Source organism: Dendrobates tinctorius, unplaced genomic scaffold, assembly GCF_039654945.1.
Source record: "Dendrobates tinctorius isolate UK_male_01 unplaced genomic scaffold, ASM3965494v1 ptg000011l, whole genome shotgun sequence".
Lineage (NCBI taxonomy): Eukaryota > Metazoa > Chordata > Amphibia > Anura > Dendrobatidae > Dendrobates > Dendrobates tinctorius.
The window spans coordinates 70,642,565-70,770,087 of record NW_027361679.1 but is presented as its reverse complement, the minus strand read 5'-3'; the positions used below and the strand labels follow the sequence as shown (position 1 = coordinate 70,770,087).

The following is a 127,523-nucleotide window of genomic DNA, read 5'->3' as shown; positions in this document are numbered from 1 at the left end:
CTCTCCCACGCATCAGTTTTACAGTCATTATAGGCTAGACCTGGGTGCTTCTTCAGACCGCTCCTTTGGTGTAAGGGTGCTGCAGGCTGTAGTCCCTCCCTAAGTAATTATTACTCTCTGTAATTCTCTCGGTGGTGCTGTCATGGACGCTCAAAGTCTAGTTAGTTACCGGTTAAAGGTATTTTTCGGAGTCCATGACAGCACCCTTAGATTCCCTCCCCTTCTTTATTTGGGTGTGCACTTCTTCCTCTTATATGACCCACATGTGGTAAATAGTAGTAATAGTATTTTACATAAATCATGCCATTAACCTTGGAGGTCCTCTTGTGCTCTGTAATCCAACTGATGCGTTGGAGAGGTGCCGCCCTTTTGTATCTGTAGGTTTCCTGTTCCCGAAAGGCAGATCCCCTTTCTCGGTGGTGCTGTCATGGACTCCGAAAAACACCAAGGTTACTTACCGGTAGCCGTTTTTTCCGGAGCCCATGATGGCACACGAGAGGGGATCCGCCCAGTCAGGACAGGAGCCCTACTGAAGATAAAAGGGGCGGTACCTCTCCCTCGCTTCAGTTGGTTTACAGAGCATGAGACGCCTCTCCGGGTTAGTACACATGGTAAAACTATCAACACATTATTTCTAACTAAAAAAGCACCCAAACTATAGTGCACACCAAAGGAGTGAAAAGGGGGGGGAATATACAGGTGCCGTCATGAGCTCCAGAAAACTGGTAAGTAACCTTGGTGTTTTCCCGTCTCCCATGACGGCACAAATGAGAGACTTTTGTAGAATAAGACACCTTATGGACGGACCACCGCTTGCAGCACCCTTCTACCAAAGGTTAGGTCAGTAGAGGAAAATAGATCAAGTCGGTAGTGCTTAAAAAAGGTTGAAGGTGAGGACCAAGTAGCGGCTTTACAAATTTGTTCAATCGATACCTCAGCCTTCTCTGCCCAGGAGGTAGCCACGGCTCTGGTAGAGTGAGTCTTGATGCCTTCTGGAACCGGAGCACCACTTGCAGAGTAGGATAACAATGGCCTCCCTGATCCATCTGGCAATGGTACTCTTAGCTACCCCTTACCCTTTTCTATTACCCTGAAAGGCTACAAAACGGGACTGATCTTTCCTCCACTGACTAGTTATTGACATATACTGTAATATGGCTCTTCTTACATCTAATGTATGGAACTTTTTCTCCCCAGGGTTTCTAAGATTGTTAAAGAAAGATGGCAAGGAGATCTCCTGAGTCCTATGAAACTTTTGGACTCCCTTGGGTTTGGGTTCCTGCAGAACTGGGCCGACTTCTCAGTTGGCTACAGGTTCTACGCTAGGGACGGGCTGCACCTCAATGGGGAGGGTGCAGCTGTGCTGGGGGAGAAAATGGCTAGAAGGTTGGAGGAGTGTTTAAACTAGGGACGGGGGGAGGGTATTCCTTTTATAGGAGGGGAAGACTGCAGATAGAGACCTGGGCACAAATAATGACATTGGGGGTGGCATGGGGGGTGGGGTTAGAACAGTTAATTAAGAAAGAATAGAGGTACAGAGAGATACATAAAGTGCATGTATACTAATGCCAGAAGCCTCGCCAACAAAATGGAGGAATTGGAGTTAATGTTGTTGGAACATAATTATGACATGGTGGGGATATCTGAGACATGGCTGGACGAGAGCCATGACTGGGCGGTTAATTTACAGGGCTATAGTCTGTTCAGAAATGACCGAACAAATAAGCGAGGGGGAGGTGTGTGTTTATATGTAAAATTATCCTAAAAACCCATCCTGCGTGATAATATATATGAATCTAATGAAAATGTAGAGTCCCTGTGGGTAGAGATAAGGGAAGGGGGGAAAAATAATAAATTACTGATAGGGGTTTGTTATAAGTCTCCAAAAATAATGGAAGCAACAGAGAATATCCTCATAAAGCAAATAGATGAAGCTGCGACTCAAGGAGAAGTCATTATTATGGGGGACATCAACTACCCTGAAATACATTGGGGAACCGAAACCTGCAGTTCCAGCAAGGGTAATAGGTTTTTGACTACTATGAGAGACAATTACCTTTCACAACTGGTTCAGGACCCAACAAGAGGGGGGGCAATGCTAGACCTAATATTAACCAACAGGCCAGACCGCATATCAAATGTAAGGGTTGAGGGTCACTTGGGTAATAGGCAAATTTCCAACGGATGAGAGATGATCTTGGTGCAATTAACTGGGACGATATCCTGAGACATAAAAATACACAAAGAAAATGGGAGACGTTTATTAGCATCCTGAATAGGACCTGTGCACAATATATACCATGTGGGAATAAACATGCTAGAAATAGGAGGAAACCACTATGGCTAAATAGAGCTGTAAGGGGCGCAATAAGTGACAAAAAGAAAGCATTTAGAGAATTAAAGTAAGTAGATAGTGATGAGGCATTAAATAACTACAGAAGATTAAATAAATTCTGTAAAAAGCAAATCAAGACAGCAAAGATTGAGACAGAGAGACTCATTGCAATAGAAAGCAAAAATAATCCCAAAATATTCTTTAACTACATAAATAGTAAGAAGCTAAAAAATGATAGTGTTGGCCCCCTTAAAAATAGTGTGGGTGAAATGGTGGATGAGGAAAAAGCCAATATGCTAAATGACTTTTTTTCAACAGTATTTACACAAGAAAATCCCATGACGGATAACATGATCAGGGATAAAAAATTCTCCGTTAAATGTCACCTGCTTAACCCAGCAGGAAGTACGGCGGCGTCTAAAAATCACTAAAATAGACAAATCCCCGGGCCCGGATGGGATACACCCCCGAGTACTGCAGGAATTAAGCACACTCATAGATAGACCATTATTTTTAATCTTTAAAGATTCCATAACAGGGTCTGTACCACAGGACTGGCGTATAGCAAATGTGGTGCCAATATTCAAAAAGGGGACAAAAACTGAACTTGGAAATTATAGGCCAGTAAGTTTAACCTCAACTGTGGGTAAAATCCTGGAGGGTTTTCTAAGAGATACTATACTGGAGTATCTGGAGAAGAATAACCTTATGACTCAATATCAACATGGGTTTACAAGGGACCGTTCCTGTCAGACTAATCTGATAAGCTTTTATGAAGAGGTAAGTTCCGGACTGGACCAAGGGAATGCAGTGGACGTGGTGTACATGGACTTTTCAAAAGCTTTTGATACGGTGCCACACAAAAGGTTGATACATAAAATGAGAACAATGGGGATAGGGGAAAATATGTGTAGCTGGGTTAAGAGCTGGCTCAGGGATAGGAAACAAAGGGTGGTTATTAATGGGAGCACACTCGGACTGGGTCACGGTTAGTAGTGGGGTACCACAGGGGTCAGTTTTGGGCCCGCTTTTTAACATATTTATTAATGACCTTGTAGGGGGCATAGAGAGTAGAATTTCAATATTTGCAGATGACACTAAACTCTGCAGGGTAATCAATACAGAGGAGGACAATTTTATATTACAGGAGGATTTATGTAAACTAGAAGCTTGGGCTGATAAATGGCAAATGAGCTTTAATGGGGATAAATGTAAGGTCATGCACTTGGGTAGAACGAACAAGATGTATAATTATGTGCTTAATTGTAAAACACCGGGCAAAACGGTCACTGAAAAAGACCTGGGTGTATGGGTGGACGATAAAGTCACATTTAGCGACCAGTGTCAGGCAGCTGCTGCAAAGGCAAATAAAATAATGGGATGCATTAAAAGAGGCATAGATGCTCATGAGGAGAACATAATTTTACCTCTATATAAGTCACTAGTGCGACCACACTTAGAATACTGTGTACAGTTCTGGTCTCCGGTGTATAAGAAAGACAGCTGAACTGGAGCGGGTGCAGAGAAGAATGACCAAGGTTATTAGGGAACTAGGGGGTCTGCAATACCAAGACAGGTTATTACACTTGGGGTTATTTAGTTTGGAGAATCGAAGGCTTAGGGGTGATCTTATTACAATGTATAGATATATGCAGGGACAATACCAAGACCTTTCTAATGATCTTTTTACTCTTAGACCTGTGACGGGGACAAGGGGGCATCCTCTACGTCTGGAGGAAAGAAGGTTTAAGCATACTCACAGACGCTGATTCTTTACTGTAAGAGCAGTGAGACTATGGAACTCTCTGCCATCTGATGCTGTAATGAGTGATTCCCTACTAAAATTTAAGAAGGGACTGGATGCCTTTCTTGAAAAGTATAATATTACAGGGTATATACACTAGTTTCCTTAATAATGTGTTGATCCAGGGAGCTAGTCTGATTGCCGTATGTGGAGTCGGGAAGGAATTTTTTTTCCCCAATGTGAAGCTTACTGTTTGCCACATGGGTTTTTTTTGCCTTACTCTGGATCAACATGTTAGGGCAAGTTAGGATAGGATATGGGTTGAACTAGATGGACTTAAAGTCTCCCTTCAACCTTAATAACTATGTTACTATGTTGGGGAGGTAGGCCGAGTCTGGTCTTAGAACCACTCGTTCATCCAAGATCTGCGTATATGGAGGGCATATAGATAGAGCTTGTAGGTCGCTCACTCTCCGGGCTGATGTTAAGGCTACCAGTAACACAGTTTTAAGTGTAAGTAGCTTTGGTGACAGCTCTAGTAGTGGTTCAAAGGGATCTTTGGTTAAGGCCTCTAAGACTAGGTTGAGGTCCCAGGGTGGTATCTTTGGGATAATGACCAGCCTTGACCTGCCACAGGACTTTATGAACCGGAACACCCACCTATTGGCTGCTAAGTTGCAGTTATATAGGGCCCCCAAAGCTGAGACTTTGAGTGTGTTAGTGGCTAACCCAAGTTGCAGCCCCGACTGTAGGAATTCTAGGATAGGTCCCACTGGAGCTGCATCCCCCAAGGGTTCCCCCAGGAAGTCTAGGAACTTTATCCATGTTCTACTGTAGATTTGAGATGTTATAGGTTTCCTGCTTTTCAACAGGGTGGAGATTAACCCTGGAGAGAATCCCTGGTGACTCAGTAGCACCCTCTCAAATTCCAGGCTGCTATATGGAAGCCCTTCACTTGAGAGTGGACCACTGGTCCCTGGGAAAGCAGGTCTGGAATCTCTGGTAAGATCCATGGATCTGTCACTGACATGAGTATCAGAAGGGAGAACCAAGGTCTCCTCGGCCAAAACGGAGCTATAAGAATTATTCTCGCTTGATCCGCCCTGATTTTCCTGACCACTACTGGGATCATTGTTATCGGGGGAAATGCATAGGCCAGGAGGAACTTCCAGGGTATTTGTAGGGCATCTACTGCAAAGGGATTTTCCCTTGAATTCAGTGAGCAGAACTTCCTGACCTTCCTGTTGTGTGCGGTAGCGAACAAGTCTATTTCTGGTTTGCCCCAGGCCTGAACTATTTGTTGGAAGACTTGGGGGTTTAGGGACCATTCCCCTTGTCTTAGGTGCCTGCGACTCAGGAAGTCTGCCTGTGTATTTTTCTACCCCCTTTATATGCAGTGCTGTGATGGATAACAGATGTTCTGCCAGCTGGAAAAGTAGATCCGATATTTGCATGAGGCCCCGAGATCTCGTCCCCCCCGGTGATTGATGTAGGCTACTACTGTCTGATTGTCCGTCATGACTCGGGTGTGGCGGCCCCGAAGTAAGGGAAGGAAATGTTTCACGGCTTTTTCTACTGCCCATAGTTCTTTTACATTTGAACCCTGATCCTTTTCTAGTGAGGACCAGGTCCCCTGTATTGAGTGGGATCTCAGGTGTGCTCCCCATCCTGTGGCACTCGTGTCGGTTGTAATGATGCCCTCGACTGTTTTTTGCCACGGAACACCGGCTGTTAGATTCTTTTCTACAGTCCACCAGAGCAGGGAATCTCTTACAGCCACGGAGAGACATAGTTTGCCCTCTAAATGCCCTTTTAATTGTTTCTGTGCTGACAGAACTTCCCACTGTAGTTGTCTTAAGTGGTACTGCGCCCACGCTACCGCGGGTATGCATGATGTCAACGAGCCTAAAAGGGACATTGCGTTCTTCAGTGTCATAGCTGGTCTTTGTATTGCTGTGCGAGCTAGGCCCCTTATCTTGGTCACTTTGTTCTCTGGCAGGAGGCAGCGTTGTCGCTTGTAGTCCAATATCAACCCTAGGAAGGATTGCTCTTTTACTGGGGTTAACCTTGACTTGGGGAAGTTTACTATCCATCCTAGTCCTACTAGAGTTGCTATCACTTCCTTCACTTGGTGTGCGCAGTGGGTCTCCGACCTCCCTATTACAAGAAAGTCGTCTAGGTATGGGACGATCACTATGTCCCGGGAACGAAAAAAAGACATTACTTCGGCCATCACTTTGGTGAACACTCTTGGGGCTGTAGAGAAGCCAAACGGAAGGGCAGTGTATTGGTAGTGTTTCACCTGTCCTTGGACATAGAGCGCTACTCTCAAGTATTTTCGATACTCCCGATGAATTGGGATGTGATAGTAGGCATCTTTTAAGTCTATCACTGCCATGAGGCAATGTTGGAACAGGATCTTTGTGGCCGTGTTGATTGACTCCATTTTGAAGGCGCAATTGTCTACCCACCGATTGAGTCTCCTCAGGTTGACTATGGTTCTCCAAGAACCGTCTGGTTTTTGTATTAAGAAGAGGGGGGAGTAGAACCCCCTTCCTTCTTCTTGCACTGGGACTTCCTGTAGGACTTGTTTTTGCACTAGTCCCAAGACTTCCGTCTCCAGGGCCAGCTGTTGCTCTTGGGCTTTCCTTCGGGGTGTCATTATAAAGGTATGCCTGGGCGGACGGATGAATTTTATTTTTAAACTGTCCTTTATTATGTTTAGGACCCATGTACTGGGGGAGATATTTGCCCAGGCGGAAAGGAAGAGAGAAACCCTTCCCCCTACCTCCGGCCCGATGTCATTGGGGAGATTTTTTGGAGGAAGTGGAGGGCCCTTTAAACATATAGCCCGATCCTCTCCTTTCTTTAAAGTCCCAGTTTTTCCTATCTCCCGGGGGACGACCCCTGTTAAATCTCCTCCTCCGAAAGGGCTGCTTTTTAGGTTCTCCTGGAAATCGGGGAAAGCTTTTCTTCCTATCCCCCGCATGTTCCAAAATTTCTTCTAGTTTTTTTCCGAAGAGGAATTGGCCATCACATGGAATGGAACATAACCTATGTTTTGATGGTAAATCTCCGGGACATCCTTTAAGCCACAGGGCTCGTCTTGCCGCATTTGACAGGCTTGCTGCTATAGCTTTCAATCTTGCGGAATCTGCAGAGGAATCCACTAGGAAAGCCGCTGCTCCGTGTACCAGTGTCAGATTAGACAGAATTTCGTCTCTAGGAACTCTATCCTTGATCTGGTCTTCTATTTGTTGTAGCCAGACCATGAGGGCAAGAGCGGTACAGGTACCTGCTATCGCTGGTTTTAATCCACCTGCCGAAGCTTCCCAGTTATGCTTTAGGAAACCGTCTGCTTTTTTATCAAGCGGGTCTTTCAACATGCCAGAGTCCTCTAATGGTAGATACCTTTTTTGAAGATTTGGCTACGGCCTCATCAATTTTTGTAACTTTTTCCCAGGTCTCAGAATCATTTAGCTCAAATAGGTACCTTCTTTTTGATGTAGAAGTTAAGCCCCCTGACCTCTCAGGTTTTTTCCATTCCCTGTCAAATAGGGCCTTTATCTTATCATTTACAGGGTAGGTACGTTTTTTCCTTTCCTCCAGTCCTCCAAACATCACATCCTCCAATGATTTAGGAGTCTTTTCCTCTTTAAGGCCCATTGTAGCCCTGATAGCTTTGACCAGCTTTTCCACGTCCTCTGTTGGGAAACATGGACGGCCGCCTATATGGCTGTCCGAGGAGGATTCTGAGGACTGAGTAGAGGAAGAGGAGGGGGACAAGGATCTTTCCCGCCCCTTCTGCCCTGGCGAGGCCTCTGAATCAGAATCCCTTCTACGGCTTTTATCCTTTTTAAGGGCTGCCTTTAGGGAACCTTTCACCTCCTGTTGTATTAACGCCTTAAGGCTAGTCACCAAATCAGAGGTTTCCTCCTGTATAGTTTTATATATACAGTCAGTGCAGAGGTCTTTCTGCCACTGATCTGCCAGCGGGTGTTTGCATAGGCCACATTCCCTATTCTTGGTTTTGCTGCTATCCTTCCTCAACCTCTAGTGATCAAAACAGAGAAAATGGAACCCCATTACCATAAGGGTGACATTCACGTAGATCATTCACCACCGCTGTCAATCAGGGGTACCGATCTCGGAGGCTCCTCAGATGCACTCGTGACGTTTCTTCTAGACGTCTTAGAGGCATGCCGGTCGCGTTTACGACTGCCGCTCCCACCACTCGAGCGGCTGGTATGCTGGCGGCTCGGCCTGGCATCTGGCGAGAGCTCTTGCTGCTGCTGCTCATCTTGCCCCACTTCCATTGTGAAGCCTTGGGCATGAGCGCATCTTCTGTGGTCATCCCACTGCACTCTCCGCCTCCTCCGGTTACCCCCACAGCCCCTCCCCCCACCATGCCGACGGGATCTTTTGCCGGCCAGCGGTTTTTCCTATGGGCGCCGCCATCTTGGATACAGACGCCGCCTCCCGACGTCACGCGGACACGCCCCTTCCCAGCGTGCGACGTCAGAGGGGTGCGACCCGGAAGCGGCGCTCCCTGACGCTGCTGCGCTGCTCCTGGATGCGGCAGAGAGCAGCCACGGCAGAGCCCCAGGCCGTGCTGCTTCTGCGCCCGCTCGGACGCTGAGCCCCCGGGGGACCCGCGGATGGCGCTTCCCCCTCTCGACGCACAGCGCCCAGGACCCTGCCTGTTCTTCCACACCGGCACGAGAGAGGGGCAGGTACGTGTTCTTCCATACACGGGTCCCTGTCAGGACAGGAAACCCAACTGAAGCGAGGGAGAGGTACCGCCCCTTTTATCTTTAGTAGGGTTCCTGTCCTGACTGGGCGGATCCCCTCTCTCGTGTGCCGTCATGGGAGACGGGAAAATACCGTTAACCAGTAAGTAACTAGACTTTTTGCTACATGCACGCAAGACAAATTCGCAATTTTTTTTGTATCAAGATCTTTATTACAAAAAAAAATAATTTTAATAGTCTTTCAATTTCCACACTAACCATTGTGATGTTGCTAGAGGCTCCTTATCCAAGGCAGGATCACAGTTACAGGTAGCACATCTATACACAGCTGATTGAGATTGGTTGATTTTATGCCATGTCACAGCTGACCCTACTCCCTATACAACTGCTCATTAGATGCTTCAATGCAAAAGTAGTCAGGTGTTTGTTGTTTGGTATGTACATGTCATTTCCTTAAAACTACAGGAAGTTAAGAGTCTAAAAAGCCCCAGTGGCCAGTGTAAACAAGTGACGATTTCTATTTTTTTTATTCAATATAATTTATTACATGTAAAAACAAAATCTAAGTATTTTAGTACATTAAGCACAAAAGCCTCATTTATACAGGTCATTTTCTGATGATAGCTTCCCTTTTATGTGTTTATTCTAAAGAAAATGTCACTAAGCCATGATCATACAATTTTCAACCATTATTCTATACAAGATTCAATCACACAAATCCATTTTTTGTATCTAATCTAACTTTGTCTCAAGTTTTAATGTGCCGTCAAGTATGAAAATGAATATAAAGCGCACTTACACAATGCACATTTCTCTAAATTTATTAAGAAAAAAAAAAATACAGGCTAGAAACAAGAAATATGATCTGCCACCATATTTTATATTACAACCAGCATATCAGCTTCACTTAAATTTAAGATAATGTGGGAAAAAAATGTTATAAAAGGATACCGTCATTGTGATATTTTGAAAATACTTAAGTACATAAGCTATAGATTTAATACAGTGTGCACTGTAAACTCTGGTGAGAGATAAGTATTTTTTTGCAGATGAAAGTCCTGGTGAAAAGTAAACCTCTAAAAAAGAAGAGCATGTGAAAGGGTGTGAGATTCTTCTAGTTTTTGGGATAATGCATCACTTGTGATTATCTAGTCTTTATGCTTATGTGCTCACAACGGTCAGTGTTGTCATAAGTAACTGGATGATAAACAAGGCACCTCAACAAGTCAAGTTTTAGAGTAGCCGCAGCCATACAGGGTTGGCCCATCCTTGCATATAACATTCACTGTATAGATTATAATAAATGAATCGTTTCACTGTAAGGGTGCTTTCACACTAAGCAACTGTTCACTGGCTCCCATCAGGGATCACGTCCGAACCCCCTGCAAAATGAGAGTTTGACGTATGGGCCGACGAAGTCACAGACTAGAATGGTGCCGAAAGAGCGAATGTGCCCCTCTGTCGTGCATTATTTTTGGGTGTATATGCCTACTGGAGGCAGGCACCCAGACATATTCAACTACATCTGTGTGTCCTCCTCCAGTAGGCGTATACGCCTGAGAACGACGTACAACAGAGTGCACATTCGCTCCATCGGCACCACTATAGTCTATGGCCCAGCCGGCACATACAGCTCTAGCAAAAATTAAAAGACCTGAACCCCACTGAAAACCTCTGGAATATAAATCAACAGGATGATGGATAGTCACAAGCCATCAAACAAAGAACTACTTAAATTTTTGTACCAGGAGTGGCATAAGGTCAACCAAAAGCAGTGTGAACGACTGGTGGAAAGCATGCCGAGATGCATGAAAGCTGTGATTATGGTTATTCCACAAAATATTGATTTCTGAACTCTAACCGAGTTAAAACATTAGTATTGTTTCTAAATGATTATGAACGTGTTTTCTTTGCATTATTTGAGGTCTGAAAGCACTGGTTCTTTTAATTTTGAACATTTCTCATTTTTAGAAAAAACTTCACTGGATAATTTTTTAATGTAGTATGCTGCCACCTTGTGTTCATAGTATATAAAAACTTGAGCGTGCAGATAATGAGTTGAGTGCTGATAGAGTGTCTGGTCACAAAAAACAGCCAATAGAAACAGCTTACAAGGTAGAAAGTTATTTCTGTTGGCTAGCCAGCAGTGACCATAGACTCACTATGCAGTATTCAGCACATAAAATGGACCTTCACTTTGCTATATGCTTTAATCACTCGTTGGCACCACAGTAGGTGGGATGATCTAACTTTACTAGTTTTTACACCATGGAATTTAAAACCCTTTTAATGCCGCTAGGTATATGATTGTCTTTGCAAGAATGCTCATAGATGTGTTGTCATTGTGTGGATCAAGATCCATGTATGTCTTGATATATAGAAGGTACCGTAAGTTATGGAGTGAGCCACAATGTCCCCATATAACTAACCATATCACTTATTACTGCTGATGGAGGGAGGTCCAGGTCCTGAGAATCCGGACACCTTTCCAGCAATCGGTGAGCACTTCAGGAGTGAGCAGCACACATTTTTCTGGCATCTTATGGGTGATCGTGGAGGGCTCAAGACCTGGACAAAACAGGCCTGCTCAGAATTATAGGGCCAAAACAAAAAATACAAATATAGTTTAAGAGTAAATTTTTTTAATACTTCTATTTTATGCATCAAGCACACTGCAAGGACCTTCATATTTCCATCCTTGGAAGTTCTCTTTTAACATTGCATATCTGTTATTTGCATGCACTAGTTAACCATTAATGCTACTAGATACCAGTACAGGCTTTAAAAAGTGGCAGATTTTTTGAAGAAAGAATCACTTCAATAGAAGCTTGAAGCCACCGTGCATCACAAAGCAAAATTGTTAAACTTCAAAATGCAATTATTCTCATAAGGAGCAACATGTGCTGCCGAAGCAGTTACACAGATCTTGGTCAGCCTTTAGACTATTACAGGGGTCTTGTAAGAGCATTAGTAAGATTAATCAGTGACATTCGTTATATGGACTTGTAAAAATATGTTAAATAGTCAAATTCCTTTCATAACACTTCATTTTCCACAGAATTAAACTCTTCTTTCTGTGACGGGTTTGTGTCATATTTGGCCTGTAGAGATCGCCCGATGTATCGCCAGTATTCTTTCCTAATGGTGTCCTTCTCTATGGCTAGGATATCACAGAGCTAAGAAAAAAAGAGCATCTTGTATTAAAAGAAATTCATGGACTTTACATTGCACAATCCAATTTACAGCAAAATATAACATTGCTTTATAAAATGTTTACCAGCTGAATGAGATACAATGGTCAAGTGAAATAAATGCAGAGTTTAGGAATGTCTCATGTAATCGCTTAAAGCACTACTCCGGCGGTTTTGTATTTCACCACCAGAGTGGTGTCACTAATGCATGTTCCCTGCCCTTGGTAAAATGCTTACCAGCCGTCGTCTTCTGCTGTTCTTGGCACAGCTCCGGTCATCTCCTGCAGCTTGTGACCTGCCAGATCGCTCCAGTGTTTGATGTGCAAACTGGAAGTCACTTCTTAATACAAGTCTATGAGAGCCAGAACAAGGCTGTCATACCCTTATGTTAAGAGCTTGTGACCATTTCCACTGACCGCCGCACAGTTTTCATTTAACAAACAAAAAAAGGAAAACAGTGATTGGCTATATTGAAAACGCACTTCGTTCCTCCTGGTCGTAAGACCACTTCCAGAATGCACGGAATAGAGTCACGGATTATATTTGCCCTGCTGCTCTAATCAAGTCTATGATAGAGATGAAGATGGCCATGCTTGGTGTAGTGCTAGGCAACCGTCCGTTATCTACGTTCTCATAGGCTTGTATGAAGCAGCAGGGACACATACTGTACATGATCGGCTTCTCCACACCATTTACACCTCCTAATTGTTTTCACCTATGTAATGAATGTAAAAACTGCTATAACGCTCTATATGTACAGTCAACATGAGGCACTCGTGAATACTGGGGACTCTAACCCCATTCAACACGTAATGGGTGCCAGTTCTGTAATACAGCTCAAACCCGCCTGTAACTGCAACAAAAAGGTAGTAGCGGCATTTCAACCCCTTTAATACCAGTCAATCTAAGATGGTATTGCTTGTTTAAAAATATAATTTATCCTGCCCAATGAATTAAAAAAAGTAATTCTACAATTGCTGTAAATTTTTTGCCTGTGTAAAGACTACAAAGAAAACCCAAAACATAAATATAATATACTCTTCCAATATCTTTAATCTGGCTTTAAGGGGTGCCCAGCCTGCCACCCATGATACCCTTTTCTGTGCAGGCCACAATCATCTGCAGTGTGTCTGGTCACAGGTCATAGAGAAGACCAATGGCATGTAGTTACGTATGGACTCGTAACTGTGATTTCTGAGATAGCCATAGTTTGTCAGAAGGGATGAGTCTTAGCACAGAAAGGACAAGATGAGGTGAAGACGCCACCATGAATGAGTGCCGTTATATTAATTGTAGTCTATTGGAGAAGGGAAGATGAATGCATTGCATTTTCCACTCTGGTCTGCAAGCCAAAGCCCATGAGAAGGGTACCTCTACCTTCCCGATAAGTGGGAGCCCTATAAATGGATCCAGCACATGTTAGCTATTTATGGCACATACTTTCAATGTAAGTTTATCAGTTAATACTTTGGGAATATTGCAGCCCAAGGGGTTGGTGCAATCTAATAATGTAGCCCTCAGACTCACAAAGGTTGTAATCCCCTGGTCTATCGCAATCAGACAGCACATTGGACTGTTTATCGCGGTCTTTCAACTAAGAATAACTTGCAAACAGAACTCTAAGGCTACTTTTACAATAAGAATCTATTGTGCCGCAAAATCGGCCTGCAAAAACACGATAAGTGTAAAAGCAGCCTTAACGTCAACTTCTTGGTCTACTAATTTCCATGTTTCACCTACCTACTTGGATACTAGTACATAGTAAATCAGAACTAAGCCCAACTAGGGATTACACTTCTGCAAGAATTAAGCAAAATAGTACAAACCTCTAGTGCTTTTTTCAAGATTTCTTCTGTGTTGTCACATTTTTTCTCTAACATGTCATCATATAAATCTATTAGAAAGGCCACGAGAAGTGGAGAGCTGTGCATTTGCTGCAAAGTCTGAATTTGCTCCAACAGGTTTGGATAATCCGACATGCCTCGATCTTGTAATATTCTAAAACAAATACATTGGTTGCAAGTTGTGACTTGTGTAATGAAAATTACTTCTATACACCCCATCCACATCAAGCAGACCTCTTGGTGTACCCCTAACTCTCAGAAACACCTTTCATGAGAAATTACCTTTTACATTTCAGATAAACTCCTGTTATTTTCAGGGACTTACTGTGTACAGAATATGTGCATTATTACTGGTCCATGCTTTGACTTAAGGATGATAATACCCTTTTATATTAGGAATATTGTTTGTATACTCCTACCCTTTGCCCAAGTGTACCTGAGCCCCATGACTCCATGTCTTCCCCATGCAAGGGGAGATGGTCTATCCTGTGCACTATGTTTTACATACTACTGTACCTGAAAAAAAAAAAAAAAAAACCTTGAAGCTGTTGACCATGAATTAGAAATGCAAATAAAACCAAAATAGGGGGAAAGATATGAAAAAGTGATAATAAAATGGGAGTAATATTCAATTTGGTACTTACTTTTAGAAAGCTAAGATTGAAGATTACAACATTTCACATTTTATAAACTGAAATAGCAATATTATAGACATTGCAAACTTTTTCTAGAGAAAAAGAAACCAATTTAAAATATACTACATATACATATATATATATATATATATATATATATATATATATACACACACACACACACACACACACACACACTGGAATTACTGAAGCCCTTGGGGGGGGGGGGGGGGGAAGGGGATGGGCAAGTTACTTTCAATATAAGAAGGGCAAAAGCTACAATTAAACTACACCACAATTCCATGGACTTACCCTCGCAAATAGTTCCAAGCACTCTCATTATGAGGAGCAACCTTGATCATCGCTAGAGCATACCTGGAGGATAAAAGGAGTCCATATGATATTTCACAAACAGTTGAAACGAAATAAAAACATTTCAGATATACAAAAAAAAAAAAAATGTATATTAAAAAAAACAAAAAACAAAAAAAAAAAAATATATTATTATATATATATATATATATATATATATATATATATATATATATATATATATATATATATATATATATATATATATATACACACATACACACACACATACATATACATACACCGGGTGAGTCAAAGGACGGATGTATTTGAAGTGGCTATAACTCACCACCAGGTGGAGGTAGAGATGTGCGGGAGGCGGGGTTATGTTTGTGAGGTGAAAGCATTGTTTTTATTTTAGTTTCAGTTTAAGCTATGGTGCCGTGGACGATAGAACATCGCGTTTTTGCGTACGACAGTTTTGTCAAGAATAATGAGTGTATCACAGCCGTTCAGCGTGAGTTTCGGCGTCATTTCAATATTCACAGAAATCAAGCTGTTCCCGCTCGTAACACTATCCTACGTTGGGTTGAAGCACTCCGTACACGAGGTACACTAATGAACAAACGACCACCGGGGGCTCCACGAACGGCACGTACCCCTGAAAATGTGGAACGCGTCAGGCAAGCCATGCTGCGTAGTCCGAGTCGATCTGCTCGGAAACATTCTTTAGAACTTGCCCTCAGTAATCGTACAGTAAGGCGTATTTTGCATTTAGACCTGCATTTCCACCCCTATAAATTGGCCATTGTGCAACAGTTGGAGCGCGGGGATTACGCAGCGCGACTGAAGTTCGCACATGAGATGGAAGCAATTATTGAGCAAAACGACAACCTTATTTTATTCATGAGTGATGAAGCTCATTTCCATGTCAATGGCATGGTTAATCAGCAGAACTGCCGTTATTGGGCCTATGAAAATCCGAAAGAATTACATGAACGACCGCTGCACAGCCCTAAGGTAACGGTGTGGTGCGCTATGGGCAAATATGGCGTGATCGGTCCGTACTTTTTCGAAGGCGATAATGGCAATACTGTTACCGTGAACTCACAACGTTATATCGCCATGATAATTAACTTCTTTGTTCCTGAGTTACGACGGCAACATATCCCCATCTCTAGTGTGTGGTTTCAACACAGTATACGTAACCAAATCTGTGAATACATTTATATTTAATAAATATTTAACGATTTTATGATTAGTTTAAAAACGTCCGTCCTTTATGACTCACCCGGTATATATATATATATATATATATATATATATATATATATATATATATATATATATATATACACACACACACATATAGTACAGACTGGAAGTTTGGACACCTCATTTTCTCAAAGAGTTTTCTTTATTTTCATAACTATGAAAATTGTAGATTCACTCTGAAGGCATCAAAACTATGAATTAGCACATGTGGAATTATATAATTAACAAAAGAGTGTGAAACAACTGAAAATATGTCTTATATTCTAGGTTCTTCAAAGTAGCCACCTTTTGCTTTGAGTACTGCTTTGCACACTCTTGGCATTCTCTTGATGAGCTTCAAGAGGTAGTCACCGGAAATGGTTTTCACTTCACAGGTGTGCTCTGTCAGGTTTCATAAGTGCCTTATAAATGCGGTTGTTAGTCAGGACCATCAGCTGTGTTGTGCGGAAGTCTGGTGGATACACAGCTGATAGTCCTACTGAAGAGACTGTTAGAATTTGTATTATGGCAAAAAAAATTCAGAACACATGACACATGCACAGAAAATGAACAGGTCAGTAAGGCCCTGTTCACACCACCCAAGAACCAAGACAGAAAAAACACAGTATGACAAACGTGCATAAATACTCTGTTGTAAAATATATCTAACAGTAAGCGGCAAGTGCTAGTAAAAGATGTTAACAAAACCAGGGTATTTTGTTGATACTTTTTTTTTTTGCAAAAAAATGTACGCTAAACCACTCCACCACGTCACGGTATACCCTTCTCAGAGCAGTACTATCTAATATATTTAAAACCTGAACATGTGAACAATACCTTCATGAGCAGGGTTCAGAAAGGTGCTGCCCGGTATGGGCTCGCTGGGCAAAATGGCTTTCTATGTGCATGTCCCAAAGGAGAGAGGCAGGGGATCTCCCAAAGCTTGCATAAGCAAGAAATCAATAGATTCAGAACACATGCACAGAAAATGAACAGGTCAGTAAGGCCCTGTTCACACCACCCAAGAACTAAGACTTATGGCAAGAAAAAAGTAGCTAAGTAAAGAAAAACGAGTGGCCATCATTACTTTAAGAAATAAAGGTTAGTCAGTCCGAAAAATTGGGAAAACTTTGAAAGTGTCCCCAAGGGCAGTGGCAAAAACCATCAAGCGCTACAAAGAAACTGGCTCACATGAGGACCGCCCCAGGAAAGGAAGACCAGGAGTCACCTCTGATGCAGAGGATAAGTTCATCCGAGTCACCAGCCTCAAAAATCACAGGTTAAAGGCAGCTCAGATCAGAGACCAGGTCATTGCCACACAGTTCTAGCAGCAGACACATCTCTACAACAACTGTTAAGAGGAGACTTTGTGCAGCAGGCCTTCATGGTAAAATAGCTGCTAGGAAACCACTGCTAAGGACAGGCAACAAGCAGAAGAGACTTGATGGGGCTAAAGAACACAAGGAATGGATATTAGACCAGTGGAAATCTGTGCTTTGGTCTGATGAGTCCAAATTTGAGATCTTTGGTTCCAACCACCGTGTCTTTGTGCAACGCAGAAAAGGTGAACGGATGGACTCTACATGCCTGGTTCCCACGGTGAAGCATGGTGGAGGACGTGTGATGGTGTGGGGGTGATTTTCTGGTGACACTGTTGGGCATTTATTCAAAATTGAAGGCATACTGAACCAGCATGGCTACCACAGCATCTTGCAGCGGCATGCTGTTCCATCCGGTTTGCGTTTAGTTGGACCATCATTTAATTTTCAACAGGACAGTGACCCCAAACACACCTCCAGGCTGTGTAAGGGCTATTTGACCAAGCAGGAGTGTGATGGGATGCTACGCCAGATGACCTGGCCTCCACAGTCACCAGACCTGAACCCAATCGAGATGCTTTGGGGTGAGCTGGACCGCAGAGTGAAAGCAAAAGGGCCAACAAGTGCTAAGCATCTCTGGGAATGCCTTCAAGACTGTTGGAAGACCATTTCCAGTGACTACCTCTTGAAGCTCATCAAGAGAATGCCAAGCGTGTGCAAAGCAGTAATCAAAGCAAAAGGTGGCTACTTTGAACAACCTAGAATATAAGACATATTTTCAGTTGTTTCACACTTTTTTGTTAATTATATAATTCCACATGTGTTAATTCATAGTTTTAATGCCTTCAGAGTGAATCTACAATTTTCATAGTCATGAAAATAAAGAAAACTCTTTGAATGAGAAGGTGTGTCCAAACTTTTGGTCTGACACTGTATATATTATAATCAGTAGAAACTCATCTATCTCAGCAATGTAAATATCTGTCTTCTCTGAATACACATACATTTTACCTCAGAATTGCGAAATTTGAAAGTGAAAGATCAATCCAGGAGGAGAAAAGTAAAATATATTACAAAGTCTCTTATGGCCATGTGTATTACTTATTTATAAAATAACTAGCTGAAGAGCCCAGCATTGCCTGGGCATAGTAACCAACTGTGGTTAGTTACAACAAATTATAATGATTATATTGCACATAAAAACAGTGCATCTAATCCTATCCTGTGTGATATTGTCTGCTGAGCCGTGTATCTAATACTATCCTGTGTGATACTGTGTGCTGAGCTGTGTATCTAATCCTATCCTGTGTGATACAGATTGCTGAGCTGTGTATCTAATCCTATCATGTGTGATACTGCCTGCTGAGCCGTGTATCTAATCCTCTCCTGTGTGATACTGCCTGCTGAGCCATGTGTCTAATCCGATACTGTGTGCTGCGCTGCGTATCTATTCCTATCCTGTGTGATACTGACTGTTGAGCTGTGTATCTAATCCTCTCCTGTGTGATACTGACTGCTGAGCTGTGTATCTAATCCTATCCTGTGTGATACTGACTGCTGAGCTGTGTATCTAATCCTATCCTGTGTGATACTGGGCTCCCCTGCAGTCTGTGTCAGAGTGGGGTCTGTGTTGGCACGGTAATAAATTGCGTTATTTCCAGCTTTACAGAAGGACGATAACACCATAGAAATGATAAGAATAATAGACCTCAGTTACCACAACTGATAGCAACCAATCACAGCTCATTTTTCATCTTTTAAAACAGCTCTGGCACAGCGTGGCGAGTTTTGAGTGGCGAGTTTTGTGTTTCGACTTTTATGTGGTGAGGTTGGTGTATGTGTAGAGAAATGTGTGCTGAGGGTGGTATATGTGTTGAAGCACGTGGTAGTGTGTGGCGCACTTTGTGTGTGTGTTCATATCTCCGTGTGTGGCGAGTATCCCATGTCAGGGCCCCACCTTAGCAACTGTACGGTATATACTCTTTGGTGCCATCGCTCTCATTCTTTAAGTCCCCCTTGTTCACATCTGGCAGCTGTCAATTTGCCTCCAACACTTTTCCTTTCACTTTTTCCCCCCCACTATGTAGATAGGGGCAAAATTGTTTGGTGAATTGGAACGCACGGGGTTAAAATTTTGCCTCACAACATAGCCTATGACGCTCTCGGGGTCCAGACATATGACTACCAAATTTTGTGGCTGTAGCTGCGACGGTGCAGATGCCAATCCTGGACATACACACATACTTCCCTCCCGATGCGATAGCATCGGGCACACCTCTAGTGTGCGAGCGAGAGTACGTACGTGCGTGAGAGTGCGTGCGAGTGAGCACGTGCGTACGCCAGCGCGCGCGCCTACGCGACCACGCGTGCGAGTATGCGTGTGCGTACGTGTACATGTGAGTACGTGTACATGTGAGTACGTGTACATGTGAGTGAGTAAGGGCGGCGGGGGTCCTGGCAGCAGCCAACCAGCAGGAAAGACCGCGGCTTGTGCACAGGCCGCAAGCCACGGTCTTTCCTGCCGGCTGTGACGGAGGGGGCCCATCAGCAGCGGGGGGGTCCCAGCAGTGTCCCGCTGGTGGTCCTGGTACCACCAGCGGGTGCCTTATTGGAATACCCATAGGTTGATAGACAGGTATGATCATGTGCTACTCCATCAGCCAGTTTAACCCCTTTCCGACATGAGACGCACTATCCCGTCCACGGTATCCGGGCCTGGGGGGGGGGGGGGGGGGGGGAGTGCCGCTGATCGTGGCCGGGTGTCAGCTATGTGTCAGGAGCAGTCACGGACTGCCTCCGGCACATTAACCCCTGGCACACTGCGATCAAACATGATCACAGTGTACCGGGGAATTAGAGAAGCATCAGCAGGGAGGGGGCTGCGCTGCTCTGAGGGTCTCCTTCCCTGCAGGCTCCAGGACCCAAGATGGCTGTGGAGGCCTTCAGTGAGGCGGCTTCCTCAGTGCCTGCAGAGAGCAGGCACCAAGGAAGCCTGCTGCAGTGCCTGTGTCAGATCGCTAATCTGACACTACACTGCAAAGTGTCAGATCAGCGATCTGACACATTACAGTGATGTCCCACACTAGGACAAAATAAGTAAAATTTTATATATATATATATATATATATATATATATATATATATATATATATATATATATATATATATATATACACACACACACACACTCACTGGCCACTTTATTAGGTACACCATGCTAGTAAGGGGTTGGACCCCCTTTTGCCTTCAGAACTGCCTCAATTCTTCGTGGCAGAGATTCAACAAGGTGCTGGAAGCATTCCTCAGAGATTTTGGACCATATTGACATGATGGCATCACACAGTTGGCGCAGATTTGTCGGCTGCACATCCCTGATGCGAATCTCCCGTTCCACCACATCCCAAAGATGCTCTATTGGATTGAGATCTGGTGACTGAGGAGGCCATTTGAGTACAGTAAACTCATTGTCATGTTCAAGAAACCAATCTGAGATGATTCGAGCTTTATGACATGGCGCATTATCCTGCTGAAAGTAGCCATCAGATGTTGGGTACATTGTGGTCATAAAGGGATGGACATGGTCAGCAACAATACTCAGGTAGGCTGTGGCGTTGCAACGATGCTCAATTGGTACCAAGGGGCCCAAAGAGTGCCCAGAAAAAATTCCCCACACCATGACACCACCACCACCAGCCTGAACCATTGATACAAGGCAGGATGGATCCATGCTTTCATGTTGTTTACGCCAAATTCTGACCCTACCATCCCAATGTCACAGCAGAAATCGAGACTCATCAGACCAGGCAACGTTTTTCCAATCTTCTACTGTCCAATTTCGATGAGCTTGTGCAAATTGTAGCCTCAGTTTCCTGTTCTTAGCTGAGAGGAGTGGTACCCAGTGTGGTCTTCTGCTGCTGTAGCCCATCTGCCTCAAAGTTCGACGCACTGTGCGTTCAGAGATGCTCTTCTGCCTACCTTGGTTGTAACGGGTGGCAATTTGAGTCACTGTTGCCTTTCTATCAGCTCGAACCAGTCTGCCCATTCTCCTCTGACCTCTGGCATCAACATGGCATTTCCGGCCACAGAACTGCCGCTCACTGGATTTTTTTTCTTTTTCGGACCATTCTCTGTAAACCCTAGAGATGGTTGTGCGTGAAAATCCCAGTAGATCAGCAGTTTCTGAAATTCTCAGACCAGCCCTTCTGGCACCAACAATCATGCCACGTTCAAAGGCACTCAAATCACCTTTCTTCCCCATACTGATGCTCGGTTTGAACTGCAGGAGATTGTCTTGACCATGTCTACATGCCTAAATGCACTGAGTTGCCGCCATGTGATTGGCTGATTAGAAATTAAGTCTTAACACACAGTTGGACAGGTGTACCTAATAAAGTGGCCAGTGAGTGTATATATATATATATATATATATATATATATATATATATATTTATTAGGGATGTGACTCGCTCAGGTGCAGCGGGAGACAATCATGAGGCAGGTTCTTCCCAAAGTTCATGAGGTTTATTTGCTCCATAAACCATAACTCAGCATATCACCAAAATAGCCTCTAGCTTAGGCACAAAAGAACATAAACGTCCGTGGCTTCAGACTCGGACCGAGAGTCTCAGCTCATGCTGGGAGGTGTAGTCCTCCCCATATACAACTAATATACATAGGCCAGGGCGATGTCCAGAGCAGCCGCAGACCCAGGAAGGCTTCTCCTTCCTTAGCACACAGGCCACTCTCTGTAGTGTCCCACCTGGACACAGGGAAGTCTGTCCACACTCAGACAGACTCCCTCCACACTATCACATGTGCCAAACACCTCAATTACATAGCCCTGTAACCACACCCACAGGTGATCACATGGCCATGACATCACTAAAGGTTGTATAGACACACAGGTTCCCTGACACAGTGTAACAGAAAGATCAGCATTACCTCTGCTGATCAATACACCCTGGAGCCTGCATCCCAAGGCCACCCACCTTGAGACCCATAATGGTCATTTAGGACCCTGCTCCTGTTACCACACTGAATGTGCCTGTACACCCGTCCTGGGACACCCACAGCGCCCCCTAGCTGACATAGTGGTAACTACACCACAATAATATATATTATATATTATATACACACACACACACACACACACACTTTAAAATAATTTATAAAAAAAACCCACTAAATTTAAAAAATAATTCACTAAAATTCTTTTTTTTTTTCTTCAAAAAAATAACACAATTAGTATCGCTGCGTCCGTAACGACCATCCCTATAAAACTGTCCCACTAGTTAACCCCTTTAGGGAACCCCTTAAAAAATAAAAATGAAAAACAAAGCAAAAAAACAATGCTTTACCATCATGCCCCTGAACAAAGTGCAATAACGCGCGATCAAAAAAAATGTATACAAACATGGCACCGCTGAAAACGTCATCTTGTCCTGCAAAAAATGAGCCGCCACCATACAGCGTCATCGGCGAAAACAAAGTTATAGCTCGCAGAATAATGGGATGCAAAAATTATTATTTATATAAAATTGTTTTCATTGCATAAAAGCGCCACAACATAAAGAAAACATTAACCCCTTCACGACCAATGACGCCACATAGGCGTCATGAAACCTGGTTCAAATCTGACCAGTGACGCCTATGTGGCGTCATGACTTCAAAGCCCCCTTGGGGGTCGGGTGACCGGGGTCACTGAAAGGTCACCCGACCCGCAGATACAGGGGGCTTTGTAATTCACCACAGGGGGCGTGGCTTCGCCCCCACGTGGCTACGATCGCTCTGATTGGCTGTTAAAAGTGAAACAGCCAATCAGAGCGATAGTAATATTTCATCAATGAAAATTGATGAAATATTACAATCCAGCCATGTCCGACGCTGCTGTAGCATCGGACATGGCTGGAGACACCAATTCCACCCCCCCCCCCCACCGGCGATTGCCCCCCCGCAACTGAATGACAGCGGCGATCTGCCGCCGCTGTCATAATCTGCCCCCCTCCCATTCCCTCTGCTCCCCGCCAGCCTCCGATCCCCCCCTCACCCCCCCCGGTACCTCCTGAGTCCCCCCGTCCCTCCCGGTGTCCCTCGGTTCCGGATGATGGGCGCCGCCATCTTTGAAAATGGCGGGCGCATGCGCAGTGCGCCCGCCCGAATCTGCCGGCTGCAGATTCCATTCTTTCATTTTGATCACTCTCACAGTGATCAAAATGAAAGAAAAAGTAAATAAACCCCCCGATTATCACCCCCATAGGTAGGCAGTACTAATAAAATAAAGAAAATATTTTTATTTTTCAAAGAGGGTTAGGGTTGGAAAGAGGGTTAGGGTTGGAAAGAGGGTTAGGGTTGGAAAGAGGGTTAGGGTTGGAAAGAGGGTTAGGGTTGGAAAGAGGGTTAGGGTTGGAAAGAGGGTTAGGGTTGGAAAGAGGGTTAGGGTTGGAAAGAGGGTTAGGGTTGGAAAGAGGGTTAGGGTTGGAAAGAGGGTTAGGGTTGGAAAGAGGGTTAGGGTTGGAAAGAGGGTTAGGGTTGGAAAGAGGGTTAGGGTTGGAAAGAGGGTTAGGGTTGGAAAGAGGGTTAGGGTTGGAAAGAGGGTTAGGGTTGGAAAGAGGGTTAGGGTTGGAAAGAGGGTTAGGGTTGGAAAGAGGGTTAGGGTTGGAAAGAGGGTTAGGGTTGGAAAGAGGGTTAGGGTTGGAAAGAGGGTTAGGGTTGGAAAGAGGGTTAGGGTTGGAAAGAGGGTTAGGGTTGGAAAGAGGGTTAGGGTTGGAAAGAGGGTTAGGGTTGGAAAGAGGGTTAGGGTTGGAAAGAGGGTTAGGGTTGGAAAGAGGGTTAGGGTTGGAAAGAGGGTTAGGGTTGGAAAGAGGGTTAGGGTTGGAAAGAGGGTTAGGGTTGGAAAGAGGGTTAGGGTTGGAAAGAGGGTTAGGGTTGGAAAGAGGGTTAGGGTTGGAAAGAGGGTTAGGGTTGGAAAGAGGGTTAGGGTTGGAAAGAGGGTTAGGGTTGGAAAGAGGGTTAGGGTTGGAAAGAGGGTTAGGGTTGGAAAGAGGGTTAGGGTTGGAAAGAGGGTTAGGGTTGGAAAGAGGGTTAGGGTTGGAAAGAGGGTTAGGGTTGGAAAGAGGGTTAGGGTTGGAAAGAGGGTTAGGGTTGGAAAGAGGGTTAGGGTTGGAAAGAGGGTTAGGGTTGGAAAGAGGGTTAGGGTTGGAAAGAGGGTTAGGGTTGGAAAGAGGGTTAGGGTTGGAAAGAGGGTTAGGGTTGGAAAGAGGGTTAGGGTTGGAAAGAGGGTTAGGGTTGGAAAGAGGGTTAGGGTTGGAAAGAGGGTTAGGGTTGGAAAGAGGGTTAGGGTTGGAAAGAGGGTTAGGGTTGGAAAGAGGGTTAGGGTTGGAAAGAGGGTTAGGGTTGGAAAGAGGGTTAGGGTTGGAAAGAGGGTTAGGGTTGGAAAGAGGGTTAGGGTTGGAAAGAGGGTTAGGGTTGGAAAGAGGGTTAGGGTTGGAAAGAGGGTTAGGGTTGGAAAGAGGGTTAGGGTTGGAAAGAGGGTTAGGGTTGGAAAGAGGGTTAGGGTTGGAAAGAGGGTTAGGGTTGGAAAGAGGGTTAGGGTTGGAAAGAGGGTTAGGGTTGGAAAGAGGGTTAGGGTTGGAAAGAGGGTTAGGGTTGGAAAGAGGGTTAGGGTTGGAAAGAGGGTTAGGGTTGGAAAGAGGGTTAGGGTTGGAAAGAGGGTTAGGGTTGGAAAGAGGGTTAGGGTTGGAAAGAGGGTTAGGGTTGGAAAGAGGGTTAGGGTTGGAAAGAGGGTTAGGGTTGGAAAGAGGGTTAGGGTTGGAAAGAGGGTTAGGGTTGGAAAGAGGGTTAGGGTTGGAAAGAGGGTTAGGGTTGGAAAGAGGGTTAGGGTTGGAAAGAGGGTTAGGGTTGGAAAGAGGGTTAGGGTTGGAAAGAGGGTTAGGGTTGGAAAGAGGGTTAGGGTTGGAAAGAGGGTTAGGGTTGGAAAGAGGGTTAGGGTTGGAAAGAGGGTTAGGGTTGGAAAGAGGGTTAGGGTTGGAAAGAGGGTTAGGGTTGGAAAGAGGGTTAGGGTTGGAAAGAGGGTTAGGGTTGGAAAGAGGGTTAGGGTTGGAAAGAGGGTTAGGGTTGGAAAGAGGGTTAGGGTTGGAAAGAGGGTTAGGGTTGGAAAGAGGGTTAGGGTTGGAAAGAGGGTTAGGGTTGGAAAGAGGGTTAGGGTTGGAAAGAGGGTTAGGGTTGGAAAGAGGGTTAGGGTTGGAAAGAGGGTTAGGGTTGGAAAGAGGGTTAGGGTTGGAAAGAGGGTTAGGGTTGGAAAGAGGGTTAGGGTTGGAAAGAGGGTTAGGGTTGGAAAGAGGGTTAGGGTTGGAAAGAGGGTTAGGGTTGGAAAGAGGGTTAGGGTTGGAAAGAGGGTTAGGGTTGGAAAGAGGGTTAGGGTTGGAAAGAGGGTTAGGGTTGGAAAGAGGGTTAGGGTTGGAAAGAGGGTTAGGGTTGGAAAGAGGGTTAGGGTTGGAAAGAGGGTTAGGGTTGGAAAGAGGGTTAGGGTTGGAAAGAGGGTTAGGGTTGGAAAGAGGGTTAGGGTTGGAAAGAGGGTTAGGGTTGGAAAGAGGGTTAGGGTTGGAAAGAGGGTTAGGGTTGGAAAGAGGGTTAGGGTTGGAAAGAGGGTTAGGGTTGGAAAGAGGGTTAGGGTTGGAAAGAGGGTTAGGGTTGGAAAGAGGGTTAGGGTTGGAAAGAGGGTTAGGGTTGGAAAGAGGGTTAGGGTTGGAAAGAGGGTTAGGGTTGGAAAGAGGGTTAGGGTTGGAAAGAGGGTTAGGGTTGGAAAGAGGGTTAGGGTTGGAAAGAGGGTTAGGGTTGGAAAGAGGGTTAGGGTTGGAAAGAGGGTTAGGGTTGGAAAGAGGGTTAGGGTTGGAAAGAGGGTTAGGGTTGGAAAGAGGGTTAGGGTTGGAAAGAGGGTTAGGGTTGGAAAGAGGGTTAGGGTTGGAAAGAGGGTTAGGGTTGGAATTAGGGTTCGGGGTCTGTTGGGGTTAGGGTTATGGTTAGGGATGTGTTGGGGTTAGGGCTGTGGTTAGGGGTTTGTTGGGGTTAGGGCTGGAGTTAGAATTGAGGGGTTTCCACTGTTTAGGCACATCAGGGGGTCACCAAACGCGACATGGTGCAACCACTGATTCCAGCCAATTTTGCGTTCAAAAAGTTAAACGGTGCTTCCTCCCTTCCAAGCCCCGACGTGTGCCCAAACAGTGGTTTACCCCAACATATGGGGTATCAGCGTACTCAGGAAAAATTGCACAACAACTTTGGGGGTCTAATTTCTCCTGATACCCTTGGAAAAATAAAAAATTGGGGGCTAAAAAAATATTTTTGTGGAAAAATTTTTTTTTTTTTAATTTTCACGTCTCTGCGTTATAAACTTTTGTGAAGCACTTGGGGGTCCAAAGTGCTCACCAGGCATCTAGATAAGTTACTTGGGAGGTCTAGTTTCCAAAATGGGGTCACTTGTGGGGGGTTTCTATTGTTTAGGCACATCAGGGGCTCTGCAAACGTAATGACGACCGCAGACCATTCCATCAAAGTCTGCATTTCAAAACGCCACTACTTCCATTCCGAGCCCTTACGTGTGCCCAAACAATAGTTCCCCCCCATATATGGGGCACCAGCGTACTCAGGACAAACTGTACAACAACTTTTGGGGTCCAATTTATCCTGCTACCCTTGTGAAAAAAAAAATTGCTGGCTAAAAATCATTTTTTTTGAGGAAAAGAAAATATTTTTTATTTTCACGTCTCTGCATTATAAACTTCTGTGAAGCACTTGGGGGTTCAAGGTGCTCACCACACATCTAGATAAGTTCCTTGGGGGGTCTAGTCTCCAAAATGGGGTCACTTGTGGGGGGGTTCCACAGTTTAGGTACATCAGGGGCTCTGCAAATGTAACATGACACCCGCAGACCATTCCATCAAAGTCAGCATTTCAAAATATCACTACTTCCCTTCCGAGCCCCGACGTGTGCCCAAACAGTGGTTCCCCCCCACATGTGGGGTACCAGCGTACTCAGGACAAACTGGACAACAAATTTTGGGGTCCAATTTATCCTGGTACCCTTGTGAAAATAAAAAATTGCGCACTAAAAAATAATTTTTTGAGGGAAAAAATTTTTTTTTTTATTTTCACGGTTCTGCGTCAAACTTTTGTGAAGCACTTGAGGGTTCAAGGTGCTCACTACACATCTAGATAAGTTCCTTAGGGGGTCTAGTTTCCAAAATGGGGTCATTTCTGGGGGAGCTCCAATGTTTAGGCACACAGGGGCTCTCCAAACACAACATGGTGTCCGCTAACGATTGGAAGTAATTTGCATTTCAAAAAGTCAAATGGCGCTCCTTCCCTTCTGAGCCCTGCCGTGTGCCCAAACAGTGGTTCCCCCCCACATATGGGGTACCAGCGTACTCAGGACAAACTGGACAACAAGATTTGTGGTCCAATTTCTCCTGTTAGCCTTGTGAAAATTAAAAATAGTGTGCTAAAAATCATTTTTGAGGAAAAAAAAATTATTTTTTATTTTCACTGCTCTGTGTTATAAACTTTTGTGAAGCACTTGGGGGTTCAAAGTGCTCCCTACACATCTAGATAAGTTCCTTAGGGGGTCTAGTTTCCAAAATGGGGTCACTTGTGGGGGAGCTCCAATGTTTAGGTGCACAGGGGCTCTCCAAATGCGACATGGTGTCCGATAACGATTGGAGCTAATTTTCCATTCAAAAAGTCAAATGGTGCTCCTTGCCTTCCGGGCCCTGCCGTGCACCCAAACAGTGGTTTATGACCACATATGAGGTATCTGTGCACTCAGGAGAAATTGCTCAACAAATTTTAGGATCCATTTTATCCTGTTGCCCATGTGAAAATGAAAAAACTGAGGCTAAAAGAAAATTTTTGTGAAAAAAAAATATTTTTTTTTTTACAGATCAATTTGTGAAGCACCTGGGGGTTCAAAGTGATCACTATGCATCTAGATAAGTTCCTTGGGGGGTCTAGTTTCCAAAATGGGGTCACTTGTGGAGGAGCTCCAATGTTTATGCACACAGGGGCTCTCCAAACACGACATGGCAACCGCTAAATATTCCAGCATATTTTCCATTCAAAAAGTCAAATGGCGCTCCTTCCCTTCTGAGCCGTGCGCCCAAAAAGTGGTTTATGACCACATATGAGGTATCAGTGTACTCAGGGGAAATTGCCCAACAAATTTTAGGATCCATTTTATCCTGTTTCCCATGTGAAAATGAAAAAATTGATGCTAAAAGAAAATTTCTGTTGGAAAAATTAAAATGTCCATTTTTTCTTTCCACATTGCTTTAGTTCCTGTGAAACGGTTCCATGACAATTGTGTACAAGATAATTGTGTACGGACAATTGTGTACAGAAAATTGTGTACAGGCCAATTGTGTCCAAGGACAATTGTGTCCAAGGACAATTGTGTACAAGGACAATTGTGTACAAGGACAATTGTGTACAAGGACAATCGCCTTGTACACAATTGCCTTGTACACAATTGGCCTGTACACAATAGTCCGTACACAATTATCTTGTACACAATTGTCCTGTCACCCTGTGAAACACCTGAAGGGTTAATAATCTTCTTGAATGCAGTTTTGAGTAGCTTGAGGGGTGCAGTTTTTAGAATGGTGTAACTTTTGGGTATTTTCTGCCATATAGACCCCTCAAAGTGACTTCAAATGTGAGGTGGTCCCTAAAAAAAAATGGTTTTGTAAATTTTATTGTAAAAACGAGAAATCGCTGGTCAACTTTTAACCCTTATAACTTCCTAACAAAAAAATATTTTGTTTCCAAAACTGTGCTGATGTAAAGTAGACATATGGGAAATGTTATTTATTAACTATTTTGTGTGTCACATAACTCTGGTTTAACAGAATAAAAATTCAAAATTTGAAAATTGCAAAATTTTCTAAATTTTCACCAAATTTCTGATTTTTTGACAAATAAACGATAAAATTAACAACCTAAATTTAACATTAACATGAAGCCCAATATGTCACGAAAAAAACAATCTCAGAATCGCTAGGATTCGTTGAAGCGTTCCTGAGTTATTACCTCATAAAGGGACACTGGTCAGAATTGCAAAAAATGGCCTGGTCATTAAGGTCAAAATAGGCTTGGTCATGAAGGGGTTAATGAGGTATCGCTGTAATCGTACTGACCCGAAGAATAAAACTGTTTTATCAATTTTACCGCACACGGAAAGGTGGAAATGCACCCTCCAAAAGAAATGAAATGCTGTTTTTTTGTTCATTCTGCGTCCCAAAAATCGGAATAAAAAGCGATCAAAAAAGGTCACGTGCCCGAAAATGGTACCAATAAAAACGTCAACTCGTCCCGCAAAAAACAAGACCTCACAAGACTCGGTGGGTCAAAATATGGAAAAATTATAGCTCTCAAAATGTGGTGATGCAAAAACTATTTTTTACAATAAAAAGCGTCTTTTAGCGTATGACAGCTGCCAAACATAAAAACCAGCCATAAATAGTAAATCAAACCCCCCTTTATCACCCTCTTAGTTAGGGAAAAATAATAATAAAAAATATATATTTCCATTTTCCCGTTAGGGGTTTGTTGGGGTTAGGGTTGGAGTTATAATTTGGGGGGATGGGCGCGGTTCCACTGTTTAGGCCCATCAGGGGCTCTCCAAAACACAACATGGCGTCTGATCTCAATTCCAGCCAATTCTGCGTTGAAAAAGTCAAACGTGCTCCTTCCCTTCCAAGTTCTGCCATGCGCCCAAACAATGGTTTACCCCCACATATGGGGCATCAGCCTACTCAGGATAAATTGCAGAATAACTTTTGGGGTCCAATTTATCCTGTTACCCTTGGGAAAATAAAAAATTGGAGGCAAAAAAGGAGATTGTGTACTCACCGTAAAATTTCTCTTAGCCTTTAATTGGGGGACACAGAACCTTGGGTGTTATGCTGCTGTCCACTAGGAGGCGACACTATGCATAATCTGAAAAAGATTAACTTTGGCTCCTCCTCTGCAGTATACACCCCTGGACGGCGTCAGCCTTCTCCAGTTTTGTGCCAAAGCATAAGGAGGAACGTAACCAAATAACAACCATGCCTGTAAGAAGGCTACTATGTACGAGCTCAAAGAACAATATGAGAACTCAACAGGAAACAACGGCCCGTAAGGGCAACAGGGTGGGAGCTGTGTCCCCCAATTAAAGGCTAAGAGAAAGATTTTACGGTGAGTACACAAAAATCTCCTTTACTCTGTCGCCTAATTGGGGGACACAGAACCTTGGGACGTCCCAAAGCAGTCCCTGGGTGGGAAGCAGTGGACGAATATTGTACTGACAGTCCCCTAGACTTGGGGTACTGCCGCCTGCAGAACCAGTCTACCCAGGCTCGCATCCGCTGAGGACTGGGTATGAACACTGTAGTGTTTCGTAAACGTGTGTAGGCTAGTCCAAGTGGCCGCCTTGCACACTTGTTGTGCCAAAGCCTGATGCCGAATGGCTCAGGAAGCCCCTACTGCCCGTGTAGAGTGTGCCGTGATACCGGCCGGAAGAGGGGAACTGTTAAGTCGGTAGGCCTCATGTATGGTGGACCTGATCCACCTGGCAAGGGTAGCCTTGGAAGCCGGCAACCCCTTGCGACTATCTTCCGGAAGAACGAAGAGGGAATCAGATTTCCGGAAAGGTGCAGTCCTGGACACGTAAATTCGCAATGCTCTGACGAGGTCAAGCGTATGCAGAGCCTTCTCCACTCTAAGAACCGGAACCGGGCAAAGGGAAGGCAGTGAAATCTCTTCATTAAAGGTGAAAGTTGGACACAACCTTCGGAAGGAAGGATGGTACCGTGCGGAGAACCACCTTGTCCTGGTGAAAGGCTAGGAAAGGCCGTCTGAAGGAAAGTGCTGACAATTCCGACACTCTGCGTAACGAGGTGATCGCCACTAGAAAAACCACTTTCTGAGACAGAATGGAGAGTGGAACTCCTCTAAGAGGTTCGAAGGGTGGAGCTTGCAATGCTGTCAGGACCAGATTGAGGTCCCACGTATCCAGCGGACGTTTGTAGGTAGGAACCAATCGGGAAACTCCCTGGATGAAAGTCCTTACTTGCGGTTTAATAGCAATGCGCTTTTGAAAAAGGACTGAAAGCGCTGACACCTGACTCTTAAGCGAACTTAAGGATAGCTTAGCATCTAGGCCCGATTGAAGAAAACCTAGTACCTTCGGGAGGGAATAAGGGAGTGGGACTTGTCCATGAGATTCGCACCAAGAAAAGAAAGCTCTCCAGGTACGATAATAGAGCTTGGCGGAGGCAGGCTTCCTTGCCCTGATCATAGTTGTAATGACTGCCGGTGAAAAACCTGCCAGGGTTAGAATCCAGGTTTCAAGGGCCATGCCGTCAAATTGAGAGCCCCTGAATTCTGGTGGAAGAACGGACCTTGAGACAGAAGGTCGTGACGGTCGGGTAGACGCCAGGGGGCGTCTGCCGTAAGTTGGACGATGTCGGCGTACCAAGTACGTCTGGGCCAGTCTGGCGCGATGAGGATGGTCGGAACTCCCTCTTGCTTGATCTTCCTCACGACCCTGGCGATTAGGGGGAGGGGTGGAAAAATGTACAGGAGTCGGAACTGGGACCAGTCCTGGACCAGGGCATCCGCTCTGAGCGACCGCGGGTCGTTTGTCCTGGCCATGAAATTGGGAACCTTGGTATAGAGATGGGATGCCATTAGGTCCACATTCGGGGTTCCCCAGCGTTGACAGATCTGGTAAAAAATCTCGGGATGGAGAGACCACTCCCCCGAGTCCATTCCTTGCCTGCTTAGGAAGTCGGCTTCCCAGTTTTCTACACCCGGAATGTGTACCGCAGAAAGTACCGACCTTGTGTCTTCCGCCCAGCGGAGGATATGAGCCACTTCTCTCATCGCCTGGGCGCTGCGGGTCCCGCCTTGGTGGTTCACGTATGCCACAGCTGTGGCATTGTCCGTCTGTATCCGTATGTGCGAGGCTGCAAGCAAGTGATGAAAGGCTCTCAGTGCCAAGGGAATGGCCCTGATTTCCAGAACATTGATGGGCAATGTCACTTCCCTCGGTGACCACTTGCCCTGTGATGTAGGTGCACCGCCCCCCAGCCTGTCAGGCTTGCATCTGTAGTCAGGATCTTCCATTGTCCTGAGAGGAATGGCTTCCCTCGTGTAAGCGAGGTTGGTTTGAGCCACCAATGCAGGGACCTCCTGGTTGATGACGTCAACCTGAACACCCTGTCGAGGGAGAAGGGGTTCCTGTCCCAAGATCTGAGTATGGCTAGTTGAAGGACCCCGAGGTGAAACTGGGCAAATGGCACTGCCTCTATTGCTGCTGCCATCCGGCCGAGGACTCTCATGGCAAACCGGAGAGATCGAGGAGGACTGCGAAGGAGTGTGCGAACTCCCAGACGGATGGCCAGTGTCTTGTCCTTGGGAAGGAGCACCAGGCCCCTGGCGGTGCCGAATACCATACCCAGGAATGTTAGAGTCCGAGTTGGGATGGTCGACGATTTCTGTAGGTTGACTAGCCATCCCAGGCGACTCAGAGTGTCTAGAGTGATTGAGACACTGACCTCGCAGTCTTTGAAAGTGGGAGACTTGACGAGGATGTCGTCCAGGTACGGGACGACTAGGATGCCTCTTGAGCGCAGGACGTCCATGGTGGCCGCCATGACTTTGGTGAACGTTCTTGGAGCCGTGGCGAGTCCGAACGGAAGGGCGACAAACTGGTAGTGGTTTTGGTTGACCGCGAACCTGAGAAACCTTTGGTGGGCGGGAGCAATTGGTATGTGGAGATACGCATCCTGTATGTCTATGGAGGCGAGGTATTCTCCCTGCTCCATGGATGCAGTGATGGACCGGAGGGACTCCATGCGGAAATGACGGACCCGTACGTAATTGTTGAGCTGTTTTAGGTCCAGTATGGGTCGGACGCCGCCTCCTTTCTTGGGGACTACGAACAAATTTGAGTAGAATCCTCAGAATCTCTCGTTCGCGGGAACCGGCACCACAACTCCTGATTGAAGGAGAGAGGAAACCGCTTGGTGGAAAACACGAGCCTTTTCTGGTGGTGTTGGAGGAACAGAAAGGAAGAACGGGTTCGGTGGAACAGAAGTGAACTCTATCTTGTATCCGGAAGACACTATTTCCCTGACCCACCTGTCTTCTGTAATAGGCAGCCAGACTTGCTGAAAGAGTAAAAGTCGGCCGCCTACTGGTGGGGTGTCTTCCGGAGGTCTCGAGTCATGATGAAGTGAAGTTCTGAGGTTTTCCTCCCTTGGGTTTCGCTTGGCCTGCTTTCGACTGCCAAGCCCTGTCCGGTCGCTGTTGCGTCCGTGGGTTGTCTCTGCGTGGAGAACGGTTGCGGTTTTGCACTGGGCGCGAAACGGACCAGCCTGAGGAATTCCAATAGGATCGGAATCGCGTCAGGTTTCTTCGTTTAAACGTGCGTTTCGGTTTTAGTTGAGGGAGAGAGGTACTCTTACCCCCAGTGGCATTGGCTATCATGGTGTCCAACTTTTCGCCGAAAAGTCTTCCAGTAAAATACGGAAGTCGCGTGAGGGACTTCTTTGAGGCCGCATCCGCTTTCCATTCTCGCAGCCAGAGGATGCGTCGGATCGTGATGGCGTTACATGCTATTCCCGCTACACCTCTGGCGGAATCCAGGGCTGCATGAATCATGTAGTCTGCTACCACTGCCATCTGGACCGCTTGGTCCGAGTGTTCAGGATTTGAAGCCTGAAGACCCTCCTGTAGTTTTTTGGCCCAAGCCAGGATGGCCTTGGATGCCCAAACTGAAGCAAATGCAGGGCCCAGAGAGGCGCCTGCCGCTTCAACAATAGAACGAGCCATGCGTTCTACTTGCCGGTCTGCTGCGTCCCTGAGGGTTGAACTATCCGGCAGAGAGAGTAAAGTCTGCGCTGCTAGCCTAGAAACCGGAGGGTCCACTTCAGGTGGATCTGTCCATTGTTTGGTGTCTTTCTGTGGGAAGGGGTACTTCGCTTCCAAATATTTGCGATTAGCAAATTTTTTGTCAGGCTGCGCAAACTGTTTGGTAAGTATTTTCTCAAACTCATCGTGATTAGGGAAGACCTTAGGTGGTTTTTGAACACTTTCGAAGCAAATCCTATGTTCTGGGACTTCCGGGGGCGACTCTGGAATTTTTAGCACCCGATGGATGGCAGAAATTATGTCCTCAACTAGCGCTGTATTGCTAGGGGGAGAAGGTACCACGGACCTGACCGTTTCATTATCTGAGTCGGAGTCACAGATGCCCTCCGAATCCTGTGCCTCGCTAAGGTGATCCCTGGAGGGGGACCTGGGGCGGGGGTCTTCTGTGGTGGGGGACCCCTGTGGTAAATTGCACTGTCTGTCTGTGGCAGGGGACTGCCCAGGAGACCTGGAATGACGCTGTCTCTCCCTAGAGGGGGACGACCTTGTGCTATAGTGCGACTTAGGTGATCGAGACCTGTGGGTCCGCTTACGTCTGTGAGAGTCGGAAGCAGCATGTTCCTGAGACAAGCTGTTCGTTTGCTGTGTACCGTTCATAGCCGGGGCCCGACTCTGCAGAGCTTGCAGTAATGTAGCAGTTAGGTTGTCTATGGACTGTGACATAGACTGAGACATCTGAGTTGCCCATTCCGGCGTGGCCTGTGACACTGAAGCGTCAGTAGGGACTCCCTGGGGTTCTGACCCAGAGTTCTGGATGCAGTCCCGGCAGTGCGGATACGTGCTGCCACTAGGGAGCGTGGCTTTGCAGGCTGTGCAGAATGCATAGAAACATTCCTGCCTGGTTCTCTTCCTTGAGCCCGGCATAGTGCACAGAGGCTGGCTATAAGGGATCGTACAGGGGTGGCTACGCAGAGGGAACCCACAGAAAGCCTTATAGGAAGTATAGATTCACAGCTGAGTAATGAGAACCCAGCTGTGAGCTTACCCCACCGGTGTGCCCCTAGGTCCAGCGCAGACAGATCCAAGTTCTGTGCCCCCCGGAGACCGCTGTGATGCTCCTCTCCTGGATCTCATCCAGAAAAAATGGCCACCGGGGCTCTGAGGAGAGGGAGGAGGGGGCGGAGAGCTGAAAAGGGCGCGCTGGGCTGTGTAAAAACGCGCCCTTTCTGCCTCAATCCGCCCCTTCTATGACACTCCAGTGTGTCATTTTGGTCATCCGGGGGGCGGGCTGGGGAAAAGGCGGCGGCTTCTGCTAGGCCGAAGCCGCGGCCTAAATTAGAAGCCTGATGCCCAGGAGGGCTCCAGAGCGGCGTGGTAGTCCGTGGGGGGGGGGGGCGGATTTGTACCAGACCCCCCCAGAATGGTCGACTGGACAGCGGTGGGGGTAGCGGTTTTTTGTATGGGGTGCCCCTGAAGCGCTATGGAGCCGCTGCTGTTGCAGAGACAGGGACGCAGAAAAACCCTGTCTCTGCTGTGCCATCCAGTCCGCACCCTCCCCCGGCCCCAACAGGATCCCTCAGCCGGCCTGGGGTCCCTGGAAGCTGCGGAGTGCTGCCTGATCTTCGACCCTACCTGAGGCGTCTCAACCTAATACCCCCTGCGGGGGATTAGGGAGGGTGCGTCTGTCACCGTCAGGGGGTCTTCATCCTCGCCTCAACCTCAACCCCTTAAAGGGGTTGGGGAAGGAGGGGGGGGTCTCGACCTCGAACCAGGACCCGAGGGACTGGGGAGGGAGCGACATGGGGAAAAAAACCACCTCGACCTCAACCGGGTACCCCTAATAGGGGACCGAGGAGGGAGCCATGCCGGGAGTCTCGCTGGAGACCCACTTTTCTTCATCTGTATTTCCGTGAAAAAAAGGAAAAAAAAACGGAAGAAAAAAAGGTGTGCCTCCTTGCGACACTAAGCAAAAACTGGAGAAGGCTGACGCCGTCCAGGGGTGTATACTGCAGAGGAGGAGCCAAAGTTCATCTTTTTCAGATTATGCATAGTGTCGCCTCCTAGTGGACAGCAGCATAACACCCAAGGTTCTGTGTCCCCCAATTAGGCAACAGAGTAATATCATTTTTGTGGAAAAAAAAAATATGATTTTTTTATTTTTATGGCTCTACATTACAAACTTTTGTGAAGCACTTGGGGGTTCAAAGTGCTCATCACACATCTATACAAGTTCCTTTGGGGGGGGGGGGGTCTAGTTTCCAAAATGGTGTCATTTGCAGGGGATTTCCACCGTTTAGGCACATCAGGTGCTTTCCAAACGCGGCATGGCGTCCGATCTCAATTCCAGCCAAAAAAGTCAAATGGCGCTGCTTCCCTTCCGAGCTCTGCCATGCGCCCAAATAGTGGTTTACCCCCACATATGGGGTATCAGCATACTCAGGACAAATTGCACAATAACTTTTGGGGTCCAGTTTCCCGTGGGAAAATAAAATTGGGGGTGAAAAGATAATGTTTATGGAAAAAATATGATTTTTTAATTGTACGTTATAAACTTCTGTGACACCCTTGGGGGTTCAAAGTTCTCACCACATATCTAGTTAAGTTCCTTTGGGGGGGGGGGGGGGGGGGGAGGTGTTGGTGTCTAGTTTCCAAAATGGGGTCATTTGTGCAGGGCTTCCACCGTTTAGGCACATAAAGAGCACTCCAAACCTGACATGGCGTTCGATCTGAGTTCCAGCCAATTTTGCATTGAAAAAGTCAAACGGCGCTCCTTCCCTTCTGAGCTCTGCCATGTGCCGAAACAGTGGTTGCCCCCCACATATCAGGTATCAGCGTACTCAGGATAAATTGCACAATAACTTCTGCAGTCCAATTTCCGGTTACCCTTTGTAAAATAAAAAAAAAAAAAAAATTGGACCTGAAGTAATTTTTGTGAAAAAAAAGTTATTTTTTTTTTTTTTTTTAAAACATTCAAAAAAAAAAAATTCCTGTGAAGCACCTGAAGGGTTAATAAACTTCTTGAATGTGGTTTTGAGCACCTTGAGGGGTGCAGTTTTTAGAATGGTGTCACTTTTGGGTATTTTCTACCATAATGACCCCTCAAAGTGACTTCAAATGTGATGTGGTCCCTAAAAGAAAATGGTGTTGTAAAAATGAGAAATCGCTGGTCAACTTTTAACCCTTATAACTTCCAAAAAAAAAAAAAAAAAAAAAAAAATAAATTTGGGTTCCAAAATTGTGCTGATGTAAAGTAAACATATGTGAAATGTTACTTATTAAGTTTTTTTGTGTGCCATCTCTCTGTGATTTAAGGGCATGAAAATTGTGGAATTTTCACCAAATTTCCATTTTTTCACAGATAAACGCAAGTTATATGAATTAAATTTTACCACTAACATGAAGTACAATATGTCACGAGAAAACAATGTCAGAATCACTGGGATCCATGGAAGCGTTCCAGAGTTATTACCTCATAAAGGGACATTGGTCAGAATTGTAAAAATTGGCCCGGGCATTGGGTAAAGGGGTTAAAAAAACAGAGGCTGAACTACCAAGTCGGCGACAGAGGAGGAGAACCTGTAATGACCCCAATACTTTTCTTTAAATTTCAGTGTAATATCACAATAGACCTCTCAAGTCTTATGAAAGAAATATTCACTAATACTGCCTTTTGTATCATACAGAGATCAATGACTGTACCAAAGAATATTTTACAATATTGCCCACAGCCTCCCGAAGAAGCCCAATAAGCGAAAAATGCGTTGGGGTGACGTCACAAGCGTACACCTGGCACCTTCCCACATGGGCAGGCACTATTTTGCACTTTACCATGCTCAGTTACTATGAAGTGAGCCCTTTCTGCTCTCCCTCTCTCAGTCCTTTACACTGCCTGTACTGAATGATTGTATTCCCGGACTTATGTGTGAGAACACTTTCTTTATTTTGAATACCATTACATGGCTGTTACACATTGTTGTCCATTTCTACATTACATCTCTCCATTTTATTAGGAGCTGCATATGGTCCTGCATCAGCCAATGTATGTAACACAAAAAAAAAAAAAAACACCTCTTTTGGGCTTTGTAGTAAGTGTGCATGCCTTATATACGATTTTTGATGGTGAAGTTCTAATAATTGGTGTCATCATATACCTATAAGCTACTATCTAATCATGAATAAATACAATGTACATTTTTATCATTATGAGTATCATTCTAGCACTACACTATTTTCCTCTGGGGCTCAGTGTGCCAAACTTTTGCAGGCTGTATTCATTCAGGGGGTTAACCCAAATTCTTAGGGATTATATTTAGATATATCCACTGTCAGTTTTGTAAAAATCTTGCCCACAGAACAGTGAACATGTAATAGTATTATACAGTACACAAATATTAATGCTATACAGCAGGGGCAATGATGGAGCGGTCAGGGTATAGTCTGCCTCTAATCTGTACTTTTCCCTGACGGTGCTCTTTGAGGATGTAGCTAATGATGGACAGTCCTACTATAAGCCTTCATATTGCCATCTCTTGCAGAATACCACTATTTTGTTAAGTAATTACAGCATCAACAACCAGAAAAATCCAGTTGTACTTGACTTTAGCAGAAATGCTCAGAATTATAAATATTTTATGTATTTATAGCAGCCAAAACAGGATAAAGTCTCACTTACTGGACCTCTCTTTCTAGGATCTGGGGATTGCTATACCCAGACGTATTAGAAATAATAAAGTATCTTTGGTTCCATGCAGAGTTGTTTCGGAGATCTCTTGCCAATAAAAGGTCAACGTACTGTAATTCACCATCCCATAAGTTGAACTCCTAGGAAATGAAATGTATGAAGAATAAAACAAAGTCTTAATGAAGGTCAAAACAACATTTGTTACTAATCATGCCTTTTAGAGAAATATTATGCAAAATTGTAGGGCCATGAGATGTGATTGCTGACCTAAAGGCTAATTGTTCCATTGCTCACTAATAAAGTACCTGAATGACCCACTGCCTGTGCTGCCAAGCATGATAGTTTTTGGAGTCCTGGTTTAAGATATTTGCAACAAAATCAAGTTCTTCAGACGGATCTTTCAGCAATTCAACCAGGACTCTTCTGTGGTGCCTAAAAGGTAAAAGAATAATATATAAAAATCTTACAAGATCTAAAATCCTCAAAATGCTTTATCAAGTCGATAAACCGAGTAATATATATGCTTCCTCTGCCACTCAAGAGTCGTGGTATGTACAGACTATGTTCCTGGAAATTGAGGAGTAGGTTTGGCTCACTGACTCCACAGCCCTGAAAAGAAGAAATTATGTGTGAGTGTGTGTGTAATAAATAGATATATCTATATATCTATCTCTTATAAGAGAAATTCACGGGTAAAATTTGTATTCAGTGAAAACAACTATTACTTTACCGAGATGGGAGATGTCAGTTGTTGCTCATATAAGTCTGTCTAGACCAGTGTTTCTCAACTATAGTCCTCAAAACTCACCAACAGGTCATACTTTCAGGATTTCCTTAGTATTGTGCTTAAACAGGTGATGAAATTATCACCTTTGCAATACTAAGGAGTCCTGGTGTCATGGAAATTGAGGAGTCGGAGGTTTGGCTTACTGACTCCACAGCCCTGGTTATTACTAACTCATCCAGTCTAGAGGATATCATTGAAAAGTACGGTAACGTTTAATTAAATCATAGCCTAAAGATTTAACAGAGCAGCAAGATCCCAAATCCAACATACCACAAAAAAAAGGGAATTAGACCTACCGGTAATTCTGTTTCCTGTAGTCCCTCAGGACAGCACCATGGAGGACGTCCTTCCTTGCCCTATAGTGGAACAGGATCAGAGAGAGGTTAAAAGGCCCCTTCCACCTCCACCCTCCAGTGTTTTTTTTCAAAGTACCACCGAGGATGGATGGAAATGGTCTAAACACGCCCTTACAAACGTGTATATAAGACCCTTTAGCGGCTCCATCCTAATCTCGAGCCACGATGACCTGATGGATGAACAATCTGCCGATCGATCCCATGCAAGCCTAAAGACAAACATAAGGGAGGGAACTAAGGGTGCTGTCCTGAGGGACTACAGGAAACAGAATTACCGGTAGGTCTAATTCCCTTTTTCCCTTACATCCCTCCGGACAGCACCATGGAGAATACCAAAGCAAAGGTCTCAGGGTTGGTACAGAAGCCCCCGGATCAAAGTTCTAGGTAAGAACCAGACTAGATCTAGAAATTATCTATAAGATGAGAAGAAATATAGATATCGAAAGGGATCTACAAAGGTAATCACCGTAGTGAGTGTCTGATATATGTCTATAATGGCCAATTTCAGTATGAATGTGGCAAACAAGATTTGCAGTGGAACAACCTGTTGCACCCCAATACCATTAATGAACCACAGTGAATTATAGATATTGTGATAGATACTTATGAACACCGCAGTCACAGAATAGGTCTAAAACCTTATTGCCCAGCAAAAGGTATGGTGATAACCACAGCCACAATACAAAGGACTGTACAGACCATTAATTCGCTGCATGTGCTTATAACACAGGATAGTTCCTTCGTCGGTCCTCCTGGGCTTGGCTTAAACCTTGGCTAGAGACCAGCTTACCATACTACAAGGAAACCTGCAGGCCAGAGACCCTGCTCCGCTGGAAGATCAGAGCAATAACAGTACATGGAAAATAGCGAAGCATTGAGACGTATGTACCTTACTCATCCAGGAAATCATGTGTATTCTGAACCCTTTACATGTCTAAACCTCAAGAAAGGGTTGCATATTATTTAAGGCTAAGGAAATACTCCATCTGGCAGGTAACTTCTCCTGCCACTAACAAAATTGGCTTTTCATTAGAAGCATTGAAAGGGAAATGTGGATCCTCACCCCTGTTTTACTGATGTTAGACACAGGGAGTCTGGACTTTGGAGCTGAGGAGAGTAAGTGTGTGTGCGCTTCTATACAAGTTATTAGCCCAGACATTGTAAATTTGTCAACTTATTTATATGTTATATCCTAAAAGGCAATCTTCTTAGAGATATTTATACCCCTGGGAAGAGTCTTGAGGAGATCATTTGCATATTCCCAGTGCCTTCTGGGATAAGTGAAGAGTCTCCGCGAGCTCAACGATCACTGGGTTTTGGCCGTTGCAGCTGAAAAGAGGAAATCGGAAAACCAGGGGAAGAGTCTTGAGGAGATCATTTGCATATTCCCAGTGCCTTCTGGGATAAGTGAAGAGTCTCCGCGAGCTCAACGATCACTGGGTTTTGGCCGTTGCAGCTGAAAAGAGGAAATCGGAAAACCAGGGGAAGAGTCTTGAGGAGATCATTTGCATATTCCCAGTGCCTTCTGGGATAAGTGAAGAGTCTCCGCGAGCTCAACGATCACTGGGTTTTGGCCGTTGCAGCTGAAAAGAGGAAATCGGAAAACCTGGGGAAGAGTCTTGAGGAGATCATTTGCATATTCCCAGTGCCTTCTGGGATAAGTGAAGAGTCTCCGCGAGCTCAACGATCACTGGGTTTTGGCCGTTGCAGCTGAAAAGAGGAAATCGGAAAACCAGGGGAAGAGTCTTGAGGAGATCATTTGCATATTCCCAGTGCCTTCTGGGATAAGTGAAGAGTCTCCGCGAGCTCAACGATCACTGGGTTTTGGCCGTTGCAGCTGAAAAGAGGAAATCGGAAAACCAGGGGAAGAGTCTTGAGGAGATCATTTGCATATTCCCAGTGCCTTCTGGGATAAGTGAAGAGTCTCCGCGAGCTCAACGATCACTGGGTTTTGGCCGTTGCAGCTGAAAAGAGGAAATCGGAAAACCAGGGGAAGAGTCTTGAGGAGATCATTTGCATATTCCCAGTGCCTTCTGGGATAAGTGAAGAGTCTCCGCGAGCTCAACGATCACTGGGTTTTGGCCGTTGCAGCTGAAAAGAGGAAATCGGAAAACCCGCGCGCCTATCGGCGCGCGAATTTGGGCTCATCTTTCATCGTTTTTAAGAAATCTCAAGATGGAAGAGGCCAGGAGCCATTTGGTGAGCTGCATTTCTTGCTACATGTTCACAGACTTACCAGTGGAAAAGCCAAACTTCACATGCCACAAATGCAAGCTTGTGTCCCTGTTGGAGGAAAAGTTGCAAAATCTCGAAGAGAGGTTAGCTACGTTGAAGATCATTAAGGAAGGTGAAGAGTTCTTGGACAGAGCAGAATTATCTCTTCATGTTACAGAAAGAGAAGAAATTCGAAGTGCACCTGAAGAAACAGAGGAATGGAGACATGTGACCCAGAGAAGCAGGAGGATCAGGAGGCAGTCAGCACCCATACTGCTCAGAAACCAGTACCAGGCTCTCACACAGGAAAACAATGAAGAAATACATCAGGATAAGACTTTGCCAACAAGCAGCAACCTTGTACGCCTTCAGAGTCCTCCTGGATGGAGAAAGAAAAATGTTGTGAAGAAGAAACGGAGAGTGGTGGTCATGGGGGATTCCCTGTTGAGAGGAACTGAGGCAGCTATCTGCAGACCGGATATAACTTCAAGAGAAATGTGTTGTCTTCCAGGTGCAAAAATTAAAGATGTGTCTGACAGGATATCAGGACTCTTCAGACCTACAGATGACTACCCATTCCTGCTACTACATGTGGGGACAAATGACACTGCAAGAAACGACCTGGAAACCATCTGCAGAGACTTTGAAGACTTAGGCAAGAAAGTGAAAGAACTGGGAGCGCAGGTGGTCTTCTCTTCCATCCTCCCAGTGGATGGCCATGGAACAAGGAGGTGGAATAAGATTCTGCAGGTGAACAACTGGCTACGTCGATGGTGCCGTCAGCAACGATTTGGATTTCTGGATCACGGAGTGAACTACTTATACGATGGACTACTTGCTAGAGATGGGGTGCACCTTACGAAGACTGGTAAGCATGTATTTGGAAGTCGCCTTGCTACACTTGTAAGGAGAGCTTTAAACTAGAACAACATGGGAAGGGAAGCAAAAGACCAGAAAAAGCCATACACCTGACAAATGCTATTGAGAACTCTGCTATTAGAAGTGGAAAGGAAGAACAAAGACGAAAGAATCTAATTAATAAAAATATTGGAGAAAGAGAAACCAATCACAAACTAAAATGTTTCTATACTAATGCACAAAGCATGGGCAACAAACAAGGAGAATTGGAACTACTAACACAGGAAAAGAAATATGATGTCATTGGAATCACTGAAACTTGGTGGGACAATACACATGATTGGAATACAAGACTAGAAGGATACAACTTATTTGCAAGAAACAGACTTGATAAACGAGGAGGGGGTGTCGCATTGTATGTTAGAAACGCGTATATCTGCACAGAGATTGAAGCTTCAGAGACTGGGAGTTCTGTGGAAACTGTTTGGGTAAGAATACAAGGACAGAACAATGGAAAGGACACCATTGTAGGCATTTACTACAGGCCGCCTGTGCAAGCTGAAGCTATGGATGAAATCTTTATGCATCAAATGGCCAAGTTCTCCAAAAAATATGACATAGTTGTCATGGGAGATTTCAACTATCCAGACATTTGTTGGGAATCTCTCTCAGGCAAAACTAACAGGTCAAGGAAATTCTTATCCTCTCTTGCTGACAACTTTATCTTCCAAAAGGTAAGGGAGAAAACAAGGGGAACTGCTACCTTGGATCTAATCCTTATAAACAGGGAGGAAATGGTTGAGGAGGTAAAAGTGGCTGGGACCCTAGGAGGTAGCGACCATGCTATTTTAGAATTTTGGATAACTAGAGGCGGAAGACCTGTGAAGACTCAGACGTCAAGGTTAGATTTCAGAAAGGCAGATTTTAAGGGATTCAGAAAGAGAATTGGAGGGATCCAATGGCTGGATATCCTTAAAGACAAAAATGTCCAGGAAGGATGGGAAATCTTGAAAAATGAAATTCTCAAAGCACAGTTGTTAATTCCGAAAAGAGGGAAGAATAGGAAGCAGTTAAGGAAACCAGGATGGATGAACACAGAACTTAAGCACATGCTAAAAAGGAAGAAAAAAAATGTTTATAAAATGGAAAGAGGGAGGCATATCTAAAGAAGAATATAATGCTGTCTGCAGAACCTGCAGGGCACAAATCAGATTAGCTAAAGCTGAAAATGAATTGAGGCTTGCAAGAGATGTCAAAAGCAATAATAAAGGATTTTGGGGATATGTCAAAAGTAAAAGAAAAGTCAAAGATGCTATAGGATTTTTACAGGATGAAAATGATGAAATGGTAAGACAGGATGTTGAGAAGGCTGAACTTTTAAATTCCTATTTTGCATCTGTTTTCTCTCAGAAAGGAAATGTAACATCAACTGTTATTCACTGTCCTATTAAGGGAATAGAAGAATCCAGGATATCTATAAACAGAAAGATAGTGAGGAAACACTTAGCTAGCCTAAATGAATTCAAGTCTCCAGGTCCAGATGAATTACACCCCAGAGTACTGAAGGAGATAGCAGAAGAAATTTTTGAACCCCTCTCTATAATCTTTGAAAATTCTTGGAGAACAGGAGAAGTGCCAGAAGACTGGAGAAGAGCAAATGTTGTTCCTATCTTCAAAAAGGGGAAGAAGGTGGACCCAGGTAACTATAGGCCGGTGAGTCTGACTTCTATACCAGGAAAGATCTTTGAACAAATTATTAAACATGTATGTCAATACCTGGATAAGAATGAAGTGATTAAACAGTCAGCATGGGTTTGTAACTAATAAGTCATGTCAGACTAACTTAATTTCCTTCTATGACGGTATCACTGATTGGGTGGATCAAGGAAATGCTGTAGATATAGTATATCTTGACTTCAGCAAAGCATTTGACAAAGTCTCTCATACAATCCTTATTGAAAAAATGACTAAGTATGGAATGGACAAGGCAACTGTTAGGTGGATTCATAACTGGCTTAGTGATCGGACCCAAAGAGTGGTCGTAAATGGCTGCACATCCAGTTGGAAGAATGTCTCAAGTGGGGTACCACAGGGCTCTGTCCTGGGCCCTGTATTGTTCAACATCTTTATCAACGATTTAGATGAAGGAATTGAGGGTAAACTGATTAAATTTGCTGATGACACAAAGCTAGGAGGGATAGCTAATACTAGAGAAGAGAGAGAGAGGATTCAAAAAGATTTAAATAAACTGGAGAAGTGGGCAGCAACTAACAGAATGGTTTTTAACAGGGAGAAATGCAAAGTACTACATCTGGGCAATAAAAATGGAAAAAGCATATATAGAATGGGAGGAATAGGGCTAAGTGACAGCACATGTGAAAAAGACTTGGGTATACTAATAGATCACAGACTGAATATGAGTCAACAGTGTGATGCAGCAGCAAAAAAGGCAAATGCAATTCTAGGATGTATTAACAGAAGCATACAGTCTAGATCACGTGAAGTCATTATTTCCCTCTACTCCTCTTTGGTCAGACCTCATCTGGAATATTGTGTCCAGTTTTGGGCACCACATTTTAAAAAAGACATCAACAAACTGGAGCAAGTTCAGAAAAGAGCGACCAGAATGGTGACCGGTCTGCAAACCCTGTCTTATGAGGAAAGGTTGCAGGATTTGGGAATGTTTAGTTTGCAAAAGAGAAGACTGAGAGGAGACTTAATAGCTGTCTACAAATATCTAAAGGGCTGTCACATTGTAGAAGGATCAACTTTATTCTCATTTGCACAAGGAAAGACTAGAAGCAATGGGATGAAACTGAATGGGAGGAGACACAGATTAGATATTAGAAAAAACTTTTTGACAGTTAGAGTGATCAATGAGTGGAACAGGCTGCCACGAGAAGTGGTGAGTTCTCCTTCAATGGAAGTCTTCAAACAGAGGCTGGACAGACATCTGACTGGGATGATTTAGCGAATCCTGCTTTGAGCAGGGGGTTGGACCAGATGGCCCAGGAGGTCCCTTCCAACTCTACGATTCTATGATTATGATATGACTGCTATGGTGGGAGGAACCACACTCTATAACTAGAGGGAAGAGGGTTTCCTCCCATCGCAGAGGGGATTGGCTACTGCGAGGCCGATGGGCTATGGGTTCTCGACTGCAAGAGTCATGGATACAGCTTCTTTACCTTAGGAGCCCTGACTCCCGTAAGAGCAGCGAGTATGGGATCCTCTGCCACCTGACGCAGAGCTGCGGAATCGCCATGAGGTACAAAAAGTAGTGATGCCACCCCTGGTAAACATAATACAACGGATTTATGGGACAAGAATCTGTCTACCGGATGTCTATCAAGGAAACTAGTCCGACTGCTCTATGTGGAGTCGGGAAGAATTGTTTTCGCCCACCTTATGGGATTTTCTGCACCCAGAATATGTCCACTTAAAGGATGAACCCCAAAGACGTATGTCTCCCTTTAAAAGCTAACTATGAGAGGGACCTGCCTTTAGCCCTCAAGACAGTAACTCACTTGAGAGTTTTGTTCCAAATAGAAGAAATGCTAAGTTACTAGGCTAATTCAAGCATAACTGTTTGTCTGGCTAAGTCCAGTTGCCAAGAAAGAAGCAACAGAATCTGGGTCTGGGCCTGAAACACAAAGACCAGAGTTGGGGCCTGAGACAAAATGTGAAGTGGTAGGCCGACCATACAAGGTGCGGCCCACAAAAATGCCCAAGTCAGAAGGTCTAAGCCAGAGGCACAAAGCCACAGCACCCGAGGTACTATGAAGCACAGAGGTATTAGGACCCATAAATGACCCCCTGAGGCGCAGGGGTACCAAAGCCTTATGAAGCCATATGATGCACAGAAGCGCCATGACGCAATATGATGGGCCAAGACACTATCGGGCGCTATGAAGCAATATGATGCATAGAGCCACTAAGGCTTATGATGCAATATGATGCACCAAGGGACTATGAAGCTATATGATGCAGTATGACGCACAGACACTATAGAGCGCTATGATGCAGCACAAAGGCACTATGAAGCCACATAGTGGAATACGCTGCATAGAGGCTCCATGATGCCGCATGGTGAACAGAGGCACTATGCAGCCCCATGATGCAGTCTGATGCACAAGGGAACTATGAAGCCCCATGATGTACAAAGGCACTATGACGCCATATGATGACGTATGATGTACCCAAGTACTATGACGCCATATGATGCAGAGGTACTATGAAGCGCAATGACGCGATATGAGGCGCAATGACGCGATATGAGGCGCCATATGAAGCAGTATGGCGCACAGCGGCAACGTATGGCGCACAGCAATATGATGATCAGCAGCGATATGATGCACAGAGACAAAACAATGCCCCTATGATGTAATATGATGCACAGACTATGGCCCTGCTTGAAGGTGCCAAACAAGAGGCCAGGCCCCCAGCTACCTCCAAGAGAGCAATCAGAGACCCGGATAAACCTCCGCTCTGAATAGTATATCTCAATTGTCAGACCAGCTCCACCTGAAGGAGCTAATTAATGAGCCTCAGGTGGAGAGCAGTCTCCCTGGAGACCATGTGCTGCATTCCACCATGTGTCCAGCCATAAGGCTCTGTGCAGACCTGGTCTGCAACTAACTGAGGTCCCATTATGAGATGTAGCTTGGACAAATGGCCTTACTATAGCCTAGAGGTCCAAGGCCTAGCTGCTTATATGTGAAGCACATCTCAGCACATGAGGCTCTAGGCCCAGCTTTGGCACCAAGGCATGAGGCTAGTATCAACCCAGAGGCCAGGCCCTGAACACAACATTCCAGCGTGCACTCACCTGTGCTGGCTCCACACCTGCTAGAAAGACAGGGGGAGCTGGTAATGCCGAGCCTACCATGGAAGGAAGTGGCGTTCGGTCAGGAATGTTGTATTACTGCCAGTGATTTCCTTTCCTGTGCCCCACGAGATCCAAGAAACTAGGCTGTTGCCTGTCTCGTTCTGCACTTCCGCGTTCTGCCGTGGAACGCACGCCGACCTTATGCTGACGTTGCCAGAGGCGCGACGGCCTTCTCCACCGCATGTTTTCCGGAAGTAGCGATGTTTTGCCGGCTGGCGTCCGAGCCCAGAGCCTCCCACCGGGAGGAGCGGCTCAACCCAGGAGCACGTCCGCTCGACTGGTCTTTGGGGCAGAGGGACTCCCCATCGGCCCTGGGCCCCTTGACAGGGGGAAGGATTGGATGCGCCGCACGATCCCCCTGAGCCCATCATGCAGGCTAGCTGAGGAACTTCTACAAGAGGTGTCAGCCACGGTCCACTTGACAGGGTGGAAGAGAGGGCTGAGACCCCTAATTCCGTCTGGTACAGCGAATGACGGCTGAGGGACCTCTCCCAGAGAGGAATCAGCCACGGTCCACTTGACAGGGTGGAAGAGAGGGCTGAGACCCCCAATTCCGTCTGGTACAGCGAATGACGGCTGAGGGACCTCTCCCAGAGAGGAATCAGCCACGGACCGCCATAAACATCCACAGGCTATCTTCGCTCTAAAAGCAACCTCTCGTACAACAGTCCCCTGCCGGGACAGGAAAAACACTGGAGGGTGGAGGTGCTTTTTAACCTCTCTCTGATCCTGTCCCACTATAGGGCAAGGAAGGACGTAAGGGAAAAAAGCATTCCCATCCTTAGGAAAGAATGCTAGCTAATGTATCTGACTAGTGATGCTAGGACTAACTGAGTAACATGTCAGTGCAATAAATTGAATGAAAAATAAAGTTAACGTTGTGGATCTCGCCCTTGTTGGGGCAGGAGCAACTGCAGAGGGCACGACAGGGCAGAGTGAGGGAGGCTTCTACCCGTAAGGACGTGACCCAGAGAACAGTCTGCACTTCAGTTGGGTGTGAGCCACAATGTTTTTTCCTTTTTCATTCACTTTATTTCACTCTGACACGTTACTCATTTAGTACAAACATCACTAGTCAGATACATTAGCTAGCATTCTTACTAAAGGATGCCAATTGTCTCTTCAGAGAGGAAGAGGATTAGAACTCTACTGTAGTGCAACCTATTGGAAGTAGCAATCCTAAAAGTCAATGTCGACCCTTTAACGAGCCTTATCACATAACTTAGGATAATAGCTAAACCAGAATCTCAACTTGTAGTCACTGTGTTTAAGTCTCCTCATCTTGGCATGCTTAGCATGTCAATCTCCACAAGGAGAAACGATACTTCTTGATTACTAAAGGATGGGAATGCTTTTTTTGTGGTTTGTAGTATCTTTGATAATAGGCGTTAGGTTTGTATTTGGACTCTTGCTGCTCTACTGAATTTGTGAGCTATGATTTAATTTAAAGTTAATTTTCATAGTATTCTCTAGGCTTGATGTATTGGCCATATACAGTAAACACAGTAATATCCTATCTACTCTTACCAGACTTGGTAATTTTTTGGCTGGTCCTCAATTATCGCGGTTATATAGTTCATTTCTTCTTGTAGGTCTTTCTTCAGAGACTGCAAGAGAACTCTTCTGTAGTGCCTAAGAAACAAATAGATTCAACTGTTACTACACAATAAGGTCAAAAAGTAACATGCTCCTCATTTGCTCAGAAAAAGTAGTACAAAAAAAAAAAAAACAAACCATAGTGCCACAAAATTATTTCCATTTATTTTGCCATAAATTCCCTTAAGACTGCTTAAATACTTTTGCTTGTGAGAAAACCCCTTTAATGTGACCGTCTTTCTCTGCCTGTAGACACGTTGACCATCCGAATGATTCAATGCGCAGTGTGGCGGTGATCAGCTGGTGAGGGCGAGTGTGTGTTTGTATGGCGTATAGAGTGTGTGTGTTTGAGAGGGAGAGAGGACGGTGTATAGAGTGTGTGTGTGTGTGGCGGTGTACGGCTGGCGGTACCAGCAGCAGTTTCCATATTGAGACACCCATCACTTGGGTGTCCCAATATGGCAGTCGGTGAACTTCCTCCGCTTGGAATTCTGGGATACGGTACCATCTGGACAGAACAGGAAATGAAAACATTACAAGGCAATTATATAAATAGATGACAAGTAGAAGTTAGAGAAGAGCGACTTCACGATTAGTTAGCTCAATATAGAAAGCCACTTTCTCAACTGAAAACAAAAATTAATACCTCTTCAGAAAGTATTACTGAAATATTAGTCACCGCAATTAATAAATATGCCCATCACCCTTAGGTTATGTGCCCACAATCAGTAAACTCTGCGGGTTGGACGCTGCGTACCTGTGCAAATGTTACATAATAATGGATGGAATCCATGCAAAGAGAAGAGGTCGCACTCATCGAGATGAAAGTTTCACTGATTTATTGACATATCATGAACATGTCAAGTCGGGGGAGTGACATAAGGAGTGCAAGAAAGGCTGACAACGGCCGTTTCGTGCTACTCGAGCGCTTCAACGGGTCAAAACTTGACATGTTCATGATATGTCAATAAATCAGTGAAACTTCCATCTCGATGAGTGCGACCTCTTCTCTTTGCATGGATTCCCAGGATTGACTGTTTCCAGGTCTGGCACCCGAGATTCCCAGCTGCTGGGCTTCTGTATGCCGCACATCATTTGAAGTCACACGGTAACAGCGGTGCCGTCCGCTTTTTATCTTGAGTTTTGTGATAATAATGGATGGTAGTTCAAGAATTCCCATGCCCACTATGCGTCCACAGATGCCTGAGGAGACGGACATGCGGCGCGTCTATCCAGATCGCAGCATGTCTATCATGTTGTGGAGACTCACGTCTCCACAAGAGAAGTCTCACCTATACAATGTATTGGACACGGTGAATCCACACGATTCAGTGAACACATGCGGATTCACCTGCTTTCAATAGCCGGCAGCACTTTGGATGCAGCGAACATGTGCTGTGTCCAAAGTGCTGCCAATTCCGGATCGTGGGCATATACCCTAAAGGTAGTTTCAAACGACCATATTTGTCCCAGTGCTTTCCTTAAAAAAAACAAAAAAAAACACGCACTTGCACCTTTGGTATTCAAAGAGAAGACAGAAACTGGGCACGGCAGTAGATATATAACCAAGGGTACAGATCAACGTATATAATTGTTTGCAAGACAAGGGGTATAGATCTGCTGAGTGGATGAACGGTAGACCATTCGGAGAAGAAGTGAAAACCAAGCAAGAAAAGCCGAACACGTGATCAAAGCAATAAGGGACAAGAAAAAATGAAGTTAAAATACCGGAAAATAGGGAAAAAAATAATGTGTCAAATGGGGGTCCGTCTTACAGTCCGAATTCAGCTTACCTGGGAAGGGATCCGGCACAGGTGGCGGAGTAGTCACAGGGGTCATTCAGTGGTCCAGGCTCGTGCGGTTGCGGCTCTGTGCTGGGGCAGCTGTGTGGGGCTGGGGCAGCTGTCCTGAGGCAGGTGGGCCTCTGCGGGGCGGTGGTGGCGGCGGGCCGTGCTCCGATGCAGGGGCGGCGGCTCAGCCGGCATTTCCTCCAAGCCGAGATTTCGGGACAAGATCTGAACCCGCGCATGCGCCGTCCCCGGACCGGCGGCCATCTTCCCGGCGTCCATGCAGCGGCCAGCAGGGGATGCGCGGGGGGCCTCCGGGCTTGGAGGAAATGCTGGCTGAGCCGCCGCCCCTGCACCGGAGCACAGCCCACCGCCACGCAGAGCCCCGGCGGTGAGTATATTGCGACCATAAGACGCACCCCCCCACTTTCCCCCAAAATTTTTTGGGAAAAAAGTGCATCTTATGGTCCGAAAAATACGGTACCTTTATTTAACAAAGTGGTAAAGGGTAGCACCGCATACAAGAGGTGTCCGCACCATAAAAGTAAAGAAGAATATACCGCATTTTTCGAATTATAAGACGCACTTTTTTCCCCCCCAAATTTGTGGGGAAAATGTGGGTGCGTCTTAGGCCTCTTTCACACTTCCGTTTTTGACAGTCAAGATCAGCCGATTTTGAAAAAGTACGGATCCGCCATTTTTCTTTGCGGATCCGTTTTTTCCCCATTGACCTTCATTATTGGCGGATTGCCGTCCGTTGCATCCGTTTTTGTGCGGATACGCCAAAATGTTGCTGTCCGTCAACATCCTCAAGGATTTCCAAACGGAGCTTGCAACGTTTTTTTGGCCGGCGGATCCTCCAGACACTGATTTAACCCAAAATTCTGTCTGGGTGCCTGTGTCTCTCTCTCTCTCCTTTTCCAGGCTGCGATTCCTTTAACATTCTTCATTTGCCGGATCCGTCAAAAAAACGTACGGGTGGCATCCGTTATCAGTACTAAAACGGATCCGCTATCCGTCCTTTTGGCGGATTTTAACTGACACAAAAAACTGAAGTGTGAACGAGGCCTTATAATGCATATATACCTTACTGGTACCGTTGCTGCAGGCTGGAATGAGGAGGGTGTCCGGCGGTGTTACAGAGGTGTCCAGCGATGCTGCTGCGGGTGTCTCCGATTTTGTCGGGGCTCTGCCGACATTTTGTGAAAGGCTAGAGCCCCAGCAGTTCAATGGTTTCCTCTGCGGTGGACTCCAGTATAAAAAAAAAAAAAATAAAAAAAAAGGCACCGGGGGTGGCGGATGCACAGATGGAGATCTCGGCACCAAGATCTCAGGAGATGAGATTTCAGCACTGAGTTCTCATCTCCCAAGATCTCGGTGCAGAGAACTCCACCGCACAGGAAACCACGGAACTACCGGGGCACTGGCCTTTCACAAAATGTCGGCAGAGCCCTGGCGGCACCGGAGACACCCGCAGCAGCGTCGGACACCCGCAGCACGGCACATCGGAGCACCCCCTCATCACGGCCTGCAGCGTCACCCCACTTCTGCCTCCTCCTGCAGCAGCGACCCTGGGACTCTGCTTGACCACAGACACCACCTCCCGTTAAGCAATAAGACCCATGGATTATAAGAAGCACCACCATTTTATTTAAAAAAAAAATTCCTATTTTTCTCCACAAAATTTGGGGTGCCTCTTAAAATTAGGAGCGTCTTATAATACGGTACATATACAATAAAACAAATGATAAAAAACAACCCCAGGATAACAAATATGAGAAATATGAGAAGTTTAACTATTTGTTATCCAAAAAAAAAAAGATTCCTCAGAGTTTTCTGGCTGAAACACAGATGATTTTTCACATGCTCATGTGAACTCAGCCTTAAGAAGTGAAAATTACAACAATGAATAGACTGCAGCTCATGCCAGTGCTTTTCCTACCCAGACAATCAATGGGGTCCAGAAGCCTGGAAGCCCAGCATACTGCATGCTACTCACCACACTGTGTAGTTTGCAGCATTCAGTTCGATGGCGTCACCTGTCAGCTGAAAAGCTCTCTCACTCCTCTCATCTCGCTGAAGAACAGCCCGGAAGTAGTCATAAACATCGCGGACTGGAAAGGGAGAGGTCACAGTATTAGCCCTGCACTGCAGCCCACCATTACTACTAGGTGTCTGGCCTCAGAGAACCCTGCAGTCCTGAGACCAGAGCTTTGGGGCCCTGCTTGCAGTTATAGACTGTAGGATTGCAAGCAGGTCCTCCCTCCTCCTATTACGGGTCAGCTGTGTTACTCTAATGTCGTTATTAGTACATGTTCCCCTTAATTGTAACGTGCTGTGGAATATGTTGGCGCTATATACATAAAATTAGCATTATCAGCTGAGAATGCGCATGCGCTGGATTCACTGATAAAGGGCTTTTCCGGCGTCAGAAAACCACTGACCCCCACCTGCAGTTTGCTTTACTCACCCTCCCCGCGTCCAACGCCGAGTCCTGGGAGCCGATATTGAAGACGGCGCTGCAGCCAATAACTGAGGTTAGCGGCTCAGCTCACTGATTGGCTGCAGTGCTGAAGTCAGCGCTGCAGCCAATAACAGTCACCGGAATCAGGGGCAAAGACATAGTGCTGGACGCGGGAAGTGAGGCTGCACATTTTCACCATTTTGAGGCACATATATAACAGCGAGGGCAAACTAGTAAGAGATGAGCGGCTCCACAGGGACATTCTGGAACTGGCCCCAGCTATACATCACCATTGCCTGATGGCAGGACCCTCAGTAATGGGCTCATGCTTACTACCAGTGGAGTCCCGCACAAGTGGCACCAGAGACGCCGTCCCCATAATGGCACACTCACACTTCTCACTGTAGACGATCTGAACTACTGGGCTCGGGCCATCGTCCTGCGGAACCGGTGTAACATCTGCCCATTCTTTCCGATCTCTGCGGAGACAGCGGGCATGAATACATGTGCATTATAGTGACAGAGGGGCGCTCCACCCTGCTTAGAAGAGCGGGGCTCCGAGCCTAGGGGGCATCCAAGTAGGAGAAAGCAGTCCGTACATTCCAGGTGGCTACCTGTAGGGAATGTAGCGCTCAAACAGCCGCTCGTAATCAGGCTCACAGTCGCCGGCTCCGTCTACCTCCTGAGGATACTCCTTGTACTGCGCGCCCTCCTCCTCAGGCGCTCCTGCCCTCTGGCCGGCGACCTCGCCATCCTCCTCGGCAGGGGACTGCATCCTCACCCGCCACTGAGAGCAAAGTGGAAGAGGAAGCTGCGCTATCAGCCTGAGCCCGGAGCAGCCCATCGCACTGCGGCCGGCAGGGGGATACCAAGTGTTCTAGTCTCGTCTGCTGCTGGCGCCATTTTGTTGAAGACCTGAGAGCACTTGTAGATAATGAAGGGGATGTGGGACTGACTCAGACCTGAGCTCCATGTCATTGTGAGCTAAGGTTTCCAACACCATAAATATGTTCCAACTACTAATTATAAAATTAGCCAATGTTTTTGTCACTTTTTAGCTCGTCTCTTTGTTGCATGAAAACCATCAAAAATCAGGCTGCAAAATCCTGATTGTTTCCACTGTGCAACAGTTTTATTGTAATTATTACTGGGTAGAATGCAAAAGGAAAGTGGAGTAGTTGCAGCATCCACGTCTCATTTTTCAATGGCCTATAACTGGATGCTGTAAACGACGACTTCGCTTTCTTATCACCAACTTTGAAACATCTACTTCTCTCAGGGTGGTTTCCCATTTGCGTTTAAGGCCGCAGGGTCGGCCTGCGCAGGCCGCCGCTAAGCCCCGCCCCCTGCCGTGCCTCCAACAGTAACTCCGCCTATGGGCGCATGACGCTGCGTGCGTCCTGCGTCCCCTATCTTTAGCACTGGGGATGCAGGCCGTGCGCAGGTATGCATTTGGCAGCGCATGCGTCCTTTTGACGCTGCGCCAACCAGCTCCAAACACAATAGGTTGCAATTTGGTGCGCTCGGCGCAGCGTCAAAAGGACGCATGCGCCGCCAAATGCATACCTGCGCACGGCCTGCATCCCCAGTGCTAAAGATAGGGGACGCAGGACACATGCAGCGTCATGCGCCCGTAGGCGGAGCTACTGTCGGAGGCACGGCAGGGGGCAGGGCTTAGCGGCGGCCGTGCGCAGGCCGACGCTGCGGCCTTAAACGCAAATGTGAAACCACACTAAGCTGGTCTCCCAGCCTTTTCTGCCCCCTTTCCTAAGGCCACATTCACACACTCAGTATTTGGTCAGTATTTTACCTCAGTATGTGTAAGCCAAAACCAGGAGGGGAACAATCAGAGGAAATGGAAAAGTATAATAGAAACACGTCACCACTTCTCTATTTATCACCCACTCCTGGTTTTGGCTGACACATAGTGAGGTAAAATACTGACCAAATACTGATAGTATGAATGTGGCCTTATAGGAATTCCTATCAATCCACAACTTCCAGCTATGGTTGCCACCCTTCACGCCCAAAAATACCAGTCTCAGTTGGGTTAAATTACTGGTGCAATTCTGTGGATTTTCATACAAAACTATGGCACACAAATGCCGAAAAAAAAACAAGTATTTGTAAATAAATTCTAAGGTGGATACAAAGGTGGCTTTGGTTTGGAGTATTTATTCAAATAAAGTATTTTTTGGTGTGTGTGTATGTTTTTTTATTTCTGGATTAGTAGTGGTGGTGACAACGAACCAGGGCAATCGGGAAAAGCCAAGGCGAAATGCCAGAATTGGCATATCTAATTTGATGCACCATTTCTGGGGCAGCTGTGTCCTGGTATTTTTAGGCTGAGAAGGGCCCAATAACCAAGGATCTTCGCAAACTGATAATAATATCAGCTCAAAGCTGTCTGCTTTACCTTTGCTGGTTATCAAAAATTGAGGGCACCCCATACCATTGTTTTTAAATTATTTATTTATTATATTTATTTATTATGTTAAACAAGGCTAAACACACTTTAGTGTCACAGGAAAGGCACTAAAGGGAGCAAGTTTATTATACTTAGGGGGCTTGTGAAATTATATAGCTACAGGATATTTAAATAATATCTATCTAATTATCCAGGGGCGGACACTGACAGCTTGGGGCCCCTGTGAAACAAATGTGTCTGGGCCCCCTCTTTTATGGTGACAAAGCAACATATATATATATATATATATATATATATATATATATATATATACTGCTAAAAAAAAATAAAGGGAACACTTCCATTTGCAACAGGCTGTTTGTGTTCCCTTTATTTCTTTGAGCAGTATATGTTTATATATATATATATGCATACGTACAGCCACACACACACGTACATGTATAATCTGTCTACTGGCTAACACGGTACAAAGCTACACATCTTTCCTTTATATATTACATAGCACTCATTATTATGTGTATTGTTGTCCCTTATACAGTGCCCTCTCTTGTTATATATGGCACCGTTGCTTACAAATGGGATTATATAGAGCCCTGTCTTTATTACATACAATCCTCTCTTGTTAGATACAAGTGCTTCTAACAAAATTAGAATATCATCAAAAAGTTAATTTATTTCAGTTCTTCAATACAAAAAGTGAAACTCATATATTATATAGAGTCATTACAAACAGAGTGATCTATTTCACGTGTTTATTTCTGTTAATGTTGATGATTATGGCTTACAGCCAATGAGAACCCAAAAGTCATTATCTCAGTATATTAGAATACTTCATAACACAAGCTTGAAAAATCATTTCAAAATCTGAAATATTGGCCTACTGAAATGTATGTTCAGTATGTGCACTCAATACTTGGTCTGGGTTCCTTTTGAATCAATTACTGCATCAATGGGGCATAGCATGGAGGCGATCAGCCTGTGGCACTGCTGAGGTGTTATGGAAGCTCAGGTTGCTTTGATAGCAGCCTTCAGCTCATCTGCATTGTGGGGTCTGGTGTCATGATCCAGGTTGGATCTGACAGTTTATATGCACAATTTAACTTTTTTTTCCCTTGGCTGTGTGCCAAAGGTGGTTTTTTGCCCCCGCTGGCCATTAGGGTCATTGCACTGTGGTGATTTCAGTTGTAGTTTTCCCTCCAGTGGCCATTAGGGTCATTGCACTTGGTTACGTTAGTTTGTGCACGTGATTAAGTAACAGGTGTGAATGCTCTATAAAATAGTGTCTGGTGTATCAATTACTGGTGGTGATAGGTCTTCATTTGCAAGCAAACCTGGGTGAAGGATGGAGCTGAAGGAGAGTCCTGGGCAGCCCAGCCAGAGTCCTGGAGTAGCAGCTATGGTGTGTGCAAGGAGGGCTGGCACAGCGTGGTGGAGTCGCGGTTATGGTGTCTGCAAGGAGGGCTGGCATTGCTTGGTGGAGTGGCAGCTATGGTGTAGAGCTGCACTCAGGATGCTGGACTCAGTTGTGGAAAGCTGGACTCAAGCATGCTGGACTTTTTGGCAGAAGCTGGACTCATTTGCTGGACAGCTGCACATAGGTGGTGGACTCTGTTTGCTCCAAGGCTGCACTATGGTGATGGATCCGGTTGGAGGAAAAGATGCACGCAGGTGGTGGGCTCTGTTGCTGTAGCGTAAGCAACAGAGCAAAGCTAAGTGGTGTTCCCCTGTTTTGCCATTTTTCATTATGTGTGTTTAGTGCAGTGGTGGGATTAGTTTCGGCACCGACCAATTTCCTAGTGAGGGATTAGGTGCATGGCAAGCTAGGGATATCAGGTATCCAGATCGGCGCCCGGTGCGGAACTGGTCTAGGGAACGTTAGGAGCATAGAGACACTGACTCAGGGGAGTGCAGGAGGTCTCCACTTCCCCGTTCCCTATCGCAGGGCCACCATTGTTATTGTTACCCAGATTTCCCTTATTGTTTAAATTCGCCTTACTGGAGGCGGGGTTTCCAGATTTACGTGTTAGGTGTATTACCTAAATTCGCCTGTTGGAGGCGGCGTATCCAGCTGCACGTCTTATTATTTAAATTCGCCCCACTGGAGGGTCACGCGTGTCATCTAAATCCGCCCTGCTGGGGGCGCTGTGTCCAGCCGTGCGTTACCGTGACACTGGTGTCTCTCATCTTCCTCTTTACAATACCCCATAGATTCTCTTAGGGGGTAAGGGTCAGGCGAGTTTGCTGGTCAATCAAGCACAATGATACTGTTGTTTTTAAACCAGGTATTGGTACTTTTGGCAGTGTGGACAAGAGCCAAGTCCTGCTGGAGAATTAAATTTCCATCTCCAAAAAGCTTGTTGGCAGAGGGAAGCATGAAGTGCTCTAAAATGTCCTGGTAGACGGCTGCACTGACTTTGGTCTTGATAAAACACAGTGGACCTATACCAGCAGATGACATGGCTCCCTAAACCATCATTGATTGTGGAAACTTCACACTAGACCTCAAGCAGCTTCGATTGTGTGCCTCTCCACCTCCATCATTGCCCTCCATATACACACACACATGTAAGGGACTGTAAAAAGAAATTGTTATATATATCTGTATATGTGTGTATTTATGTAGTCCAATGTATTTCCTTGTTGTAGGGAAAGTGTAGTATCCTATTTAGCCCACTAGATGGGGATATTGTTATGCTCAGCAAGTATATAGTTAATGTAGGAGGGGCTAACTGTGGTTAAGCCAGGGAGCATCCCACATTTTTGTCATTTTAGCCAGGAGAGCCCTGACAGGGAAGTCAGCCCAGGAATGTTTGAAGACAGGAGCCCAACCGTTCAGGGCCTCAGGGCCACAGATGGCAGCAACGCAGATTACAGCAGTGTAGATTATAACAGCACAGATTGCAACAGGACAGATTGCAGCAAGACAGCTAGCAGCAGTACAGCAGCAAAGGTCGCTCATCATGTGGCAGCTTACTACATGGGCAGATGTCCTTTTGTCTGGGGAGAAACAGACAGGGGAACCCAAGAAGGTGGTGAAGCTGGATAGGGAGGATGCTGTGATATGGGATGGGATGACCCAGGTACATGCTGAAGGATGACAGGGAAAGCACAGGGAAAGTGAATGAGGCAAACTGTGTGGTACCCGATGTGCATGCTGTAATTGATTTGAACGGGCAGAGAACAGACAACAGTAAAGTTACTTGTTTAAAGTTGGAATTGGACTGTCTCTGTTTGTGAACTAGTGTCCAGAGGAAGCCCTGATGAAGTGGAGCATGAATCCACAGGTATGCTGACAGAGAACTGAGAATTGCATATGATGGAAGACCATGGCGTGTTTGAGCCGTTTAACTCAGCCACGACTACGGCCCTGGCACTCTCTCACGCTTGGTGTAGTCAGCAGGATCCCGCTACCTTGCAATGCAGAGATGCCGTGAAGAGAGAAGAAATTTATACCCTGAATGTGACTACTTTATTGGACGTGACTAAAACTTTGAATGGGACTGATGCTCTATTGGTGACCAAGATGGCGGCTTTGAAGATGGTGGAAAATGGCACCAAAGAGAAGAACGACATCTGTGAACTCACCCTTCGTGGGCATGCCATCCTGGGAAGAGTGCAAAAATGTACTTGTCAACAATTCCCGGCCCACTCATGGTTGGTGTGTCTAGAGGAAAGAAGAACTCGCCCTCCACTATCGAATGCTGCAAAATGGGTGGAGCGGCTGGAAGTGACCCCACTTTGGAACGGGTGGGGCCCAGAAAAAAACCTCATGTGCAGCTGCGCACGTCATCACGCACCAGAGGAGGTCCGCGATCCAAAAGAATGTGAGATGGAGAAAGAAAAGACCCGACTCGGGAGACAGAGGGGAGTCGGCAACGAGTTCCGGACAGACCGTTTTCCCGTACCAGCAGAGGAGAGCTGTCGGCGGCTGCCGGATCGCTATGCTCGGGAGCCAGAACCTCTTCACCCGGAACCAGTGTTTCAGTGTCAACGTTGACCGGAAACAACAATTGCCCAGGAGGAGCCTGCGCCGGAAATGAAGGCCGAGCCAGAATTTAAGCATCAGGAGCCGGAGTGCGCAGCTGTGTCCACTGAGGGATCCAGCGGTCGTGGGACGGGCGCGGATGGGATGCTACACCAGGAGGTGGTGAGTGCACCTCAGCCCATAACCCCGGACGGTTGGTCCATGCCCCGACCCCTTGCCCCAGATACCAGGCCTGTCACTCAACCTCTCATCCTGGGTAGTGAGCCCCTGCATAGTGGTCACGTGCCTCATGGCCTGCCCCCAGCTCACCGTAACCAGGAGGCCAGACCCACGTCCAGTGGCAGTGTCTTACTCACGCCCTGACTTGTGGGCGTGAGCCAGGGGGTTGTGGCCCCACTATGTCACAGACCAGACTACCCTGGAATGGGCATGACTAAGGCCTCTTTCACACTTCAGTTTTTTACAATCAGTCACAATCCGCCAGGTTTTGAAAAAAACGGATCCTCAATTTTCTTTTGAGGATCCGTTTTTTTCCCCATTGACTTGCATTATTGGCGGATTGTGACGGATTGCCGTCCGTTGCATCCGTTTTTTTTGCGGATCCACCAAAAGTTGCTGTCCGTCACCATCCTCAAAGATTTCAAAACGGAGCTTGCAACGTTTTTTTCTCTGGCGGATCCACCAGACACTTATTTAACCCGAAATTCTTTCTGGGTGCCAGACAAAAAAAAAATTCTCTCTCTCTCTCTCTCTCGGCTGCGATTCCTTTAAAATTCTTCATTTGTCGGATCCGTCAAAAAAACGGACGGGTGGCATCCGTTGTCATCAGTACTAAAACGGATCCGCCATCCGTCCTTTTGGTGGATTTTGACTGATGCAAAAAACTGAAGTGTGAAAGAGGCCTAAGACAGCTGCCTTGGTTTTCACTGGAGCCTCTGATGGTGAGGTCAGACTTGTGTAGTAAGCAGCTGCCAGGTGCCACTTCAGGGTGGTGTCTGGCTGTGGCTGCTGATCCCACTGGGGAACTGGAACACTAGGACAGGTGCGGGTGACAGGCACGACTGGCAGTAGAGGACGGCTGATACTCGGACGAGTAGGCAGGCTGGCATGGCAGAGACACAGGACAGGCAGGCACGGCTGATACACAGGGCAGGCAGGCACGGCTGAGACACAGGGCAGGGAGGCAGGGCTGAGACACAGGGCAGGCAGGCACGGCTAAGACACAGGGCAGGCAGGAGTGGTGTATGGAATAGGTAGAGTCCTGTTCACACAGCAGGTGCAGGTATTGGTACTGGCAGGAAGCAATGATGTATGAAGGAACAGGTTCAAACAGCAGGTGCACGTACTGGTACTGGCAGGAAGGAATGGTGTATGAAGGAACAGGTAGAGACCTGTTCACACAGGAAGTGAGCCGCAAGACTGCGGAGAGGAGCTGCAGTTTGCAGCAAGAGGTTCCGCAGCAGCGGAAGCGGGGCGCAGGCAGAACCACAGGAGTACGGAGCAGGCAGAGCCACAAGAGTGCGGAGCACAGGCAGAGTCACAAGAGTACTGAGCAGGCAGAGCTGCAATAGTCCAGAGCATAAGCAGAGCTGCAAGAGTAAGGAGCACAGGCAGAGTCACAAGAGTACAGAGCACAGGCAGAGTCATAAGAGTACTGAGCCGGTAGAGCCACAAGAGTGCGGAGCATAAGCAGAGCTGCAAGAGTACGGAGCACAGGCAGTCACAAGAGTGCTGAGCAGGCAGAGCCGCACGAGTGCGGAGCATAAGCAGAGCCGAAAGAATATGGAGCACAGGCAGAGTCACAAGAGTATGGAGCACAGGCAGACGGAGAGGACACAAGGATACACACAGCTGGGAAAGTAGCCACAGACGAGGAGACCAAGAGATAGAGGTAGGACTGAGTTCACACAAGGTAATGGTACGAGACAAGGTACAGGAACAAAGACACAGGGACCAGGATATTCTGCCTCCTGGAGGGCAGACGGAGAGGTGCAAGGCAAGGAAGAAACAAAGACACAGAGACTAGGATATTCTGCCTCCTAGAGGGCAGACAGACAGGTTCAAGGCAAAGCTAGGAATCAAGCCTTCAGAGAAGGCGAAAAACAGTACAGGACCTGGCGACTCAGTAGCAAGACACTAACTGAGTTAACACATTGCACAGGCAGGTTCCACTGGGTGGAGCTGCCCTAATTACCAGAGGCCTATTGGTAATTGGCTAGGGACACATTAGACAGGTGCACCCAGATTCCATAAGAATCAGAGAGTTCTGGCGCTGCCCCCCTATGCACACAGCCAGGAAGCATGCAGAGATCAGGCAGGAAGCAAAAGGCACAGAGCATGGAGCTGGCAGCAGACAGAAGTCACAGCATGACCGTCCCTCCCAAGTCTCTCCATATGGCTAGAAATTGTAGGACAAATTCTGGTGCCATTTTTACCCACTTCTTGTGTAAAAATATAAAATCTGGGGCTTTAATAAAATTTTGGTGGTATAAATATAATTATTTTTTCTTCACTGCCCAATGGCATAAATTCTGTGACACACCCGTGGTGTGAATATGATCACTGCACCCCTAGAAGAATTTGTTGAGAGAGGTGTAGTTTGTAAAATGGGGTCACTTATGGGGGATCTGTTGTGCTGGCATCTCAAGGGCTCTCCCAGTGGGTCATGGCACCCGCAAACCATAGCAGTAAAATCTGCACTATAGTATGGTGCTCTTTCCTTTCTAAGCTTTGGACTGTGCCTAAAAAATATTTAGCAATTACATGTAGGGTATTGGTACACTCAGGAAAAAATGGACTTCAGATGGTTGTAAAAAATTTTCCTATTAGCCCATTTGACAGAGTCACTGGCATAGTATGTGAAGAGAGATACATGCCACTCCGCATACTGCGGTAAGTGATGTAAAACCAGAGTGTTTTTGCCTCCAGCATGCTAAATGCTGAGAGAGTTAATAGGAACCTATGTTATGCGCTGGTTTTAATGGACCTTCATAGAGCGAGTGGGCGGAGGTCCACTGTATCTCCACATGCAGAGTCGTGACATGGCCTGTGTGACGTCAAGGTCATATGACCAGCACATGAGTGTTAAATACCTGGCCATGAGAGTCAGTGTGTGTTGTGTATTGGGAGAGCAGGAACTCCCACATAGCTCCTGAAGGAGCTAATAGAATGTGTGGGATAACTGCAGGTAAACCCTGCAGGGAATGGACTCATAAGGACTGTGTTTTTGTTTGTTTTACCGTTATGCCAGCAAGGCTATGTTTATTTTTCTGAACCCTGCCAAGGTTTATTCCATTTCCAATAAATCAGCTGGTGATTGTCTACCAGAACGGTTCCTGTGTCTACTTGAGGAAGTAGCTAAGTGTTTCAACTCCTCATACGTGGTGGAGAATGCGGGCAGCTTTCCAGGAACACGCATAGAAACTGAAGACAACTGCATGTCCTGAGTAAATCCGCCATTCAGAGTGAGGCTTCCGGAGCATGGAGGAGCTTGTGAAACATCTCGTCCAAGTATAATAACAACAACAGCTCGCCAGTCAATAACAGAATTTGGTGCAACAGGAGACAAATAAGCTGTTAGCACAGCAGTTTCAACAACAGCTGCAGCAACAGCGACAACAGCAGGAGGCGCTAACATGGCAAATGAAGCTCCTCGCCGAGGTGGTTCTTGTAAGGCCGGTGGTCTCCCCTCCGTCTCCAGGTTATGATGCTAATTATGCAAATTGTTTCTTCAGAGAGGAAGAGGACTAGAACTCTAGTGCCACCTATTGGAAGTAGCAATCCTAAAAGTCAATGTTGACCCTTTAACGAGCCTTGTTACATGACTTAGGATAAAAGCCAAGCCAGAATCTCAATTTGCAGACACTGTTTTTCGGGGTACTACCACAGGTGATGATGCATACGTCCGGAAAATGATAAGCTGAGCTATACAGAAAATGACCCCGGCGGATGCTGTCGAAGCCTGTTTGAGTGTGTTCAAGCAGGTAGAGGAGCATAAGAGGCTACGATCAGAGCAGTGGGCAGAGATGCTGGCCCCCTATTTGACTGGTGAACCCCAAAAGGCATATTACTACTTAGCCCTCCAGGATGCCAAAGAGTATGGCAAATTAAAAACTGAAATTCTGGCATGCGTGGGAGTGACAATGTTGGTAAGGGCTCAGCGAGTACACCGCTGAGAGTATGCTGGCGACAAACCCCCACACTCCCAGATCTTTGACCTGTTGCTGTGATGGAGTCAGCTTCTGCTGAGTCGACTTTTTGAGCGGACCCTCTGGGTCATGGCACCCACCCACCTAGGGCGATCTGACCTTGTGAGGGACGACCACCCCCTATACAGGGAGTGTCAGGGGCAAGACCAAGGGGGTGAGTCACCATGACTGTTGGAACCAGACAGCCGGCTCAAGGAAAACACAAGTGTGAGTGTCTGGCAACAGGGAATGTGCAGAATACAAGACAAGACAAAGCTTGATCTCAGGGTATCTTCATTAAAAGGTGGTCTCAGGGTAACATTAGGTGCAAGACATAATTGTGAGGACAAAGTGATACACAGCAAAGTGCATGCGAGGGCACGCCAGGGTCCAGGGCATGGTATGAGCTAGGTGGCATGCCTGGGTCCAGACAAGGGCTAGGTGGAATCGGACTCTGGACATCTGGCAACGATCGACAGGATCCGAACATCAGGCTGCGGACATCAGCTCCGGACATCAGGCCGCAGTCATCAGGCTCTGGACCTCTGGCAGCGATCGGCAGGCTTCGGGCATCCGGCAGGCAAGCCAGGGATCAGGCAAGGAGGCACGCCAGAGTTCAAGACATGGTACGTGTTAGGAGACACGCCAAGGTCCAGGGCAGGGTTCAAGGCAGGATGTGTGCTAGGAGACACACCAGGGTCCAGGGCAGGGTTCAAGGCAGGGTGCATTCTAGGGGGCACACCAGGGTGCAAGGCAGGGTGTGTGCTAGAGGGCATACCAGGGTCCAAGTCAGGATGCGTGCTAAGGGACATGCCAGGGTTCAGGCTAGGGCAAGGGCCTGCGCGTGCTAGGAGGCACACCAGGATTCATTCTAGGGCCTGTGCGTGCTAGAGGGCACGCCAGCGTACAGGCTAGGGCCTGTGTGTGCTAGAGGGCACGCCAGGGTACAGGCTAGGGCCTGTGCATGCTAGAGGGCACGCCAGGGTACAGGCTAGGCCTAGGCTTTAGAGAAGCACGGGGAGGTATGCCAAGGAGCAGGCTAGGGTCTGTGCGTGCCATGAGGGCTTGCAATGCACAGTGCAGAGACAGCATGAGTGCAAGGAAGCACAGAGCACGGCTGGGGCACTGGCTAGCTGGTCGGGCTGAGGCTCAGACAGGCGGGCAAGACTGAGGCGAGCACAGCTAAGTCACTGGCCGATGAGCATGGCTGAGTCACAAGCAGGCGGGCACGGCTGAGGTGTAATAACGTGCAGGAGAGGTACGTATATGTCACCACGGAGCAGGCAGACCAACAGTAAAAGGGGAGGATTATTTACAGGGGATAATACTGGTAAAACATACAGTATAAAAGCGAATATGATGTGATCAGATTATATCAATAGCAGAGAGACATATATGGGGTTCAAACAGTAGAAAAGTTATTCTCCTATAAGACAAACTTATCGGTCCTCAGGGGTCATTGGAGTGATCACTCATGTCCAACGTTGGCACTGAGGCACCAGTGGTGCTTGCTGTCCTCTGTCTCTGGGTTCCTTAATGTATTCCAGCTGGAGTATGAGGGGTTAATGCGGGAGCCAAAGGGGTATGAGGCTGACGATATCCCCCTGTGCTCCAAGTCCTTCTCTCTGATACGACAGCGATGTTCTCCCTCCGAGGTCAGGGGCTCTGCCTTACACAGTCTCTCTTTACAGATCACTGTCCCGTCACTGAACGCCCCTTGGTCACAGGGGAGCGTCTCAGCACAAAACCCGGTCTCTCTGCGGGGGAGCGTCTGGTCGAGATATGCAGTCTCTCTCAAAGTCTCATCAAGGAGGGGAGTCAGCAGCCTTCCTGGCAGTGCAGTGACAGGCTTCTCGTACTCACTGCTCACCGCCTGTGTCCACGGTCTCTCTGACTCCAGCGGCTGTACCCGTTTACTCTCCCCTCCTGCGTCAGCGTCCTCTCTCCTCTGGTCTCTGCGCTGCTCTGAAGAAAGCGCATGCAGTTTTCCCGCTCCCAGTCCTGCCCTCTTCCTGTTTCTGGTTACAGTCCAGCCCACTAAAGCGTTCCCCGGGGAACCTACCGCCCTGCTCAATGGTTCCGGGCACGGAGCTGAGAAGGCAACTCCCCCTCAGCTCCTTTGGTGCGTCACCCTCTTACAGAGGCACAAACAGGCGGGCAAGGGAAGGCCAGGCGCTTGCAAAGGGAACGCGAAGAAACAAGGCAAGGCTAGGCAAAGTACAGAACAAGGAGCGGAACGTAGGCAGAAGCACAGAGCCGGGTATGAGAAAGAGAAGCGGAGTGTATGCTAGAGCCCAGAGCCGGGTCTGAAATATGTATGCACAGCACATACAATGAGTGAAATAAGTATTAAACACTTCACCAATTTTCAAAATAAGTATAGTTCTAAAGATGCTATTGACATGAAATTCTCAGCTGATGTCGGTAAAAACCCATCCAATCCACACAGGCAAAGAAATCCAACCACAAATGTCCATATATTAAGTTATATATAATAATGAGAAAAAACAAAGGGAAAAAGTATTGAATATTGTAAATCGCTCAGGGCGTTGTTGGGCGGCATGGCCGTGACATCGATGGAAACAGTCCATATAAAGGAAACATGGGGCTTTTATTTTCGCCCAAAATGCAGCAAACAACTAAGCAACCGAAAAACAACAAGACTTGCCTGGCTAAGCGCTAACTAATACACCATACGTCCGACTCACGCTAACAGGGATGTATGCAGTGCTTGGCTCTTCAGCAACTAAGCATTTAGCACTTTTAAATGCTGTCCATATCCTTCTCAGAAAAACACCATATCAATCCGGTAAGGTTTCTCCTTGTGGAGAGTGACATACCAGCTCTGGCTTGTCAAGGTAAGGAGGCAAGTGCAATGCTCCTCTGGGAAAATAATATGCAAATTGCCTCTTCACAGAGGAAGAGGACTTGAACTCTATAGCGCCACCTGTTGGTAGTAGCGATCCTACTACCAACAGGTGGCGCTATAGAGTTCAAGTCCTCTTCCTTTCTGAAGAGGCAATTTGCATATCAATCCAGACGCTGTGCCTCTTTGAAGCTTTTGCTTCAGCCTTTTCTGTGTCTGTAAGGAGACAACCTCTCTCAGCTGAGCTGGCTAAGCCTACAGTACTGCCCGTACCAGAGAGGAAGTAGGATTGATGAGTCCCACTACCAAATCCTACTCATTCCAATTAAAACCTGTCTGGAACTACCACCTAAGCTGTTGCACCAACCAGTAATACCTGGCTTTTAATATCTTGTCCAAATTAACTTTCTGGGAGAGATACAGTATACACTCGTTCCAGTATCCTCCCTGTCAGACGCCTACAAATTTAATGAACACTTCATACAAAATCCTTTACTGGTGATGACAGCTTTAAGATGCCTCCTGCATAGAGAAACTAGTCGCATGCATTGCTCAGATGTCATTTTGTCCCATTCTTCTACACAAATACTCATCAAATCCTGAAAGTTCCTTGGACTCCTTCTATGAGCTCTAGTTCCTTCCATAAATTTTGTATTGAATTCAGGCCAGGAGATTGGCTGGGCCATTCTTGCAGCTTTAATTTCTTTCCCTGAAACTAATTGAGAATTGAAGCTTGAAGGAGATAATTTGCATATTCCTGGTGCGTTCTGGGAACAGTGAAGAGTCGCCACGAGTCTGAGAATATTTGGGTGTAGCTGGATCGAGCTCTTTGGAGGAAATTAGCAAACCAGGAATTGAAGTTTGAGGGAGATAATTTTCATATTCTTGGTGCATTCTGGGAAGAATGAAGAGTCATCTTGTGTCTGAGGATCTTTACAGCAATTTCATAGAAATTTGTTTTGTTCAACATGGAGAAGGAGTTTACCCATATGGTGTGCTGCAATGTGCTATATGTTTACAGACTTCCCAGAGGAAAAGACAAACTTTACTGTACGTGCCAAAAATGTAAGCTTGTGACTATGTTAGAGGAAAAGATGCAAAATCTTCAGAATAGAATAGCTACACTGAAGTTCATCAAAGAAGATGAGGATTTCCTTGACAGAGCAGAAGATTCTGTTTATAATGTTGCAAGAGAATAACTTTTCAGTGTTCCTGTAGAAGCTAATGACAGAGTAGAAATAGCTATACATAATGTTTGAAGAGAAGCACATTTCAATGTATCTGCAGAAGAGAAATGGAGGCATGTGTCCCAAGAAGCAGGAGGATGAGGAGGCAGTCGGCACCCATACCACTGAAGAACCACTACTAGGCTCTCATGCAGGACAAGTATGAAGATGCACATCCAAAAAGTGTTCAGTTCTGAGAACCACATTTTAAAAAAGACATTGAAAAACTTGATCAAGTTCAGAGTAGAGCTACCAGAATGGTGATCGGACTGCAGAGTATGTCCTATGAGGAACGGTTAAAGGATCTGAGAATGTTTAGCTTGTAAAAAAGAAGGCTAAGAGGAGGCTAAATAGTTGTCTACAAATATCTGAAGGGATGTCACAGTGTCCATTCCCCTTTCCTGCAAATATGAGGTTTGCCAGTACTGTATGCTGAAAAACAACCCCACACCATGAAGTTTCCACCTCAAAACTTCACTGTTGGTATGGTGTTTTTTTTTTGTGATATGCAGTGCCTTTTGGCCTCCAATCATGGTGTGCATTATGGCATCCAAAGAGTTCAATTTTGGTCTCTTCTGACCAAACTACAGTATATTATGCCAGTACTTCACAGGCTTGTCTAAATGTTGTTGAGCAAACTTTATCTAACATCCCTGCCGGTATCACTGCATGGCTTCCCATTTCCCATCTTACTCATCACTCTGGGCCATGCTGTGAGTTCTGTCCTCTGCTTGTTCCATGCTGTGAACCTCATGTTTTTGATTGCTGCATACTTCCTGGCTGTATGCTTAGGGTGCCGGCACTTCCTGAGTCTTATAGAGACAGTGTGCACACCCCTAATTTGGCCCCAGCCTATTGCCAAGAGGTATCGGGTACTTAAGGCATCTCCACCCATAGGAAGATGCGTAAGCAACAAACTCTTAGTCTGCATTCTGTTGCTGAATTACCAAGTCCTGTAATGTCCTCTTTCTGCCACCATGGGGGCTGTATACACAGGCCCGTATCTGTATTCTTTGTGTCTCGTTTCCGCCTTCCTGGGGGCTGCATACCCAGGCCTGAATCCTCCGTCCTTCACCTGTTTCCGTGTCTGTCCTTGTCTGTACTAAGTTAATTTCCTATACATGTTTGTATCTTTGTCTGTTGCCTTCCCTACTTAGCTGTGTGTATCCTTGTGTCTGCTCCCGTCCCGCATCCTGCAGCTCTGCTTCTGTCCTGCATTCTGCGGCTCTGCTCTGCTCCCGTCCCGCATCTTGCGGCTCTGCTCCCAGTCCACACCCTGCTGTTCTGCTCTGCTCCCGCTCCGCATCCTGCGGCTCTACTCCCATCCCGCACCTGCGGCTCTGCTCTGCTCCCACTCCGCTCCCTGTGGCTCTGCTCCTACTACGCACCTTGCGACTCTGCTCTGCTTCTTCTCCGCTCTCTGCAGCTCCGCTCTGCTCCCACTCTGCATCCTGTGGTTCTGCTCTGCTCCCGCCCCGCATCCTGCGACTCTGCTCTGCTTCGCACCCTGCGGTTCTGCTCTGCTCCCGCTCCGCACCTTGCGGCTCTGCTGTTCTGCTCCGCACACTGTGGCCCTGCTTCTGCTCCGCACCCTGTGGCTCTTTGTCCCTCTTGTCTTTACTGGTTCTTACCGGTTCGTTTATCCCTCTAGTCTGAACTGGTTTCTACCTGTTCCCTTATCCTACTCGTCCCTGCCTGTGTTCCTGTCCCACCCGAAACGGTTCCGGTTCCTCCAGTCTGAGCCGTGCCCACCTGCCTGCTAGAGTTCCAGCCGTGCCCGCCTGCCTGCTAGAGTGCCAGCCGTGCCCGCCAGAGTACCAGTTGGGCCCGTCAGTACTTGCCCGCACCTGTGATTAGTGTTCTGTTCCCCTGTGGGATCAGCTGCTACCTTCAGACACAGCCCTGGGGTGGTACCTGGCAGCTACCTGCCGCACAAGCCTGACCTCACCACTAGAGGCTCCAGTGAACACTAAGGTAGCTGCTTAGTCATGCCCCTCCAGGGTAGTCTGGTATGTGGCACAGTGGGGCCATAATCCTTGCTCGCACCATCCAGTCTGGGTGCGAGCATTACAGTTTGCTCAAGCATGGTCCCCGCTTAGTCCCTCGGAGCGAGATTAAATTTTTTCCTGCCAGCATGAGCAACCAAATAAATTTTTTACCCAATCTGAATCTCTGACTTTCGCTGCACCAGCTCTAATCATAGTCTCTGCAAATGTCTTTACTCAACTTGTGGCTTGCGCTCCCACAGTTAAATCCATCCCAGCAAATCTGCCAAGGTACGATGGGGATCTAAAGCAGTGCCGTGTGTTCCTGGAGCAGTGCTTGCAGCACTTTGAATGGTATGCTCCCCATTTTTTCTCTGATGGGGTCAAGGTAGGATTCCTAATGTCCAACTTAACAGGAGATGCCTGGGAATGCTTCCTTTTGGGAAGCAGGGGATAATATCACCTCGGACATAGAGGCCTTCCTGGTGGCCTTTCATAAAGTCTTCAATGTGACTAGTTCCGTTTCTTCTGCAAAGACTTCCCTCCCAAGCTTCCAGAAACGGATGATGGTCCTTGACTATCAAAAAAACATCTGTTCTTCAAGTTGCAAAAGCAGCTACCCGAGCAAAACCCAAGAATGCTGATATTAGTGGGCTGGCGGAGAAGCAGCCTGAATCCAGTTGTGAGAAGGGATTGCTGTATTGCTGCGGTTGCGTAGAATATCCTGACGGTCTCTGCCCTGAGAAGCTTAAACTTCAAAACCTTGGGCCAGTAGGAGAGGCTGCCCTTGATGAGAGTACTTCCTCTCCACCAAAGTCTATGACTGTCTCTATGCCTAGTTGGAGCTTTGGTTAAGCAGGTGTATTAAAGCTGCCACCCATACGGACTCAGTGTGTGATTTCTGTTCCACAGCTCCAAAATCCAGTAAGGGTGTTGTCTGGTGATGGGCGAGCCCTATTCAAGAGCAGTCTAGTCTTGCAGGAACAACTGCAGCTCCAAGTCGGAGCATTATACATGAAGAAGATCGTTTTCCACATGCTGTCTGGTATGCCCAGTGGTCATTCAGAGCCAAAAACTCTACTAACCGTTCAGGTCTGGAGACCCAGCGTGGTGCTTCGTTGGGACCAACCAAATCACGAAAGGTGTTTGGTCTTTATACGTCTAGGTCAGTCAGCAGTGTCGTCTTCTTCTTCTGGTCAGCTAATCGTCGAGTCATAGTGTGCTGACGTCACCAAAGAAAGAGAAATGGTGACATTCTGTCCACACATCTCCAACGATTGTATCAGTGATCAATTCCCAGGAATATTCCTGCCTCTAGGATGTCTTTCTCTGGATAACGGGTAGAAGATGGATCCTGTGAGGGTGCCTTCAGATTCCATGTGGTCGGTTGATGAAGATGTCAAAATAAAAGCTTTCAAGTCTCTTCTTTCCACCAACCAGGAGGAAGAGGTCCAGATTATTGTATCTTCTGTGGTCGGAGCTGACTTCGTCGTGTACAGAGAGACTTGGCATTCTGGGATTCCTGATATCACGCCTGCCTCATTCTACTCTAAGGATGTCTTGACGGACTGGATAATGCATGGTCCTGAAGAAAGTCAGGCTATACTCCTTCTACAGACGATCTTGGCAGGCTTGATGAAGAGGGAGTGTAAGGGGGGTACTGCAACATCCCTGCCGGCATCACTGCATGGCTTCCCATTTCCCATCTTACTCACCACTCCGGGCCATGTTGTGAGTTCTGTCCTTTGCCTGCTCCATGCTGTGAACCTTATGTCCTTGCTTGCTGCATATTCCTGCCTGTATGCTTAGGGTGGCAGCACTAGCACTTCCTGAGTCTTATAAGATAAGATAAGATAAGATAAGATAATCCTTTAATTGTCCCACCATGGGGAAATTCAGAGCATTACAGTAGCAAGGCAGGAACAAGTACAGATACAGATGCATAAAGGCATTACATTGACAGTAGGTAGGTACATATACGGGGAAAAAAAAAAAAATGTAACCGGACTGTCACAACTTTGAATCTATCAGTTCACTGTTTGGGTCGTTCTCCGTTTTGGACAGTGCTGGTTATACAGCCTAACTGCAGCAGGAAGGAAGGATTTTCGATAGCGCTCCCTCTCACATTTAGGATGAAGTAGCCGGTCACTGACAGTACTGGACATCTTTGTCACGGTCTCATGCATGGGATGGGAATCATTCTGCACCATGTAGCTCACCTTGGCCAGTATCCTCCTGTCGCCTACTTCCTGAACTGGATCAAGGGGGCATCCCAGGACAGAGCTGGCCCTTCTAATTAGTTTGTCCAGCCTATTCCTGTCCCTGGTTGCTATGCCACTACCCCAGCACGCCACACCAAAGAAGATGGCTGATGCCACAACAGAGTTAAAGAAGGATGCAAGGAGTGCCCCTTTAACTCCGAAGGCTCTCAGCCTTCTGAGCAGATAAAGCCTGCTTTGGCTCTTCCTGTACACTGCATCCAAGTGATGGGCCCAGTCAAGCTTATTATTGAGGATCACACCAAGGTACTTATAGGTGTCGACTATCTCAATGTCATTTCCCTGAATGTTCACCACCACTACTGGTGGATTTTTGCCCTTGCGAAATTCCACCACCAATTCCTTGGTCTTCCCGGAATTAATCCTAAGGTGGTTCCTCTGACACCACTCCACAAAAGCTTGGTTAGTGTCTCTGTACTCTCTTTCATCACCTCCTGTGATGAGGCCTACTATTGCAGAGTCATCAGAATACTTCTGCAAGTAGCAGCTAGATGAGTTGCACCTAAAATCCGCAGTGTACAGTGTGAAGAGAAAAGGGGCAAGAACTGTACCTTGAGGTGCCCCTGTATTGCAGATCACCGTGTCTGACACACTGTCCCGAACCTTTACAAACTGAGGTCGGTTCGTGAGGTAGTTAAGGATCCAGGTGGAGAGTTGGAGGTCCACACCAACAAGGCCCAGCTTGTCTCTCAGTAGACCTGGCTGTATGGTGTTAAAAGCACTAGAGAAATCGAAGAACATTATTCTCACAGTGTTCCCAGGTTTCTCCAGGTGAGAGAGAGTTCTATCTAGAAGGTGGTTAATGGCATCATCCACACCAATGCCCGGCCTGTAGGCAAACTGGAGAGGATCCATATCCGAGCTCACTAGAGGACGAAGACGTGTGAGAACCAATCTCTCTAATACCTTCATCAGGTGTGATGTCAATGCTACAGGTCTATAGTCATTAAGGTCTTTCGGATAAGGTTTCTTCGGAACTGGTACCACACACGATAATTTCCACAGTTGTGGTACTATACCTATTCTCAGGCTCATATTGAACAGATATGTAATGATCTCACTCAGCTGGTGCCCGCAGGGTTTGATTAGTCTTGCACTGATGCCGTCAGGACCTGCAGCCTTCAAAACTTTGATCTTATTCAGTTCTTTTGCAACCTGGGTACTTGTGAAGAACAGACCCTGGCTCAGTTGACAAGTTGCAGCAGGGGGTGAGGTTATTGTAGCAGAGAGGTGTGAATGGTATGCAGGGGCAGGAGCAGCCAGTGTGTGATTAAATCTGTTAAAGAATAGATTAAGTTCATTAAGCCCCTCTTTATCTACAACCATCCTGGAGACAGTCTGTCTATGCCCAGATATAGACTTTAGACCCTCCCAGACTTCATGGATCCTTTTCTGTGACAGTTTCAGTTCAATTTTTCTCTTATAATTAGCCTTTCCCTGCCTGATTAGATTCTTCAGATCTTTCTGCACCTCTCGCAGCCTACCCTTGTCACCTGATCTGAAGGCCAACTTCTTCTCTTTGAGAAGAGCCTTTATTCCGGGGCTGATCCATGGTTTGTTGTTAGAGAAGCACCTTACTACTTTTGTGGGTACCGTGTTGTCTACACAGAAATTGATGTAGTCCGTTATACAGTGTGTGAGACCATCCATGTCATCACCATAGGAATCTTGCAGCACTTCCCAAGTGGTTGTTTCAAAGCAGTCTCTCAGAGCATCATCACTCTCCTCAGTCCATATCCTCACTATGCGGGTGACAGCAGGTTCTCTCTGTAAAAGTGGCTTGTACACGGGTTGGAGGTGCACTAGGTTGTGATCCGATCTTCCAAGGGGCTGTAGGGCTGACGAGGCATATGCCCCTCTCACATTGGCAAAGAACAAGTCCAATGTTTTGTTGTCTCTAGTGAGGCAGGTAACATACTGTGTGCAACTGGGTAGTATGGATGCTGGAGACACATGATTGAAGTCGCCCGAAACCAGAAGGAGTGCTTGGGGATGAAGGGACTGCATCATGCTCACTGTGGATTGTAGGACCTCAGTGGCGGCATCAGCTTTCGCAGAAGGGGGGACATATGCAGCTATCATGATTACATGCGATAGTTCCCTCGGTAAATAAAAAGGTCTCATGCCCACAGCTAATAGCTCAATGTCCTTACAGCATGTTTGCTCCTTGACCACGATATGCCTAGAGTCACACCATCTATCATTCACAAATATCGCCAGCCCTCCGCCTTTCCTCTTACCGCTCTCCCTTGTCCTGTCCGCACGAATAAGTTTAAAGCCATCCAACGAGACAACAGTGTCCGGAGTACCTTCGGAGAGCCAGGTCTCTGTAAACAGCAACATGCTGCACTCCCTTAATTCCCGATGATGTCTGGTCAGCGCCGACAGTTCGTCCAACTTATTCCCGAGTGACCTCTGCAACCTCTTCTCTTAGTCTTCCTTATTTCTGGTGGAATGTCCTCTGGTCTATTAGCAGCATGCTGCCTTGCTGTGTCCCTAAGCAGCAGTATAGCTTCTCTGGAGTAGACAATAGGGTCTTGTTCAGTTCCTGGATTTCCCAACACAATAGATCCAAGTAAAAACAAGGTAAAAAGTCCATCAAAGGTCCAGGTCCTCTTATGGTTATCCATAGTGCAATGTCCTTTGGAGTAACAATAAAAAAGAGAAAGGAAAAATAGAAAAAATAGAGAAAAAAGGAGATCAAAGAAGGAGCTACTGTAACAGGCTGCCACTCCAGCGGCGCCAGGAAGTAATATTATAGAGACACTGTGCATACCTCTAAGTTGGCCCCAGCCTATTGCCAAGAGGTATCGGGTACTTAAGGCATCTCCACTCATTGCCTTCCCTACTCAGCTGTGTGCATCCTTGTGTCTGCTCCCATACCGCATCCTGCGGCTCTTCTATGCTCCCGTCCCACATTCTGCGACTGTGCTCTGTTCCCGTCCCGCATCCTATGGCTCTGCTCCCGTCCCGCAACCTGTGGTTCTGCTCTGCTCCCGTTCCGCATCCTGCGACTCTGCTCCTGCTCCGCATCCTGCAGCTCTGCTCTGCTTCCGCTCCGCACCCTGTGGCTCTACTTCGGCTCCACTCTCTGTGAGTCTGCTCTGCTCCTGCTCCGCATCCTGTGGCTCTGCTCCCGCTCTGCATCCTGTGACTCTGCTCTGCTTCTACTCCGCACCCTGCGGCTCTGCTGTGCTCCCGCTCTGCACCCTGTGGCTCTGCTCTGTTCCTGCTCCGCACCCTGCGGGTCTGCTCTGCTTCTGCACCGCACCCTGCGGCTCTTTGTCCGTTCATTTATCCCTGTAGTCTGAACTGGTTCCTACCTGTTCCCATATGCTACTCGTCCCTGCCTGTGTTCGTGCCCCACCCCAAATGGTAGCGGTTCCTCCAATATGAGCCGTACCCACTTGCCTGCCAGAGTGCCAGCTGTGCTCACCTGCCTGCCAGCCGAGCTCGACTGCCTGATTTCTCTCCTTAACCCCTTTCCTACATTGGACGTAATATTCCGTCCATGTGACCTGGGCCCTAAGTCCCATGGATGGAATATTACGTCATAGCGATCAGCGGCGCCCACGACCGCCCCCGACATGTTAACCCCTTGCACACCGTGATCAAACACAATCGCGGTGTACCGGGGGTTAAAGGGAAGCATCAGCAGGGAGGGGGCTCCCTCCGTGCTTCCCTGAGCCCCCCACAGCAGCGCAATGTGCAGCGCTGCTGCAGGGAGCTCTTTCCCTGCAGGTCCCCGGATCCAAGATGGCGACGGGGACCTTCGGGGGCCTGCAGGTAGCTGACTTCCTCAGTGCCTGCAAAGCGCAGGCATGAGGAAGTCTGCGTCTATGCCTGTGACATATCGCTGATCTGTCACAGTGATCTGTGATGTGACAGATCAGCGATCTGTGACAGGACAGTTATGTCCCCCCTGGGACAATGTAATAAGGTTAAAAAAAAAAGTGTAAAAATAATTTTAAAAAAATCGCTAAATAAATAAAAAAAAAAAATATTCCCTAATAAATTCATTTTTTGGAAATAAAAAAAAACAAAACAATAAAAATACACATATTTAGTATTGCCGCGTCCGTAACCTGCCCTATAAAACTTCCCCATTAGTTAACCCCTTTAGCGAACCCCTTAAAAAATAAAAATAAAAAATGAAGCAAAAAATAATGATTTATTATCATACCGCTGAAGTGAAATAACGCGCGATCAAAAAGACGCATATAAATATCCATGGTACCACTGAAAACGTCATCTTGTTCCGCAAAAAACAAGCCGCCATACAGTGTCATCAGCGAAAAAATAAAAATAAAAATAATTATTTTTTATATAAAATTGTTTTCATTGCATAAAAGCGCCAAAACATAAAAAAAGACCTAAATAAGATATCGCTGTAACCGTACTGACCCGAAGAATAAAACCGCTTTATCAATTTTACTGCACGCAGAACGGTGTAAACGCACTCCCCAAAAGAAATTCATGAAATGCTGGTTTTTGTTCATTCTGCGTCCCAAAAATCGGAATAAAAAGCGATCAAAAGATGTCACGTGCCCGAAAATTAGGCCAATAAAAACGTCAACTCATCCCGCAAAAAATAAGACCTCACATGACTCGGTGGGTCAACATATGGAAAAATTATAGCTCTCAATATGTGGTGATGCAAAAACTATTTTTACAATAAAAAGCGTCTTTTAGCGTGTGACAGCTGCCAAACATAAAAACCGCCATAAATAGTTAATCAAACCCCCCATTATCACCCCCTTAGTTAGGAAAAATAAAATTAAAAGAAAATGTATTTATTTCCATTTTTCCATTAGGGTTAGGGTTAGGGCTAGGGCTAGAGTTAGGGCTAGGGCTAAGGTTAGGGCTAGGGTTAGGGTTAGTGCTAGGGCTGAGATTAGTGTTAGGGGTGTGTTGGGGTTAGGGTTGGAGTTAGAATTGGGGGTTTCCACTGTTTGGGCACATCAGGTGCTCTCCAAACGCAACATGGCATCTGATCTCAATTCCAGCCAATTCTGCGTTGAAAAAGTCAAATGGTGCTCCTTCCCCTCCAAGCTCTGCCATGCGCCCAAACAGTGTTTTACCCCCACATATGGGGTACCAGCCTACTCAGGACAAATTGCTAAACAACTTTTGGGGTCCAATTTCTCCTGTTGCCCTTAGGAAAATAAAACATTTTCATGCCCGGGCATTATAAACTTCTGTGAAACACTTGGGGGTTCAAAGTGCTCACCACACATCTCGATAAGTTCCGTGGGGGGTCTAGTTTCCAAAATGGGGTCACTTGGGGGGAGTTTGAATAGTTTAGGCACATCAGAGGCGCTCCAAACGCACATGACACCAGCAGACCATTCCATCAAAGTCTGCATTCCAAAACGTCACTCCTTCCCTTCCGAGCCCTGACGTGTGCCCATACAGTAGTTTTCTCCCACATATGAGGTATCAGCGTATTAAGGACAAATTGGACAACAACTTTTGGGGTCCAATTTCTCCTGGTAGCCTTGGGAAAATAAAAAAATTGGGGACTAAATGATCATGTTTGTGGAAAAAATATGATTTTTTATTTTCATGCCCGGGCATTATAAACTTCTGTGAAGCCCTTGGGGGTTCAAAGTGCTCACCACACATCTAGATAAGCTCCTTAGGGGGTCTAGTTTCCAAAATGGTGTCATTTGTGGGGGATTTCCACTGTTTAGGTACATCAGGGGCTCTCCAAAGGCAACATGACACCCGCAGACCATTCCATCAAAGTCTGCATTCCAAAACGTCACTACTTCCCTTCCGAGCCCCGACGTGCCCATACAGTAGTTTTCTCCCATATATGAGGTATCAGCGTACTCAGGACAAATTGGACAACAACTTTTGGGGTCCAATTTCTCCTGGTACCCTTGGCAAAATAAAAAAATTGGGGACTAAATGATCATGTTTGTGGAAAAAATACAATTTTTTTACTTTCACGCCCGGGCATTATAAACTTCTGTGAAGCACTGGGGGGTTCAAAGTGCTCACCACACATCTACATAAGTTCCTTGGGGGGTCTAGTTTCCAAAATGGTGTCATTTGTGGGGGGTTTCCGCTGTTTTGGTACATCAGGGGCTTTCCAAACGCGACATGGTGTCCAATCTCAATTCCAGCCAAAAACGTCAAATGGCGCTGCTTCCCTTCCGAGCTCTGCCATGCGCCCAAATAGTCGTTTACATATGGGGTATCAGTGTACTCAGGACAAATTGCATAATAACTTTTAGGGTCCTGTTACCCTTGGAAAAATAAGAATTGAGGGTGAAAAGATCATTTTTTTGGAAAAAATATGATTTTTTAATTGTACGGCTGTGCGTTATAAACTTCTGTGAAGCCCTTGGGGGTTCAAAGTGCTCACCACACATCTAGATAAGCTCCTTAGGGGGTCTAGTTTCCAAAATGGGGTCACTTGTGGGGGGTTTCCACTGTTTAGGTACATCAGGGGCTTTCCAAACGTGACATGGCGTCCGATCTGAATTCCAGCCAATTTTGCATTGAAAAAGTCAAAAGGCGCTCCTTCCCTTCTGAGCTCTGCCATGCACCGAAACAGTGGTTCCCCCCCACATATCAGGTATCAGCATACTCAGGACAAATTGCACAATAACTTTTGCAGTCCAATTTCTCCTGTTACCCTTGGTAAAATAAAAAAAATTGAACCTGAAGTATTTTTTTGTGAAAAAAAGTTAAATGTCCCGGGAATGCAGCGCGGGACGTCGGAAGGTAAATATACCCCGAGTTTTTAGTTTTTATTCTTTTTTTTACAGGGCTATGGTACCCAGGGCCTGGAGGACAGTCTCTTCTCCTCCACACCGTGGGTACCAACCGCACATGAGACGCTTAACTTCCCGCATGGTGGGCATAGCCACATGCAGGAAGTAAGCGATTCTCATGCATTCCTATGGGTGCGGAATCGCGGCAATTCTTTGCGATTCCACACAAAAGAATGATCATGCTGCGATTTTTTCCGCGATGCAATTCCGCCGCGGAAAAAAGTGCAGCATTAGCACAGCATGTGCGGAATGCCATAGGAATGCATGGGGTGCGTCATGTACAAGATTTTTAAATGTTTTTGCAGCGTTTTCGCGCCGAAAATCGAGGCAAAAACGCTTAAAAATCGCATCGTGTGCACACAGCCTTAAACTGAATTCTAGCCATAGAGCAACTTCCAAAACCCAGAGTGGAGAGAGGGATTCGTCCCACTACTAAACTTGCAAATCCCTCTAAAAATAAAAGCCCTTTACAAGTGTAGCTTAAAATATGACTGAGTCACTTCTTGGACCCAATCCACTCTTTCTTTTATTTTGCCTTGTGACTCAAAGGCGTCCTGCTGTGAACACAATGTACTCAGTGGGTTTAATAGGACTCCGTCCACATCCTGGGGGATACAGATCGACCCACGCATATGATCCCTGTTATGAATGGGTCACCGAGGAGGAAAAAACAAAACAAGCTAAGTCACAGAAAACCAGAGAGGTTGGAACTATGCAGATTGCAGATCCCTGATCCTAACTACAACAACTAGCAGCAGCCGTGGAGCGTTCCTACGATGAACCTAGACGCTTCGTCACAGCCGGAGGACTAAATAAGCCTAAAGCAAGAAAAGGGGAAAACTAACTGCCCCAGAGCAGACCCCAAAGGAAAGACAGCCCCCACACATGTATTGACGGTGAACAAGATGAAAACACAAACACAGGCAGGAAAATAGGCTGAGCAAACAATGGGGCCCAAACTAACTAGAAAGGATAGGAAAGGAAAGACACTGTCTGCAATCTGCCAAAAACCCTACAAAAATAATGTCCAATACTTCTGATAACAAAATTAACCCTGAAGTCACTAGACTTCTCCCACTATATCAGCACTCTGAAATATTCTGAGACAGAGCAAAAAGAGGCCAATCTAATAAGGGACAAAATGCAAATTGGCAAATACAGATAAATAAGAGTGGAAATTCAGCACAGCCCCAGCCGGGGCTAGCTGACCACACAAAAAACTGGATAGACCAACAAAATCAAGTGTGAACATTAGCAGAAAAACTTAGCTTGAGCTGACTGGAACAGAGATGAGAACCAAGACCTGACAAGCCAGAAGGAATCACCAGCACCAGAATAGGGCGTCGGCTGTCTTAAATCCAGTCTGAGATTCCTGAGGTCCAATCGTCATCCTCCTTATCAGGTGGCAGATCTCCACTGATTAAATCAGCCTCACTACCTCCTGTTACCACCAGAGGGAGCCTGGAAGGAGACCTCACAACTGGTAGACCAGAAAATGAACTCACAACAGATCCCCCTCACAGTGTGAAAAGGATGACATAGTGTTCCAGCAATACAATGATCAGAAGCATACAGTTGCTTGCGAAAGTATTCACAACCCCTTGGAATTTTTTGTGTTTTGCTACCTCAAAACCTAGAATTTCACTGGGCTTTTTGAGGGATTGCATCAGTTCATGTAAAGAACATGCCTACAACATGAACATTTGTTTTTCTTTTTATTGTGAAGCAAACAAAAAATAAGACAAAATAACTAGAAAACTTCAGTGTGCATAAATATTCACCCCCCTAAAGTCAGTATTTTGTAGAGCCTCCTTTTGCGTCAATTATAGCTGCAAGTCGCTTTGAATAAATCTCTATGAGCTTTCCACACCTTGCCACTGAGATTTTTGCCCATTCCTCAAGGCAAAACTGCTCCAGCTCCTTCAAGTTAGATGGTTTCCTCTTGTGAACAGCAATCTTCAAGTATGACCACAGTTTCTCAATTGGATTAAGGTCTGGGCTTTGACTACAGCAATTCAAAACATGTACCATATTTTTCGGATTATAAGACGCACTTTTGTTTCCCCCAAATTTTGGGGGAAAGTGGGGAGGCGCGTCTTATAATCCGAATGTGTGCTGTAGAAGAGGGGGGCGGCTCTGGAGTGGTGTCAGGGGGCTGGGGTGGGCTGGCTGCGGGCTGCAGAGACAGCGGGTGGTCAGTGCTCTCGCTCATTAGGCTCATGTAATATTCACTGCACCCGCTGTCCATCACCTCGGTGCTGAAGCCGAGTTGGTGGACAGGGGAGCAGCGCATATTACATGTGCCTGCACTCTCCCCCCCACTGCCCCGTCACTATAGTTACCTTCTGATGATGGCTCCGTGCTCCCAGCTCCCCCTGGCTCTTCCTGTGTCTGTGCTAGTGATGTGTCGTTCGCGAACAATCCGACACAAAGAGCTGACTCCCTCCTGTGAACGATGGGAGTCGGCACCCCAGTGAGAGCCACTAAAATCCCTGAATGGCTCTCACTGGGCATAAAATCCCGATGCTCGGCAGATGTAACTCCACCCACCCGAACAAAACTCCGCCTACTCAGCAATTTAACTGGTTCCTAGAAAGTGGGCGGGGTTTCGCTAGATGGGCGGGTTTTCGGACGCCTGAGCAGGCATGCAATAGGGATCCATTTAGGATCCAAAAAGAGCAGGCTCTTTTTGGTGAGCGGAGCCGTGAGAGCCAGATCACCAAAAAGAGCAGCTCCTGGATGTCAGCACAGACACAGGAAGAGGCGTTGGGGAGCTGGGAATACGGAGCCATTATTGGAAGGTGAGTTAACTGTTTGTTATTTTATCATGTGCTTGCCAGCAGCACAGGGGGCATATCCAGGATGGGACCGCATGCACATTGGTAAAAACTATCCAGCACAAAGACGCAATTAACTTTTACCCATATTACCCAGGTGGGATACCACCTCAGCAGATCCAATGTGCGTTTCGCGTGGACTTACTCTGGGGGTTATGCCATACTGTGCGACAAGATTAACCTTTTAGAGATATCGCCGCAGGTGTGCATCCTTCCGGTATAATTTGCGGTACATGTGTGGTGTTGTATATGCCAGAGATTACATCACTTCCGGCGACCTAGGTGTCACGACGGGTCAAGCGGAAACCCCTGTGACGTCACTGATTGTCAGGTGTCAATGAAAAGGTGCCGTCGGCAGTGCTCTGATGCGCATCACATCACAGGCGTACTGGCCAGACTCCATCTTAGGTATGGGCAAATAAATAATGGCTATAAGCGAATACGTTTCTAGTCTAAGCATAGACAGAATACATTGGTAAGTAGTATTGTGCATGACCTAATCTAATACCGGCAAAAACTAATGTGGGAATGGAAACTAATGGGAACTACATGTAGAAATTCACCGCACATGATGTGAATGGTGTGAGCACAATAAAGACGATCCCCAGCCATCTTAAGGCATGCCACAATTGTATCCCCAATGAGTTGAGTATCTGGGGAACTGTTATACTGTATGTGTATATATATGTGTATGCCTTCTTGTTGTTACAATTTAATGATACAAAATATTGTTATATTTTCTTGGTGGATTATTGACTCCATGTCTTTAGTAGATAATTCCATGTTGGGAGTGTCCATTGTGCTCACTCTTATAATCCCGCTATTTAAGGTGTAGAGCTGTTTTTGGCATATTGTGAATGTAACCTGCTTTCTGTTCTGATGATATTGTTTCAGTTGTTGTTCTGTGTTTTCCCAGCTACCATCTCTGAACAGATGGACTACAGGACAGTGTGGAGGCCATATTTTATAAGAGTCAGATTTAGGTCATAATATGGACAGATATTATTTATTCAGGAGCATTTTAATAACAATGTTACTTTTAAAGGACTCTGTCGGGATGTGCTGCAGGAGACTTAGCTGGGTAGAAAGGCAAAATGGGCGCCTTCGGCTTCATCTGCCTTGGGCACCAAAATACTTTGTTTTGGCCCTGGTAACGGATAAAGCAAAATCTTACATGACCTATCAGTGTTCTACGATTTGGGTTGATGACACGTATTGTATGTGGGCTGGTGAATTTTGTGTGCCAGGACTGCTTTTTAGTCCCAATTCGGCCCTGAATCCCCTCGTGTATCTGAATGCGAGGAAGAGTGTGAACTTGTGCTAATTGTGCAGTAACACTTTATCATCTCTGCTCCGTTCTGTCTTCCAGCGCAGGGTTAAATTGCTCTGACTTCATATCTGGCTTCACGGCCTGATCATAGATGCTGGATTCTGATCCCCAACAAAATCCCACCAACCCAAGATTGTGAAAGAAACCCACAAAACACTTTTATTGGATGTTAAATCGACCGAATTTTATTCCAAATCTCATAGTTACTATTTCCATTCAGTGTCTGAAATTTAGAATCAGCCAATTACTATGAAAAAGACACTGAAAATGGCAGAACCCCCGACTCACGAAGAATCATCCTTCAGCACTCAGGAGAGGAAAAACCCCCTGTGGAGGAAACCTCTAGGGAACCATGGCTGCAGGACTGCCCTTCCCTTGGGCTTAGAAGGTTAATGCCAACATGTAACAGCAAATTGTACCAGAATTTGTACATTGCGTCATGTTTGTTATGGAGAAGCCTAATGCGACCTCTCCAGGCCGTACACATAAAGGTGAAGGCGGCGAGTACTGGACGTGAGGGAGATCTGGCTGCAACATCTGTCACCCCATTGATCTGGCTGGCTAGGCGGTATGGCTGATCTGGCTGGCTAGGCGGTGTGGCTGATCTGGCTGGCTAGGCGGTATGGCTGATCTGGCTGGCTAGGCGGTGTCCCCTTCCTCCCATTGTGGAGTGATGAAGCTCCAGGTCTCCAGACACATCATGTACGTCTCCTCCTACGGCTGTATGACTTGTGGTTCTGGAATCTTCTCCTGTATCCTAAATGCATGTGTGTATGACATCACCGCAGTTGCCATAGTTACCACAGGTGTTTTATACTGTGGTTTCATTGGCTAGAAAGTCTCTCTGTGTTCCAAAGAATTAACCCTTGAATGACTGGCATTGTGCCTTTCTCCAGAAGCTTGTAAAATAAACTTTATGATAATGAAAAATAGTCGCCACTCCAGTCGATATCGTGGTGCACGTGGAGGGAATGATTCATCCAAAAAAAGAGGAAATCCCGGCACTCACATGTGTTGATTTAATTTTCTTTATTCATCACAGCAAACAGCAAAACGTTTCAGCTCATCTGTAGCCTTTGTCAATTGTGAATAGTTACATAGTATTACAACATATATAAAAACAAGGAAATGACATCACTAAATAAATCGAAGAAGCAAATTAATTAAAAATCCAAAGAAACCTGACCAAACATCAAATAATTACCAGAACATAAAAAAAAAATATTTTTTTTTTTACAAACAAAATTATACCACAATTGCATTATATTAATACCTCCTTTTTCTTATATAATACACGAACTATCTATAATAAATTTTGTATATATTTTATATTACTTTATAATTTATTTTTATTTTTTTAAAATGTTAAACTTTTTTGGCTTTTTTTTAAAAATTTTTTTTTTATATTATTCCTTTTTTAATCATATATAATCATGTGCTAATAGAACCTTAAATATAAATATGTGAGCATATCTTTTATATCCTCCATTTATAATATCCTATACAGATAAATGTGACATTTGTTCAAACAATTCGGACAAAAAAAACTTCATCTCTTCAAAAAATCTTTTTGTTCTATTAGCAAATGATTATATATGATTAAAAAAGGAATAATATAAAATATTTTTTTTTTAAAGAAAAGCCAAAAAAAAGTTTAAAATTTAAAAAAAATAAAAATAAATGATAAAGTAATATATACATAAAATTTATTATAGATAGTTCATGTATTATATAAGAAAAAGGAGGTATTACTATAATGCAATTGTGGTATAAGTTTGTTTGAAAAATTTTTTTTTTCTTTTTATGTTCTGGTAATTATTTGATGTTTGGTCAGGTTTTGTTGGATTTTTAATTAATTTGCTTCTTTGATTTATTTTGTGATGTCATTTCCTTGTTTTTTTCTATATATGTTGCAATACTTTGTAAGGGTGTGTGCACACGTTGTGGATTCTGCTGCAGATCTGCAGTGGGTTTGGCCCTGCGGATCCGCAGCAGTTTCTGCTGCATTGTACAGTACCATTTTAGTCTATGTAAAAAGAAAAACGCAGTGCATACGTTGCAGATCTTTCCGCGCGGATTTGCTGCGGTTTCAAAACCACAGCATGTCAATTCTTTGTGCGGATTCCGCAGCGGTTTGGCACCTGCTCCATGACAGGTGTCAAACCGCAGGGAAAAACCGCAGGCTAAACCTGTGGATTTGGACAAATCTGTGCGGAAAAATCCGCAGCAGAATCCGCAACGTGTGCACACACCCTAACTATTCACAATTGACAAAGGCTCTGGATGAGCTGAAACGTTTTGCACAAGCAGAGTTCTGGCGCAGCCCCCCTATACACACAGTCAGGAAACATGAACATAGCAGACAGGAGACAAGGCAAGGAGCTGGCGGCAGAGAGAAATCAGCATGACCTGGAGCAGTGAGTAAGTTGGTGTGCGGGAGATGGGAGGCCATGCAGTGATGCCAGCAGGGCTGTTACAGTACCCCCCCTTTATGGCCCCTCTTCAAGCCTGCCAGAATGACTTGCAGAAGCAGTATGGGAGTGCACACAGTCACAGCCATCACGACATCCCTTGGATGAGGTAGGTGTGACATCAGGGAACTCAGGTTGCCAAGTCTCTTTGTGCCCAGAAAGGTCAACTTCACACACTGAAGATACAAGGGCCAGAACCTCTTTCACCTGGTTGACAAAAAGCAGTGACTTGGAAGCCCTTGATATGCCCTCAACACCAACCGGCCCCCTGGAAACTGAAGACACCTTCACTGGATCCAACTTCAGCCTGCTATGCCAAGTAAATTGGACCTCCTCCTTAGTATCTTCACTAGCCGGCCAGCTAGAAGTTGAGGGTACCCACAGTGGATCCATCCTTCGCTCGTTATCAGAAAAAAACTGGACCTGTTCCTCCAGGTTGGTTAAAAACAGAGATACAAGAGCTTCTTCTCCAACTTCTTCATCCACCTGCCACATGGAATCTGAAGGCATCCTCACAGGATCCATCTTCTGCCCATGGCCTAGAGAAAAATTTTCAAGTGACAGGGATGCTTCTGGGAACTGGTCACAGGAGGTGTGTGGAGAGGGTGCCACTGCTTCCTTTTCTTCAGTGACAATAACACACCATGACTCAATAGCCAGTAGAACAGGTGGGGAAGGTAACAACACTGTAGCCAGACCTTGCAACTTTGGTGATTAGGTAGCTCCAAGTGCAGCACCACGCTGAGTCTTCGGACCGGAACAGGCAGTAGAGTACCCGGCTCAGAAGGACCGATGGGCAAACTGGTCAGCAAGTGGAAAATAAACTTCTCTAAATATAACACTCCAATTTGGAGCTGTAGTTGACCCTTCGACACTGAACTGTTCATAAGTAGGGCACGACCATCACCAAACACCTTCACAGGATTCTTTAGCTGTGGAACCGGAACTCCAAACAGACTCCGTCTGGCTTGCAGCTTTAACACATCTGCAGGGCCAAAGCTCCCACAAGGCACGGGAACAGTCACTGATTTTAGTGGGAAGGAGGGACTCTCACCAAGGGAAGCCTCTCCCACTGACCCAAGGTTTTGGAGCTTGAGCTCCTTCGGACAGTAGCCGTCCGGGTATTCCACACAACCGCAGCAATACTGTATGCCCTTCTTACGACTGGTTTCAGGCTGTTGTTTTACCAGCCCACTCTTATCAGTCTCCTTGGGTTTTACTCGGGTAGCTGCCTTGATGGATGGAGGAACAGGAGGGTCTTGGACGGTCGTGGTCTGACGTGGCGGTTTTCTCACGGGTGTCGCCACTCAGACCTAGAAAAGGAAGACTTTGCAGGAGCAGCTGGGCAAGGCACACCAAAGACATTACAGAAGGCCACTACGAAGGCCTCTAGGTCCGTGACGATAGGATCCCCTGCTTCCCAGAGGGGACAGATCCACATCAAAGCTTCTCCTGCTAGGTAGGACATTATATATCCCACTTTCACCCAATAAGAGGGGAAACGGGCTGGATTCCACTCAATGTACCGCAGGCACTGCACCAGGAAGCCTTGGCACTCCTTAGGATTCTAGGGAACCTTGGCGGACCTGCAGGGTCGAGCTTCTCATAAGCCAGGAGCTGATTGTAGATGGCATTGGAGCCAATGATTGGTTCCGAAGTCTCAACAATTGGAACCACGCAGGGCGGAAAATATTCTTCCAGTTGCTCATACTGGCAGGAAACAAGTTCATGACGCTCTGCGAACGGAAGCACATGGGAATAAGCGGGGACCATGGCCTGTGCAAACTGTCACGCTTGCGCCTTGGCTGATTAGCGCGAGCTGGGGGGGTTGTGGCCCCACTGTGCCACAAACCAGACTACCCTGGAAGGGTTGTGCGGCTTGTGCTGCAGGTAGCTGCCAGGTGCCACTCCAGGGTGGTGTCTGGCTGTGGCTGCTGATCCCACTCGAGGACAAGGCACTTGGACAGGTGCGACTGACAGGCAGGCAAGTAGACACGGCATGCACAGCTGAGACAGGGCAGGCGGGCACTGCTTGAGACACAGGCGGGCACTGCTTGAGACACAGGACAGGCGGGCACGGCTTGGGACACAGGACAGGTGGGCACGGCTTTGAGGCACAGGGCAGGATGGCACAGGAGAGACACAGGGCAGGCAGGAGTGGTATATGAAGAAACAGGTGGTATTGATACAAGCAGGAAGGAGTGAAATATTAAGGTACAGGTTTTGGACATGTTCACACAGGAGGTGCAGGTATGGATACAGGCAGGAGTGCGAAGTAGTCAGAGCCGCAGGAGTGCGGAGTAGGCAAGAGGTTCTGCAGCAGTAGAACCAAGCAGGATCCGCAAGAGTACTGAGATCAGGCAGAGCCTACAGAGCAGGCAGAGTCGCAAGAGAGCGGAGCAGGCAGAGCTGCAAGGGTGCAGAGCTGCAAGGGTGCAGAGAAGGCAGAGCTGCAAGGGTGCAGAGCACGGACAGGGAGGACATAAGGAAAGAAGCCAAAGACAAGGAGGCAGGAGTAGGACAGAGTTCAGACAAGTTACAGGGACATAGACTCAAGGACCAGGATATTCTGCCTCCTGGAGGGTGGACGGCAGTACTAGGCAAGACAAGGGCAGGAGCTATAGCACAGAGACCAGGATATTCTGCCTCCTGGACGGCAGACAGACAGGCACAAGACAAAGCTAGGAGTGTAGCCACCAGAGAAGGAGAAACACAGGACACGGCCTGGCTTACTCAGCAGAAAAATACTAACTGAGTTTAGACATTGCACAGGCAATGTTCCAGTGGGTGGGGCAGCCCTAAATAGTAGAGGGCTCTAGGTAGTTGGTCAGGGACTCATTAGCAAGGTGCACCCTGACTCCATAAGAAGCAGAGAGTTCAGGCGCCGCCCCCCTATACAGACAGGAAACATGAACATAGCAGACAGGAGACAAGGCAAGGAGCTGGTGGCATAGAGAAATCACAGCATGACCTGGAGCAGTGAGTACGTTGGTGTGCAGGAGATGTGAAGCCATGCAGTGATGCCAGCAGGGTTGTTACAGGTACTTGCACAGGCAGCACTGGTATCGTCTTGGGTGTGGAATAGTAAGCCGCTGATAGTCTAGGAAGACAAACAGTATTAGCAGGATACTGGCTGGACACGGAAGAGACACAACTGGTCACAGGCACATCAGAACACAAAACCGGAACTAGCAACAGGAAACACTTGTTGCACCGGCGCCCTCTCTATGGCAGAGGGGCTAGAAATAACACACACAAGAATACCATTGGTTATTAACATTTTTGAAAAATGCACCCTGTCTCTTTAAGAGACTGGGAGAGCGCGCACATGAGACTTAAGCCTCATACCCCGGGATGTGCTGGCCGTGCGCCAGGTAGCAGGGACTACAGGGCGGCAGGGAGCAGGCTGAGAGCGGGGATCCCCGACGGGGGCCCCGAGGAGGTACGGGCGCTACAGTGAGGGGACGGTGAGCCCGGCGGGGACCCCGTGCAGTCACAGGTATTACATTATCCCCCTCATTACGCCCCCTCTTTTTCAAGCCTGCGTAAAATCTCTCCAATAGAAGAGGAGCCGGGATGTTTTCTTTGGACTCCCAAGACCTCTCCTCAGGACCGAAGCCCTTCCAATCCACCAAGAAGTAGGTCTTACCCCTTACTCTCTTTGTGGCCTAGATTTCTTTTACCTCAAAGACATCCTCCTCTGTTGTGAGTTCATTTTCCCCTTCACCATTGAGGTCTGATGAACTCCCTCTTCTGGTGAAGGAAGGTAGTGAGGCTGATTACAAAGCACCTGGGTATGATGATGATGACTGGGTGACAGGAATTGCTGACTGGATATAAGACAGCCAACGCCCTTCTTCCATGCTGGTGATCTCTCTGAAGGATTCTAGGAGTCCAGTCTGATTCCTGCTCCTCAATAGCTAAGTTTTTCTGCTCTGCTTTTTGCATTTGTGTTCTGTTTTGCTTTGCCTTGTTTTTTCTGGATTTCTGCCATTCCCTGCTGGGGTGAGCTGAATTCCTTTTTGCTCTGTCTTCAGAAAATACCTGAGTGCTGATATAGTCTTTTTGAAGCCTAGCGTCCTCAGGGCTTTTTTCCTTATCAGCCTGTTGGCCCTTGTTTTGATAGGGGTTTTGGCGGATTACAGACAGCAGCTTTTCTATCCTGTCCTATCTAGTTAGCTTGGGCCCCATCATTTGCTCAGCCTATCTTTCTATCTGTGTAAGTGTTTTTTCATCTTGCTTCACCGTCACTATATGTTGGAGGCTGCCTATTGCTCTGGGGCAGTTTAGATTTCGCTTTCTGTCTTTAGGCTTTGTAGTTCTCCGGCTGTGACGAGGGGTCTAGGGCACCGTAGGAACCCCCCACGGCTACTGCTAGTTGTTGTTGATAGGTTCAGGGGTCTGCAATCCGATAGCTGCCAACTTCTCTTGTTTTCTGGACTTAGCTAGTATTTCTGTTTTTGCCTCCAGTGGTGACTCATTCATAACACTCCTCACTGACGGGATCAGGAGTAGTACCCGGGTCCTTAAAGAAGGAGCTCAAAACTACAGGTTAGAGGAGGGAAACATGGAAAGAGTTAGGCACACATAATGAAGCAGGCAATTTCAGTTTATACGAGACTGTGTTAATTTCATTCAGTGAGTTGGTCATCACCACTTCCTCAGGAAGAGAATTCTAGAGTCTCAAACAAGAAAAATTATAGCCAGCTCACCCAGTTAGATGTCCTTAGTGGTTCTGCTCACTGCCAGGAAGCCGCACGGAGTTGTAATGGGAGAGGCACACCCATGTTGCAATAGAAACAAAAACCAGCAAATAATTCCAGCGGATGCTTCCTACTTGGCCATAAAATCCATTTTATTTTTATCTTTTAAAATAGTTCCATGTGGCAGAAACCCAAATATATACAGGGGGTCAGAAGAAAAAAGGGCACACTGCTGCTTTATGCGTGCAGACTACGCGTTTCTAGGTCTAGAAGAAGACCTAGTAAGGTCGAAACGCGTAGTCTGCACGCATAAAGCAGCAATGTGCCCTTTTTTCTTCTGACCCCCTGTATATATTTGGGTTTCTGCCACATGGAACTATTTTAAAAGATAAAAATAAAATGGATTTTATGGCCAAGTAGGAAGCATCAGCTGGAATTATTTGCTGGTTTTTAATTCTAGAGTCTCACTGCTCTTACCGTGAAGAACCCTCTTCTTTGCTGGTGCAGAAATTGTCTTTCCTCCAAATGAAGAGAATGCCCCCTTGTTCTTGTCACAGTCCTTGGTACAAACAGTTCATTGGAGAGATGTCTGTATTGCCCTCTGATATACTTGTACATATATATTAGTTCTCCCCTAAGTCTTCTCTTTTCTAGAGTAAATAGAAATAATTTTGATAACCTTTCTGGGTATTGTAGTGAACCAACTCCATTTATCATTTTAGTAGCCAGCCTTTGAACCCTTTCAAGTTCAGTAATGTCTTTCTTGAGCACCGGTGTCCAAAATTGCACACAATACTCCAAGTGTGGTCTGACGAGTGATTTGTACAGTGGGAGAATTATGTTTTCATCTGGTGTCCCAAGACCTCTTCTAATGCATCCCATGACCCTATTTGCTTTGGTGATAGCTGCCTGACACTGGGCACTCCAATTTAGCTTCTTATTGACTAAGATGCCTAAGTCTTTTTCCATGTCTGATTTCCCCAGCAGTTTCCCATTTAGTAAGTAATTGTAGCATCTGTTTCTCCTTCCCATGTGCATAACCTTACACTTATCTGTGTTAAACCTCATTTGCCATTTTTCAGCCCAATTCTCCAATTTACTCAAATCTGTCTGTAGTTGCAAACTGTCCTCCTTTGTGTTAACTACCTTACCTAGTTTTGTATCATCTGCAAATACTGATATTTTACTGTGTAAGCCATCCATTAGATCATTAATAAATATATTAAATAGTAGGGGGCCCAATACAGAACCCTGTGGTACCCCACTAGTAACCCTGGCCCAATCTGAGTATGCCCCATTAATAACCACTCTTTGTTTTCTATCACTAAGCCAGCTACCTACAGTTGTGGCCAAAAGTATTAACACCCCTGCAATTCTGTCAGATAATACTCAGTTTCTTCCTGAAAATGATTGCAAACACAAATTCTTTGGTATTATTATCTTCATTTAATTTGTCTGTCTTAAATGAAAAAACACAAAAAGAATTGTCCTAAAGCCAAATTGGATATAATTTCACACCAAACATAAAAAAGAGGGTGGATAAAAGTATTGGCACTGTTCGAAAAATCATGTGATGCTTCTCTAATTTGTGTAATTAACAGCACCTGTAACTTACCTGTGGCACCTAACAGGTGTTGGCAATAACTAAATCACGCTTGCAGCCAGTTGACATGGATTAAAGTTTACTCAACCTCTGTCCTGTGTCCTTTTGTGAACCACATTGAGCATGGAGAAAAGAAAGAAGACCAAAGAACTGTCTGAGGACTTGAGAAACCAAATTGTGAGGAAGCATGAGCAATCTTAAGGCTACAAGTCCATCTCCAAAGACCTGAATGTTCCTGTGTTTACCGTGCGCACTGTCATTAAGAAGTTTAAAGCCCATGGCACTGTGGCTAACCTCCATAGATGTGGACGGAAACGAAAAATTGACAAGAGATTTCAACCCAAGATTGTGCGGATGTTGGATAAAGAACCTCGACTAACATCCAAACAAGTTCAAGCTGCCCTGCAGTCTGAGTGTACAACAGTGTCGACCCGTACTATCCGTTGGCGTCTGAATGAAAAGGGACTGTATGGTAGGAGACCCAGGAAGACCCCACTTCTTACCCCGAGACATAAAAAAGCCAGGCTGGAGTTTGCCAAAACTTACCTGAAAAAGCCTAAGACGTTTTGGAAGAATGTTCTCTGGTCAGATGAGACAAAAGTAGAGCTTTTTGAGCAAAGGCATCAACATAGAGTTTACAGGAGAAAAAAGAGGCATTCAAAGAAAAGAACACGGTCCCTACAGTCAAACATGGCGGAGGTGCCCTGATGTTTTGGGGTTGATTTGCTGCCTCTGGCACTGGACTGCTTGACCGTGTGCATGGCATTATGATTCTGAAGACTACCAACAAATTTTGCAGCATAATGTAGGGCCCAGTGTGAGAAAGCTGGGTCTCCCTCAGAGGTCATGGGTCTTCCAGCAGGACAATGACCCAAAACACACTTCAAAAAGAACTAGAAAATGGTTTGAGAGAAAGCACTGGAGACTTCTAAGGTGGCCAGCAATGAGTCCAGACCTGAATCCCATAGAACACCTGTGGAGAGATCTAAAAATGACAGTTTGGAGAAGGCACCCTTCAAATATCAGGGACCTGGAGCAGTTTGCCAAAGAAGAATGGTCTAAAATTCCAGCAGAGCATTGTAAGAAACTCATTGATGATTACCGGAAGCGGTTGGTCGCAGTTATTTTGGCGAAAGGTTGTGCAACCAAGTATTAGGCTGAGGGTGCCAATACTTTTGTCTGGCCCATTTTTTGAGTTTTGTGTGAAATGATCAATGTTTTGCTTTTTTTGCTTCATTCTCTTTTGTGTTTTTTCATTTAAGACAAATTAAATGAAGATAATAATACCAAAGAATTTGTGTTTGCAATCATTTTCAGGAAGAAACTGAGTATTATCTGACAGATTTGCAGGGGTGTCAATACTTTTGGCCACAACTGTACCCATCTACACACATTTTCCCCTAGCCCACGCTTTCTCATCTTACTTACCAATCTTTTATGTGAGACAGTGTCAAATGCTTTAGAGATGTCGAGATAAATGACATCCAATGATTCTCCTTGGTCCATTTGAGAGCTTACATCCTAATAGAAGCTGATCAGGTTAGTTTGACAGGAGCGATCCTTCTTAAATCCATGTTGATATGGAGTTAAACATTTATTAACATTGAGATATTCCATAATGGTATCCCTTAGAAACCCATCAAAAATTTTACCCACAACAGATGTTAAGCTTACCGGCCTATAGTTTCCAGGTTCCCTTTTACACCCCTTTTTGAATATTGGTACCACATTTGCTTGCCGCCAATCAAAAGGAACAGACTCTGTTTCTATAGAGTCTTATCCCAGCCAGTAATCCCAGATTCCCAATTATCGTTGTCAGGTGGAAAACTTCCATAAACCTGGCCAGCTCCACTACTCCCAGTAACAACCAGAGGGCGCAGAGGGAGCTCCAGCTCAGAAAGTCCGAGCAAGAGAATTCACAACAGAGCGGAATATGAAGGAACAGGTTTTGGACCTGTTCACCCAGGAGGTGCAGGTATGGATACAGGCAGGAGTGCGGTGTAGGCGGAGCCGCAGGAGTACAAAGTAGGTGGAGCCACAGGAGTGCGGAGTAGGCAGAGCCGCAGGAGTGCGGAGTAGGCAAGAGGTCCTGCAGCCATAGAACCAAGCAGGATCCGCAAGAGTACTGAGAACAGGCAGAGCCTACAGAGCAGACAGAGTTGCAAGAGAGTGGAGCAGGCAGAGCTGCACTTGTGCAGAGCAGGCAGGGCTGCACTGGTGCAGAGCAGGCAGGGCTGCACTGGTGCAGAGCAGGCAGAGCTGCAAGGGTGCAGAGTAGGCAGAGCTGCATGGGTGCAGAGCTGCAAGGGTGCAGAGCAGGCAGAGCTGCAAGGGTACAGAGCATGGACAGGGAGGACACAAGGAAAGACACAGCAGGGAAAGAAGCCAAAGACAAGGAGGCAGTGGTAGGACAGAGTTCAGACAAGGTACAGGGACAAAGACTCAAGGACCAGGATATTCTGCCTCCTGTAGGGCGAACGAAGGTACTAGGCAAGACAAGGGCAGGAGCTATAGCACAGAGACCATGATATTCTGCCTCCAGAAGGGCAGGCAGACAGTCACAAGACAAAGCTAGCAGTGTAGCCACCGGAGATGGAGAAACACAGGACAGAGCTTGGATTAATCAGCAGCAAAACCACTAACTGAGTTTAGACATTGCACAGGCAATGTTCCAGTGGGTGGGGCAGTCCTAAATAGTAGAGGGCTTGAGGTAGTTGGTCAGGGACACATTAGCCAGGTGCACCCTGACTCCATAAGAAGCAGAGAGTTCAGGCGCTGCCCACCTATACAGACAGTCAGGAAACATGAACATAGCAGACAGGAGACAAGGCAAGGAGCTGGTGGCAGAGAGAAATCACAGCATGACCTGAAGCAGTGAGTAAGTTGGTGTGTGGGAGATGGGAGGCCATGCAGTGATACCAGCAGGTTGTTACAGTTACTTGCACAGGCAGCACTGGTATCGTCTTGGGTGTGGAATAGTACGCCGCTATTAGACTAGGAAGACAAACAGTATTAACAGGATACTGGCTGCACACGGAAGAGACACAACTGGTCACAGGCACGTCAGAATACAAAACCGGAACTAGCAACAGTAAACACTTGTTGCTCTGGCACCCTCTCTATGGCAGAGGGGCTACAAATAACACACACGAATACCATTGGTTAATAACATATTTGAAAAATGCACCCTGTCTCTTTAAGAGACCAGGAGCGCGCGAACGTGTGACTTAAGCCTCATACCCGGGGATGTGCTGGTCGCACGCCAGGTAACAGGAGCAGCAGGGCGGCAGGGAGTAGTCTGAGAGCGGGGTTCCCCGATGGGGGCCCTGAGGAGTTACGGGCGCCACAGCGAGGGGACGGGGAGCCCGGCGGGGACCCCATGCAGGCACAGGTATTACAGTATCCCCCTCCTTATGCCCACTCTTTTTCAAGCCTGTGTTAAATCTCTCCAATAGAACAGGAGCCTGGATATTTTCTTTGGACTCCCAAGACCTCTCCTCAGGACCGAAGCCCTTCCAATCCACCATGAAGTAGGTCTTACCCCTTACTCTCTTTGTGGCCAAGATATCTTTGACCTCAAAGACATCCTCCTCACTGACGGGATCAGGAGTTCTATCCGGGTCCTTGAAGAAGGAGCTCAAAACTAGAGGTTTGAGGAGGGAAACATGGAAAGAGTTAGGCACACATAATGAAGCAGGCAATTTCAATTTATACGAGACTGCGGTAATTTGTTTCAAGACTTCAAAGGGACCGATGAAACAGGGGCCCAATTTGTAGGAGGGCATCTTCAAATGGATGTACTTGGAGGAGAGCCACACCTTATCTCCGGGCCGAAAGTTTGGAGCATCCAGGCGTCTTTTGTCCGCATGTCTCTTCATACATTGTGAGTAGAGTTGAGCGACTTTTGGTTTTTTAGGGTCGAGTTTCGTTTGGTGAAACCCGACTTTTCCAAAAGTCGGGTCGAGCAAGATCGGTCGATTATAGGGAAAAGTCGGGGTCGTCCCGAAACACGAAACCCAATGTAAGTCAATGGGGAATAAAAGTCGGCAGTGAGAGGAGGACAGGAAACACACCTACAGTGCCCATTTGAATGCCAAAAGCATCAATTCTTCTTACTTAAGCTTGTCAACCTTAATTAACTTCATAATACAAGTTACGCACTGAAAAATGGGGGTTATTTGGCTAAAGTTGTGGGGGGTAGGGCTGGCTCCAGGTTTTCATGTGCCCTGGGTGAAAGAGTGCCCCTTTAACACATACCACAACTCATCATGCTCCGATACGGCAGAGAAATAGCGGTATAGTACAATGAAAAATACTTCACTTTTTACATCTCATGACGAGGCCCATCTATTTCTCCATACAGAATCATTGGTCCCATATAATGTTTGAAACAGTATATGATGAGCTCCACATAATGCTACAGTATATGTTGGTCCCCATGGATGAAGCTCCACTGTCTTATGGGCCCAAATAATGCTCCAAACATAATGGGCCCCATTTCTAATGCTCTAGTGTATAATGGGCCCTGTAAATGCTGCTCCAGTGTCTGATGTCCACCTTTGGAATGTTCCAGTGTATGGTGGGCCCCATCTATCATTCTCCAGAGTATAGTGCTCCCCAAAAATTGCTGTCCCAACATTGAAAACAATCAAATAAGTCTCCTCGCTATGGAATCCCTGTACTAGTCTGGACTCCTCGTCGTCCCCATCTTCCATCTCACTGCACAGTATTTCAACCTTGCAAGTGCTGGGGGGGCCCACTCGTTGGCGACGGCACTGGCACAGGGCCCCTGATAGTACGGTGGTGTGTCTGATGGCGGGTGGGCCGAACCTGCACTTTCATCTGCAGCTTCCTCTTTGTCACCGTGTAAGATGGAACTGTATATGGGAATGGTAACCTGAGTTTCATCAGGGTCAGATTCAGGCCGTGTAGCGTGCGAGGGGAATGTAGTGGTCTGGGTCAATGTACCAGCAGATTCATCGAGCAGTGGCTGGGCATCAGTGCACTTGTGTCGCCCCAGGAGTGCGGTCGCCACAGTGGCATTACCTTCCTCCTAGGGAGTGTGATGTCATGCTTGGGAGCAACGAAGGATCTCTCTAGCAGGTTAACTGATTGGGCGGCGTTATTCCCACGAGTCATGACCCTCCAAACAGCGTTCATGAAGGCAAAGTGTTTGTTTTACGTGGGCAGTATGGTTGCAAAGCTGAACCTTAAAGGAATGTCCAGAAGGGCACCACCAGGAGTGGAGCCTACGGTTAAATTCGACTCCACCTGGGAAACCTCAACCATGCCAGCTACAGAAAAGATGCACACATTGCAAGCTTAATTCTGTTAACGAACGAGACTCCGTCATGCCCCGCGGTCCGAGTCCGGCTTACTAGAGGGACACGTGAGGCTCTGGCACATGAGATTGGCTAATAACTGGTGTGTCATGCCCTTACATGTCCGTGGCTGCATGTGCGCTACACTGAAAAGGCCAGCGTTTGTCGCTTACAGGTGCAGATAACCCGCTGAACAACGTTAGTAATGGGGATCACTGATTACAATTATTACCCGCGAACGATGATTTCCCAGTAAGTGCAGGTCAACCGCAGTTCCGGAATTAGGCCTAACCGTCATTCCTGAAAAAATGAAAAACTTACGTGTGCAAACCACAGGTGCTGTAGCTTGCTTAACAGCTCGCCAGCCGTTCTCACGCCCAGTATGGATTACACGTGATTGCACAAAGGTGAGAAAGGGTACCGTATCCCCGGATAACATGTATGGATAGCGTACACATTCAAAATATATAGAATCATAGAATCGTAGAGTTGGAAGGGACCTCCTGGGCCATCTGGTCCAACCCCCTGCTCAAAGCAGGATTCGCTAAATCATCCCAGTTAGATGTCTGTCCAGCCTCTGTTTGAAGACTTCCATTGAAGGAGAACTCACCACTTCTCGTGGCAGCCTGTTCCACTCATTGATCACTCTAACTGTCAAAAAGTTTTTTCTAATAACTAATCTGTGTCTCCTCCCATTCAGCTTCATCCCATTGCTTCTAGTCTTTCCTTGTGCAAATGAGAATAAAGTTGATCCTTCTACAATGTGACAGCCCTTTAGATATTTGTAGACAGCTATTAAGTCTCCTCTCAGTCTTCTCTTTTGCAAACTAAACATTCCCAAATCCTGCAACCTTTCCTCATAAGACAGGGTTTGCAGACCGGTCACCATTCTGGTCGCTCTTTTCTGAACTTGCTCCAGTTTGTTGATGTCTTTTTTAAAATGTGGTGCCCAAAATTGGACACAATATTCCAGATGAGGTCTGACCAAAGAGGAGTAGAGGGAAATAATTACTTCACGTGATCTAGACTGTATGCTTCTGTTAATACATCCTAGAATTGCATTTGCCTTTTTTGCTGCTGCATCACACTGTTGACTCATATTCAGTCTGTGATCTATTAGTATACCCAAGTCTTTTTCACATGTGCTGTCACTTAGCCCTATTCCTCCCATTCTATATATGCTTTTTTCATTTTTATTGCCCAGATGTAGTACTTTGCATTTCTCCCTGTTAAAAACCATTCTGTTAGTTGCTGCCCACTTCTCCAGTTTATTTAAATCTTTTTGAATCCTCTCTCTCTCTTCTCTAGTATTAGCTATCCCTCCTAGCTTTGTGTCATCAGCAAATTTAATCAGTTTACCCTCAATTCCTTCATCTAAATCGTTGATAAAGATGTTGAACAATACAGGGCCCAGGACAGAGCCCTGTGGTACCCCACTTGAGACATTCTTCCAACTGGATGTGCAGCCATTTACGACCACTCTTTGGGTCCGATCACTAAGCCAGTTATGAATCCACCTAACAGTTGCCTTGTCCATTCCATACTTAGTCATTTTTTCAATAAGGATTGTATGAGAGACTTTGTCAAATGTCTATACATCAGGAGGCAGGCTCAGACGGTGTCAGGCACAGTATGGATTTGACGGCCCAGACTACACAGCGGAGGAGCAGGGAGAGGTAAAGATTGCAAATGCTGGGGCCCTGCCCAAGCAAGGGGGGCCCACTCGTGGGCGTCGGTACTGGCACTGGGTCCCTCATAGTACGGCGGTGTGTCTGACGGCAGGTGTGCACCACCACCGTCAGAGACACTTGATTGCACTATGAGGGACCCTGTGCCAGTGCCCGCGCCCAAGAGTCGGCCTACCCACCTGTCCAGGGCAACGGCACTCGCACGGTGTCGTGCGCTAGCTGGTGACCCCGGCCATGGGGGGGAGGCAGCACAGTTAGGGAGTTTTAGAAAGTGGCATATGTTGATGTTGGACATTCAGCTGATGCAAAAGGCGAAATAGGTCAAGTCCCAGGAAGAGGTGGACCAAAGCAAGCCATTTTTCTGTCACCCTATGTGTCATCAGGGGAAGGTGGGACAAAATCCTTGGAAACCCATGCATGGTTCATTTTAATGAAGGTTAGATCATCCACATTTTGGGTTGACAGATCGGTCCTTTTTTCTGTCAGGATTGATCCAGCTGCACTGAAGACTCTTTCCGATAGCACACTTGCAGCTGGGCAAGCGAGCTCCTGTAAGGCATATTGTGCCAATTCAGGCCAGGTGTCCAGTTTAGCGGCCCAATAGTCAAAGGGGAATGACCTGTGTGGGAGAACATCGATATGGGAGGAAAAGTAGTTTGTAACCATAGTTGACAACTGCTGTCTCCTGTCACTTTCCATCGATGCAGTATTACCAGTTGTGTGAGCGGTACTTGAAAAATCAGTCCACAGCATTGTCATGAAACCCCTGTCTCCAACGCCACTTCTGCTGTGTGCACCATGATCACCTCTGCCAAGCTGCCCCCGGCCCGTACGGCTCGTGTGAGAACCATCACTGCTGCTGTGTGCTGGGAATGCCTCAAGCAACCGATTTACCAGAGTTGCTTGTTTATTAGCCAATATTAGGTCAAGGTTCTCCTGTGGCATGATGTTTTGTAATTTGCCTTTATAGCGTGGATCCTGGATGCTGGCCAACCAGTAGTCGTCATCGTTCATCATTTTGGCAATGCGGGGGTCCCTTTTTAGGATCTGCAAGGCATAATCTGACATGTGGGCCAATGTTCCTGGTGTCAATGATGCACTGCGAGTGCTGGTTGGAGGAGCACTTTCTGGCAAATCCACATCCCTCCAGTCACGCACAAACCCTGTACCAGACCTTGCCACGCCAACATTTTCACTTGCCCCACGAGATGCATCCTCCTCCCTAAGTAATCATCCCCATCATCATCCTCCTCCTCCTCTTCTTCCTCCACCTCATCCAGGAGAGGTCCCTGAGCAGACAATGGCTGAATGTCATCAAGGATTCCCTCCTCCTCTTCCTCCTCATCAACATTGGCTGCAGACGCCTGCTCCTTAAGGTGCGTCAAAGTTTGCATGAGCAGACGCATAAGTGGGATGCTCATGCTTAGGATGGCGTCGTCTGCGCTTACCAGCTGTGTGCATTCCTCAAAACACTGAAGGACTTTACAGAGGTCTTTCAGCTTCGACCACTGCACACCTGTCAACTACATGTCTGCTCTCAAAGTGCCTGGCCGTGTATCCTCCCACAAATGCATTATGGCCTGCCTCTGCTCGCACAGCCGCTCCACCAAGTGCAGGGTGGAGTTCCACCTTGTTGCAATGTCGATAATGAGGCGGTGGTTGGGAAGGTGGAGCAATCGCTGCAGCTTCTGCATACGAATGGAGTGTACAGGCGACCGGCGGATGTGCGCGCACAGTCTTCGCACCTTCTGGAGCAAGGCTGTTAACTCCGGATAATTTTTGAGGAAGCACTGCACCACCAGGTTCAAGGTGTGAGCCAAGCAAGGTATGTGGCTGAGTTTTGAAAGGGCTATGGCTGCACAAAATTACGGCCGTTATCACTAACTACCTTGCCTGCCTCAAGATGTACACTGCCCAGCCATGACTCAGTTTGTCGCTTCAAGTACTCGGCCAGCACCTCGGCGGTGTGTCTGTCGCCCAAACACATCATCTGCAACACAGCCTGCTGACGCTTTCCACTAGCTGCTCGATAGGGGGACACCTCGTGTGTAACAGTGGCAGCTGCAGATGGAGTGCTCGTACGACTGCGCTCTGTGGACGAGCTTTCGCTTCTGGAGGAGGAGGAGGAGGGTCGAACGCCTACAGCCAACTGTTTCCTATACCGTGGGCTAGGCAGCACTGTCCCACCACCGCTGTCCCCTGTGGACCCTGCATCCACCACATTAACCCAGTGCGCAGTGATGGACACGTAACGGCCCTGGCCATGCCGACTGGACCATGCATCAGTTGTGAGGTGCACCTTTCCACTCCCTGACTGCTTGAGTGCATGGACAATGCGGTCTTTTACATGATGGTGGAGGGCTGAGATGGCTTTGCGAGAGAAGAAGTGGCGACTGGGTAGGTCATAGCGTGGTACTGCATAGGCCATGAGTTCGCGGAAAGCTGCGCTTTCCACCAACCGATAGGGCATCATCTCAAACGAGATTAGTTTGGCAATGTGGGCGTTCAAACCCAGTGTACGCGGATGAGAGACTGAGTACTTTCTTGACCTACTCATAGTGTCTGGGAGGGTGAGCTGGACTTGAGAGCTGCATATGGTGGAAGTAGCGGTGGACAGGGTGGACTGAGAGAGGGTTGATGATGGTGATGGAGTTGGTGTTCTTTCTGATGGCCTAGATTCAGTATTTCGTTGATATAACAGTGGAATTCCCTTACTGCTGTGGCCTTGCAACGACACCTCAACATTTGCTGCTGTGCTAACCGGTGGGCTTACAGTGGGGGAAACAATGTAGCGTTGCTGACTACCTTCTTTGTGATCAGTTGCACATGTGGCACTTGAGGTTTGGTGTTGTGTCCACGCTTGCAAGTGCATGGTGGTTAAATGTCTAAGCATGCAACTGGTATTCAAATTTTTCAGATTTTTCCCTCAGCTAAAGGTCTTTGCGCACTTCTTACAGATAACCTTGGCCTGATCATGAGGATTTTGTTCAAAAAAGTGCCACACTGCACTCTTCCTACTTTGGCAGACATTTTCCGGCCTAGCACGCTGTGATCTTTTGACCCTCTGGACAAGCTGTCCAGCAACTCTTTTGATTTTTGGAACCTGTCTTTGGAGTGCTCCGGGCCTGCCAGATAACAGCTGTTGCGATGTTGATGTCTGCTGTGGATGCTCCTCCTCATCTGAGCTATTGGAAGCAGCACCCTCTTCCCCCAATGGATGCCAATCTGGGTCAACAACTGGGTCATCCATCACCTCCTCTTCAATGTCATGTGCACCTTCCTCTGTGTCACCGTGTATGGTGGTATAGTGTGCGGGAAGGGGCACCTGAGTCTCATCAGGGTCAGAATCTGGCTCTGTACACTGCGAGGACAATGTAGTGCTCTGAGTGAATGTACCAGCAGAATCATCTATCAGCGGCTGTGCATCAGTGCACTCCATGTCAGATTCATCTTGGCCTGGGTAATTCACCATTTCACTTGATAATCCAGGCATGGTATGTGAAAACAGCTCCATGGAGTAATCAGTAGTATGGCCTGCGTCATCCTTCAATCTTGGTTGGGGTGAAGGACACAAGGAAAGGTGTGGTTCATGAACATGAGCCTCCAATGACGACTCAGTGCTTTTACTTTTTACAACTTCAGAAGAGGAGGCGATAGAGCTGGAGGCTGAGTCAGCAATGCAAGACAAAACTTTTTCCTGATGCTCTGGCTTTAAAAGCGGTTTGCCAACTCCTAGAAAACTAAGCCTTCGAAGCCTTATGGAGCCAGACGATGACGCAGGCTCAACACCTCCTGCATTCGGTCCTATTTTGCTCTTGCCACTACCATCAGATCCACCACCAACACCATCATTACCAGCTGCCAACCCCCGCCCAATTCCACGGCCTCTTCCACCAGCATTCCTCATTTTTTGTAGAAATGTAGACAAAATCCAACAAACTATTTAGTAATGTAAAACAAGGTACAAGGTGTCTATAGGACAGGGGAGATTTTGAATTTCTGCACACACTTGTGGACACTGGACACTTATTGATTGTGTGAGGCCCACTGAATATCACAGCGCTATGTCACAGGCTCGATGGCACAGGTGTGAAAAAAGTGACTACAGGATAAGGGAGATTTTGAATTTCTGCACACACTAGTGGACACTTTTGGATTGTGTGAGGCCCACTGAATGTCAGAGCGCTATGTCACAGGCTCGATGGCACAGGTGTGAAAAAAGTGACTACAGGATAAGGGAGATTTTGAATTTCTGCACACACTAGTGGACACTGGACACTTTTGGATTGTGTGAGGCCCACTGAATATCAGAGCGCTATGTCACAGGCTCGATGGCACAGGTGTGAAAAAAGTGACTACAGGATCACAGAGATTTTGAATTTCTGCACACACTAGTGGACACTGGACACTTTTGGATTGTGTGAGGCCCACTGAATATCAGAGCGCTATGTCACAGGCTCGATGGCACAGGTGTGAAAAAAGTGACTACAGGATAAGGGAGATTTTGAATTTCTGCACACACTAGTGGACACTGGACACTTTTGGATTGTGTGAGGCCCACTGAATATCAGAGCGCTATGTCACAGGCTCGATGGCACAGGTGTGAAAAAAGTGACTACAGGATAAGGGAGATTTTGAATTTCTGCACACACTAGTGGACACTGGACACTTTTGGATTGTGTGAGGCCCACTGAATATCAGAGCGCTATGTCACAGGCTCGATGGCACAGGTGTGAAAAAAGTGACTACAGGATAAGGGAGATTTTGAATTTCTGCACACACGAGTGGACACTGGACACTTTTGGATTGTGTGAGGCCCACTGAATATCAGAGCGCTATGTCACAGGCTCGATAGCACAGGTGTGAAAAAAGTGACTACAGGATCACAGTGATTTTGAATTTCTGCACACACTTGTGGACACTGGACACTTATGGATTGTGTGAGGCCCACTGAATATCACAGCACTATGTCACAGGCTCGATGGCACAGGTGTGAAAAAAGTGACTACAGGATAAGGGAGATTTTGAATTTCTGCACACACTAGTGGACACTGGACACTTTTGGATTGTGTGAGGTCCACTGACTATCAGAGCGCTATGTCACAGGCAGAAATTGGCTAGTGTATCACAAACTACAAGGTGTATGTAGAATTGGGCAGAATAGGAATCTCCCTAGAGTGTAGGTCTGTAAGAACGGAACAAGTCCTCCACTTATCCTTCCACAGTGACACACAGATAGCTTCACTGTGGCCGTGATAACAGCCGTTACACGGTACTGAGAGGAGCGTGCACGTACACGGCTGTCCGGTGTACGTAAAATTGTCAAGCTCCGTGTTTTTTAAGCATACGGACTGACACACGCTGTCTCTCTATAGTTTTGAATGTGATCAAACAGCAAATATATTTAACTGTTTGAAAGCTAGACAAAACTAGTAGGTGCAGGTCTGTAAGAACGGAACATGTCCTCGACTTATTCTCACAGAGTGACACACAGATAGCTTCACTGTGGCCGTGATAACAGCCGTTACACGGTACTGAGAGGAGCATGCACGTACACGGCTGTCCGGTGTACGTAAAATTGTCAAGCTCTGTGTTTTTTAAGTATATGGACTGACACACGCTGTCTCTCTATAGTTTTGAATGTGATCAAACAGCAAATATATTTAACTGTTTGAAAGCTAGACAAAACTAGTAGGTGCATGTCTGTAAGAACGGAACATGTCCTCGACTTATTCTCACAGAGTGACACACAGATAGCTTCACTGTGGCTGTGATAACAGCCGTTACACGGTACTGTGTGAGGAGCGTACACCGCTGTATGGTGTGAAAAAATGCACGCTCAGTACCTCAGCAGGACAAAAAAAAAAATTGGGATTGCTTTTAAAAAAGCAGTTTGCAGAGCAGTGGGTAAACAGCAATGCAGCTGTCAGGAAGCCTTAGAAGGCAGCCTAACAACCAACACCGCTGATCCACCACAATATAGCCTCCCCTTGCACTGCACACACAGTGACTGGTGTGTTGTACAGGCAAAATCGCTTTTTCTTCTTCCCTGCCTAACGCTCTCCCTACAGAATCAGCAGCAGCAACCTCTCCCTATGCTAAGATCGGCAGAAGTAAGATGGCAAAAGGCGTGCATACCCTTTTATAACCCCTGTGACTCCCACCAAAGCAAGCCAATCACTTGCATGCCCTTCTGAAAGATGGTGGTGACCCCTTCCTATGTCATCACGTTGCCCACAGTGTCCGTGGATCCTGATTGGCTGAAAAAGAGCGCAAAACAAACTTTTGAAACGCGACTTTGGCGCGTAAGTCGCCGACCTCGTGGCCGACCTCATCCTAGGGCCGGGTTTCGTTTCATGAAACCCGACTTTGCCAAAAGTCGGCGACTTTTGAAATTTTTCGACCCGTTTCGCTCAACTCTAATTGTGAGGCTTTTTCCAGGGCGGACTTGGTATCACTCCATACTTTAAAGAATTCCTCTGCAAAGGTGTCAGCTGCAGGGACGCCTGAGGGCCCAGAGATGGGAAGAGGGATTCTGGGTTGCCATCCAAACAATATGGAAAGGAGACCTTCCAGAGGATTTACTTACTTGATTGTTATACGAAAACTCGGCCCAGGGCAGTAACTTGACCCAGTCATCATGATGCGCATTGACGAAGTAACGCAGAAAGCCGGACAAGACTTGACTGGTACTCTCCACTTGCCCATTAGATTGAGGATAGTAAGCAGATGAAAAATCCAGTTCTACCTTCATTAGTTTACAGACCGCTCTCCAGAACTTCGAAGTGAACTGAACTCCCCTGTCGGACACAATGTGGAGAGGAAACCCATGGAGACGGAAGATATGTGTCACGTTTCCGCCAGACTTAGGGCCTGCTGTTCCGGTCGCGGCCTCTAGGAGGCGCCGGACCGCCACTTTATCATCAGACTCAGGGACGGCTGTTCCTGCCTCGGCCACTGGACAGGGCCGTGGTTCTGTCACGTCAGGCTCAGAGCCTACTGTCCCGGCTTTAGCCTCTAGGAGGCGCCGGTCTGTCACGTCGCCGTTAAATTCTGGGTCTGCTGCTCCTGTCGCGGTCACTAGGAGGCGCCATGGCTCGCCCGGGAGTTATGGTGCTGACAGAGTAAGGGCACCTGCGCAGGCATCTGGTGGACGCAGGCTCCACCCCTCTGTCAGTCATCAAGAGGTTACTGCATCTCCATCTGGCCTGGTCCTGGGGGCGGTACTGATGACATCATCAGTCCAGGAACCTATGAGGGGTGACCTGATCCCTGAAATACCTTGGGACTGGTCTTGCAAGCCGCCGGATATATTCTTGGTTCCCCTGTGTGTTACTGTGTGAATTGCTTTCTGAATGACTGACTGACTTTGGCCTGGACTTCTGACTCTCCTTCTGCCTAACGATTCTGTACCTCTGCGACTCTCCTGGTTTATGACTTTCGGCCTGAATCTGACTCTGCTTCTGCCTAACGATTCTGTACCTCTGCTACTCTCCTGGTTTATGACTCTCGGCCTGAATCTGACTCTGCTTCTGTCTACCGTTTTTGTACCATTGCTGCCCGACTGGTTTAGACTCGCATATCTCCACGTTTGTGTCCTGTATTGGAACACCTTTCTGGCGACCGTCCTGCTCTGGTCACTGCTCCTATTCAGACAGCGCCTCCTGGGCTCTGCTATAAATCCAGATCCCTGTATAGGGGTAAAGGGTATCAGTGTTTCTCGGGGTGTTGCCTGGCTGCAGCCCAGACCCGCAGGCGGACGTCACAATATGCTGTATGAAATAGTCAGCAAGCTCAGGAGCAGACGGAACACCAGACAGAGGAACGAAGTGAGCAATCTTCGAAAAGCGATCTACCACAACCCAGACAGCAGAGCAGCCAGAAGAGATGGGATGATCTTGCAGTTTTGTTACAGGCACGCGAAGGACAGGCTGCGACATACTTCAGGATATCTTTGCCCATGGTAGACCACTATTTGTAATGGGAGATAAGTTGCAAAATCTTTTTCCGACCAGCATGCCCGCCCAACTTGGAGGAGTGACCCCACTGAAGGACACGATTTTTGTCCAAAGAGGGCACAAGAGTTTTGCCTGGGGGAAGCCGAGAGAGATTGGCAGAGACTACTGGCACTAACTCGGGTGGCTCAATGATATGTTGTGGTTCTTCCTCTGAATCGGGAGGCAGGAAAGCTCTGGAAAGTGCATTGGCCTTGACATTCTTGTCAGCTGGACGAAAATGAAGAAAAAAATTAAATCGAGCACAAAACAAAGCCCACCTGGCCTGGTGGGGATACAATCTCTGTGCTGACTGGAGATAAGCCAGGTTTTTATGATTGCTGAATATGACAACCTGATAAACTGCTCCCTTGAGGAGGAGTCATCATTCTTGCAGAGCCATCTTGATTGCCAACAGTTCCTGATCTCCAATAGAATAGTTCCTCTCTGAAATGGAAAAAACCTTTGAAAAAAAAAATACAAGAGACCATACGACTGGTATAGGACTTTTGAGAGAGCTCCGCTCCTGCGCCTGTGGAGGAAGCGTCTACCTCAAGAAAAAATAGTTTATCAGAGTCCGGTCGATGGAGAATGGGCGCGGAAGAGAAGGCTTCCTTCATTGAAGCAATGGCCTCTTCCGCTTCGGGAGTTCAATCCTTGGGATTAATGCCTTTTTGAGTTAGAGCCGAGAAGGGTGCCACTTGAGTAGAAAAGTGTGGAATAAATTGGCGATAATAGTTGGCGAATCCCAGGAACCGTTGTATCGCTTTCAGCCCGGACGGGCGAGGCCACTTGAAGATAGCAGATAATTTCTCTGGATCCATCTTTAGACTTGTGGACGAGACTACATAACCGAGAAAAGGCAGAGAGGATTGCTCGAAGACACATTTCTCAAACTTGGCATTCAGTCTATTCCCTTTGAGTCTTTGTAGAACCTGACACACGTGTTTCCGATGAGTGGCTAGGTCTGTGGAGTAAATCAAGATGTCATCCCAATAGATAACAACACATGAATAGAGATTTCTAAAAATGTCATTTACAATCTCCCGGAAGACCGCAGGTGTGTTACTGAGGCCAAATGGCATTACCAGGTATTCATAGTGCCCATCTCGAGTGTTGAAGGCTGTTTTCCATTTGTCTCACTGACGTATACGAATAAGGTTATAGGCCCCTCTGAGATCTAGTTTGGTGAAGATCTTGGCCCTTTGGAGATGATCAAACAGCTCTGAAATAAGCGGTAATGGATATTTATTTTTTACCAGGATATTTGTTTTTTACCGTGATCTGGTTTAACCTCCTGTAATTGATACATGGCCGAAGAGATTCGTCCTTTTTCCTAACGAAAAAGAATCCTGCCCCCGCTGGGGAAGATGATTTCCAGATAAATCCTCTAGTCAGTTTCTCCTGGATGTAGTCCGACATGTCCTGGGTCTCTGCATGGGGAAAAAGGATCAATTCGCTCCTGAGGAGGAGTCGTTCCGGGAAGCAGATCAATGGGATAGTCATACGACATGTGTGGAGGTAGTCTCTCTGCTTCACTTTTCCCAAAGACATCAGAGAAAGCCCAGTAAGGGGATGGTAAACCCAGTAGGTCAGCTGGCTGAACTGGAGCAGGAACAGGACAAATGGGGGTGATGCAATGATCGGAGCAGAAATCTCCCCTGTGCAGGACTTCTCCAGTCCTCCAATTCAAGACAAGTTCATGTGTTCGGAACCAGTGCAAACCTAGAAACAAGGGGTGAGACAAACCAGGCAAAACTAGCAGCGGATTTGGAAGGCGCTGGACTGGAATCTGGTAATGGTCCACAACCGCTTGCTGGATGAGATTCCCCGCGGCTCTGGAATCCAAGTGACAAAGTTCCGAGAATTTAACTTTGCCAAAGGATACGGAAACAGTCAGTTGCAGAGATGGAGAGAAATGATCTTTACCCAGGGAAGGCTCTCCTACCGACCCTAGGCACTGGAGTTTCCCGACCTCTCTGAACAGAAGCGGATCTGATGCTCCGAACTACCGCAGTAGAAACATCTTCCTTCCACTCGGCATGCCTCCTGGCGCTGCCTGGCCAAGCTCACTTGATCCACTTGTATTGGTTCAGGAAGAGAGACTGGAGATGGAGAAGCAGGCGGTTTCTGGAGACTAAAATCCATACGATAAGGTCTCCACTCCTGCTTGGATTCTCTGGAACGTTCTTGAAACCAAAGATCAATCCGTGTTGCACCACGGGCCCATGGTCTTGAGGGCTCCGAGGGGTGCATGACTATGCGAGCCCCAGTCACCCGTAGTAAGACCCCTCAGACAATATCAGAATGGAATGACCAAGGGACACAGGTGTTACCTCCAGTTAGACGCCGGACACGTGAAAGCTGGCCCAGCGGAACTGCTGCACAGGCAGGGATAACAAGCAGCGTAGAACATGAGAAACGAGAAGCTGCATGAAGGGATTGAGCTGGCTCAGGCAGTGCTGACGTTGTCGTGGGTAGCGGAGTGACGGATGGCTGAGCAGGATGCTACTTGCACAGGCAGCACTGGTATCATCTCGGGTGTGGAATAGTAAGCCGCTGATAGTCAAGGAAGACAAACAGCATGAGACCGGAGTCACACTAGCGAGAAAAACGGACGAGTGCAATGCGATAAAAAATCGCATTGCACTCGTCCCAATGTTAATCTATGGTGCAGCTCCCATCATGCTATTTTTTTTTTTTTGTCTCGGCTGTTTTAATCGGGCTGAGAAAATCGCAGTATGCTGCGTTTGTCACCGATTATCGGATCAGACTTGCCAATGCAAGTCTATGGGGCCGCAAGTGTGACATGCGAGAAAATCGCACCCGGTGTCCTTTACCAAAAGCCGGCAATTCATTTTGCAAAACAGTAATATCACACTGACAGGTTTAATAAAGAAACGAAAGAATAGATATTAACATGTAGATTCCTTGACGAACCTGTTATGGGAACAGCGACACGTGTCGGACCGGACAGACCTGATGGTATAACCTGGGCTCTGGGTAATTATGTGATTGCAGTGTGTGTCTATCTGTTAGGCCGGCGTCACACTAGAGAGGAATACGGACGAGTGAGAGGCGATAAAAAAACGCATTGCCCACAGACAAATTATTCTCTATGGGGTAGCTCCCATCAGCCGTATTTTTCTCGCATATTTTCTACGGTCTGTGCCAATCGCAGCATGCTGCGATTGTCAGCGTATTACGACCGTAGTACGCCAATGCAAGTCTATGGGTGCGCAGAGAAATCACATTACTCACGGACCACCCATGTGACTTGCGAGATATACGCAAGACTTTTCCTGGTGACAGCAAATGGGCCAATCCATCATCAGGAAGCTTAGACATGCAAATTAGCTCAAATAGCGCTCCAGACATTCAGGAAGTATGCCTCCACAGAGTCCTGCAGCGTCATGTCTGGCCACATTAATGTGGAGCTCCTAATTGTGTTGGTACAGGAAAGGCCTGAACTTTGGGACCAACGGGATGCCCATTATTCTGACTGAGGCCGCAAAGAGGCGGCATGCAGGCGCATCTGTGTGCACATGTTCCCAGACTATGCCCAACGGCTACGTGAGGAGCAACAACACATTCGTAAGTAAATGTCATTTTTACCAATCAGCTTAAAGGCCAGAAGTGAGCTTTCTTAAATGTAGCCCCTACAATCCTAGACTGTGTATCCCTGTTTGCTAAAGAAAAATTTACATAAAAACCACCCCCTACTAGGCCACGTGACTATGTGAAATGTTAGGAATATTGTTTGGCACAATTCCCAAGGGTTACAGTCCCTTTTCACTTCACATTGCAGTTGAGGATGTGATGAGACGCTGGCGCAGCATCCGCGACCAGTATTGGCGGGAAAGACAGCAGAGGGCCAGGAGTGGGGCAGCAGCACTGACCAAGTGGAAATACATCTATTTTGACCACTTGGCATTTTTGGCACCCAGTATGGATCTCAGACCGTAAGTACAGACATCACACCACATGACACATATGCTTTTTAGGGTCAGAGCTACATTTGTTTATTTGTACATTTCCTAACAGAACTCAGTCCAACCTCACAGAGAGGGAGACAGGGTCGGATACTAAGCCCATCATAGACCCGGACGGGGGATGTGAAGAGGTGGCTGGCCCATCTTCTGACCCGAGCTTTTGCAACCCCCAAGGCTCCACCAGCATCAGGTTCTACACCTGGACCAGACCCAGCAGAGCCACCAGCAGCCAGCAACTTAGAAGACCCTGGCAACAGCAGCAGCCCTACTGGCCGTGTTGAGGGGTCCCCCCAGCCTGCAGCCGTAGGCCGCCGTGGGAGATGGAGAAGGGACAACACTGCCTCTGATACCCCGAGGCATGTAGACACAGGTGTCCTAAATTACCTGTCCAGGGCTGCCCAGGATGAGGGTGAAGAGGCATATTCCCGAAGTCTGGCCCGGTACCTTCGTCCCCTACCCCGTGAGGTGAGGCTACGTGTGCGCGGATCCATTCAGATTCTAATTGATGCATGCACACACCCCAATGACCCATATGAGTTGTTTGAGTATCTTGAGAGGTGGCAGCTCTCAACTCCTAACCGTCTCCGCCTTGTCCGACAACCAGCTGTGTATGCTCAATTAGGACCTGAGTGTCGGCCTGCACGTGTGCCTACACCTCCACCCATTCCCTCCCAAACCAACCTTGGCCACAACAGGGCCAAATGGCAGCCTATAACCAACCTGCCCAATATGGCCACTTTAGAACAATGAGGGTAATATACTAATTATAAATAATAAAATAAAATTCAGCACCCCTCTAGAAATATGGATGGCAAACCATCCGGTGAAAGAACCAAATACCAATGAGTATGGTGGAAGATGATACTGACAGAGTACCAAGTGGAAATAATATATACAACAACACGTGAAAATAGATAAAAACACCTTTATTAATATAAATGGGTGTACACCTAGATAAACAATGATAGTAAAAAATAATAAAAAGGCATCCCAGATACATGCATAATAATGGATTATAATATCCTATAACAAAGGATAAAATGTATACCTATGAGGCACAGGCTCAAAAAGGAAAAAAGTATTAATGAAACCTTGATCAAGCCCCCAAAGTAAAATATGTATACAGTACACCATATAATAATAAATCAACAAAAATAGTGTAAACACAGTTTACAAAAAATAAAAAATAGTGATAATAACAACAACAATAATACCAACAATAAGTGAAATAGAAAGTGCAATGGAAAAAATTGGTGCAGTGACCAAAGAAGAGACACCACAAAAGTGTCATACAATGTGAGAAGGGAAAAAAATATTTGGGAGCTGAAATTAAATAATACCTAAGGAGCCAAAGGATAATGCCTGGGGATGCCTGGGAACGCGCCCCGACGCGCTTTTCGGAATAAAGCTTCATTCGTCAGGGGGTAGGTATAGGGCCGGTCAGTACCTCCTTATATGCTGGACTAAATGGCGGGCAGGACACTTGACGGCGCATGCGCCGCCGCCGCGACCCGGAAGACGCATCGCATATGGCCACTTGTACAGACCTGGTGTTGGAGGCTGGCCCCAACCTTGTTTTGGACGACATGGTCATATTGGGGGGTATGATGGACGTGGCTACAATCAGCCACAGGATTATAATCGATAGTATCCTTATGGTCTCTTTGGTGCGCAGCTGCTGGAACATGGCCACATCTTCCCACAGGGTCAAGATCATCCACCCCAACAGGGTGATGGTCAAGCTGGGCATCCCAGCCCCCAACAAAGAGATGAAGGCCTCCCGCCATCACCTCCGCCAAGCTACCAGCAGTTATAAAATAGCTAATCGTTTTGTAAATTATTTTTGTTGGTATTTATAATTTCTTGTTACCTCTTTGTGTGTCAAAAAATGACAATGTTATATACAGAAAAGGCTAAATGGCCTGGACAATATCTGCCATATGACAAAAATATGGTACACCGTATTGTAAGCTATTTTTTGCATTTATAAAACATTCTAAAATGCATCTTTGGCCTTCTTCCTGAATTATTTTAGGCATTCGAATAAGTAAGTCAACTTTATCACATATAAACAGACAACACAAATCAGAGAAGACCAAACAAAAAAACTGATGAACATCACAACATAGATACAGCCTGATCTTGCCAGGTAGTAGAACCATGAGGTGAAACAAAATACTGAGTGAACACATCACGTACTTTGAGTCCGGAGAGAGGACACCGTAAAGGGAGCACATGTGGCGTAGGCCTTGCCCCATTGTCCACCACACCTTCAGTCACATCAGATGAGGAGCAATCATGCAGTCTAGTGAAGTTATGGAGGACCACACAAGCTTTGATGACCTCAATGACGTTGGCTTCACTCAGCTGAATGGTAGACTGGAGGACACGACATTTGGCGCAAAGAATGCCGAAGGCGCACTCCACCGGTCTTCGGGCATGTGAAAGGCGCACATTAAAAATCCTGCGCCGGTGGTCAAGGTTTCTGCGCGGGTATGGCCTCATGACATACCTGGTCAATTGGAAGGCTTCATCCCCCACTAGGACATAAGGCACCGCTTCTTGATTTGAGCCTGGCAGCTGACGTGGTGGTGGTAGGTCCAACAGGTTTTTGCGCAGCCGCCGACTCATAATGGAAGAACTTAAGACTCTAGAGTCTCCAGTTCTTCCATAAGCCCCAATGTCTACAATTATAAACCTGTAGTTGTTGTCAACCAGAGCCAGCAAAACTACAGAAAAATATTGTTTATATTTATAGAATTGGGACCCTGAGTTCGGCGACTTACGCACACGGATGTGCTTCCCATCTAGGGCTCCAATACAATTGGGGATTTGGCAGTGCAACTCAAATCCGCTGGCAATCCTCAACCAGTCTACCATCTTGGGCTCTGGCATGACCAGATTATAAAGTCTGGACCAGATTTCCGAACATGTAGCACGAACGATGCCGAATATTGTCGATCGCCCAATTAAAAACTCCAGATGGAGTGCTGCATAAGAAAGGCCAGTTGAGAGGAACCTACAATTAAACAAAAGTAGAAAATATATACATTAAAATACATGCTCAAGTACTCAAGGATGCACACATTACATATAGATCACCAGAACAGTGTGTAAGTAAGAAGCTATGCGAACAATACATATACACATGTCCCACGGCTATGTAATGTGGAATAACACATCAAAGTGTTCTAAGTTTCAGAGCATATATTTGGTACCAATACCTAATGCTTCTTGGCCAAAAAGGGGTTACTGAGTAAGAGAATTAGTTGAGAAACTAATCATCTACATACATTCTGTAGCTGAGAAATACATACCGTAACGTAAGGAGAAGGCGCTCCTCCACAGAGATACATTTGGGTGTCCTGGAAGGTGATCCCTGGGCTCACTGTCTCCAACAAAGCATCAAAGGTAGAAACGGTCATCCGACAACAGAGGAAAAACTTGTCAGGATTTGTCCTCAGAGCTGCATAAAGCCTGTGAAAATGGCCTTTATTGAGGCGTTGTCTCAAATGCGGATGCACCCACATGCGTCTCCTCCTCCTCGGATCCACAATCACTGGGTATGGCTGGCCAAAGCACCTGGACAAAACCCAGTTGAAGAGAACACGGTCAGTTGGGGTGAACTGAAGTGTGTCAGACATGTTTGCTAACAACCAGCAAGACACCCACACAAGCAGAGCACCAAAATGGGCAGATTGGAGGCTGCCACCTGATGTTGAGGCAATAAATAGGGTTGGTGCTGATGATTTAAATTATGTGCAGGCCTCAAAACCGTTAAATGTCCATTTTGCAAGGTTGCGAGAAAAAAACGGTATACGGATTACATACGGATGCTTACATGAGAAAAATACGCGGCCACACCCTGACAACGGATGACATACGGATCACTATTTAGGGACCATTTATGCGTATTACGGGCGTAAAATACGGTCCGTATTTTCTACCTTGTGTGTGACTCCAGCCTTACTCTTATGCATGTATTTGTATGCACCACATGGCCACTGCTGAGAGCGCTCTGGATATAGCATTGTTATTGCTCTGGCACTATTTGAAAGTGATAACATTTCATTATCTACCATACCAGCCTTTCTGGTTTTGAGCAATTTTTTACATGATTTTTGGCTTTGTGCATAAATTATTTCTCTGTATATTGCATTCACCAGAGCAATAGCATGGTGCAGAGTGTCCCAGCTTTGGCTAGTTTGTGAGGTATTTTTTGATCTTTATAACACAGTTGCATGGAGTGCGCTCAGTCTATAAGGTTTTATATATGTGTCTGGCGCATGATCTCTGCTCAGAGCGCTTATGGTATTAGTAAATTAGCAAGTTGGAATAATTTTGATGTGATATTATCGAACATTAGCTATAATACCATAGCATCTATTTATATTTTGGACTGGAATATTAGTTATCCTTTACATGTCGCCGTGGCAGTGATCTGTGTGTGAGTCACTTATTCACAGCTGCACCTTTATCAAATATTGCCCCTATGGTATACCTTGTCAGGCTTGAATTGTCCATGTTCTTTGTGATTTTATGGTGATTTTATATTTTCTGTCTGTCAGGCATTGGCGTTAAATAAAGCCTTTTTATACACATATTTCACCTGTGTGTGCACTGTTTTCTGCGCTTCTGTTTCTACTCTCCCAATTTACGATTATCGGATCGGACTCGCCAATGCAATTCTATGGGGCCGCAAGTGTGACTTGTGAGAAAATCGCACCCAGTGTCCTTTACCAAAAGCCGGCAATTCATTTTGCAAAACAGTAAAATCACACTGACAGGTTTAATAAAGAAACAAAAGAATAGATATAGACACGGAGAATGCATATATATATATTTCATACAGTTCTACATAGCAGAATAGCCGCTGAAACATTTGCCGGCTTCATTAAAATCATGCCAAGGCTCCTTTTTGTAGTCTCCTTGTTTTTGGCATCTTTTTATGGGGTGAGTGGGTTATTTTCATGTATTTTACTTTTTTAATTATTATTTTTTCTTTCGATTTAGATTGAGCTTTATCATGGAGGTTTTCAATATCTTCGACTGTTGGCTGATGTCAGCTGTCTTCAATTTCGGAGAATTATTGGATACATCACCTTGATCCTTCATTTTTTTGAGGTTTTTTAACCATTAAAGACTATACTCTGCTGAGTTCATTTTTCCTCTGTGTTTTCAGGTTTCTAACTACAGTGGACTAAAGCATGCTTAGATTAATCTTTTTGATGGAAGTTCCTAATTACAGTGGACTAAAGCATGCTGTTATAATTCCTTTTGATGGATTCTATTCAACCTTTGGGACTACCATTGAAAATGGACTGCTATATGTTACAGGAATTTTAATGTATTTTTTGAATTATTAAATTCAATATATAGTCAAACAACAATAGATTAGAAACTATTGAGACTACCTCATTATGGATGTGATTTATATTTGGATTGGAGCATGCTTATATAACAGTTGAAGGGTCGGTTCACATTTTTATTGTTTTCACCTTTTATCACGGCACCTTTCTCTGCATGATTGTGCGCCTGCGCAGCTTCATCACTGCCGTTCACTTCCGGGAGTGCTCTATTATTGTGCCTCTAGCATTACTGCTTGCGGTTCAACAGCGTGTGTCACTGGTAGTGATTTTCATACGGCGAGACGTCACCAAGCCATTCACGCTCTTGTTGTCTTCGCGCTTTCTAATTGGCTATCGGTACTATTTAAACACATACCGCCCGCCACATGGACATGCCCCCGGAAGAAGCTGGGTGTGAAACGTGCGTTGGGGTGAGGAGGCTGCGCTATCTTTGTCACTCATACACACTTCAGGTACAGTTACCATTTGATTGCACTTTATTTCTTTTTTTCATCTGCAGCCTATTTTTCAGTGTAGTTTCAGGCTCTGATTTCCACAGGTACTTAGACATTTCTTTGTCATGTTACTGCTGTGATTACATATTTTGGTACATTTCTCACTGAATCTTTGGCATTTTTTTGTACGCTTTTTTAAGAAATATTGCATTATTTGCACAAATGGTTTGCATTCCAGTAATTTACTTCCGAATTTAGTGTTTACGGTACCTTATGTGATATTTGGCTATACTTAGGCGGTTGAGTGCCTCCTACTGGGCATTATTGTTTATCTTTTTAAACTAAACTTTTAATATTCATTAAAAAAATATGATTTTTTATTGTTTTTTGGATCTCTTCTTTTTTTCGGCTAATTTTCAATATATAAGTCCGAAGACTGTGTATTTATTATTCTCGAGAAGTGCCAGAGTATATGTAAATGTTTATGGACTAATTTTGGTACAGTGCCTTGCGAAAGTATTTGGCCCCCTGGAACTTTTCAACCTTTTCCCACATATCATGCTTCAAAACATAAATATACCAAATGTAACTTTTTGGTGAAGAATCAACAAGTTGGACACAATTGTGAAGTTGAATGAAATTTATTGGATATTTAAAATTTTTGTGGAAATTTAAAAACTGGAAAGTGGGGCGTGCAATATCATTCGCCCCCTTTACTTTCAGGGCAGCAAACTCACTCCAGAAGTTCATTGTGGATCTGTGAATGATCCAATGTTGTCCTAAATGATTAATGATGATAAATATAATCCACCTGTGTGTAATCAAGTCTCCATATAAATGCACCTGCTCTGTGAAAGTCTCAGGGTTCTGTTTGAAGCAAGAGAGCATCATGAAGACCAAGGAACACAACAGGCAGGTCCGTGATACTGTTGTGGAGAAGTTTAAAGCTGAATTTGGATACAAAATGATTTAAAAAAACTTTAAACATCCCAAGGAGCACTGTGCAAGCAATCCTCTTGAAATGGACGTAGTATCATACCATTGCAAATCTAGCAAGACCCGGCCGTTCCTCTAAACTTTCATCTCTAACAAGGAGAAGACAGATCAGCGGTGCACTGCAGAGATCTACAGCTGAGGTGGGACAGACTGTCCATAGGACAACAATCAGTCGTACACTGCACAAATCTGGCCTTTATGGAAGAGTGGCAAGAGGAAAGCCATTTCTCAAAGACAGCCATAAAAAGTGTAAAGCGTAAAGGCAACACAGCTCATCACCCTGAACACACCATCCCCACTGTCAAACATGGCAGCATCATGGTTTGGGCCTGCTTTTCTTCAGCAGGGACAGGGAAGATGGTTAAAATTGATGGGAAGATGGATGGAGCCAAATTCAAGACCATTCTTGAAGGAAACCTGTTGGATTCTGCAAAAGACCTGAGACTGGGACGGAGATTTATCTTCCAACAAGACAATGATCCCAAACATAAAGCAAAATCTACAATGGAATGGTTCACAAATAAACGTATCCAGGTGTTAGAATGGCCAAGTCAAAGTCCAGACCTGAATCCAATCAAGAATCTGTGGAAAGAGCTGAAAACTGCTGTTCACAAACGATCTCCATCAAACCTCACTGAGCTCGAGCTGTTTGCCAAGGAAGAATGGGCAAGAATTTCAGTCTCTCGATGTACAAAACTGATAGAGACATACCCCAAGTGACTTGCAGCTGTAATTGCAGCAAAAGGTGGCGCAACAAAGTATTAAGTTAAAGGGGCTGAATAATTTTGCACGCCCCACTTTTCAGTTTCTGAATTTCCACAAAAATTTAAAATAACCAATAAATTTCGTTCAACTTCACAATTGTGTCCCACTTGTTGCTGATTCTTCACCAAAAATTTACAGTTGGGATCTTTATGTTTGAAGCATGATATGTGGGAAAAGGTTGAAAAGTTCCAGGGGCCGAATACTTTCGCAAGGCACTGTATATACATGTGTATTGTGGCAGGAAGAGTATATAAAATAGAATACCATAAAGTGCTAGTGTTTCAATATTGATAGCCTTTTATCATAAATGCTGAATGCAGGTAAGTTGATTAGACAGGTAACCAGTCTATATGCATCAGTCATTGGTATATGCCAATATGGCCTGAATCATAACACTGCTATATGCTAGACCGCATGCACATTGGTAAAAACTATCCAGCACAAAGACGCAATTAACTTTTACCCATATTACCCAGGTGGGATACCACCTCAGCAGATACAATGTGCGTTTCGCGTGGACTTACTCTGGGGGTTATGCCATACTGTGCGACAAGATTAACCTTATAGAGATATCACCGCAGGTGTGCATCCTTCCGGTATAATTTGCGGCACATGTGTGGTGTTGTATATGCCGGAGATTACATCACTTCCGGCGACCTAGGTGACACGGTGGGTCAAGCGGAAACCCCTGTGACGTCACTGATTGTCAGGTGTCAATGAAAAGGTGCCGTCGGCAGTGCTCTGATGCGCATCACATCACAGGCGTACTGGCCAGACTCCATCTTAGGTATGGGCAAATAAATAATGGCTATAAGCGAATACGTTTCTAGTCTAAGCATAGACAGAATACATTGGTAAGTGGTATTGTGCATGACCTAATCTAATACCGGCAAAAACTAATGTGGGAATGGAAACTAATGGGAACTACATGGAGAAATTCACCGCACATGATGTGAATGGTGTGAGCACGATAAAGACGATCCCCAGCCATCTTAAGGCATGCCACAATTGTATCCCCAATGAGTTGAGTATCTGGGGAACTGTTATACTGTATGTGTATATATACGTGTATGCCTTCTTGTTGTTACAATTTAATGATACAAAATATTGCTATATTTTCTTGGTGGATTATTGACTCCATGTCTTTAGTAGATAATTCCATGTTGGGAGTGTCCATTGTGCTCACTCTTATAATCCCGCTATTTAAGGTGTAGAGCTGTTTTTGGCATATTGTGAATGTAACCTGCTTTCTGTTCTGATGTTATTGTTTCAGTTGTTGTTCTGTGTTTTCCCAGCTACCATCTCTGAACAGATGGACTACAGGACAGTGTGGAGGCCATATTTTATAAGAGTCAGATTTAGGTCATAATATGGACAGATATTTTTTATTCAGGAGCATTTTAATAACAATGTTATTTTTAAAGGACTCTGTGTCGGGATGTTCTGCAGGAGACTTAGCTGGGTAGAAAGGCAAAATGGGCGCCTTCGGCTTCATCTGCCTTGGACACCAAAATACTTTGTTACGGCCCTGGTAACGGATAAAGCAAAATCTTACATGACCTATCAGTGTTCTACGATTTGGGTTGATGACACGTATTGTGTGTGGGCTGGTGAATTTTGTGTGCCAGGGCTGCTTTTTAGTCCCAATTCGGCCCTGAATCCCCTCGTGTATCTGAATGCGAGGAAGAGTGTGAACTTGTGCTAATTGTGCAGTAACACTTTATCATCTCTGCTTCGTCCTGTCTTCCAGCGCAGGGTTAAATTGCTCTGACTTCATATCTGGCTTCACGGCCTGATCATAGATGCTGGATTCTGATCCCCAACAAAATCCCACCAACCCAAGATTGTGAAAGAAACACACAAAACACTTTTATTGGATGTTAAATCGACCGAATTTTATTCCAAATCTCATAGTTACTATTTCATTCAGTGTCTGAAATTTAGAATCAGCCAATTACTATGAAAAAGACACTAAAAATGGCAGAACCCCCGACTCACGAAGAATCATCCTTCAGCACTCAGGAGAGGAAAAACCCCCTGTGGAGGAAACCTCTAGGGAACCATGGCTGCAGGACTGCCCTTCCCTTGGGCTTAGAAGGTTAATGCCAACATGTAACAGCAAATTGTACCAGAATTTGTACATTGCGTCATATTTGTTATGGAGAAGCCTAATGCGACCTCTCCAGGCCGTACACATAAAGGTGAAGGCGGCGAGTACTGGACGTGAGGGAGATCTGGCTGCAACATCTGTCACCCCATTGATCTGGCTGGCTAGGCGGTATGGCTGATCTGGCTGGCTAGGCGGTATGGCTGATCTGGCTGGCTAGGCGGTGTGGCTGATCTGGCTGGCTAGGCGGTATGGCTGATCTGGCTGGCTAGGCGGTGTCCCCTTCCTCCCATTGTAGAGTGATGAAGCTCCAGGTCTCCAGACACATCATGTACGTCTCCTCCTACGGCTGTATGACTTGTGGTTCTGGAATCTTCTCCTGTATCCTAAATGCATGTGTGTATGACATCACCGCAGTTGCCATAGTTACCACAGGTGTTTTATGTGGTTTCATTGGCTAGAAAGTCTCTCTGTGTTCCAAAGAATTAACCCTTGAATGACTGGCATTGTGCCTTTCTCCAGAAGCCTGTAAAATAAACTTTATGATAATGAAAAATAGTCGCCACTCCAGTCGATATCGTGGTGCACGTGGAGGGAATGATTCATCCAAGAAAAGAGGAAATCCCGGCACTCACATGTGTTGATTTAGTTTGCTTTAATCATCACAGCAAACAGCAAAATGTTTCAGCTCATCCGTAGCCTTTGTCAATTGTGAATAGTTACATAGTATTACAACATATATAGAAAAAAACAAGGAAATGACATCACTAAATAAATCGAAGAAGCAAATTAATTAAAAATCCAAAGAAACCTGACCAAACATCAAATAATTACCAGAACATAAAAATAAAAAAAAATAATTTTTTTTTTGCAAACAAAATTATACCACAATTGCATTATATTAATACCTCCTTTTTCTTATATAATACACGAACTATCTATAATAAATTTTGTATATATTTTATATTACTTTATAATTTATTTTTATTTTTTAAAAATTTTAAACTTTTTTGGCTTTTTAAAAAATTTTTTTTTTTTATATTATTCCTTTTTTAATCATATATAATCATGTGCTAATAGAACCTTAAATATAAATATGTGAGCATATCTTTTATATCCTCCATTTATAATATCCTATACAGATAAATGTGACATTTGTTCAAACAATATGGACAAAAAACTTCATCTCTTCAAAAAATCTTTTTGTTCTATTAGCACATGATTATATATGATTAAAAAAGGAATAATATAAAATATTTTTTTTTTAAAGAAAAGCCAAAAAAAGTTTAACATTTTAAAAAAATAAAAATAAATGATAAAGTAATATATATATAAATTTTATTATAGATAGTTTGTGTATTATATAAGAAAAAGGAGGTATTACTAAAATGCAATTGTGGTATAAGTTTGTTTGAAAACATATTTTTTTATTTTTATGTTCTGGTAATTATTTACCCCCCCTATACACACAGTCAGGAAACATGAACATAGCAGACAGGAGACAAGGCAAGGAGCTGGCGGCAGAGAGAAATCAGCATGACCTGGAGCAGTGAGTAAGTTGGTGTGGAGATGGGAGGCCATGCAGTGATACCAGCAGGGTTGTTACAGTACCCCCCCTTTATGGCCCCTCTTCAAGCCTGCCAGAATGATTTGCAGAGGCAGTATGGGAGTGCACACAGTCACAGCCATCACGACATCCCTTGGATGAGGTAGGTGTGAGATCTGGGAACTCAGGTTGCCAAGTCTCTTTGCCCAGCAAGGTCAACTTCACACACTGAAGATACAAGGGCCAGAACCTCTTTCACCTGGTTGACAAAAAACAGTGACTTGGAAGCCCTTGATATGCCCTCAACACCAACCGGCCCCCTGGAAACTGAAGACACCTTCACTGGATCCAACTTCAGCCTGTTATGCCAAGTAAATTGGACCTCCTCCTTAGTATCTTCACTAGCCGGCCAGCTAGAAGTTGAGGGTACCCACAGTGGATCCATCCTTCGCCCGTTATCAGAAGAAAACTGGACCTGTTCCTCCGGGTTGGTTAAAAACAGAGATACAAGAGCTTCTGCTCCAACTTCTTCATCCACCTGCCACATGGAATCTGAAGGCATCCTCACAGGATCCATCTTCTGCCCATGGCCTAGAGAAAAATTTATAAGTGACAGGGATGCTTCTGGGAACTGGTAAAAGGAGGAGTGTGGAGAGGGTGCCACAGCTTCCTTTTCTTCAGTGACAATAACACACCATGACTAGAGTTGAGCGATACCGTCCGATACTTCAAAGTATCGGATCGGAATGGATCGGCCGATCTTAAAAAAAAGTATCGGTATCGCCGATTCCGATACCGGAAGTCCCATTCAAGTCTATGGGACTTCCGGTATCGGAATAAGAAAAACCCTGTTTTTGCCTTGTACAGCCTCTCTGGGGTCTGTACGGGCCTTTCGGGGGGCTGTGCCGGCCTGCCATGGGGTCTGTGCAGGCTCCGGTGGGCTGTGCCGGCCTGCCGGGGGGCTGTGCCAGCCTGCCGGTGGTCTGTGCAGGCTCCGGGGGGCTGTGCCGGCCTGCCGGGGGGCTGTGCCGGCCTGCCGGTGGTCTGTGCAGGCTCCGGGGGGCTGTGCCGGTCTGCCGGTGGTCTCTGCAGGCTCCGGGGGGCTGTGCCGGCCTGCCGGGGGGCTGTGCCGGCCTGCCGGGGGGCTGTGCCGGCCTGCCGGTGGTCTGTGCAGGCTCCGGGGGGCTGTGCCGGTCTGCCGGGGGGCTGTGCAGGCTTCGGGGGTCTGTGCAGGCATCGTCCGATGGGACTACAAGTCCCATCGGGCGATGCCTGCTACCATGACAGTGACTGACACATTAGCCAATGATGGGACAGTAGTAGTCCCATCATCCGGCTAATGTGTTGAATGTAAAAAAAAAAAAAAAAATTTACATGCTACATATATACATACTACATACATACTACATACATACTACATATATACTACATGCTACATACATACAACATGCATACTACATACATGCTACATTCATACTACATACTACATACATGCTACATTCATACTACATATATACTACATGCAACATACATACAACATATATACTTCATGCATGCAACATGCATACTACATATATACTACATGTAACATACATACTACATATATACTACATGCATACTACATAAATGCTACATACTACATGCATGCTACATGCATGCTACATACATACTACATACATACTACATGCATGCTACATACATACTACATGCATGCTACATACATACTACATGCTACATACATACTACATATATACTACATGCATGCTACATACATACTACATGCTACATACATACTACATACATACTACATGCATGCTACATACATACTACATGCTACATATATACTACATACATACTACATGCATGCTACATACATACTACATGCATGCTACATACATACTACATGCATGCTACATACATACTACATGCATGCTACATACATACTACATACATACTACATGCTACATACATACTACATACATACTACATGCATGCTACATACATACTACATGCATGCTACATACATACTACATGCATGCTACATATATACTACATGCATGCTACATACATACTACATGCTACATACATACTACATACATACTACATGCATGCTACATACATACTACATGCTACATATATACTACATACATACTACATGCATGCTACATACATACTACATGCATGCTACATACATACTACATGCATGCTACATACATACTACATACATACTACATACATACTACATACATACTACATGCATGCTACATACAATACATTCATACAATACATACATAGACATACAGTACATATAACATAGAGTAACATACTTACCAATACTTGTCACATTGTTCCCCGAAGCCATTGTCTTTTACGGAATAAATATTAACATAACAAACCACAAAAATACTCACCCATGATACGAAGCAGTCCACGAGTGTGTCCCACGACGATCTTGGGTAGAGAACTGCAGCATCAGCTGATGCTGCCGTTCTCTACGGGCTGCAGGAATCCAATGACGGAAGGTAGGTATCCTTCCGCACTGTATTCCTCCGCCACTTAAAAAAAAAAAGTCCCTAGTCTCACTTTATGCCATTGCTGTGTGGGAATTTCCCACAGGGTGCACAGACCACCGGCAGGCCGGTACAGACCCCGGGCAGTCCACACAGCCCCCCGGCAGGCTGGCATAGCCCCCCGGCAGGCCGGCAGAGACCCCCGGAAGGCCCGAAATGACGGCACATCATGATGCGCACACACCGCGCATCATGATGACGTCATTTCGGCTGTCAATCAACTTTGAACTTCCGATTCCGATGCCGACTTCCGATATTGAAAAAATATCAGAAGTCGGTATCGGAATTCCGATACAGCAAGTATCGGCCGATACCCGATACTTGCGGTATCGGAATGCTCAACACTAACCATGACTCAATAGCCAGTAGAACAGGTGGGGAAGGTAACAATACTGTAGCCAGACCTTGCAACATTGGAACTAGATGCCTTTGGTGATTAGGTAGCTCCAAGTGCAGCACCACGCTGAGTCTTCGGACCGGAACAGGCAGTACAGTACCCGGCTCAGAAGGACCGATGGGCAAACTGGTCAGCAAGTGGAAAATAAACTTCTCTAAATATAACACTCCGATTTGGAGCTGTAGTTGACCCTTCGACACTGAACTGTTCATAAAAAACAAAACCATACGGAACCAAATGTATATCCCAGTAGAGTCGCCCACTATGTAGTGCCGTCTCAATGGGAAATGGACACTCCAGCATAACATATTAAACAGAGAAAAAAGGGGAGTACAAGTCCAATATCATAAAAATAAGCAAAGTTTATTAAACATGTAGTACTGACAGTTACATAAATGACAAAAGATATATAAAGGATCAGATAAGTATCTGCTGCTTGTTAGTCCTAAGAATTGACAAAATAAAGTGCTTAGTGCCTGTAACAAATATGGGCCATACTTGAGGGATATAAAGGTAAGAGAGATCCTAACAGGTGCGCATCCTGAAAAAATCACTATCCCAAGCCATAGTGCTTACCCATATTGAACTCTGCCAAGGACCACAAGCAGCGCCGCCACTGACGCGCGTTTCGCCTCTTTTTCAAGGTGCCGTACTGTGTTGTGTAAGGGGCCGAGTTATATATCCTGTAACAGGTGCTCCAATCAAGCGGCGCATGTGTCCGGTGTCCTGCCCCGGAAGCTGCATCACCACCGGCGACAGCGCGGCGTCGCGTCTCAGACGACGTCACTGTGACGTCACTGACCCGCAGACGCCACTGATGCGCCTCAGCAATGCTCCATGGGCACACACCGCAGACATGCGCACTGGAGCCAACAATCTAGGTAATACATCCAAGAAAGGGAAATGGATCCTAAATATAACGGATTGTGCAAAGTGGATATATATATGAACGAATCCAAAAGATTAATGAATACTAGCTAATAACAACTATATCATTAATAATAGTGAACATAAAAAATATGATCCCTTACAATAGACATTAATGTGATTACACTATCAACTATGTATTCCTTTTATATATAAAAGAGAGATGGTGCATGTAAAATGCTTCAAAAAAGGTGCACACATAATTCATGTGACATATATAAAATGATGCACCAACGTGAATAAAAATATTTGTCTTCTTTTCTTTTTATTATTCATCTTTTTTCTTCTTTTTCTTGTTAATTAAATATAGTCCCATAAGCCTAACTTGATATGATGTTCTTAAACCAGGATATAACGTCAAAGGTCCCTCCAGATCTTCCCCACTAAACGTCCTAGAAATTACGGTGTTCCATTAAAGATGACTGAAGGGAAATAAACCATTACAGTGAACATACAAACATATATAATAAAAACAAAACCATATCACAACACAAAAATTACAGATATGAGCTAAAACTCAACTGCTCATTGAGTCCAGCCGGTGTGATGGTATCAAGAACTGTGATCCACCGGCATTCCCTTTGAGCTAAGACACGTTTGGTGTCACCCCCCCTTATTCCCGCACGGATCCTGTCAATACCCCAAGCTTGGAGTCCACTCGGATCACATTTATGTTTCAACCGAAAGTGTCTCGGAATAGGTTTGAGAGCATTAATATCCTCCACTTCACGTGCCGCCATTATATCTCTCACATGTTCTCTTATGCGAACGCGTAGTTCACGTGTAGTTAATCCAACATATATTAGCC

General features: G+C 45.9%; 1 protein-coding gene across 1 annotated transcript; it reads right to left on the bottom strand.

Annotated features, from left to right (window-relative positions):
- Positions 1 to 11,455: 11,455 nt before the first annotated feature.
- Positions 11,456 to 54,824, bottom strand: FNTA (farnesyltransferase, CAAX box, subunit alpha). Its single transcript, XM_073543174.1, has 9 exons — positions 54,539 to 54,824; positions 54,318 to 54,403; positions 53,460 to 53,574; positions 49,605 to 49,709; positions 39,280 to 39,406; positions 38,966 to 39,114; positions 14,813 to 14,875; positions 13,848 to 14,019; positions 11,456 to 12,006 (listed from the first exon to the last, which is right to left on the bottom strand). The coding sequence occupies exons 1-9, from the start codon at positions 54,766 to 54,768 to the stop codon at positions 11,866 to 11,868; spliced, it is 1,188 nt and encodes a 395-aa protein (XP_073399275.1). The 5' UTR covers positions 54,769 to 54,824; the 3' UTR covers positions 11,456 to 11,865.
- Between the last annotated feature and the right edge of the window lie 72,699 nt (positions 54,825 to 127,523).

Excerpts from the sequence above, each read along its gene's own strand:
- FNTA (XM_073543174.1), bottom strand. The coding sequence starts at position 54,768 with ATGGGCTGCTCCGGGCTCAGGCTGATAGCGCAGCTTCCTCTTCCACTT. Across the intron at positions 54,404-54,538 it reads GAGCGCTACATTCCCTACAG|AGATCGGAAAGAATGGGCAG; the intron begins GTAGCCACCTGG and ends CTGTCTCCGCAG. Across the intron at positions 49,710-53,459 it reads GCTGCAAACTACACAGTGTG|GCACTACAGAAGAGTTCTCT; the intron begins GTGAGTAGCATG and ends TTTGTTTCTTAG.